Source organism: Hypanus sabinus, chromosome 9 (assembly GCF_030144855.1).
Source record: "Hypanus sabinus isolate sHypSab1 chromosome 9, sHypSab1.hap1, whole genome shotgun sequence".
Lineage (NCBI taxonomy): Eukaryota > Metazoa > Chordata > Chondrichthyes > Myliobatiformes > Dasyatidae > Hypanus > Hypanus sabinus.
The window spans coordinates 30,298,825-30,419,842 of NC_082714.1; the positions used below are offsets into that span (position 1 = coordinate 30,298,825).

Consider the following 121,018-nt stretch of genomic DNA (forward strand, 5'->3'; position numbering starts at 1 on the left):
CTACCTTGTCACGACCCTTGCATTTTTTTTTGTCTACCTGCACTGCATTTTCTCTCCTTTTGTACTACCACAATGTACTTTTGCATGAATTTACCCATCAGGTTGGCATGCTTTTCACTGAATCTCAGTACGTGACACAATAATTTGGGATGACACAATAGCTTAGCAGCTGGTGTAATGCTATTACAATGCCGGGGATTCTGCCACTGTAAATAAAGGGTTTGCACATTCTCCCTGTGACCGCATGGGATTCCTCCCACATTCCAAACACAGATGGATTAGTCGGATAATTAGTCAGTTGAGTGCAATTGGGTGGTGCAGGCCTAAACAGAAAAACTGTATCCAAGAAAGACGATGGGTCCAATGTTTTAACCTCGTATGACAAAAGTAGAAAGTGCATACTGGATTCAAGATGGTACAGGAAAAAAAAGCTTATACAACTTCAGAGAATTATATTTAATTATAAAATACATAAAGCATAATAAAAGGTTAACCAAGTGCTCAATTATAGTTTGGTAGAAGAGGAGTAGGAAAGAAAATGTATAATCTTAAACCTGTAATCTATAACTCTCAGATGTAGCAGCTCAATCTATTATGGGGAAAATGCAATAAAACAGTGTGAAAAGCCACCATCAGAAGCAAGCAAGTGCAAAAGATTGAAGAGTAACAGTTCAGTATCACCACTGGAGATAATGATTTTGACAGAAATCACACACCCTAGTTTGTGAGTGCGCAATGAAAGTAATGGACTTAGCTGAGGCTGCTCAGCTGAATGTCTCAACAGACACAGTCAAAGTGAGTACAAGACAAATTGCTACCGGGGAAGTGGGCTTGTAAAAGAGAGGGAGAGCCTTCTAATTATACAGTAAAGAAATCTTGGACATATTAGCCTAAATTTTTCAATTACATTATTTTGGGCAGTAGCCCAAATCCTGGTATTGAGTCTCATGATAGTCAAAGAAAAGGAGTGTGATTACCTGTTAACTTTTTAAAAGTGGACCTTTTTACCAATCCAGTTAGAATTAAAATGAATTTTTAACATCATTTTTATATTAGAAGTACTCTATTGGAAATCACATAATATGGTTATAGTACTAAAGAAAAGGGTCACTAATACTAATACTAATACTTCTCGATTTAAATACATCAATCATGCTGTATACAGGAGATTAGATCATGGCATGGAGTCAAATAGGATATGAAAACTAAAGAAGTTAGTTCCTCCATTGACTCCTCAAATAAGATCATGACTAAATCGATTGTGGCCTCAATCAGCTTCCCACCTTCTGTTCATATCCCTCATCTGCCATGTAATTCAGATGTCTGTAGTCTTTCGAGAAGTTTAGACCAAAGGATAAACTCAGATAGGGTGAATGGCTAAAATATGGAATTTGAGATGAATACTAAAAGGCAAGTTTTAAAAAGTCTATTAAGCTGGAACATGGCAACCATGTGGTGTTGGGAGAAAAGCAGTGTACATTGGTCAGAAATGAAGAAGAATTGCATGTTTATGGGAATTACTAAATATTACTGACAAGGCTGCGATTTATTTACCATCTCAAGATGCTCTTGCAGGGAAAACACATTCTTGACCTGGTGCAGTAGAGAAGCTGTTGTATAAGGAGTTTCAACAATAAAGTAAGGCCAAACATTTCCTCTCTTACTCTGTTTCTCCTCATATGCCTATTACCTCCCTCTGGCCCCCCTTCTCCTTCCCTTTCTCCCATGATCCACTTTCCAATCAGGTTCCTCCTTCTTCAGCTATCACCTTCCAGGTTCACCCCCCTCCCCCCCCCCCCCAACCTCCACTGTCACCTTCCCCTATCACCTCTCCACTTATACTCCATCCCATCCCTCCACCTTCTTATTCTGGCATCTTCTCCTTTCCTTTCCAAAGAGATTCCCCCTTCATTCTTCAAATGATAGTAAAATCAATATAAAGCAGAGGAAGATTGCCTGGATTATGATCCTGTTCTGAAGAACTCATACAGCAATATCCTGGGCTGGGATGATTAACCTCCTTGATAACCATCTTCATCTGTGTAGGGAAAACTCCAACAAATGGGAGCAAAGCCAAAAATTAAGTCATAGTATTTTCACTGTTCTACTTAAGCCAGCGATATTTCAAATGTTCAGCGCACTTTCCAGTGAATATTACAATGGGCTTTGGTCTTATCAGCCATATTTAGCTGAACTGCAAAGTACCAACTGATTATTCAAATATCAAAGAACAAAAGAGAATAGGTGAGTAGTGATGGGGCTTAAGAAATGGTTATTGAGTGCAGGCTGGCAGTATTATTGAGGCACCACCACTGCACTTGTCTACACATTAAGCAAGTTAACATTTAAGAACTTATTAGTGACTCCAAGTGGTTTCTAAGTTTCAGAGCAAGAATCAAAGTTGAGGAGACTGCAGTCAATAATGAAGATGAGAGGGATTCTCAAACAGACAGCCTCCAATAGTGTTGTCCAAACCAATACTGCATCGTACATAATTCAGGAATCCTTTATGCATACAATTTAGCACTGTCAGTTTGGTTGCATTGATCAACCACTTGATACACTCACTGGAATTTAGAAGATTGAGGGGGGATCTTATTGAAACATATAAAATTCTGAAGGGATTGGACAGGCTAGATGCAGGAAGATTGTTTCCGATGTTGGGTAAGTCCAGAACGAGGGGTCACAGTTTAAGGATAAAGGGGAAGCCTTTTAGGACCGAGATGACGAAAAACTTCTTCACACAGACAGTGGTGAATCTGTGGAATTCTTTGCCACAGGAAACAGTTGAGGCCGGTTCATTGGCTATACTTAAGAGGAAGTTAGATATGGCCCTTGTAGCTAAAGGGATCAGGGGGTATGGAGAGAAAGCAGGTACAGGGTTCTGAGTTGGATGATCAGCCATGATCATACTGAATGGCCTACTCCTGCTGAATCCCTTTTCTAGGTTTTTTTTAGAACAATTGACTAGAGAAGAAAGACTAGTTTGGGAAATTATTATACAAGTTTACTTTTAATTAATTAAGAATTCAAATTCTGGTGCTCATATACAGGCAATTGTCATAAACTATTTGGACTGGATATTTATCTACTGCAAAATACTCATTAATTCTATTATTGATTTTGCTTTCTTTTCATTACAATGACAAACTGTCTTTTTATGCAGGCTACAAAATTTGTAATAAATCATAAACTACATTAAATTAGGCTGCATTTATGCTTTATGATTAATGTCCAGATAAAATATTCATGATCAGAAAATAAACTAGCCTAACTTTAATTGTAAGAACAAATATGGAAAAAAAAACTATGCCAACCTGAATCAGATCGAACTACAATTAAACAGCTTTGGTTTGAACAAAGCAAAGAACTAAACAATACTGTAATACAATGTACTCCTTACTGTACAGGAAAATAACCACCTTGAAAGAGAGCAAAATATTCTTCAAAAATGAATGAACTATACAATATTTTATGTTTTGAAACAAACCTGCACTGATACCTTTAGTCTAAGTCAAACTTCTTCGAGTTGGTGGCGTGCTTATCTATAAAAAATGTTTTTGTTTTAGCAGGATCAGGAGAAGCTTGGAAGCCCAGGCCAATTCCTCGATTTTGACGAAGGTTCAATGCTTTATCAAATTCCCTTTGCAGAATACTGTTATGTTTTTTTTCTTCTTGCTTGTTAAATGCCATGTTCGGTTTTCCATAAGCATGTCCAGTTGATTGAGTTTGATTAGAAGATTTAAATCCACCCATAAGTCTCAAAAATTTGTTTTTCTGATCCACACTTTCAAACGTGGCTGTGTCCCATTGTGTACCGGTGCTCTACAGTGGGGGGAAAATAGTGAAAATTGAGAATCCTGTATTATCCCAAATATATACAGTACTGAGCAAAATTCTTAGACAAATGTAAAAAAAAATCTGTAAAGCTAATTTGCTTTCAAAATAATGAAAGGTGTTTAAATATTAAAAATTTACTTTAAAGAGCAGTAAATAGCAAAAAACTAAATCATATCAATATTTGGTGTGACCGCCCTTTGCTCGTTTTACAAGAAAATCTGCTGGTAAGTTTTTGCAAGCATCTCGGAGAACCTGCCCTAGTTTTCTGCACACTTTGGCCGTCTCGCTTCTGTCTCTAGGTAATCCCAGACAATGATGTTGAGATCAGGGCTCTGTGGAAGCCAGACCATCTGCTGCCGAACTTCTTCATCTTCTTTTAGTTGAAGATAGTTCTTTATGACCTTGGTCATGTGACCGGCTTCATTGTCCTGCTGCAGAATGAAGTTGCACCGATCAGATGCCTCTGTGATTGTATTGGGAAATGGATGAGAATATGCTTGCACTTCTCAGCATTGAGCATTCAATTAATTCTCAGCCCCAAGCCTGCAGGGAACCTTCACCATGCTTCACTGTTAGCTGCAGACACTCAGCCATGTAGCACTCTCCAGCTCTTCTGTGAACAAAATGCCTCTTGCTTGAGCCAAAATTTCAAATTTTGTCTTGTCAGTCCAGAGCACTTGCAGCATGGTTCAGTGATCCAGTCTTTGTATTTTTGTGCATCGATGAGTCTCTTGGCTTTGTTTCCACTTTACAGGAATGGCTTTTTGCCAGTAACTCTTCCATAAAGATCACTTCTGACAAGACTTCTCTGGACTGTAGAGGGGTGTACTTGAGTTCCAGTTGTTTCTGTGAGTTCACAGCTAATAAAAGTACAGGACAACTTCTGATTTAGAAGGGATATCAGTTTGATGTATCTTTCGTCTGCTGCACTTAGTTTCTGTGGCCGCCCACTGTGTTTTTGGCCCTCAACCTTGCCCATTACTTTGTGCTTCTTCAGAATAGTGTGGACAGCACACTTTGAAACTCCTGTCTGCTGCAAAATTTCTGCTTGGGAGAGACCTTTCTGATGCAGGATGGCCACCTTGTGTTTGTTGCAATGCTCACTCTCGCCAAGGTGTAAGAACTGATGTTAAAATGCCACATCTGCCACACCCACAGCTTTTAGTTTGGTTGTTCTTCGCCCAGGTTGATTCCTTCTTCACCCATTTCTGTTCCAATCAGTTTAGTTCATTCAGGTCCTTGTGTCATTGATCATTAGCATCCATTTGTTATCTTTGTTTAATCATGCACTGGGCTATATAGGCACAAAGAAATCAAGTTTTATCAGGACTGATGAAGGGTCTTGGCCCAAAACATCAACTGTTTACTCTTTTTCATAGATGCTGCCTGGCCTACTCTGTTCCTATAGCATTTTGTGTGTGTTGCTTGGATTTCCAGCATCTGCAGATTTTCTCTTGTTGGGATTGGACTATTATTTAACATTTACTTTCTTTAACAAAATACAAAAAATTCTCGAACATTTAATTTTTTGGAGAATGAATGTTTGGACATCTCAAGTTAGCTATTTTCTACTGACACACTAAATGCAGAAGACAAAAAATAAACATCTAAAACAAAAGTTATATAAAAAAATCTAGGGTGCCTAATACTTTTGCACCATATTGTAAATCTATTCCATTAGGCTTAAGGTATCCTCACCAATTTAATGTTCAAAACTAGAAACAGACAAAATATAATGGATTTGATCTATGGTATGGCCACTGTAAAGTGCCAGTAGTTTATTGGGCGAAGAGGCACAAGCATCTAGTAGCTTGGGTCTCTAATGCATACATTCCAAGCAGATGTGACTATGTAGCAAGGACAAGTTCAGGCAGCCACTAACAGGATAAATGCAGGAGAGTTGTCATGGAATGAGCTCGCTGTGGCAAAGGCCCAGGTTATCTTTGTGGGAACAAAACTTATTTAAGTGGATTTTTGGGTCTCCTATGCTCTACTATCAATAAAGTCTTACCTATAATGCAGATTCCAACTAGTTCTACTCCAAAAGTGTAAAAATCCTTCTCATATTGGCAGCTTTAGTACTCAGGAACAGATTCTATTACCTACTGCTGTGGGGTATAAAAATAAAAGTAATAGGATTAAAAGCAATACTAGGCCATGTTGGCCCATATTGACTGCTCCACTCTCCAATGAGATCATGGTTGTATGACTTGTGTGCACATAAACCACAGATCCTTGGATTTTTGATATCTAAAATGCAATCATTCTCAGTCTTGAATATACTCAGTGAATGAGCCTCCACAGATCTCTTCCACACAAATCTCTTCCTTCTGCATGGAGAAATTTCTTGTCAATGCTATCCTGAATTGCTGAAACCTTATTTTTAAATGGTGACCTCTGTTTCCTGAAGTGTCAGCCAGAGAAATATCATCCACACCAATGTAATTTTAAAAAGTGTCTCTGCTCACAGATCAGCTGGATAAACAATAGCAGTTGTGCAAATCCACAGTTCAGCAGTTCAAATTCAAGGTTCTGATTAGCAGGTGTGAACCAGAGAAATTATACTGTACTTGTTAACTGACATGTTTGACTTTTAAATGGCTTGTCAATACAGGATATTTAGAGATGCACAATAAATGCTGGAATTACCCCAGTGATCCCATGTCCCATAAAATAATAAAACCTCTTCCTATTAAAATGTATATTGAGCCAAAGACAAAAGAGCATAATGAATATCTATTTCTTCATTGATGGCATACAAAGAATACAATAATAATAAAGATGAAATGACTGTCATAAGAAAGTAGGATAAATTTGATGCTCTATGTAATTTTTCTACTGGTTTGGTTCTTTACACATTCAATAGCTTCAACATTTTTCTTTTTCTTCTATTGCAAACTGTCAAACTGACCTCTTAAAACTCCCCCTCTGTAACTACTCCACCTCTACCTCTATCAATATTATACATCAGGTGTTGAGAAAACACAAATAGTTTGAGCATTCTATTTTCTCCCGATGAAAATTTACTTTTGGTTGAAATTCTGTGATCAAAGTGAAAAAAATTTAGCTCACGTTGACATAAACACATATTTTAGACTTCTCAAGTTGAAGTTCGTCTTTGGCTGCCAGTGCTAAATGGATGCTGAAGTATTAGCCAAATATCAGGAAGGGAATATTATGGGTGGCAGACACACTAATTTCTAGTTATCACCAGCAAATAACTGGGTTCAGCATTTCCATATTCAAGAGTTAATAATAAAGCTGATCTGCATTAATGCAATACAAAATTATTACTGAACCAATGTTACAACTTACCATTTCCTATAGTAACCATCCTATCTCCTGGATTTAAAATTTAAAATTAGCACTGAATGGGATTGTTGATGATCCCATGCCAAATCAAGAAAAAGGATCATTTGGCCAAGATAATTTCATTGACCTTTAATAGTAAGTAGCAAGTACGTGACAAATGTATTATTGTATGAAGTTGATTTAATAGTCACAAACTGAATTATGGTTTATAATTTATAAATTTCACTAAAAGGTGAACTTACTTTAAAAAAATATATTTGAATATATTAAGAAAACCATTTCTTCATTCAGTAAGCAGTTAACATAAAATATTCAATCTGTAGCCAATTAAAGCATCAAAAAATTTAATGTGTACCTACATTTTTTTCCCAAATATTATAAGAGCAAGTAGGACAAAACTTAAAATTATTGCAAGCTAACAACTAATTTTGTTAACTGTCGATTGGGAGGCATTTTGCTGTAACTATCAAGCACTGCAGAATCTTTCAAAACTGAGGAATCAGAGGGGCATTTAAAATATTGTCTAATTGTTAACCTGAAGTTCGTTTTCACAACTATCTGTTAACTTCCTGCATTCATCCCTATTCTTTTAGCAATCCCAATTTCTTTTAGCAATCCATAAAATTATCTGTAAATTGGTAAATTACTTACTAATGGTTTAGTTTCAAAAGAAGATCTTGGTTCAGGAGTATCTGTTTTACCAGATTCTCGATCAATTTCTTCTTGCAAAGCCTTCCGTCTAGCCTAAAATAAAAAATATAAAATTTAATAAAATATCCATTTCACATTTGCAAATTATGCAAATAAGAATATAAACATGGTTTTAGAAGGGTGATAACCTAGACTTCAACCTGTATTTTGACGTTAGCATTACTTTCAATGTTTTAAAGAATGCTAACTTCAAAGGTAAACATTGCCTTTAAAGGTAAAACTTGTGTGGCAAGAAGAACATTTTAAGGATTCTATCCTGGGCCTCATTTTGTAAATGCAGTGGCAGCCAATTGACCTCTGCTTCAGTAACTTGTAAAATTTTAGAAACGGGAGTATAATCATATTGGACACTTAATGTATATGACCAGGGACAAATTTCTAGCTGAATCCACACAGAAATGCTATTGAGAAATGTGGAAATAGTTTCGGAGTTAGAAAATAAAATTCATATTCTGGTTCTCAAGTAAAGGAATCATATTACCAGTTCCAAGGTATTGGAGATTATCTAGTTAGAGAATGTGACCAAATTATGCAATCCTCTTTTAGAAGACGTCCATAAGCAAACTCTTGGTTTACAGACAATCCTGGGATGACTATGCCCAGATGCTGTTTCTGTGGCACTTTCTTTCTCTGCCTCAATCCAAAAGCAAACTATGAATAACACCCTTCATAAATGATTAACTGATTATTAAAAATACATTCAAATCTCGGTCGGATATCACATTCAGGAGCCTTGACAAAATATTCCCAATGATTGGCAGGTTGGACAATGGATGGATGTCCTACTTTTTTCATATTATTGAACAACAACATATTGAAGTGAAAACAAATAATGGTTAAAGGAGCAGCCAGGTACCTAGCCAAACCTCTCTTAAATGTTGCAAATGAACCTGCTTCCAGTACTTCTGCTGGCAGCTCGTTTCACATACACACCACCTCGTAAGTGAAGTTACCCCTCAGGCTGCCCTTATATATCTCATCCTTCACCTTTAACCTATGACCTCCAGTTGTAGTAACACCTAACCTCAGTGGAAAAAAACTGCATGCATTTACCTTATCTATACCACACACAATTTTGTATACCTCTATCAAGTCTCCCCTTATTTTCCCATGTTCCATTACATAAATGCAATTTCCTTTTCATTCTACCATCAATTCTTGTTTTCCTCTCTTCTTCCGAAAAGAAGCAACAAGTGCTTCCTGGTGGCAATACTTCCCACCCCGTAGTTCTGTTTATAAGGCTTGCCAACTCATTTCAAGGAAGTACACAATCTTGGATGGCCATCACTGCGATGATTTCAATCTAGAAAAATAACAGTAATTTCTAAAATACATTGCTACACACTTAACAGTTCTTTTCCTTGCATGGTAATTTATACATTAAATTCATAGGTAATACTTTGAAGCTTTATCCAATGAGTAATTAGGCCAAACATTCAAAAAGACCTCAATTTTGATGCCCTGTGTGCATATGATTTCAGTCTGAAGTATCCAAAATGCTTCATTTGGCCTTATTTAAAGAAAAGAACCAACCAAGGTTCTGAGTCCAAATTGCTACCTAAAGAGTGTTTCATCAAAGATAAACTGGATCATATTGAATAGTGATGATATAGCCAGTTATAACTTCTCATTTTAAAACAAGCAGTTGGAGGAAAACTGCAGCTAAATTGGCAATAGAATACTTTCAACTGAAATGAAATATTAGATACCTATAAATAGAAAAAGCTGGAAATTCTCAGCAGGTCAGGCTGCATCTAACAGAGCAAGAAACAAAAGTTAAAAGTTTCAGGTCAATGACCTCAGCTCTGACGAAAGGTCATCAATCTAAAACATTAACTCTGTTGTTCTTTCCACATGTTGCCTGATCTACTGAGACTGATGCTCACCCAAAATATTTTGACTTTCAAATATAATACTTTGTTGACTGGAAACTATAATTAGAAGCCCATCTTCTGTGTATAACTTTTCTCCTAATAATAAAATATCAATTCTTCTTTTTTATTGCCATCTATTGAGTTTATATAGAAGGACTGAAAATGAATCATAGGCCTATACAGTCATGCTGTTGCCTATGTAGCCTGTTCTGCCTGTTTCCTACAATGAACAGGTGTTCAATGCATTTGTGTACCTTGTCTATTGCCACTTCAAATAAATTTCCTTTTCTTTCAGATATAATCTGCAAATCATCACTGTCGCATTGCTCTGTTTTTACCTGAAATAACAAAATTCAGCAACATTTCACTTTATCACACATCCATATACAAAAAGTACAAATAAAAATAATTCTATATAAAAAAACACAAATTACTGTTAAGCTGCTTTCAAATAGAACTGCTGCTTGAGAAGGTCATGGCTTCATGGTTCAACAGCAAAACATGGCAAAACAAATTCCTTACAGTTTAAGCAACATGAAAATTAATTTGCGTTACTTTAAAAGCTTGGGTCCCAGGTGAGGCGTCTTTCTTTCCCTTTTTAATTTTCTTTTTATTTTTTATAGATTCCTTAAGAACATCTAATGCTGCTTCCTGCTTGTCCTCTTTTGTCCTCTTTGAAGGGGAGTGTTGGGATTTGCAAATATTACTAGTTTTGTCACATTTATTTCTTTCTTTATCATTTTTTTCAATTTCTTCTCCTTCAGCAGTAATGGATCTTTTCCTTTTTTTCTTTTTAGATTTTGAACTGCATTCACTGACATTTTCAATTTGTTCCAATTTGTTCCTCTCATTTTCCATTGATGAATGTTCATTGTGTGACTCTTCCGGTTCCAATAGTTGCCTTTTGGAATGAAGCTTTTCTTTCTTCTTCTTTTTTGAGAATTTTTTGTCTGTCTCATTGTTATGGTTGTCCACCTTTTGATTATCTTCTTGCTTTCTCACATCTTCTTGGCTGAATTGGTCATTCCCAGTTTTGAGTTCACTAGAATGTTTGTCTTTTTTTTGCTTCATTGGTGATTTTTCACTTACATGTGTTTCAATATTCTCCATATGAGATCGCTTCTTCTTTCTCTTCATAATTTTGGCATCAGCAACAGAAGGTTCACCGGTCAATTCATCTGCAGTACCATCCGATGTTTTGATACCTTTAGCTAAGCCTTCTTCCACACTGACACATTTGACACCATCTTTGCTCATACTCTTAACATGTTTGGCTTCATTCTGAACTCTGCTTGCTTCATCCTCACATATTTTTCTATTACTCTCTTCAGAAATGTTCTGTGAGTCAGAATCATCTGGTTTACACTTTTTTTTCTTTTTCTTTTTCTTTTTTAAACCACCATATACGTCCTCCTGAACTTCTCCTTCTGGTGGATTCTGTTTCTTTGTCAATTTTTTCTCAATCTTGGATTCTTGATCTTCTTCTATAGTGCTCGCCCTTTTAGATTTGCTTTTCTTCTTCTTAACTGACTTTATATCACTGCACCCTTCAGGGTACAAAGCTAGTTCCGATTCATTTGCCTCATTTAGGATAGTTTTCACTTTATGCTTTTTCTTTTTCTTCCTTTCAGATTTATGTTTCTCACTGAATTCTTTTCTCTGAGTGTCAGTTACATTTAATTCAATTTGTTTTTTGTTCTTTACTGACTTTGACCGATTAGCCTCAATGTCACGTTCGTGCATTCTGAAAAAAAATAAAATACATTAATGTTCCAATTGGTTAACTTGATAATTTCAGACACACATTCTCACATTCCATATATTCAGTAGGCTGCTACAAAAAGCTTTCAACAATTTCAGGATCACAAATATTTCATCTTCTGTGTTTAAGCAAATTCATTTTATTTACATTTTTCAAAAAATATCTGACTTCATAATGAACTGTTATTTTGGAATATGCTGGAGTTAAAACTTATTTCATTTGATTTAATCAAGACACCAGTATGTTAAAATTACTACATTTTGATACTTAAAATACATTTTATTAAATACTTGAAATATTTTTCAAGGACATAAAAAGCATTTTATTGATGTCTTTCTTTCAGCATTATTAGAAGTATAAGGTGGCACAAAATTGTCAGGCAATATCTAATGCATAGTTCAACAAATAAAGGAGCTGTGGGATTAAACTCACAGAAACATTTGCAAATATTAGACAAAATAAGAAAGCAGGTAAAATGAACATAAATAAGAGCCACAAAAGAACATGAAGAAGTTATGAGAAGTTATAATCAATGGCTCAACTTCATTCATACATGCAGTTTAAGTCAACTGCATTTCAAAGCCTTGGAAGGGTTTCAGACGAGTTACCAGAATGAATGTAGAATACAGAACATGTAGCACAGCTCAGGTTGTACTAACCATTAAACCTATTCCAAAATTAACCTAACCCTTCTCTCCCACATAGCCTTCCAATTTTATATCATCTATGTCCCTATCTAAGTGTCTCTTAAATGTCTTTAATATCTCTGGCTCCACTCCACCTGTGGCAGTGCTTTCCACGCATCCATCTTTCTCTGTGTAAAAAAAAACTAACCTCTGATGTCCTCTCTATACATTCCTCTAATCACCTTAAAATTATGCCCCCTTGAATTAGCCACTTCTGCCCTAGGAAAAGTCTTTTGGATGTCCACTCAATCTGTGACTCTTAACATCTTGTACACCTCTACTAAGTCACCTATGATCCTCTGCTCCAAAGAGAAAGGCTGTAGCTCGCTCAACCTATCCACTTAAGACATGCTCTCCTATCTAGGCAGCACCTTGTAAATCTCTGCATTCACTCTAAAGCTTACACACCCTCCTCTGGGCAGACCACACTTGGAATACTGAGTACAATATTCCAAGTGTAGTCTAAATGGGGTTTCATCCAGCTGCAACATTATTTTGCAGCCAAACTGGATTTGTTTTTCTTAATCTCAAGTTGGCCAGGACAAAATAAATAGCCTTTCTCTAAAGCATTCCGTTATGCTGGATTTTTGAAAAAAGAAAGGTAATTTTATACTACATAAAAGCTGAACCAATGAACAAATATTCACATCAGCTCTTCTGGTGATTATAAGAGATTTCTAAAGACAGTGAAAGAGCTGGACTAGTTATCAACACAGACAAAATGCTGGAGGATCTTAGCAGGACAGGCAGTATCTATGGAAGAGAGTAAGAGAGTACAAAGTCAACGTTCTGCACTGAGACCCTTCTTCAGGACTGCGAAGGAAGGTTGGGGGGGGGGGGGGGGGGGGGGGAAGAAGCCTGAATAAAATGATGAGGGAGGGGAAAGTGGCTAGCTGGAAGGTGATAGGTGAAGCCAAGTGAGTGGGAAAGGTCAAGAGCTGAAGAAAAAGGAATCTTATGGAAGAGGTGAGTGACAATAGGAAGAAGGGAAGGAGGAGAGGACCCAGGGGAAGTAATAGGCAAGTGAGAAAAAGTGAAAGGTTAGAGTGGGGAATAGATGAAGGGGGGAGGTGGATCTGTTCAATAGAAGGAGAAATCAATACTCATATCAACAGGCTGGAGGGTACCCAGAAGGAATATAAGGTGTTGCTCCTCCACCCTGAGGGTGGCCTCATTTTGGCATAAAAGGAGGCCATGGATTGACACATCAGAATGGTAATTGAAATTAAAATGTTTGGCCACCAGGAAGTTCTACTTGTGGCAGACAGTGCGGAGGAGCTTGACGAGCAGTCCCCCAATTTAGGACATGTCTTACCAATGTAGAGGAGGCCTTATCAAGAGCACCGTACACAACAGATGACCCCAGCAGATTCACAGGTGAAGTGTTGCCTCATCTGGAAAGACTGTTTGGAGCCTGGAATTGGTAAGTGTATCTCAACGTAAATTAACACTACAAGCTGCTGAAGTATAATGGGGTCTATAGCTGTTAACTTAAAGAAGGTGAACATGTGAGAAAATTCCTTAATTTGATTTTGAGCTGGCCATTTGCCAAGTTTCTCAATGAACAAATAAAAGTGGAGCAGATAATTGTAACCAAATCCTAATTCATTAGCAGAAACGTTGATTATTCACATACTGGTTTTCTGCACAGAAAACTTTAAAAATGCCAAAGAATGTGAAACCCACCATTAGCATTCAGAGAGCAAACTTGAGGAAATCAGGAGATGCTGAAAATTCAAACACACACAAAATGCTGGTGGAACACAGCAGGCCAGGCAGCATCTATAAGGAGAAGCACTGTCGACGTTTCGGGCTGAGACCCTTCTGAGACCCACCAGCATTTTGTGTGTGTTGTTTGTATCAGTATTCAGAAATGCATAGAGCAAAATCCGAAATGTTTGGAAACCAGTACAAAAGTGAAGTAATAATTATATTAAATAATATTAAGCATGAACAGAAAAGGTATGCTATTAGAATCACCTCAAAGTTAAAGGAAAAAGACTCTGTAAAAGTGCATAAAGTCATAGGTCACTTTGAGGCTACCATTTTTCAGCAGTGTTCATGTTAATAATTACCTACATACAAAACTATTCTCCTAATCACAGGAGCAGCACAAGAATCCATTCAGACCTGCTGTCAGTCATCCAATTAGTAACACTTTCCCACAGCCCTGAAAATTATTACCTCTATGGTGTTTATTCTCTGCTATTTGAGTTATCACTCATTTGCAGCTTTATGAAACTGTGGTTAGGCCACATATGTAGTATTGCATTTAATTCTGGTCACACACTATATGATGGATGGGAGATTTTGAATGGCGTGCAGAAGAGGTTTACTGAGATGCTACCTGAATTAGAGGGCAAATGCTGTAAGGAGGATTGACAAACTTGAGTTGCGTTCTCTGGAGAGGCCTCAATGACTATCATCTAGTAAGTTACATCTACAGCGATGAAGTGTTTTGAGAGACTGGCGATAAAACATATTGACTCCTGTCTGAAAAGCAACTTAGACCCACTCCACTTTGCATACTGAAGCAAAAGGTCCACAGCAGATGCATACACCAGGATGTTCTTGATCAACTACAGCTCAGCATTCAATATCATTATCCCTCAAAACTAAGCTTCTACATCTAGGGTCTCAATACCTCCATGTGCAATTGGATCACCGATTTCCTCACTTGCAGACCCCAGTCAGTTGGACTGGCAACATCTCCTCCACAATCACCATCAGCACAGGTGTACACAACGCTGTGTGCTTAACCCCTTGCTCCACTCGCCTTACACTTATGACTGTGTAGCAAAGCACATCCCCAAAGCCATATTCAAGTTTGCTGTCAACACCACTGTCGCAGGCCAAATCAAAGATAGTGATGAATCAGCATATAGGAGGGAGATTGAAAATCTGGCTGAGTGGTGCCATAACAACCTCTTACTCAATATCATTAAGACCAAGGAGCTGATTATTGACTTCAAAAGAAGAAAACCAGAGGTCCATGAGCAAGTCCTCATCAGAGGTGCAGAGTGTTGGCAACTTTAAATTCTTCAGTGTTATTATTTTGGAGAACCTGTCCTGAGTCCAGCACACAAGTGCAATTATGAAGAAATCTGAGGGTTATATATGGTGACACACACGTATTTTGCTAATAAATTTACTTTGAACTATCTCACCAAATATTCTTACAAATTTCTAGTTGGAGAGCATTTGCACCCTGGTATGGAGGCTCTCTATCAGGATGAATACAGGGCACTGGTGGAGGACTTTGTCAAATGGCGGAAGCTGAATCAACTGCAGCTCAACATCAGTAAGACAAAGGAGATGGTGATGGACTTTAGGAAGACTAAGCCTGAACTGTTCACTGTTACTATTGGTGGTGAGGACGTGGATATGGTGAGGACCTACAAGCACCTGGGGATACACCTGGATGACAGATTTGAGTGCAGCACCAACACAGAGGCTGTGTACAAGAAGGGCCAGTCACCTCTACTTCCTGAGGAGACCGAGGTCCTTTGGAGTATGCAGGCCTCTTCTTCACATGTTCTACTAGTCTGTTGTCACAAGTACAATCTTCTCTGCAGTGGTATGCTGGGGCATTGTCATCAACATGTGTGTTCCCACAGGCTAAATAAACTGATTAGAAAGGCTGGCTCTGTTGTAGGAGTCAAACTGGATACACTGGAGGCTGTGTAGAAGAAAGGATCCTACAGCAAATCCTGACAGTTTTGGACAACGTTTTTCATCCTCTGCATGCCACCTTAGCTGAACAGAGGAGCACTTTCAGCAATAGACTAAGACAACTGTGTTGCCTCGGCCATTAGGCTCTAAAATTAATCAACTTTTAGCTGGGGAAGTGATGATCCTCTTCCTGTTACACTGCTCGAGATTTTTTATTCTTTTTACTTATAATATTTATATATCTGTGCACTCACAATGCTACTTTGACATTGTAATTTCCTTTGGGATCAGTAAAGTATCAATCAATGCACAGGATCAAAACAGGCTGCAGAAGGTTGCAGATTCAGCCAGCTCTATCACGGGGCACAATCTCCCCCACCATCGAAAGAATCTTTAAGGGGAGAGAACTCAAGATGGTGGCGTCCATCACTAAGGACTCTCACCATCCAAAATGTGCCCTCATCTTGTTACCACTATCAAGGTGGAGGTACAGGAGCCTGATGATCCACAGTCAACAATTCAGAAAAAGCTTCTTCCACTCTGCAATCATAATTCTAAACAGTCCATGAACTAATGAACATTGTCCTCACTATTCCTTTCTCCTGTTGCTCTATTTATTATGTAATTTATAATAATTTTAAGACTTGCACTGTACCACTGCCATAAAACAACGAATTTCACGACGATTCTGGCTTCTACTACCTTCCTTTCCAGTCCTGATGTAGGGTCTTGGCCTGAGATATCAACTGTTATTCTTAACCTACCACCACATCATCCTCCACATCCAACACATTACCCTTTGCAATTTCCGCCATCTCTAAAGACACATTACCAATAAACAATCTTTCCACAGACATCACTTCATCCGCGATTCCCTTGCCCATTTGTTCCTCCCTACTAATCTCCCTCACAGCACTTATACATGCTAGTGGCCCAAGTACTACACCTGCCCAAACAAATTCTCCTTCACCTCCATTCAGGGCCCCAAACAGTCCTTCCAGTTGAGGCAACACTTCACTTGCAAATCTACTGGGGTCAACTACTGTGTCCAGTGCTCCCAATGTGGCCTCCTCTACATTGGTGAGACCAGTAGTAAATTAGGGGGCTGTCTCGTCAAGCATCTCTACACCATCCACTACAAACCGATCATTTTAATTCCGATTCTCATTCTGACATGTCGATTCATGGCCTCTTCTTGTGTCAAGATAAGGCCACACTCAGACTGGAGGGTACAACACCTTAACTCCATCTTCTTCAATTTCTTCTTCCAGTGAACAAATCCACCCCCCCCCCCCCCACATTCCACACTCTAACCTTTTACTTTTTCCTCACTTGCCTAGTACTTCCCTGTGGGTCCCCTCCTCCTTCCCTTTCTTCTATCCTCTCCTATAAGATTCATTCCTCTCCAGCCCTTGACTTCTCCCATCTGGCTTCACCTATCCCCTTCTAGCCAGCCTCTTTTCCCTTGCCCCACCTTTTAATTCAGGAATCTCCACCCTTCCCTCTCAGTCTTGATGAAGGGCCTCGGCCCAAAATGTCAACTGCTTATTCTTTTCCATACATGCTGCCTGACCTGCTGAGTTCCTCCAGCATTTTGTGTGTGTTGCTTGGATTTCCAGCAGCTGCAGATTTTGTGTTTGCGATCAGCTGTTATTCCCCTCCACAGATGCTGCCTGACTTGCTCAGTTCCTTCAGTATTTTATGTGTGTAAGGTTTGAAACATCTACATGATCTCTCGTATTTAAAATTCCATGTCATGTAACAAAGTGATAATTAACCTGATTCTGAAGAAACAGGGAAATTAGCCATTAGAAATCATTATAAAGAACATTTCTATGAATTATAAATTGCGTTGAAGGTGAAATGTCAATGCACAGTGGGGAGTATTTTAAGTGGTTGGGTCACATCTAGGCTGGTATGAAAGCACTAATGCCTAGGAACAGAAAGGGCTACAGAAAGTAGTGGATACAGTCCAGTCCATCATGGGCAAAGCCTTCCTCAGCATTGAGCACATTTACATGGACCTCTGCACAACAAAACAGCACCATCCAGGCCATGTCCTCTTGTCATCACTACTAAGGGGTAGGTTTACCCTGTAGCCATCAAGGTCTGAGAAGGTGAATGAAGTTCTGATCTAGAGATTCACTGTTAAGAACACCTTACAGCTCATATTGTCGGCAATATTTTTATTTGCACAATTTGTCTTTTGCACATTGGTGTTTATCAATCTTTGTTTACATATTGTTTTTTGTAAAGTTCTATTTTTTTTTCCTGTGAATGTTTGCAAGAAAATTAATCTCATGTTCATATATGGTATACAAGTTGCAAGAAAAAGTTGGTGAACCTGGTTTTCTGCATTAATTACTCTGATCTTCACCTAAGTCACAATATTAGGCAAACACATCTGCCTAAACAAATAACAGACGAACAATTATACCTCTTATCAATACTGTGTACAGTACACCATTTAAATAATCACAGTCCAGGTTCAAAAAAGTATGTGAACCTCTGGGGTAATGCCTTCAACAAAAGCTATTTGGAGTCAGGTGTTCCAATCAATGAGATGAGATTGGATGTGTGGGTTGTAGCAGTGCCCTGCCCTATAAAAACAAGACACACAAAGTCAGCTTACTGACAGAGCCTGCTCTTCTCAAGAAAGATAAGCTTACATGCAGCATGCCTCAATCAAAACAACTTTCAGAGGACCTTAGAAGAATTGTAGAGATACGTGAATCTGGAAAAGGCTACAAAAGCATTTCTAAAGTCCTGAGTATTCATCAGTCCACAATAGGAGAAATTGTTTACAAATTGAGGAAGTTCAATACTGTTGCTACTCTCCCTTGGAGTGGGAGTCCTGCAAAGATCACACCAAGAACACAATGTGCAATGCTGAAGGAAGTGAAAAAGAACCCAAGGGTACCAGCAAAAGACCTGCAAAAATCCCTAGAACATGTTCAAGTTCTGTTCATGAGTCCACTATAAAAAAAACACTGAACAAGAATGGTCGTCAAAGGACATCATGGAGGAAACCACTGCTGTCCAAAAAATATTTGCTGCATGATGAAGTTTACAAAAGACCACCTGGATGCTCTACAAAGCTTCTAGGACAATCTTCTGTGGAGAGATGACACAAAAGTTTAACTTTTAACAGAAATGTACATCACTATGTTTGGAGGAAAAAGCACGGTGGAGCATCGTGGTTTGGGGCTGCTTTGCTGCCTCAGGGCCTGGATAACTTGCAATCATTGAGAGAACAATTAATCCAAAATTGTATCAAGACATTTTAAAAAAGCGTCAGGGTAGTGGTCCATCACCTGAAGCTTAACAGAAGTTGGATGATGCAACAAGACAATCATCCAAAACACAAGAGTAAATCAACAACAGAATGGATTAAACAGAAAAAATTCATGTTTTGGAATGGCCAAGTCAGAGCCCAGACCTTAATCCAACTGAGATGCTGTGGCATGTCCTGAAGAGGTTTGTTCATTCAAGGTATCCCAGAAATTTTAATGAACTGATGCAGTTTTTATGGAGGAATGGTCTAAAATTCCTCCTTGGCATTATGCAAGTCTGATCAGCAGCTACAAGAAACACTTAGTGGTGGTTATTCCTGCTAAAGGATGTTCTAGCGGTTATTAAATACAACAGCTCTGATATTTTTTCCAGCCAGGGCTGTGAATGATTAAACAATGTGTTCAATAAAGACATGAAAAGTACAATTGCTTGTGTGTTGTTAGATTACACACATTGTGTTTGTCTATTATTGTGACATGGATGAAGATTAGACCACACTTTCTGAGTAATTAATGCAGAAAACCACATAATTGCAAAAGGTTCACAACTTTTTCTTGCACCTGTATGTACTTTGATAATAAATTTACTTTTAACTTTTTAAGCTGTCACACTCCAAATCATAAATGTGCCAAATGATTGTTGGTTTTATTCAAGAACGAGGATCAGGAATTATTCAACATGTTAGAATGTTGAATTGTGGTGGGCCAAGATATGCTGCGAGTGCCAAACTAGGAGAGCCAATGAGAAAAAAAAGTTAAGGGGACATATACCCAAATTGTGTTCTCAATGTCAGGCATAGACCTGCCCAAGACCATTCTGCTTACATTATTGCAGAAACAGGCCTCAGAAGTGCTGCTAAGTTCTGCTTCTCCAAATGTGGGTCATGGATGGCAAAGGCTATTCCAGTGCGAATGGAAATCCAAGTAGCCCATTGTGTTCTAGTTATTGCACGTCATTGGGGAGCACTGATCTCTTCCTTGCCATATTCTTCTGTAGCCTGGACTACCTACAGGAAAGGTACACCAATATCTCTGAAAAATTCATTGAAAGAATAAGTAAACCAATGTCAGCATCATTCCGGCCAACATCCCATAATTGAAGCCCCAATTACACTTAATTATTTGACAAGATATGACCAAAATCAGACTCAATAGAACAGAGAACATAGGCATCTATAGCACATTACAGGGCCTATGGCCAACATTGTGCCGACCATGTAATCTACTCTAGAAAGTGCCTATAAATTCCCTACCACATAGCTCTCTATTTTTCTACACTCCACACACTTATTAAAAATGAGTCTCTCAAAAGAGACGGTGCCTCCTCCACCGCCACTGGCAGTGCATTCCACGCACCCACCCCTCTCTGTTTGAAAAACTTACCCCGGACATCCTCTCTATACCTACATCCAAGCACCTTAAAACTATACTCTACCCCGACACCTTCCATGGGAATTGATCACTAGGTGGACAGAAGAAAAGATTTAAGGATTCAAGATTCAAGATGCAAAGGCAACTTGGAAAAAAATACAGCAGCTAAATTGACATTGAGAATTCTTTGCCTCTGATGTGGAGAACGGGCATTTATGATGGTACTGAGGACCTCAAGTCCTTGCAATGAGATAAAAACAAAAAAGGAGCGTAACCATCTCAAAATTATTCATTTGACCTGTCACGCACCTTGTCTCATTTGTGGGGAAAGTCTGCAGTTCCCACAGTGGCCTTATCAGTCACTTCAATACTCACAAAACTGGAGCAGAAGAAAGCAATCCTTGATCCTGAGGGATCATCCAAGAAAAAGACATACATAGAGGACCTCAGAGAAGAACATTACAGACTCTTCGCCCAAGCTGCAGGTTCTGATTTTTTTAAAAATAGAAATTGTATCATGTAGGACTTCAATCATGTACAATATGATCAAATTTCTCAGCCAGTTTGACTATCTGTTAAAGTCGCTGTGGCATGGAACCATATGCTATTTTCTAGTTTCTATATGTCAGTGGCATCATTCGTAAAATCAACAGCGATACAGAAATAGGAGTGTACACACAATTATCAACTTAATATAAATTCCAGAAGTAGCTTTAAGTTTCCAATGGTGAGGTGTATATGAACTGCAATTATGCAAATTATTATATTCATAAACTAAACTAAATATTGAAAATATTTTAATTTTCAATTACATTGCACATTTTAACTGTACCTTTGAAACGGGGCTAAATTTTTCACATTTCTTTATAAATTCATCCATTTAATCCTATTTCACTGCTTTGTTGCAAAAACCACTCTATGAGGAATGGGGCACAACAATCATTACAGTAAAAAAATAAATATTATTCTAAGCATTATAATTAAAAGCCAGTGTGGAAAAGAATGAAATTTTAATACAATGCAGTTGCTTCTTAAACTGCAGCCTGAAGCCATTCCTCTGTCAGTTCCAACTTCCCTGTAACTAATTGATAACAATTTACTTGGCAGCTAGAGAAATTAATCAGTTGAAAATTTTCCCTGACATGGTGAACATTAAATGATTCTCACCTGTTGCAACAAGTGAGGGAAGACAAGCGCAGGCCTTGCTTTGAACCCCCACACACGTGTAGGACAACGGTGTCGGATAACCCGGTAATGAAAGCTCGGCCCTTCCACTCGCGCGCAGTGGCATGTGGGTAAAGGTTGCCTGGTAACGCGTACAGCCGAACATGGCGAAGGTGATCGGAACGCCCGTGGAGAAGAACCTGTGGCAGGAGATCTGCGCAGGTAGGAGTGCGACGAGAACGTCCCGGGAAGATTTGCACCCGGATCACAATTATACACTTAAAAACTCACAGGCGGTCAAGGCAGCAGAGCTGACATTCTGGGTCAGTGATCATCCATCAAAGCAAACACAAGATATGAAATGCAATAAAATGTTTCAATTATTCAAATCGTAGCCCTTAATCATCATGGATATCATGCACAAAGGAAAAGTGCATATTGGATGACCCTGTCAACATAACGTGAGGGTCAAAGAAAAAATATCTGGTAACAAATTCCACGAAAGAGGCTTCTGAAATCCACTTTTATGACAATTTTGGGCTTGTCTGCACTTTGATCCTGACTTCTAGAAAGGTTATTTAAGTCTGTTGGTGCACCTTGTCTTATTTCTTGCTGGCTTTGCCAATTTACTCAACGGCACCAGTACTATTGGGCAATAGTGTGAATTCTGCATGAGAAAGTCTGCAGATGCTGGAAATACAAAGCAGGGCAGGCAGCATCTGTGGAGAAGAATAAACAGTTGACATTTCTGGCCAAGACCCTTCATTAGTATCTGCTGAGTTCCTCCAGTATTTTTAGTATATTGCTGTGTAAGTCCTGAATTTTATTGTGTGCACTTGGCATGCAGGTGTGGGGTCAGGCAAACAATACAGGCAAAACTTTATTGAAGAAATACATTGCCAATTTCAGAAGGTTTGGGATGGGTTTAAAATATAGCAATACAGTGCAGTGTGGAGTAAGCCCTTCTGGCCCACTGAGCCAAGCCGCCCCAGTACCCCACAACCCCAATAAACTCTGAAATTATCATTGGTGATTACCCTACCCAGTACATTTTGGACTGCAGGAGGAATCTGGAATACCCAGAGACAGCTGATGTGTTCCACAGGGAGGATTACAGTGAATCCTTACAGAACGGTGCTAGAATTAAACTCCAAATTCCGGAAAAACCCCAAATTGTAATGGTGTCACACTACATTCTCACAGTGACCACATGGATTTCCTCCTATCGTCCAAAGGCTTACCATTTGGTAGGTTAATTGGTCATTGTAAATTGTCTTGTGAATAGGCTAATTTGGTGGTTGCTGGGTGCAGTGGTTCAAAGGGCCAGAAGGGATTATTCCACACTGTATCTCAATAAATAAATACCCATTATGTTGCTGTGGTTATAGGCTACTCTGATGGAACATGAGGTGGTGTCCTTCTAGTCCATGTTTGGCCTCACCTTAGGAGTGGAGAAGGCTGAGAACAGACAAGTGTGAATGGGAAGGGTGGATAAAGTGACGTGCAACAAGAAATCAAAATAGCCATTACATACAGGGCATAAGGGATCTGCGAAACAGTGGCCTAGTCTACGCTTGGTCTTGCTAATGTAGAGGATGCGATGTTGAGAGCACCAACTGCAGTAGATGAGGATGGAAGAGTGTATTTCTAACCTGGATAGGCTGTCTTGCTCTGTGGATGGTGGTGAGGGAGGAGGTGAAATTACCAGTATTGCATCTTCTAAGGTTGCAGGTGTTACGACTGTGCCCCAACTCTGAGAGGCCGAAGGGTACAAAGTAGCCCCCTCCTTTTTGAGAATCGCAAGATTGCTATTAATGCGGGTCTGGGACCCAGGAAATGAGAGAGAGACACACAGAATCCACAAGGGATTTGGAATGTCCTGGCCCCTCAGCGATACAAAGCCACAGAAAACGGCCATTGTCTCTTGGAGACGGAATTGTGTATTGAGTACTGTACTATTTATTTGAAGTCCTCAGGGAATGAACAAAGTGGGCTGGTTGAGGGATGGCATCATTCCAACCTGATTGACATTTGAGACCCTGTGAGTAAGGATAAAAGGTCTGGGGAACAACCCCTTCAGACGCACCAGGAGAAACGCTAGAAATCCCGTGACAGTGTTTAATAGCGACAGCCGGTGGAGGGCCCACGTGTGTCCTTTCCCGTTGCCTGGGATTGGGGCCTTATCACGGAAGACGGCTTAGCTAAAGAAGAGATCACCACCAACAAAATTTCGAAAGATCGACATAAAAAGGAAAAGCTGGCAAGTTCTAAAAATCTGTCTTTCTCTAACCAAAGGCTGCAGCCTGAATGAACTAAAGTGACTTTTATATTTCCATCGGACAATACATTTTCCCCTAGACAACGATAGAGCTATTTCTTATTGATTATTATTATACCCGTGCTTTTAGATTTAGTATTGACGATATTTAGTATATTATTTGTATGTTTGCAGTGATATTATTTTTGTGTATTTTTATCAATAAATACTGTTAAAAATAGTACCATCAGACTTCAACGGACCTATCTTTGCTGGTAAGTGACCCAGTTACGGGGTACGTAACACAGGGTACAGTGCCAGGGAATGAACAGACCAGGGAGTCATGAAGAGAGTAGTCCCTGCAGAAAGCACCATCCATCATCAATAACTAACCTCTCCTACGCCCACCTCTCCATCTGGGCCATGTTCTCTTTTTGTGCTGATATCGGAAAGGAGGTACAGGATGCTTAACTACCAGACCACCAGGCTCAGGAACAATTATTACCATTCAACTATCAGGCTCCTGAAGCAGTGTGGATAACTCCATTCACCTCAACAATAAGCTTTATAAAATCAGTTGTAGACGAGTGTGTCCCCTCAAAATCATTCGGAGTCTTCCCCAACCAGAAGCCCTGGATGAACCATGAGATCTGCCATCTGCTGAGGGTCAGATCAGATTCAAGTTTCAGATCAAGTATTCAAGTTTGGTGTTTAAGAAAGTTACAAGAAGTCCAGGTACAGTCTCCAGAAAGCAGTCCCATAGGTGAAGTGGGAATTCCGGACTAAACTTGAATCAATGAGTCAATGAAGGATGCTCAACAGTTTGTGGCAGGGCTTGAATGCTATCATCTCTTATAAAGTAAAATCAAGCGATATAGGTGACAACAGGGATTCGCTTTCAGATGAACTCAATGCCTACTATGCTTGTTTTGACCATCAAAACTTGGAAGAACCATCAGAAACTCCCACAGCCTCCCCATGATCCTGTGATTTCAGTCTCTGAAGCCGACATGTGCGAACAGCCTTCAGGAGCGTGAATAAATGAAAAGCATCTGGTCCAGACAGGGTACCTGGCCAAGTTCTAAAGACCTGTGCTGATCAACTGGCTGGAGTGTTCACTGAGAATTTTAACTTCTTATTTCACTAATCTGAGGTACCCACCTATTTCAAGTAGACTTCACTTATACCAGTGGCTAAGAAGAATGTGGTAACCTGCCTCAATGACTATAGTCCAGTAGCACTTACATCCACAATGATGAAATGTATCAACTCCTGCAGAAGAAGCAACTTGGATTCACTTCAATTTGCCTACTGGAGCAAATTGTCTGCCGCAGATGCCATCTCATTGGCTCTTCACTCTTCAGCAAACATGCATACATCAGGATGCTATTTATTGGCTAGAGCTTAGCGTTCAGTACCATCATCCGCTCAAAACTAATCAATAAGCTTCAAGGCCTTGATCTCAAAACCTCCTTGTGCAATCGGATCCTCGATTTCCTCACTTGCAGACCCTAGTTAGTTCAGATTGGCAATAGCATCTCCACAATATCCATCAGCACAGGTGCACCACAAGGCTGTGTACTTAGTCCCTGCTTTACTCACTTTACACTTGTGACTGTGTGGCTTAGCACAGCTCTAATGCCATTTTCAAGTTTGCTGATGACATCACTGTCATAGACCAAAGGTGAGAGAATGAAAATCTGACTTGAGTGGTGCTCCGACAACAACCTCTTATTCAATGTCGGAAAGACCAAGAAGCTGATTGTTGACTTCAGATGGAGGAGACCAGAGGCCCATGAGCCAGTCCTCATCATTTCAGAGGACCTGTCCTGGGCCTAGCAATTAAGTACAATTATGAAGAACATAAGGCAGCACCTCTACTTCTTTAGGAAGTTGCGACTATTCAGCATTATATCTGAAACTTTGACAAACTTCTATAGATGTGCGGTGGAGATTATATTGACTGGCTGCATTACAGCCTGGTGTGGAAACACCAATGCTCTTGAAAGGAAAATCCTACAGAAGATAATGGAAATAGCCCTGACCATAACAGATAAAGCTCTCCTCACCATTGAGCACAATTACTTTCTTTCTTTCTTTTTCAATCTTTTTACTATTGTTATTAATATCAACAAAATAAAATTGATACATAGATAATGGGATTACAAACATACACATTTCAACTGAACATGAAAGAATACATAAGCAATGATTACAGTATAAATGAGTATTCCCAAATCATGGACTATACAATATCCAAATAAACAAGGCAAACCTAGGTATATCATAATATATAATTTTAAAAAAACAGAAAAAAGAAAAATAAAAAAATATATGCAAAAAACTAATCTAATAACTAATAAGGAAAAAAACAAAAAAAGAAAAAAGAGAAAGAAAATGGAAAAAGGAAAAAAAGGGCTATTTATAATATCTCACAAAATACAAAATCATCAGTGTCGTCAACTCCGATCCTCTCAACATATATAAAATCGAAACTGGAAAATCAAATAGGCTTGGAACAGGGTCATATTACATCATATGAAAATATTGAATAAATGGTCTCCATATCTTTTCAAATTTAATAGGTATCAAATACACCACTTCTAATTTTTTCTAAATTTAGACATAACATAGTTTGAGAAAACCAATGAAATACAGTAGAAGGATTAATTTCTTTCCAATTCAACAAAATAGATCTTCTAGCCATTAGTGTAAGAAATGCAATCATTCGACGAGCGGAAGAGGATAAATGGAGTGAGTCCATCATTGGTAAACCAAAAATTGCAGTAATAGGATGAAGTTGTAAATCAATGTTCAATACCGCAGAAATAATATCAAAAATATCTTTCCAATATTTTTTCAAAAGTGGACACAACCAGAACATGTGAGTTAAAGACGCTATCTCAGAATGACATCTGTCACAAATAGGATTTATATAGGAATAAAAAGGAGCCAATTTATCCTTGGACATATGAGCCCTGTGCACAACTTTAAACTGTATTAATGAATGTTTAGCACATATGGATGATGTATTAACTAATTGAAGAATTTTATCCCAATTCTCAATAGGGATAGTAAGGTTAAGTTCTCTTTCCCAATCATTTTTAGTCTTATAAAAGGGCTCTGAATGTATCTTCATAATTATATTGTAAAGTTTTGATATTAGCCCTTTCTGAAAAGGGTTTAGTTCAAACAAATTCGCCAAAATACCTGAAGACACAAAATTTGGAAAAGTAGGAAGTACAGTATTTAAGAAGTTCCTAATCTGTAAATATTTTAAAAAATGAAATCTAGGCAAATTATATTTATTAGATAATTGCTCAAAAGAATAAAACAATTATCCAAAAATAAATCGGAAAATCGTAGTAATCCTTTAGACTTCCAAGCTGAATAACCTTGGTCTATAATAGAAGGATAAAAAAAGTAATTGGATACAATAGGAATATTTAAAACAAACTGAGTCAACCCAAAAAATTTCCGAAATTGAAACCATATACGTAAAGTATGTTTAACTATCAGGTTGTCAATTCGTTTCGGCAATTTAGAAAGAGCAAAGGGAAGAAAAGTCCCTAAAATAGAACCCAATGCAAATCCTTGTACAGATTTAATTTCCAGTTTCACCCAATGAGGGCTAAAAGATATATCCCAATCCTTTAACCAACATATCAAATATCAGATATTAACTGCCCAATAATAAAGATGAGAAGGTGATTATCAGGAAATCCTATACTAGGACTCCCAAGTCCCTTTACACATATGATTTCTGAATTTTTCTTGGTTTATAGTCTATGGCTTTATTCCTTCTACCAAAGTGTATTACCATACACTTCCTTACTCTGTATTCCATCTGCCTTTTCTTTGCACATTCAACTAATCTGTCCAAGTCCTTTTGCAGTCTCCCTACTTCCTTAACACTACCTGTCTTTCCCTTTATCTTTGTGTCTTCTGCTGACTTGATCACAAAGCCATCAATTCAGTTATCCAGATCATTAACATATAACATGAAATGCAGTGGACCCAGCACTCCCCTGTGGAACACCACTAATCACTAACAGCCAACCAGAAAATGGCCCCCTTATTTCCACTCTTCACCTTCTGCCCCAACTGCCAATCCTCTGTCCATGCTAGTAGCTTATCTGTAATATTATGGGCTCTTGTTTCATTGTCTCAAGAATGGCACCATGTTAAAGGCTTCCTAAAAATCCAAGTGAAAAACATTCACTGAATCTTCTTTGTTTGTCACTTCCTCAAAGAATTTCAATGGAATATAGTAGTCAGAATGGGCATGGCTTGGCTGGATGAATGGCTTGTTTCTGTAATTTTTGACTAACTCTGCAACTATAGGCATTACCAGTGAAGTTCACATCCCAAGTTATTTTCAAAATGTCTGTTGCATTTTGAGGAAACAATCAAAACATTTAAGTGTAGCAAGTATAGTATTTACGATTGTGTGGGAGTGTGATTTAAGTACTAGTATTGATTGAAAACTGATTAACATTTAGAAACTGGTAGTGAAATTAAACAGATTCTTGTCAGGTTACAAAGCTATGCAGGTTTTTTCTCTTCCCAGCTATTCTTTATCTTTGTCAATGATTTGGGCAAGGTGTTTGAATGTAACACTTGCAAGTTCTCTAATGTCATGATACTAAGTAGAAATGTGAGCTTGATGTAAACAAAGATTTATCAAGAGGATACAGACAGGCAAAGCAAGAGGCAAATAGAGTACAATGCAGGAAAAAAAATCTGAGCTTATTTCTTTTGGTAACATTCAATGGTTCCTCTACTATCTGTCAGGGCACTGGAGCAGGGATCCAATCACACACCCAGTACTGTGCACACAGTGATATTGAGTAACAAATCCCAAGGTGCAAGCAAAGTAAGCATCAAAGTTCAGGCAGAGATCAAAATAGCCAGAGAAATCAAAAAACCAGCATCAGCAAACAGACAGACACAAATGTTGGAAAGACTCAGGGAAAACTCACTGGCACAATCTGGCAACAAACAGCTGAAAACATGAGACTAAAATACACTGAACAATAAACAGAGAGGCAGATGATAGGTGGAGCTCAATGAGACAGAAGTAGCAGAAAAACAGGTAATAATGAGAAACAAGTGAGAGGCAGAGTACTCAGTAATACAGGGGCCGGAGTAGAGCAGGAGCAGGGAGAGGAGCATGTGGGGCATGAAAACAAACAAGAGCACATGGCAATCCAAAACCACAGAATGACGGCTAGGAGGAAAACACACAAAAAGACAAAGTTCAACTGGAGGTACTGACACTATCAGAGAATATATACAATACACAATCTGAAATTCTTATTCTTTGCAGATATCCATGAAAAAGAAGAAAACCCCAAAGATTGAATGACAGAAAGACAGTAGAACCCCAAAGCCCCCTTTCTCCCCACCCCATGCACAAGCAGCAGCAAAGCATCAACCCTTCCCCTCCCCTATTTGTTCCGGCTGGAAGCATCAATACTTGTCTTATGACAGTGTTTATTCAAACTCATGAGAACTGGGAGAGAGAGGGGAAGAGAGAGAGAGAGAGAGAGAGAGAGAGAGAGAGAGAGAGAGAGAGAGAGAGAGAGAGAGAGAGAGAGAGAGAGAGAGAGAGAGAGAGAGAGCGAGAGGGATCTGATGATCTGTGAGGCCTCGTTTGGTGACAGTGGCATGAAATTGGCCATCCACAGTGGCCACACTAGGCCTCACCCCAATGGCCTCTCCTGGAGGTATTGAAAATAGCTGGTGGGTGAGTGCCAACAGTCGGAATCCACCACCATAAAGAACCACAGTTTGAGTGCAGCTAGAGATCATGGACACCTACAGGACACCAGCCACCTTGAAAAGTAAAGAGACATTAAGGAGAGGAATTTAAGCTGTTTTGTGGATGAGATAGAAGTCACTCTCTGGTACCATTTTAACTTGCTGTCTCTCACTAACAAGGGAGAGAGAGGAGTCACCCTGATGCACCATCAATAACTCTCGGAGACGTGAGGTGAGATATAGGCTTTTATTGGCTGGAAGAAAGAACAAGCAGCAAGTGACCACCACACAACATCCTGGAGACTAAGGAATGGGCTGTGCCTCCAATCGCCTTTATACCGGGGTCCGTGGGAGGAGCCACAGGAGCAGTCAGCGGGGGGGGGGGGGGAGGGGGGCATGTCCAGACAGATATATGTAGTTTACCACACAACCCTTCCACAGCGAGATAGGAGACCAATTATATATTTTTAAGGAATAGATTTGGAAATTTTGATGCTCAAAAAACCTAGGCATTTTTGTACATTAGTCTTTGAAAGATAATATGAGTCTGCAACTGACAATTTGGAAGGCAAATTATGTGTTGCAAAATGATTTGAGTGCAAGAGTAAGGATTTTATGTTAATAGGTTTTAGTGAGACCACAACTAAAGTATTTTGTTTTTTTGAAAAGCAGACCAATGCACTTTAAGATTCACAATAATGGTTATTGGGATAATGGGTCTGTTACATGAGGAGAAATGTACTAGGCAATGGCCACTATTTTGTACAGTTTAGAATTATTGAGAGGTAATTGATATTTAAAATTCTTGATGGGGTCATCAGGTAGATTTGAGGAAGATGTCTTCTCAAGTGGAGGAGTCCAGAACTCAGAGGTAGCATCCCAAGCACAAGTGGTAGGCCATTTAGGGCTGGACTATATAGTAATCTTTACAGGGTGAAGAACCTGTAATTGAATTTTGCAATGACAATCACATATTAGTGGTCTGCCTTTCTACTTTTGACGGTATAATGTGGTAATTTTTGGAATGTATTGGTGGATCAGTGAACTAGCTGAATCATCTAATACACAAAAATACAACTGCAGATGCTGTGCATCAAAGAATACGTACACAATGCTGGAAGAACTCAGCAGGTCAGGCAGCATCCATGAGAAAAGAGTAGCCAACATTTTGGGCCGAGATCCTTCATCAGGAATGGGGGGGAAGAGATGGCCAAAGCCCAGTAACAGAGATGGGGGAGGGGGTAGGGCCTAGAGGCACCAGGTGGAAAACCAATCAGAGGAAAGATAAGGGGGGAGGGGGAGGGGATAAGCATGAAAGAACTGTAGAGATAAAGAAGCAGAAAGTTGAAAGGGGAGAGAGGCAGAGAGGGACCTGGGATAGGGGAAGGGGAAGGAGGAGGGGGAGAGAATTACCGGAAATTGGAGAATTCAGTATTCATACCACCAGGCTGGAGATCTACATCAGCGAGACCCAACGCAGATTGGGGGACCACTTTGTCGAGCACCTATGCTCTGTCCGTCACAATAGACAGGACCTCCCAATTGTCACCCACTTCAACTCTGCCTCTCACTCCCATCTAGATATGTCCATACATGGCCTTCGCTACTGCCATGATGAGGCCAATCTCAGGTTGGAGGAGCAACACCTCATCTACCGTCTGGGTAGCCTCCAGCCTGGTGGTATGAACATTGAGTTCTCCAATTTCCAGTAATTCCCTCCCCCTCCCCTTTCCCCTATTCCAGGTCCCTCTCTGCCTCTCTCCCCTTTCAACTTTCTGCTTCTTTATCTCTATAGTTCTTTCATGCTTATCCCCTCCCCCCCCCTTTATCTTTCCTCTGATTGGTTTTCCACCTGGTGCCTCTAGGCCCTATTCCCTCCCCTTTCTCTATTACTGGCCTTCGGTCCTCTCTTCCCCCCATTCTTGACGAAGGGTCTTGGCCCGAAACGTTGACTACTCTTTTCTCACGGATGCTGCCTGACCTGCTGAGTTCTTCCAGCGTTGTGTACATATTCTCTGAGTCATGTAATAGATAGTTAAAAATTTTAGAATTTACTGTCATAAACATAATACATAGAAAATAAATGGATCCTAGAAATTTCAGCTTAGATTATTAGGGTACAGGCACGTAACGTGCTTTTTAAAATTTTGTATCTGTTAAAATGTTCATATTCTTTACTGACAGTAATGCTTTAAATACTGACAGTATATGCTTGTAACAGAATTCTTAATTTCTAAATTTCATTAGAGCAGGCCACTTTATTTTTAGACAAATATGTCATTGGAGGTGTTAGCCAATCAAAGTATCAAATTAATGTTTAGGTATTGGACCTATATGAGCTTGGACACTTAGACTTGGTGTTGAGAATAATATACCTGAATTAGTGCACCAAAAATTGGTGAAATCTAATCTCTAGGCAAAGATTCCAAGAATGAAGTGCCAATGAACAGTATTATTTTTCTAGTTATTTGTAATCTTGCCAGAAGATCAATACTAAACACAATTGCAGACTTCTTGAAAAATTTTGCTTTTGCCTTGCATTAAATTCTTTAAATTTATTTGCCTTTCTTTAAGTTTATTTGCTTATTTGCAATTTGAAACCCTTGCTGATGAAAGGCATTGGGCATCCTACTATGAGGCTTCAAATTTCAGTTTTTTTTAAACTGACAAATAAAATTACATTTGTATGAACAACTAAATTATTTTAATGCATACTTCACAATATTGATCAGGGAAATTAATTACCATATACAGTGGATTCCTGTTAATTGGGACATACCGGGACCAGTACATTTTGGCCAAACTAAGCGACTGCCTCAATTAGCTGAAGTTTCATGGAAATAGTTAAAAAGGTATAAAACAGATAAACTACCATTTAACCCTGAGTAACGAAAATATATTTAAGTAAAATACAGAACAAATTAGAATTCTATCAATACTACTGCACTTCTAAAAAACTGTGTATTAGTTCCTAATAGCTATCAATAGAGGAATTCATCCACTATACACTGGCACATTCTTTCAATTAACTGTAAATGAACAAAATTAGCACAGACACCTAGTATGATAATGGGGACTGCCTTCATCCAATTTTCAACAATTGCATCCTCCAAATCTTCATTTTAGTTGTAACATTCAAGATGATTGTCGATACCTTCAATTTCTTTGTAGTTTCTAACTTGTTGAAGTAGTCAAATCAATTTACTTTCACTCCCAGCTGTTTCTGGAATCTCCAAGCCTGAAACCATAGTGAGCAAAACCCTTCTGAATTGTCTTACTGCTTATTTCTACCCAATTCTCATTAACGAAAATCACTGCTTTTTGAACATAAATAAAACATAATTGACGCTGTTTAAAAACTGTTTGCTCTAATGTCTACACAATTGTACACATCTGATGCTAGTTAGGAACTGTTCGCCAATAAAGTGGCACAGTGTCCCAAATAAACAAAGGGAATTCCAGCTATTTTATGATTAATTTTCATTCTTTAAAAGTGGCCCAAATAAGCGGATGCCCTGATTAACTGATGGCCCAATTAACCGGAATCCACTGTATTCCTATTCCTAATTATAATGTCAGTTATCTGTATGCAGCCTGTTCAGTTTCTAAGACTGATAAAAAACTCTGTCATTATGTTCCCAACAAGAAGAAATGATCTTCATGTTTAATGCAATTTGAAAATTAAGTATCTCCTAATTGTCCTCTGGGCTTCTTTGTTGTTGTTGAAACAGTACCTTGCTTCATGGCCATCGATCGATAGTCTGTATGGCTTCAGGTCCTTTGTGCAATAACAGAAGCTCTTAATCGATGATGAAAGATCAATAACTTGAAGTGTGAACTCCATTTCTCTCTCATAGATGCTGTCTGATTTCTGGGCATAGATTCAGTCGATGAAGTGACAATGAACAACATTATTTTTCGTTAGTAACATATTTTCCAGTTATTCATAGTTTTGCCAGAATCAAAGCAAATACAATTGTAGACTTCTTGAAAGATTTTACTTTTGTCTTGTATTAAATACTTTAAATTTATTTACATTTCTTTTGCTACTTGAAATCCTTGGTGATAAAGGACATTTACAAGAATATTCCAAGCATTTTAACTTATAATTTAACATTTCCAATATCTAGAGACTTTTTTTGCCTTACTGCTCTGAACCAATGTTTTATTTCAGATTTTCCCAAGCTGTAATTTTCTATGTTCATTTACACCTGTCAGCCTTTTAAGAACTTTTCGTTATTGTATATTCCTATCCTAACTTCTTTTCTCCTTCTGCAATGTCACCTTGCGTATAACCTCTTTCAGCTCCATTTACCACTGTATGTTGTTAACCTATTGATCTTTCAATCTCCTCTGCTTTCTCTAAACTTCCTACTCTAGTGCAGCTGAAAGATTTTGAGATTGTGTTCCCTTTACCAAGACAAAGACTCCGTTGACATTGCCAAAACTGTCAGCTGGATTCCAGTTGACCCTTTTCAACATGGCAGTTCTTAAAAATGTTGTACTGTCTATGGTAAACTATGTATACCTGTCTGGACACACCCCTCTGCTGACTGCTCCTGTGGCTCCTCCCACAGACCCCTTTATAAAGGCGATTGGGGGTACTGCTCCTCCCTCGGTCTCTGAGATGTCGTGCTCCCTTTTTGCTGTTAATAAAAGCCTATCATTTACTTCCAGTGTCCGAGAGTTATTGATGGTGCATCAATTTTATTAACAGCAATTTTAAAACATGAGAGCATTTTACGACCCGACAGATTGGATCTCGACCCTCAATCCCAGGAAGCCAGCGACGCTTTCGATCTGGCTAGCATGCTTCGAATCGTACCTGGAGGAGATTCATGTGACTGAGCTTGCCATGATGCACAGAGTTCTCCTCTCCAGGGTCAGTCCAAAAGTCTACTCCATGATCAGGGACCAAACGGACTACCAGGGTGCGCTGGATGCTCTCAGAAGACAATACCAGCGGTCGGTGAACACCATCTATGCAAGACATCGCTTAGCGACATGGCAGCAGCGGGCTGGAGAGTCGAGCGCTGAGTTTGTCCGGGCCCTACAGACACTCGTGTGGGCCTACAATTGCAGGAGGCTGACGGTGGAACAGCAAGCGGAGCTCCTAGTAAGAGATGCCTTTGTTACGGGGATCAGGTCAGTGTACATGCGCCAGCGGCTGCTGGAATACACCGATTTTACCTTACATTCGGCGAACCCTAACCCCAACTGTAAACCTGTGGCAACTAAAAGCAGGCGGTACAGCGTGGGGGACAGGGCCTTCATTAAGTCAGAGGTGCAGCGGCTGCTCAGAGAGGGCATCATTGAGCCAAGCACAAGTCCTTGGAGGGCCCAGGTGGTCGTTGTTTGGACCGGGCAGAAAAATAGGATGGTCGTGGACTTTAGCCAGACCATCAATAGGTTCACGCAGCTTGACGCGTACCCCCTACCCCGCATCGTGGATATGGTCAATCAGATAGCTCAGTACAAGGTGTACTCGACCATAGACCTAAAATCCGCTTACCATCAGCTCCCCCGCCCGGAGGACCGTCCCTACACCGCCTTCGAACTGGGCGGCAGGCTCTATCGCTTCTTGCGCGTCCCCTTCGGTGTCACAAATGGTGTTTCTGTCTTCCAGAGGGAAATGGACCAGATGGTGGACCAGTGCCAACTGAAGGACATGTTCCCATATCTGGATAACATCACCATCTGCGGTCACAACAGGCAGGATCACGACACCAACCTCCAACAATTTTTCCAAGTGGCCAAAGCTCTTAACCTTACCTATAACAGGGACAAGTGTGTGTTCGGAACCACCTGACTTGCTATCCTTGGGTATGTCGTGGAGAACGGAGTCATTGGCCCTGACCCCGACCGTATGTGCCCCCTGTTGGGAACTCCCTCTTCCCACCACCCTCAGAGCCCTCAAACGGTGCCTGGGCTTCTTTTCCTATTATGCCCAATGGGTCCCTCACTACGCAGTCAAGGCCTGCCCCCTGGTCAAGTCCATCGCATTTCCCCTCTCAGCCGAGGCCTGCGCGGCCTTCAGCTGCATTAAAGGGGACATTGCCAAAGAAATGATGCATGCGGTGGATGAGACCATTCCCTTCCAAGTGGAGAGTGACGCCTCTGACTTTGCGCTGGCAGCTACCCTCAATCAGGCAGGAAGGCCAGAAGCATTCTTCTCTCGTACCCTTCAAGGCTCTGAAATTCGGCACTCCGCAGTGGTGAAAGAAGCCCAGGCCATAATGGAAGCTATTAGGCACTGGAGGCACTATATCGCCAGCAAAAGGTTCACCTTGCTGACCGGGTACCAGTGCTCAGGTTTAGCAACCAACAGCGGGGCAAAATCAAAAATGATGAAATTTTGAGGTGGAGAATTGAACTGAGCCTCCTGATGCCCTATCCCGGGGAACATGTGCCAGCATGCAGCTTGACCGGCTATACGCCCTCTATGCAGATCTTTGCCACCCTGGGGTCACCCAGCTTTTCCATTTCGTGAAAGCCCGGAACCTGCCTTACTTCCTTGAGGAAATCAGGACGATGACCAGGGACTGCCAAGTCTGCGCTGAGTGCAAACCGCACTTCTACCGTCCTGAAAAGGCACAACTTAGCAAGGCCACCCGTCCCTTTGAGCGACTGAGTGTCGACTTTAAGGGCCCCCTTCCTCCACTGACTGCAATGTGTACTTTCTTAACATAATCGACAAGTACTCGCGGTTCCCCTTTGCCATCCCCTGCCCCGATAGCACTACCACGTCCGTCATAAAAGCCCTGCGCCAGCTCTTCACTCTGTTCGGATATCCCTGCTATATCCACAGTGATAGAGGGTCCTCGTTTATGAGTGATGAGCTGCGCCAATACCTGCTGGCTAGGGGTATTGCTACTAGTAGGACCACGAGCTATAATCCCCGGGGGAATGGACAGGTGGAGACTGAGAATGCCACGGTGTGGAAGGCCACACTCTTAGCCCTTAGGTCAAAGGGATTGCCGGTCTTTCGCTGGCAGGAGGTCCTCCTCGAGGCACTCCACTCCATCCGCTCCCTGTTATGCATATCCACCAATGCCACCCCTCATGAGCGACTCTTTTCTTTTCCCAGGAAGTCTGCCACTGGGACCACCCTGGGATAACAGTTTAGTTGCAATAGTGAGTTAGGAGCACTTGATGTTTGTCCTGATATAAGTCCTTGGGAATGGTCCATATATCAGTGTATACTCATTTACACAGTTGCTCAAATGAACCTCAACAAGGACCCTTGTAGCCTTTTCTTGGTATTCTTTGTAAATACATTTTCTACAACAAAATAAGTGAGGTCTCATCTTCATTGCAGCTGGCCCAAGGACAGCATGCATTGTAAGTGTAACTCCGATGGGGAGGGCACCTCCCACTGTCAGCCAAGCAACATCTTGATCTTGTCAATGAGTTCCAGCAATGAGGCATTCTGCCAAGTTAATTTTACAGTCTGGTCAGGTTAGCATCTCACAGATTCCACTATTTCCTTCTCCTGCAGTGCCTCCAAGATATTTCACATTGACTACCATATGATGGACTTGTGGTCAGACTTGTTTTTCTGAATCGAACATTGTACCCTTGCAACACTGGAGGCAGATAGAACTTTAATATTCAGTGACACTTGCTTGAGCTTGCTTACTTAGGTTTGACATATAGCTTGTTGCAGCCACATGCAAAGATAGCCATCAAGACAAAGGCAAGTTGGTTATGCTTTTCTCCTTTTGGGAACTCCAGATTAAACAGAAAAAAGCAGAGTATGGGCCACAAGTGCAGCAACACTCAGAGCACATCACACCAGGTTACCAGGTTCCTGCCATTCATCGAGGAGCGTCACTCCCACAATCTCAGTTTTCCTTTAAATTTGCCTATCCAGACCATTTTTGTTACACGCCTTGCCCCTCCCCCCATATCAGAACCCCGCACCTCCAGGAAGTCAAATGATGATGAAGAACAGTGAACTGTTGCTGAAAAGCAAAGCCTCGCTCTCTGTGTAGTTGATTCTGGTCCCTGATGCCAACTCAGACTGGCCACAGCTGCTAATCTATCTGGGGAATAACCTTGGATCTGAGCAGAAGTTAGTGATGCACAGGAGGCTTCAAACGTTACTCAGAGCAAATTCTATAGAAATCATTCATAAGCTAACTGCAAGTCCTTTAAGATTCCCTTTAAATAATATATTTGGTGTTTGTTGCATGGTAGGCTGGCTGCAGCTGAATGGCTAATCTTCAGCAAGAGATTAATACATGGCAGTAACCATAGCTTTGGATTTCATTTTGGTAGTAATATTATTAATTTGCAGACCGATTTAAATCATAATTGACCTACTCTGTGCAAGACAGTTACATCAGTACCTTTCCCAACATAGCATTGGAATAACTTGTACTATAAAGGTGTCATGTATTGCACACAAGTTATATTGAATCATGTTAACTAGTAGCACTCTAACAATGGTTGCAATGGCACTGAAATTTTGTAGCCACCACATCGTTAAATGTACATTTAAATGGTATTTATATTCTGGAACATTCTGGAATATTAGACACCAGAGTGTAAACTTGCCCATTTTATTTGTATTGTGGATCCTGGAAGCCAGGACACTTTAGGTGCACAAAATAAGAAAATTATGTCCTTATTTTTGTATTGTGAGCTTAGAACATAAATCCTCGAGCTCACAATTATTTAGCCATAAAGCTGTCCTTCCCCTTATCTTAGAAAGGATGTGCTGACACTGGAGAGGGTTCAAAAGAGGTTCATGAAAATGAATCTAGGTTTGAATGACTTGTCAGATGAAGAGTATTTGGTTGCGCTGGGCCTGTATTCACTAGAATTCAGAAGAATGAGGGGTGACCTAATTGAAACCTGTCAACTAGTGAGAAGCCTTAATAGTCTGGATGTAGAGCAGATGTTTCCTATGGTGGGAGAGTCTAAGATTAGAGGGCACAGCCTCAGAAGAGAGGGGCATCCTTTTAGAATGGAGATGAGGAGGAATTTCTTTAGCCAGAGTGTGGTGAATCCGTGGAGGCCAAGTCTTTATCTATGTTTAAGGCAGAGATTGATAGATTCTTGACTGGACGTGGCATGAAGAGATACAGGGAGAAGGCAGGAGATCGGGGCTGAGAAGAAAAATGGATCAGCCATGATGAAATGGCAGAGCATACTCTATAAGACCATAAGACCATTAGACATAGGAGCAGAATTGGGCCATTCATCCCATTGAGTCTGGTCTACCATTCCATCATGGCTGATCCCAGATCCCACTCAGCCCCATACAACTGCCTTCTTGTCATATCCTTTGATGTATGTTCCCTTCAATCAGGGAACAATCGACTTCCGCCTTAAATATACGCACGGACTTGGCCTGCACCACAGTCTGTGGCAGAGCATTCCACAGATTTACTGTTCTCAGGCTAAAACAATTCCTTCTTAGCTCTGTTCTAATGTGTCACCTGTTAATTTTGAGGCTGTGCCCTGTAGCTCTGGATACTCCCACCATAGAAAACATTCTCCCCACATCCACACTATCTAGTCCTTTCAACATTCTGTAGGTTTCAATGAGATCACCCTTCCTTCTAAATTTCAGTGAGTACAGGCCCAAATATGCTGAACACTCCTCATAAGTTAACCCCTTTCAATCTCGGAATCATCCTCGTGAACTTTCTCTGGATTCTTCCCAATGACAACATATCCTTTCTGAGATATGGGGCCCAAAATTGTTGACAATACTCCAAGTGTGGCCTGACTAGTGTCTTATAAGGCCTCAGTATTATCTCCTTGCTTTTTCAGTATAATCTATTCCTCTTGAAATAAATGACAACATTGCATTTGCCTTCTTTACCACACACTCAACCTGTAAATTAACCTTATGGGAGACTTGCACAAGGACTAGTAAGTCCCTCTCCACAGCTGATGTTTGAACCTTATCCCCATTTAGATAATAGTCTGCATTATTCCTTTACCAAAATGCATTATCATACATTTTCCAACACTGTATTCCATTGCCACTTTTTTGCCCATTCTTCCAATAAGTCCTGCTGCAATCGCATCGTTTCTTCAGCACTATCTATCCCTCCACCTTTCATTGTACCATCCACAAACTTTGCCACAAAGCCATCAATTCCATTATCTAAATCATTGACAAACAACGTAAAAAGCAGTGGTCCCAATACTGACACCTGAGGAACACCACTAGTCACTGGCAGCCAACTAGCAAAGGTCTCTTTTATTCCCACTCATTGCCTCCTGCCAATCTGAAGCCATGCCAGTATCTTCCCTGAAATGCCATGGGATTTTCTCTTGTTAAGCAGCCTCATGTGTGGTGCCTTATCAAATGCCTTCTGAAAATCCAAGTAAATGACATCCACTGCCTCTCCTTTGTCAACCCTGCTTGCTACGTCCTCGAAGATCTCTAACAGATTTGTCAGGCAAGATCTCCCTTTACAGAAACCATGCTGACTTTGACTTATTTTATCATTAGTCTCCAAGTACCTCGAAACTTCATCCATACTAGTAGATTCTAACACTTCCCCAATCACTGAAGTTGGGCTCATTGGCCTATAGTTTCCATTCTTGTGCCTTCCTCCCTTCTTAAAGAGTGGAGTGACATTTGCAATTTTCCATTCCTCCAGGACCATGCCAGAATCAAGTGATTCTTGAAAAATCATGACCAATGCATCCGTTATCTCTTCAGACTCTATGGACCAAATGGCCTAATTCTGCCCATATATCTTATGGTCTTAGTCAGGAACAACAGTCAGCATTATTACATTTTAAGAATTAAGATTATTGTCAAATTATATAGACAGGAAGTTTGATAAATTCTTTAGGAGATGAGATAGATTGTAGTCTATTAATCTCAAGGGAATCCTATGATTTAAATGTAAGCAATTTAATATTTTAATTATTTCTTGATGAATGTTTCCTATTTTTGTTATCCAATCATATCAGATGAGATAGGAAGCTGTTAAAGTCAGTTTCTCCTGGTGGAATTGATGGGGCTCAGTATTTAATAATGTATATTTTTTTAATGCTGCCAACTATCTGACCTTGGACACTGCCTTTGTTTTCTTCAGTGTCTCTTCAGATTATAACCTAAGGGTTGCATTAATGTTATAAAACACAGAATCCCATACCCAAACAATTATAAGTTGGCAAAATGCACAATTCCACATGCATTATTAGTATGGGCATAGAATGGTTTGCTGCTAATCAGTAGGATTCTTATTGGATCAAAACATGTAACCCAGAAAATGTCTTAGTTTAGAGATTTATGAAATTAAAAAAAAATGCAGGCATTGCTGGCGCTAGCACAAATCCTGCATTTATTGCCCATAGGAGAATTGAAATGAGCTGCTCTCTTTTCAATGCTGCAGATAGTTCAATGAAAGCACTTCCACTGAAGCTTTCAGTAGGGACTTCTAGGTTTTTCAGCCAGTGATGCCAATGAAACAAGCAGAAGGATGATGTTTAGTTCCATTTAACAGTTTTCAAGTCATGAAGTAATCTGTGTAGGCAAGCTGAAAAATGACAAAGAACATTCAAACCTGAAAATTGTCATCTCCCACCACAGGATTTCTGATAGCCTCCCACTGAGGCATTATCAATGGCATTATCATCATCAAATTGTGAGCTGTAAATTCCTGGAAGTCATTATTGACCAGAAATTTAACTGGACCCACTATTTAAATACTAGAACAAAACCTTGTCCAAAGCTAGGTTTTGCATGATGAGTGATTCCTGGTCCCTTTCTCTTGCTCCACAACCTGTACAGTTTTTCCACAATTTTCAAGGCAAAATTCTGCAGTGTCAGAATGCCACATCAGTCAAGAAGGTAGATGGTGTTCAGGGCATAGCAGGTGACTTGATTAAAACATATTAAATTAGGATCAGGGAAGAAAAGTTCAGCACTTTGAGCATGGTCTGCCTTTCAATATAATCATGGATGATCATCTAAATACTAGATTTTCTACTATAGTCTCCCTGTCTCTTTATCAATGTATCCTTTATAACTTTCACATACAGTATAGAAATTTGTTTACTGCCTTAAAAATGCTCATTGACAGCCACTCCAGTACAAATTCCACAGCTTCGCCACTGTCTGAAGGAAGAAACTATAGCTCATTATCATTCTAAATGCCTTGATTCAAATTGTGAGAGCATAATGTATCATTCTATACACCCCAGCAAGGGGAAACATTCTTCTTGTGTACCTAGCCTTTTAGCTATCAATTTGGTGGGTCAGCAGCATCAGTGGGAGGAAAGAAATTGTCATCATTTCAGGACCCATAGATGTTGCTGGACTTGCTGAGCTCCATATTCTAGCATCTGCAGTCTCCTATGTTACCATCCGAATTTAGTAAGTTTCAATTAGTTATCCTCATTCTTATAAATTTTCATGAACACAAACCTAGTAAATGTGATCTCTTCTTGGATGGTGGCCCTGCCATCAATATAGTGAGACTTTGCTTGCTTTCTTTATGGCAAGTATATTCTTTCTTAGGAAAGGAATTTAAAATTGCAGGCAACATTCCAAGTGTAAGCTCATCAAATCCCTGTAGAATTTTAGTGGGATGTCTTTGCTTTGTAATCAAATTCTTTTGGTATGAAAGTCAATATGCTATTTGCTGTGTCTGATTGGGATTCTGTACTCCACTTTAATTGTTTACAAATGCATTGCCATAGTTTGACAAGCTTTCACAACATCTGTTAAATGCTTGGAAGGACAGAGCGTACATTGCAATGCTACCGCCAGCAAATTTCCCTCCAGGTACTTCTTTATCCTGACTTAGAAATATTCTGTTGTTCTTTTATTATTTCCTGGCTCAAAATCCTGGACAGCGTTATGGGAGAAATTTCATCACTTTAACTGTTGCAATTTAAAAAAGTGACTCATCACAAGCTTTGAGAATGATTCAGGATAGGCAATAATGGAAAAAAGATTGGACATAAGATATTTGAGCAGTTTGCAATAATTAAACTTCTGCAAAATTGTTTGAAATTATTTGTCCATACAATCTCCAGGAGATGTATTATGCTAATGAAATGTCCCTTTTCTCTACATTTTACAGAATTTGAAGCAAACAGTTCTCGCATATTTGAGGATCCGAAATTGGATGCAGCCTCTGTGTCTACAGAAATTTCTCAGTATGATGCCAGCAAACATTCCCCTGTCTTTTATGGTCATATGGTAGCAAAGGTATTTATTTGCCAAAGATTTTAATAGACTTTAAATTTATTTCTCTGGATATCAAAAGTTGTAACAGGAATTTAAAAAGACACTGTGCAGTACATAAAATTGTGCGAACTTTAACTTCAATAACACAAATTAAAGCTTTTATGTGTTATTACATGAACAGTATGCAAAGAGCATAATCTCAAATATGCTTCTATTCTATTACTTGCACTCTTCACTGTATTTATTTGTGTATATAAACTGTCTAGTCTGAGCTTCACACAAGCAAAGAACTTCATTCCATGCTTGTGTACAGTTCTGTGCCAAAGTTTTAGACACATACTTTATATATATATAGCTAGAGTACCTTAGACTTTTGCATAGTCCTGAAGTAATTTTATGTATTGCACTGTACTGTTGCCACAAAAAAAAACAAATTTCGTGATATATGTGAGTGATGATAAACCTGATTCTGATACGAGTCTGTATTGTGAACTGAGAGTGGGAAGGTGCAGGGAGAGGGGAATCATGATTAGGAAAAGGCAAAGGGAGAGGGCAGTGAGCAGGAAGCAACAGAGAGACATTCTCTAATGATCTATAAACCAATTGTTTGGAGTCAAATGGCTTTACCTGGTATCTCAGAGCTGGGTGTGTCTGCATCCACGCCACCCCCAACCCTGGTACTCCTTCTCTGCCACCTGTCCCCCCCCCCCCCCCCCGCAGCGCTCCACTCTCACCATTCCCAACATCCTTTGCACCTGCCAGATTTAAAAACTTACTCTCATCTCCACGTTGACTAATACAGTACTGTGCAAAACTCTTAGGTATCCTAGCTATATCTATGTGCCCAAGACTTTTGCACAGTGCTGTATATAGCAATAAATTAAACTCAAACTGATGAACTATTTAGCAATTCTTATAAATTGTGAACAATTGACTTGACCTTCTGGTATTTTTCAAGGGAGAATGCAGGTATTAAAAATATTTGTCTAGAAGTTCTAGCAGAATCAAGCATTAGGTAGCAGGAATAAAAACAATTTCTATTTCAGTTAATAGGCATCCACTGAAATCAAGCCTTTGGTGTAGGTGAACAGGCAATGAATACTTTTGAAGTTAGAAATAGATTACCTGGTACTTGGACTGAGGATGGAATCATGAAGCTAAACAGCAAATTAAGTCTGTGTTCTTGTAAGGGAATTAGGTGCAAGTTGTAGACCTTGCTTTTCACAGTAAATATGTGAATTTTTAGGACGTATATTAACTTCAATGCTAAATGTAAGTGGTTTCTGCTCATAGGATTTTCTAGTAATAGGAATGAAAAACATTGAGTTTTCTGATGTAAATCTATATGGCACTTTCAACAGTGACTTGCGTTTCTTCAAACTATGAAACAGTTTCTCCTGCTAACCATTTAAATCAAGTGTGATTTTGTGCCACAATGCAGTACTGCTTCTTCGATAGTAACTGTTAAGTTAACTGATGATGGATGCCAACTACTTCATCATTAGTCTCTCCGTTTATATTTTTTTATAACTAAGATAAATTTGTTGAAGCTGTTCTGATGTCACCTGTCATTATGCTTCCATTTCTTCATGCAGCCCTGCAATTACATTTTTCTGTCACATTGATTGCTTGAACCAATGAGTCACTGTGGAAGTTATTACATGAACAGTGAGCAATGAGCATAATCTCAAATATGGTTATGCTTGACCTAACTTTACTAGTGTTAGTTTGGTGCTATGTCTGTCAGCTGTAGAATAATCAAATCAATCACTGTTACCACTAATCGATGAGGATGCTCGAAAGCACATATCTGGTCTTGACAGTGAAGCTGCTGAAGTACAACCAAATTTATTTTCATTTCAAGATCTTTTGGAATTACTAAACAACAGAATTCTGAGTGTGCTTAATGCTTATCGCTTCAGCGGCCTGCATATAGCTGTAATTTAGCCCTTGTTATAATTAATTAAATTTTGTGAAGTGGAAAATACTAAAGCAGCACCTCATGGATCTAGTTATTGTTCAATTTCCTTTGCAAAGTGTAAATAATTATTCTACGAAACTTTTGCATTCCATTGACTATTCCAGTGGCAAACAGTCTTCAATTCAGCAGCACCTTTAATAATTTGTGAGAACTCATGGAGTTCCAAGGAATGCTGAAAGATTCAAGTCCCAGACATTTAATTGCCTGTTTTGCTTTCATGTAGGTAAAACTTTATCAGTCAGGTAAAACTTTTTTCATGTTTATACAAGTGCTACACGTACCCTTTAACTTCCTCTTTCACCACCATTTAGGGCCCCAAACAGTCCTTCCATGTAACACATCAGCTGGCAGTCTGTTGGTGTCATCTATTGTATCTGGTGCTCTCAGTGCGGTCTCCTCTACATTGGTGAATCCCAACATAAATTGGGGCACCACTTCATCAAGAACCTTCGTTCCATCTGTCACAACAGGTGTGATTTCCAATGACCACCCATTTTAATTCTACTTCTCATTCCAACATGTCAGTCCATGGCTTCATCTACTATTATGATGAGCCACTCTCAGGTTGGAGAGCAATACTCATATTTCTATCAGAATAGCCTGCAACTTGGTGGCATGAACATTGATTTCTCTAACGTCTGATAATATTTCCCCCTCCCCATTCTCTCTTTTTCCATCAGCCACTGGCTCCCCTCTTACCCATATAACCATATACCAATTACAGCACGGAAACAGGCCATCTCGGCCCTTCTAGTTCGTGCCGAACGCTTACTGTCATCTAGTCCCACCTATCTGCCCTCAGCCCATAACCCTCCATTCCTTTCCTGTCCATATACCTATCCAATTTTTTTTAAATGACAAAATCGAACCTGCCTCTACCACTTCTACCGGAAGCTCATTCCACACAGCTACCACTCTCTGAGTAAAGAAGTTCCCCCTCGTGTTACCCCTGAACTTTTGCCCCTTAACTCTCAACTCATGTCCTCTAGTTTGAATCTCTCCTACTCTCAATAGAAAAAGCCTATGCATGTCAACTCTATCAATCCCCCTTATAATTTTAAATACCTCTATCAAGTTCCCCCCTCAACCTTCTATGCTTCAAAGAATAAAGACCTAACTTGTTCAACCTTTCTCTGTAACTTAGGTGCTGAATCCCCGGTAACATTCTAGTAAATCTAACATTCTAGTAAACCCCTTCTCCTCACCAGCATGTCACCTCCATTGTACCCCTCCTCCTTCCCTTTCTATTATAGTCTACTCTCTTCTCCTATCAGATTCCTTTTTCTTCAGGCCTTTACCTTTTCCATCTATCACCTCCCAAGCTTCTCATTTCATCACCCATTCCCCACCCATTCACGTTCCACCTCACCTGGCTTCACCTATCATTTGCCAGCTTGTACTCCCTCACCTCCCCACCTTCTTCTCCATCCTTTCCAGTCCTGATGAAGTGTCTTTGTCTGAAATGCTGATTGTTTATTCCCTTCCCTAGATGCTACGTGACCTGCTGAGTTCCTCTTGCATTTTGTATGTGTTGCTCCAAATTCCCAGCATTTATAGAGCCTCTTGAGTTTATCCAGGTATTTTCTAAGAAATATTAAAGTACAAATTACATTTATTGCTGAATTATATAAAATAATCTATTAGTTCTTGTGTAAAATGTTACACCAAACATTTAAATCTCATACAACAAGTGCAAGCACTATTAATTTATGATTCCTTCTTGATGTCTGGAACTTGCCACCTTCTAACAGTGCAAATAATCAGAATAAAGTATCTTCTTAGTCTTTACTTCTAGCAATGAACTTGTGTTTTTCTCTCAATACTGGAGTAATAAAAGTATAGCATTGCTCCTTTGTTGTCTATCCCACCATCAGCTTGGAATATGTGATCTGAATAACTTAGGCTACAATGATCAAGCTTGAAATTAATGCAGCTTTTAGTTATCCATCGCTGGCTTAGGCTGAATTCGAATGAAATTATATTTTGAACAGTTATTAACAATTACAGGGCATTCCCGGTTAACAAACACATTCCCTACATATAAATGTCTGTAAGTCAGAAAATGCTCAAGTCATTTGGTATGATATCATTACAAACTTGTAATCAATCACACATAAGACTGATAAGGAATAGCAATGATTAAAACTGGAGAGAAAGGAATTTAGTTCTATCATAATGGGAACAAATGTATCTATGTTGAACATTTGAATTTAATATTATTTGTTCATATGTAGGGGGTGGTCATAAATTGGTTGTAACCTGGGAATGGCCTGTATTTATTTGCCGGAAGACCCAAAGAAACAATGAATCCACCTCTTCTACCAGATGCAGAGTTTGCATATGAATAGCAGCATGATCTGACACCTTTGGATGTGTGTAAAAGTTTGGTTTGCTCCCCCATCATTTTGCCATTTTATAAAATGGTCACTTGACAAGAGTTATATGTTGATCCAAATGAATGTTGAAAAATGAATTTTCATGATTTATCACTACTGATTTTTGAAGTGATATGTGTAACTGCAACTGAAGTAGTAATATATCACAGCCATGAAAAACCATTTCAAGAAAAGCAAATTACAGATATTTCTGATCTTTAAATCTTGGGTTAATTGTTATATGGAATAAAAATGATATATTTAAATTTAAGAGATTGACGTAAATGTAAAAATCATTCATTTATAATTAAGTGCATTATTGGGCTCCATAAAATAAGGAAGCATGTTGAGAATTCAGCAGTGATTCACTGGGGTACTACATGAAGGCCTGAAAGGAATTGGGCCATTTCTTTCTCAAATCTGAGATTCCTTGGTTATTTGCAAAAAATAGTTAGAATTGTGAAAGGATAGGGCAGATAATGCAGGAAGCAGAATGTTTCTAGCCATCCAGAGCAAGATACTGTAACTTTGTTATAAGATTAAGTAGTATATACCAAAATATTGGATTGAAGCAGATGAAGCCTTTTCTGCTAACTGCTGTGAGAATCTGGCTTACCAGTTAGTCATTAACATATGAACATTCAAGAATTTCTTAAATCTTTGAAGGGAATTAGGGTAGAGTGGGACAGAAATTCTGATATCTAGACAGTTCAAAGTAAATTTATTATCTAAGTACATATGTGTCACCATGTACTACCCTGAGATTAATTTCCTTGTGGGCATTCACAGTAAATACAAAATAACCCAACAGAATCAACAAAAAACAGCAGGTAACAAGATGGACAATCAAGGTGCAAAAGGCAACAAATTGTGCAAATCCAAAAAGAAAAAAACAAACAAAATGACAATAATAAATAAGTAATAAATATTGAGAACATGAGATGAAGAGTCCTTTAAAGTGAGTCCATAGGTTCTGGGAACAGTTTACTGTTGGGGTGAGTGAAGTTATCCCCTCTGGTTCAAAGAGCCTGATGGTTGAGTGTTAATAACTATTCCTGATGGTAGCAACGAGAAGGAGGTTTCCTCCTCCTTTAGTCAATAATCAGCTCTTTGGTTTTGTTGACATTGAGTGAGAGATTGTTGTGGCATCATCCAGCCAGATTTTCAATCTTCCTCCTATATGCTGATTCTTCACCACCTTTGATTCAGCCAATGACAGTGGTGTAGCAAACTTAAGTATGGCATTGGAGCTATGCTTAGTCTCACAGTCATAAAACTAAAACAAGTAGATCCAGGGGCAAAGCAAATAGACTTGTGGCGAACCTGTGTTGATGGGAGATGGTGGAATCTTGTTGGTAATTAGCTAAATTGGTGTCTTCTGATTAATTACCATCCCACAAGGAGAAATATTGCTTTGTACATTTTCAAAATTCTCAGTTCCTTTGAATTTTTTTAAAACTCCATTTCTTTTTCCACCTCCATTTCTTAATCGATCTATAAGCTCCAATATGGGAAAATCCCTGGACAAGCCCCCAAATTATGTTATGTGTCAGCAGCCATAGACCATAGACACAGATTTTAATATTAAACAAATATATTTTCAATACCTACCCAAAATATAGACAATTAAAACAGTTGTTCCCCTAACCAAAAATTAACAGTGCAGTGCATCTTAGCTCACAAACTGTGGAGGTCTGGAAACAGTTCTTCCCAAGTCTTACTCAAACAGAATCCTAAGATGGCAATTCAGAAAGTTCTGGAATCCACGGAAAATTCCAGAGGCAAGTGATCATCACGTAACACACTGGATCCATGCAGGGTTAATGAGGTGACAGTCACAGAAGACTCCAGAAGTTGAGTGGTCGTCAGTTAAATATTAGAGTCCACGCAGGGATAACAAAGTGTTGGCTAAGTTCTAAAATCCACGTAGGGACATCACAAGGTGACGGTCATGGAATATTACTTAACACGAGTGGTCACCACATAACACAACCGAATCCATGTATGGATTAACAAAAAGTGGTTGCCACAGAATACTCCAGAAATCCAAGTCTGGCTCATACAAAGTGACAGTCATGTATCCAATATGCATTGTGTGCTGCAAAATATCACAATCTTCTGAACACAGAAATATTGGGAATGCCCACTGATGTAGTGAACTCTTCAACTAATTCAACTCAACTCACTCTCTTGCTGGTAACTCACAGTCCGTTGCATTGCTTAGCTGCAGAAATTTTTCAGAAACCTCCCCAATTGAATAGAAAAAACCTCCACTTGTTTATTATATGACCCCATCCACCCGCCTCATCCAGGCACGCCTCAGATTCCATTCATTCCCAATATTTTCCAAGTAATAACACATTCAAGAGGCAATACAAGATATTATGTAAACATCTCACTTCTTTATCAAAAGTACATTGTAAGCTTAACATCTAGAAAGAAAATCTGCTATAATATTATCTCTGCCTTTAATGTGAGTCATCGTGATATCATACTCTTGTAAAATCAAACTCCAATTCAACAGACTCCTATTTTTGTTTTTCATCTTACTCAAGAATGCCAATGGATTATGATCTCCATATACAAAAAGTGGTTTCTGAGCTGTACAGATATAAACATCAAAATGCTGCAAAACCAAAACAAGTGACAATAATTTTTTCTCTATTGTGGTATAATTTCTTTGATGCTTACTGAATTTCTTTGCAAAGGAAGACACAGGATGGTCAATATCATCATGATCTCTTTATAATAACACTGCTCCTGCAGCCTTGTCACTGGCATCCACTGCTATGGAAAAAGGTTTTGCAAAGTCAGGTGACCTGAGCACAGGTTGATGACACAAGATGGCCTTCAATTTGTCAAATGCCTTCTGGCAAGGCTCTGTCCAAACAAATTTCTCACCTTTCTTCAGGATGTTAGTCAATGGAAGGGCAATATCAGCAAAGTTCTTACAGAACTTGTGATAATATCCGACCATTCCCAGAGATCTTCTAACAGCCTTCTTACCAGTTGGAATAGGAAACTCAGAGATAGCCTGAACCTTTGCTTGAACAGGAGCCAACCTGCCCTGCCCTGACCTACAACATAACTAAGATAGGTCACAGTGGCATGGCCAAATTCACTCTTAGCTAAGTTAACTAACATTGGCCTTTGAGGGCCTTTGAAACAGCTTTTCTATTGCAGAGATATGGGCTTCCCATGTGTCATTTCCTGTGACTAAGTCATCAATATAGGCGTCTGTGTGTTCTAACCATTGAATTACAGAATTAATCATTCTCTGAAATGTTCCCGGAGCATTTTTCATTCCAAATGGCAGAACATTGTATTTTTACAACCCAGAAGATGTTACAAATGCAGAAATTTCTCTACCTCTGTTAATGGAACACACCAATACCCTTTTAACAGATCGATTTTTGTAAGAAACTTAGCTTTTCCAACCTTGTCATTTACTCTCGGGATTGAATAAGCATTTTTGAATAAGCGTTGAATAAGCATTTTTGTTATAGCATTCACTGTTCTGTAATCAGTGCAAAACTTGATACTACTACTACTATCTGGTTTAGGTACCATGACACAAGGTGAGATCCAATCTGAAGTAGAATACCTAATAATACCATTTTCTAACATATACTCAGTTTTTTGATCAGCAAGTTTAGATTTTTCAACATTCATGTGACACGGATGCTGTTTTATAGGTTTGGCATCACCAATATCTTCATCATGTGAGGCCACTGTTGTTCTTTTTGGAACATCAGGGAACAAATCCCGAAACTTCATGATCAACTGCTTCATTTGCTGCTGCTGCAGTGGTTGTAAATGAGCCAGTTTTTCATCAAGGTTTTCTAAAATAGTGGAATTTGGCAATCTAGCTGGAGCAATGTTTGTTTTAAAGTGGGCCTCAGAAGGATCATCCAGAAAATCTTCAGAGAGCCCAAATCCATCCCGATTTACAGCAGCCGCTACAACTGCAGTTGGCATTTTATAGTACGGCTTAAGCATGCTAATGTGACAGAGTTGTGTTGGCCTCCTTCTATCTGGAGTTGACACAATTTCATAGGGACTCTGGCCTGTAGAGGATTTGGCTGCACAGGGGAAAGAACGAGCACCTTATCTCCTGACTTAAATGTCCTTGCTCTGGATCTCTTATCATACCAGGTCTTCATTTTACTCTGAGCAGATTTTAAATTCTCCCTAGCTCAGTTGCAAGCCCTCTGTGATCTGCCCTTGAATTTTAAAACATAGTCCAACAAATTTAAATGCAGGTCATTGTTGGTCCATTGCTCCCTTAACAATGCCAAAGGACCTCACACCTGGTGCTCAAACACAAGCTCAAAGGGGCTAAAGCCTACGGACTCTTGTACAGACTCCCTTACTGCAAATAGAAGCAAGTGAACTCCCTCTTCCGAATTCTTCTCATTTTCAAAACAGAATGTCCTAATCATGGTTTTGAGGATAGAATGGAATCTTTCTAAGGCCGCTTGGGATTCTGGATGGTACGCAGAAGACATAATCTGTTTGGTTCCTAGTTTGTAAATTACCTGCTGGAATAACCCTGACATAAAATTACTTCCTTGTATGGACTAGATTTCTTTTGGCAAACCAAATAAGGTGAAAAATTTTGTGAGAGCCTTCGACACAATTGGAGCTTTGATATTCCTGAGAAGTATTGCTTCTGGAAATCTAGATGCTGTACACATAATTGTTAGCAAATACTGATGGTCAGCTCTAGTCTTTGGCAATGGGCCAACACAATCCACAATAACTTTAAAAAAGGGTTCACCAAATACAGGAATAGGCTGTAGTGGAGCCGCTGGGGTGACATGATTAGGTTTACCCACAACCTGACAAGTTCGGCAAAATGTCACAACATCTTTCCTCAAACCAGGCCTGAAGAATTGTTTCAAAACCTTGTCCACAGTTTTAAATTCACACCAAGATGGATATCCAAGGGCATACTGTGGGCCAAGGTTAAAATCTCATTCCTATAGACCTTAGGAACTACAACCTGGTGAACAATTGCCCATTCCTCACTTTCAGGGATATCAGGTGGTCTCCACTTTCTTATTAACATTTCATCCTTGAAATAGTACTCGACTGGTACTTTCTCAATCTCATCACCCGTGAGAGCTCTATCTCACAATGCAGCAATCTCAAGGTCTCTGGTCTGTTCCGCTATAAATTCCTTCCTGGACAGAGACAAATCTTTATGGTCAGACCCGATACAAGGATCATGGTTAAACAGTGAAGGAAGAAAAGTCACTGACAGGTCATCAAAATCTGAGTCCTGTTTTGGGCTATCATGGGTAGCGGAACCATTCTGCACAAGACCATCTGCATTGGCAAGCATCTTGGCCACAGCTCGAGTTACTGTGCAGGATGGATAAACATTAGAATCCATCTTTGGATCATCAGTGATTGGTTTAGTCGTCAACTGCACTGCAGGGACAACTTTGCCACCTGCTAGATCATTTCCTAACAACAAAGAAACACCTTTCACCGATAAACTGGTCGTAGTCCTATCTTAACAGGTCCTAAAACTAAGAGTGACTTCAAAATTACCTTGTGCAGAGGTACTGAAGCAATGTCACCCTCAATGCCTTGAATAAGATTCACTTCACCAGTAGCAGCCTCATCACAAAACTCTAGAACATTGTCCAACAAGAGTGACTGAGAAGGCCCAGTATCTCGAAGAATTTTCACTGGCACAGGGGGTGACTCTTCATTCACTGAAACCGATCCCTCTGACACAAAGTCAATGAATTCTTTCCTAACTAGGTCAGAAGTCTCAGCCCTTGACACAGCTTCATCAGGATGTCCAGAACCTTTTGGGTCGAGGGGTTTCAAAGCATTGAACACAGGCATCTAGAACTGCCTCCTTTTCCTCCTTCTTCCTCAGGAGGAAACAATCAACCATAACATGACCTTTCTTCTTCTTGCAAAAGTGACAAATAGGACCAGAATGTTTCTCCTTTGGTTGCTTTCCTTCATCTTTAGCTTTGTCACTATTCTCAGATTTGACTTCTGGTTTAACTTAATTATCCATACTTTTCTTCTGGAAGGTCATATTTGGGGCAAACTTAGACTTGTAGGTTAGACCAAACTCATCTGCTAACTTCACACACAAAATGCTGGTGGAGTACAGCAGGCCAGGCAGCATCTGTAAGGAGAAGTACTGTCGACATTTCGGGCCGAGACCCTTCATCAGGACTAACTGAAAGGAAAGATACTAAGAGATTTGAAAGTAGTGGGGGGAGGGGGAAATGCAAAATGATAGGAGAAGACTGGAGGGGGTGGGATGAAGCTAAGAGCTTGAAAGGTGATTGGCGAAAGTGATACAGAGCCGGAGAAGGGAAAGGATCATGGGACAGGAGGCCTCGGGAGAAAGAAAGGGGGAGGGGAGGGGAGCACCAGAGGGAGATGGAGAACAGGCAGAGTGATGGGCAGAGAGAGAGATAAAAAACAAACAACTAACTATGTCAGGGATGAGGTAAGAAGGAGAGGAGCGGCATTAACGGAAGTTAGAGAAGTCAATGTTCATGCCATCAGGTTGGAGGCTACCCAGCCGGTATATAAGGTGTTGTTCCTCCAACCTGGGTTTGGATTCATCTTGACAGTAGAAGAGGCCATGGACAGACATATCAAAATGGGAATGGGACGTGGAATTAAAATGTGTGGCCACTGGGAGATCCTGCTTTCTCTGGCAGACCGAGCATAGGCGTTCAGCGAAACAGTCTCCTAGTCTGTGTCGAGTCTCACCAATATATAAAAGGCCACACCGGGAGCACTGGACGCAGTATACCACACCAGCCAGCTCACAGGTGAAGTGTCGCCTCACCTGGAAGGACTGTCTGTGGCCCTGAATGGTGGTGAGGGAGGAAGTGTAAGGGCAGGTGTAGCACTTGTTCTGCTTACAAGGATAAGTGCCAGGAGGGAGATCAGTGGGAAGGGATGTGGGGGACGAGTGGACAAGGGAGTCATGTAGGGAGCAATCCCTGCGGAAAGCAGAAGGGTGGGGGGGAAGATGTGCTTGGCAGTGGGATCCTGTTGGAGGTGGCAGAAGTTATGGAGAATTATGGATAGACATATCAGAATGGGAATAGTACGTGGAATTAAAATGTGTGGCCACTGGGCGATCCTGCTTTCTCTGGCAGACCGAGTGTGGGTGTTCAGCGAAATGGTCTCCCAGTCTGCGTCGGGTCTTTGGATAGACATATCAGAATCCAAAGTCAAGATGAATCCAAACTCAGGTTGGAGGAACAACACCTTATATACCGGCTGGGTAGCCTCCAACCTGATGGCATGAACATTGACTTCTCTAACTTCCATTAATGCCCCTCCTCCCCTTCTCACCCCATCCCTGACATATTTAGTTGTTTGCTTTTTTTCTCTCTCTCTGCCCATCACTCTGCCTGTTCTCCATCTCCCTCTGGTGCTCCCCTCCCTTCCCCCTTGCTTTCTCCCGAAGCCTCCCATCCCATGATCCTTTCCCTTCTCCAGCTCTGTATCACTTTCGCCAATCACCTTTCCAGCTCTTAGCTTCATTCCACCCCCTCCAGTCTTCTCCTATCATTTTGCATTTCCCCCTCCTCCCACTACTTTCAAATCTCTTAGTATCTTTCCTTTCAGTTAGTCCTGACGAAGGGTCTCAGCCCGAAACGTCGACAGTACTTCTCCTTATAGATGCTGCTTGGCCTGCTGTGTTCCACCAGCATTTTGTGTGTGTTGTTTGAATTTCCAGCATCTGCAGATTTCCTCGTGTTTACTCATCTGCTAACTTAGCAGCTTCTTGCAAACTTGCAGCTTCCTTCTCATCTAAATATGTCTTCGTATCTTTATGAATGCACCTTTTAAATTCTTCAATTAAAATCAACTCTTGCAATTTGTTGTAATCATCATTCACATTTTTAGATGTGCAACATCTTTCAAAATACACAGACTTCTCATAAGCAAATTCCACATGAGTCTGGCTCACAGATTTTCTCAAATTCCTAAACCTTTGCCTGTAGGCCTCTGGAACCAGCTCATAGGCTTTAAGCACAGCCTGTTTTACTGTCTCATAGTCAGCTGCATCTTCAACTGATAGGGCAGAATAAGCCTGCTGAGCCTTACCTTTTATTACATTCTGCAACATGAGAAGCCAATACTCTTTTGGCCACTTAAAGGCTCTGAGCAACTTTCTCAAAATGCTTTAAGTATGTATCAACCTCAGCCTCATCAAATGGAGGGACCAATCTAACTTCCCGACTGGCAACAAACCAATCATTAAAGCCATAAGTTTAATTCCCGAACTTTAACTTCTCTAACTCAAACTGCCTTTGTCTTTCTCTTTCCTCAAACTGCCTTTGTCTTTCTCTTTCCGCAACTTCTAATTTAAGTTTCTCTATCTTTATTTTTTCTAGCTGTAACTGGAACTCAGCATCAGCTGGTCTACTTTCAGGGAACAGATCTAACACCTTGTCTGCAAACATCCTCATCTGTGTAGTGCTCAACTATTTTCCTCTGAATCTCTGCCTTTCTCATAGCCGGCTTTACCATAATAAGTTTTAACTTACTAGCAATGGCCAACAGCTCTGTCTTTTTGGCTTTCTGTAATTCCTCGGGTTTGTGATGCCAATAATTTATCAATGTCTGTTGCTGCTGGTTTCCACACACAAGTCAATCAAATCAATTATCAATCGATCTATAAGCTCCAATATGGGCAAATCCCTGGATGAGCCCCCAAATTATGTTATGTGCCAGCAGTCATACACGAAAGACATAGATTTTAATATTAAACAAATATATTTTCAATACCTACCCAAAATATAGACAATTAAAACAATTGCACCCCTAAGCAAAACAGTGCAATGCATCTTAGCTCACAAACCGTGGAGGTCTGGAGACAGTTCTTCCCAAGTCTTACTCAAACAGAGTCCTAGGATGGCAATCCAGAAGCTTCCAGAATCCACGGGAACAGGTACAGGTGTCTGTAAGGGAGGGTTCATAAATCCACATTAAGATGACACAAGGTGACGATCACAGAAAATTCCAGAGGACAAGTGAGCGTCACATAACACACTGGATCCATGCAAGGATAACAAAGTGACAGTCACAGAAGATTCCAGAAGTCGAGTGGTCGTCAGCTAAATACTAGAGTCCATGCAGGCATAACAACGTGACGCCTAAGTTCCAAAATCCACGTAGAGATATCACAAAGTGACAGTCACCAAATATTCCTTAACACAAGTGGTCGCCACGTAACACACCCTAATCCATGTATGGATTAACAAAAAGTGGTTGCCACAGAATACTCCAGAAATCCGAGTATGGATGATACAAAGTGACAATCATGTATCCAATATGCAGTGTGTGCCGCAAATTATCACAACCTTCTGGACATGGAGAAATATTGGGAATGCCCACTGCTGTAGTGAACTCTTCAACTAATTCAACTCAACTCACTCTCTCGCTGGTAACTCACAGTCCATTGCATCACTTAGCTGCAGAAAATTTCAGAAACCTCCGCAATTGAATAGAAAAAACCTCCACTTGTTTTTTATATGATGCCATCCACCTGCCTCGTGCAGGCGCACCTCAAATGACGCCAACCCATGCCCTGTCCAGGCGCAACTAAATGACACTTACGGTTAATCCAAGCAATGTTGACATGTAACACGCAGCATTGATGGAGTCTATTGACTGAAGTATCATTCTGAGTGACCTCTGATACCAGATGAAAAGTATGGTACCCCAGTGTAGACCATAACCATTGATTTTAGAGAACTTTAATGTAACTTTCTACCTTAGAGGCCTCATTTTCTGCATATTCTCATTTAACCTAGTTTTCTGTCTGTCATGTTGACTTCCTTATTCCAGGCAGTAGCATCCTCTCTCATAATAAAATCTAATTTCCAGCATCTGGAGTTTTTTGATTTGCATTCTCTTTACATACGTGTACACCTTTTTCTTGTCCCTTTTCACATGTCCCATCTGTTCTTCATCCTTGTACTGTATATTCATTAATCAAGTAATGAATGTTATTTGCTCTCTCTAGGTTTCAGCGGATACTTCGTTGTTAGAACACTTCAATCCTGAATATTCTCATCCAGCACTTTTAGGTCATGCAATTGTTCAGAAACCTTCACCCCCTTTAAGTCCACCCCCTCCTCCACTTGCTTCACCACCTGATCCAAGAACATGTAAGTGAATCTGTTTGTGTATTTGGGTATATATATACACACACAGCCTCCAGCTCTTTGTTCTTTTAAACAAGGGGAAATTATTTAATAGATCAAGCTATTTAGTTTTCTAATTTTGATAATTCAGGTCTTTAGTTATTTTAGAGAAGTTATTGTTCTGAAATTATACTGATTTTGACCTAACCTTCAAAAATTTCTTACTGAATATAGTTTGTAGAGTATATAATAGATTTTCTGAAGCTATAATCATTACACTTAATTATGAAGAAAAGGTGTGGAATCTCCATTTTCTTTATACCCTGGTAAGTATCCAAATTAATATACAAGTTTAAGTTCAGTTCAATGTCATTCAACTGTACACATGTATACTGCCAAACTAAGCAATGCACTTCTGGACCAAGGTGCACAACACAGTACATTAAATTCACACACATAATACATAATGTAATATTACCATGAGTAAATTAACAAATAATAAGGTGCATTAACAACACAAGTTAAAAAGTAAACAGTATAATGTTACTGGCACTTCCTGCGTGATGAAACCTGGGTGGAGGCAGGAAGTTCAATAGTCTTTCAGCCCAAGGGAACAAACTGTTTCCCAACCTAATAGTTTTTGTCCTTATGCTCTGGTACTTCCTGCTTGATGGTAGGGGGTTAAAGAGATTGTTGGATGGATGAGTGAGATCATTAACAATGCTAACAGCATGCGTTTGCATATCTTCTGATAAGTATCTCTGCTAGATGGAAGAGTCCTCACTAATCCTCTCAGCAGATCATGCAATCATTTGTAGGGACTTGTGGTCAGATGCCTTACAATTCTTGTACCAGGCGGTGATGTAGCTGGTCAGGGCATTCTCAACGGTACTCCTGCAAAAATTGGTTAGAATGTTGGGTGGCGGGTGCAGGGATCCTCACTCACCTCATTTTCCTCAGAAAGTGGACACCCTGCTGTGCTTTCTTGATCAAAGAGGTGATATTAAGGGACCAGGTGAGACTGTCCGTAATGTGCAGTGAGGTGTGGTCCGCCTGCACCTTCCTAAAGTCCATTATCATGTATTTGGCCTTATCCACATTGAGACTCAAGTGGTTGTGTTTGCATCATTCTACCTCCTGTCTGTATGCTGTCTCATCATCGTTGTTGATGACACTGTTGTGTCATCAAGCGAACTTGATGATTCAGTTTGTACTGTATCTAGTCATGCATCCGCAGGCTAAGCATGCAACCCAGGGGAGCGTTGGTGCTTAGCGTAAGATGTTTCTGCCAACATGAACTGACTGTGGCCTTTCTGTCAAAAAGTCCAGGATACTTTCTTCTTCCTGACCTCAAACGTCCAGGAACATTTTTTGAAGATGTTGGGTAAAATAATATTTAGTGAATAATCTTTCCACTGTATGATCTAGATATTTTGATTCTATTTCTAACATTTAGATCAGTAGCAAATTTAATTTTTAATTTTATTTCACATGAAGTAGAGTTCTTGTCCATTATGTTCTTCTTTATCACACTGTTTAATGTCAACATGTAGAATGGAAGCTTCCCTTTAACATTGAGTCAATAATGGGAAAATTATTTAAGTACAATGATTCCACTTCATAGAGCCATCAGTTAATTGGGGTAACTGCTTATTTGGAATATCTCTTAAAGAACAAAAACTAATCAAGAAAATAGTCAGGATTCCCTTCATTTATTTGGGACACTCTGCAGCTTAATTGGGACTGGAGACTGTTGTTGAACAGTTTCTAATTAGTGATAGGCATGTGGACTTGTGTGACAGACACTGCACCATGCTTACAGTGAACAGTTTTTAAATAGTGTCAGTTGCGTGTACTTGTGTTAAAAATGCATGATTTTTGTCACTGATAGGTGGCAAGAAATAAGCAGTAAGACATTTCAGAAGTGTTTTGCTCTCTAGAGTTTCAAGTATTTAGGCTTGGAGATGCCAGAAACAGCCAGGAGTGAAAATGAAATTATTTCACTATTTCATGTTAGGAACTACAAAGAAATTGAAGGTATTGACAATTATCTTGAATGTTACAATGAAAATGAAGGTTTGGAGGATACAATGGTCAAAAATTGTTTGAAGGCAGTGCATTATCCACACTAGGTATCTATCGCTACACCTCCTCCCTCACCAGTATCCAAGGCCCTAAGCAGTCCTTCCGGGTGAGGAAGTCCTTCACCTGTGAGTCTGTTGGGATCATTTACTGTGTTTGGTGCTCCCAGTATGTCCTCCTGTATATCAGTGAGACCCGACATAGAATTGAAGACCGCTTCGCCGAGCAACTATGCTCCATCTGCCAGAACATGTGGGATCTCCCAGTGGCTTCCCATTTTAATTTCACTTCCCATTCCCATTCCAATATGTCCATCCATGGCCTCCTCCACTGTCATGATGAGACCTCACTTAGGCTGGAGGAACAACACCTTATATTCCATTGGTTAGCCTCCAACCTGATGGCATGAACATCGATTTCTCAAACTTCCAGTAATGCCCTCCAACCCCAACCCCCCTTCCCCATTTCCCATCCCCTTTTCCTTCTCTCACCTCATCTTCTTGACTGCTGAAGACACCTCCCTCTGGTGCTCCTTCCCCCTTTTTCTTTCTTCCATGGCGTTCTGTCTCTTTCACCAATCAACTTCCCAGTTCTTTACTTCATCTGTTCCCCTCCTGGTTTCACCTATCACCTGGTGGTTCTTTCTTCCGTCCCCCCACCTTTTAAATCTACTGCTCAGCTTTTTCACCCCAAAACATTGACTGTACTTTTTTCCATAGATGCTGCTTAGCCTGCTGAGTTCCTCCAGCATTTTGAATGTGTTACTAGGTATCTATTCTGATTTTATTCATTTATGATCAATCAAAAGAACTTGGCAGCATCAATTCCTCCATCAATAACTATAGGGAACTAATACTGTTTTCATGGAAATGAGCAGTGAACGTTTTGAGCTGAGACCCTTCATCAGTCCTGACAAAGGGTCTCAGCCCAAAACATTTACTGCTCGTCTCCACAGATGCTGTCTGACCTGCTGAGTTCCTCCAGCTTGTTGTACATGTTGTTTTGACCCCAGCATCTACAGTGTATTTTGTGTAATACAGTTTTATAGTACTAATTTGATAGAATTGATAGTGGAAATTCAGTTAATTGGGGGAGCTGCTTAATTGGGCCGAAATGTACTGGTCTGATGTGTCCCAACTAACCTGAATCCATTGCATTATCAACATTATGAAACAGGAAGAATATCATTCTTCACTTTTGTAGTTTATTATTGACACATTCAAATGCTTTTAGAAAAGATGTTCATAAGTATTTCCAAAATAAGTATCTGAACAAAGGTCCAGATTTGAAATGATAATAAATTTCACAATTTACCCTCTAAGTATCTCCAAAATAAGAAACTCATTACTGAACTGAGTTAAAATAGACAAAGCTTTTTGCCCAGTAGTCTGTCTACTCAGTTTCCTTTCTTTACTCTTTGCATTTGGAATTCCCCAACAATTAATCAAAAAGATTGAAGATTTTCTTTTGTTTGGGAACAAGCAAGCTCTTAGATATTCTGTGCATTCAAGGTAGTTCAACACTTCAACAATTTATATCATCTACCTTGAACATGATATCATCATATTGGATAGTTTACTGAAATTCACCATCTTGGCACTTAAAACCCATAAGACTACAATACCTCCTTTGAGCTATAGTTAAATGACACAGAAACAGACCTTTCAGCTCACCATGTCTATGCTATTAATAACATGTTTGTAATAGATGTTATAAATGGTTTACCCATCTATGTATTTATGTTAGTCTCATTTACCAGAATTGGGCCATAGCTGACTGGCAGACCACAGTTTGTGCAGCTTCAGAGCTGTGTGTCAGACATGGCAATAAGCAGCACTGGGGCCCCACAGGGTATTGCCTCCCTTCCTATTTACCCAGTGTGACATGGACTTTAGATACAACACTGATTCATGTCAACTGCAGAAATTCTGATGACACAGCAATAGTTGGGTGCATAAAGGAAGGATGAGAGGATGAATACAGGACCCTGGTGGAGGACTTTGTCAAATGGTGCAAGCTGAATCACCTGCAGCTCAACATCAGTAAGACAAAGGAGATGGTGATGGACTTTAGGAAGACTAAGCCTGCATTGCTCCCTGTTACCATTGGTGGTGAGGACCTGAATGTGGTGAGAACCTGCAAGTACCTGGGGGTGCACCTGGATGACAGTTTTGAATGGAGCACCAACACAGAGGCTACGTACAAGAAGGGCCAGAGTCGCCTCTACTTCCTGAGGGGAATGAGGTCCTTTGGAGTATGCAGGCCTCTCCTTCACATGTCAGGTCAATCCTGCAATTCAAGCATTTAGACACTTACTTTCTGGATTATCCTTATCAATTGCCGCAGCTACTCTGAAATAAATGATAAATAAATAAATAAATCAAGTTATGATCACTATATACAAAGTGTTCACCCACTGTTATTTCATCCACTTGCTCTGATATATTCCCTAGGATTAACTCTAGCAAAGCCCCATCCCTACTAGGATGTCAAAATACTGACATTAATAGGTCTCCTAGATGCATTTAAAAAATTACTCCTCATCTAATCCTTGCACACTAAAATAATCCCATTTAATACTGGGAAAGTTTAAAGCCAGTACTCTTTTTCACCTCTGTGATTTGTCTCCCTATCTCCTGTTCAATCTCTGGCTGACTTTAGGGATGTGTGTACCGTAGTTTATCCCAGAGAGTGAGTGGCTTTTTTTAAATTCCTAAACTCTAACGATATGGTATCATTTGAAGAGCTCTCGAAGACATCCACTATCATTACTGCAGTGATGCCATCCTTATTTGATAATACAAAGTCCCCTTCTTTTTTTTTCATTTTTCTCCCTCTCACCCCCATCATACCTATAGCCTGAATGCTAAGTTGCCAGCCCTGGACTTGTTTGAACCATGGTTCAGAGATTTCTTCAATGTTATATTTCCGCATGCTGATTAATTCTCCAAGTTCATCTTCCTTACCATTCAGGCTTCTTACCTTAAAATAGATACAATTTATCTTTCTGATACTCTCATGTGGCTTATCATGCTCATATCTGCACTGCCTACTGGACTAACCTAGATTTTCTTCTTTATTTGACTGGGTCTCATCGCCAACTGTGTACTTATTCTGTGTCCCTTCCAAATGAAATTAAATCCTCCTCAACAACATGAGCAAACCTCCCAGCAAGTGAGAAAGAACTCATTCTGGTCTGGCACAAACTAGCCTACTTGAACAAGTTCCAGCTACATCAAAAATGTTTCTGATGATCCAAAAGTCTAAGGACCTTAAATCTATACCATCCCTTTTTCTTTTCAAATCTTTTTATTATTATTCAAAAATAGCACAAGTACATCGAAGTAACAACACTTACAATGCCTCAAAAAGAAGAAATTATCTTAAAGATTGAAATTTTTGTGAATAAAAAAACCCTACTAAGCAAGAAAAGTGAGGAAAAAAAAGAAACCCATTGGGAGTACAACCCCGGAGCCATGCGTCAAACAGAAAGCTTCTAAAAATAAACATCAAACCGCCAACAAGAAAGAAAGATACATAAAAAAAAATTTACATTTAGATCGTGGAGAAAATCTATCAGTTAACTGAAATGATAATAATGAGCAAATGAGCCCCATCTCTTCTCAAAATCAAATAAAGGTTCAAAGGTTCGACTTATAATTTTCTCCAAGCTAAGACACAGCATCACTTGAAAGAACCATTGTGACAAAGTAGGAGCTGATATATCGTTCCATTTCAACAAGATGGCCCTCCTAGCTATCAATGTAACAAACGCAATAACATGTTGGTCAGACACAGAAATACCATGGATATTTTGAGGAATTATTCCAAAAAGCACTGTCAATTTATTAGGTTGTAAGTTGATTCTGAGTGCTTTAAAAATAGTCGAAAAGACTGAATTACAAAACTGTTTTAATATAGAACATGACCAGAACATATGTGTCAGTGTAGCTATCTCAGTTTTACATCTATCACAATACTTGTCAACACTGGGAAATATTTTAGAAAGTCTCTCCTTCGTCAAATGGTAACAATGTACAATTTTAAACTGAATCAGTGAATGACTAGCACAGATTGAAGAAGAGTTAACCAGCTTCAGAATCCGCACCCAGTCCTTCCATATAAAAGTCAAGTTGAGTTCCTTCTCCCAATCCTGTTTAATCTTAAGTAAAGGATGCATGTCCCATTGTAATAATAAATTATAAATTCTTCCAATAGAACTTTTCATCGAGGGGTTCATATTCATAATAGTATCTAACAAGTTAGCCTCCAATATGTAAGGAAAATTACTTAAATATTTTTGTAAAAATTGTCTAACTTGAAGATATTGTAAAAAGTGTGAATATGAGAGCAAATATTTATCAACTAATTGTTCAAAAGATATCAATTTGCCTTCTTTAAATAAATTCAAAAAATAATTAATAACTTTATTTTTCCAAAGTTAAAAAAATTGGATCTCTCCAAGAAGGTTTAAAGAAGTAATTACGATTAATTATACTACAAAGTTTAAATTTTTTAAGATTAAAAAAATTGTGGAACTGGAGCCAAATTTATAAAGAGTGCTTAACCACAGGATATAGGTTTAAATTATCAACTTTAGCTAATTGTATAGGTAAAGGAACTCCTAATAACGAAGTTAAATAAAACTGTTTCACAGCTCTCAATTCCAGGTCTACCCAAATTGGCCGATCATTCCCATCACCCCAATATAACCAAAAGGACATATACCGCAAATTAACAGCCCAATAATACATTCTTAGATTAGGCAAAGTGAGACCTCTGTCCTTTTTCAACTTTTGCAAATGACATTTACCAATTCTTGGTCTTTATTATCCCAAATAAAAGATAAAATAATAGAATAAATCCGAGCAAAAAACTTATTATCAAAAAAACAGGAAGATTCTGAAATAAATATAAAGATTTTGGTAAAATCGTCATTTCAACTACATGAATACGACCAACAAGTGAAAATGTAAGTGGGCTCCACCTACTAAATGTATACTTCATAGAGTCCACTAAAGGAGGAAAATTTGCTTTATAAAGATCCTTATATTTTTTAGTAATTTATAACACCTAAATATCTAAAAGAAACCATAACTTTAAAAGGAATATTATCATATATAGAGACAGATTCATTTAAAGGAAGTTATTCACTTTTACTAAAATTTATTTTATATCCTGAAAAGTCTTCAAATTTGTCAAATAATTTTAGCAAAGCAGGAATAGATTCTTCAGGCTTAGATATATATATATATACCAATAAATCATCAGCATAAAGAGAGATCTTGTGCATGGTCTCATTCACAAACATCCCACGGATATTTTTGGCTTCACGAAGAGCAATAGCAAGGGGTTCTAATATTAAGTTAAATAACAAAGGACTTAATGGACAACCTTGTCTTGTCCCCCGTGATATCTGAAAATAAAGAGACCTACAGTTATTAGTGACAACAGTAGCAATAGGAGCTTTATATATCATTTTAATCCAATTATTAAAATTAATACCAAAACCAAATTTTTCTAAAGCATTAAATAAATATTCCATTCGACTCAATCAAATGCTTTTTCAGCATCCAAAGATACAACACATTGTTGAGTTTTAGAAGGTGAATATATGTTAAATAATATTCGAACATTTGAAAAAGAATAATGACCCTTTATAAATCCTGTTTGATCTTTAAAAAAATGATTTTACCCAAAAACTCTCCAACTGATTGGCCATTATCTTTGAGAGAATCTTAGCATCAACATTCAATACTGAAATAGGTCTGTATGAGGCACAATCAGTAGGATCTTTATCCTTTTTGAGAATTAAGGAAATAGAAGCCTCATAAAAAGTAGAGGGTAAATCACTTTTCACAAAAGAGTCTTTAAACATCTCCAACATATATGGAGAAAGCAATTTTCCAAATTTTTAATAAAATTCTACAGGATAACCATCAAGTCCCGGGGCCTTACCAGATTGCATTGAAAAATAGTTTTATGAATTCTGGATTCAGTAATTTGGGCATCAGGTGTTTTTTGATCCTCAGCAGAAATTTCAGGAAAAGCAATCTTTCGTAAAGAAGCGTTCATTTCAGAATAGTATACTGGACATTGAGATTTATAAAGTTCAGTATAAAAATCTTGAAAAATCTTATTCATTTCTTCATATTCCGAACCAGGGTACCATTCTTTCTACAAATTTTCAAAATTTGACTTTTGGCACCAGCCTATTTTAATTGAGATGCAAGTAGTTTATTATTTTTATCTCCAAGCATATAAAATTGGCTCTTTAACTTAAGTAGATAACCTTAAATTTGATGAGTTAATAATAGATTATATTGTGATTGAAGTTCCACCCTTTTTTAAATAAGTCAATATTAGGGGAAGTTACATAGGTATTATCTAAATCTTTAATTTGCTTTGAAATTTTATCTAATTCTGCTTTAGTCTGTTTTTTAAGTTTAGCTGAATAAGAAATAATCTGACCACGTAAAAATGCTTTAAATGTATCCCATATAATTAATTTAGACATACCTCCTATATCACTAAAAAGAAAAATTACTTTTATCTGGCTTTCAATAAAACTGATAAAATCAGAGTCTTGCAATAAAGTCTGAGACATGCGCCATGGTGGATGGGCAAAAACGACATCATGAAATTCAAAGGACAGTCTCAAAGGCGCATGATCAGATATAGCAATAGCATCATATTCATAGTTTTTAACATTAGCCAAAAGGCAGGGATCAATTATAATATAATCAATCCTCAAATTTTTTTTATATAAACGTGAAAAAAAGGAATATTCCCTGTTATCAGGGTGTAAATGCCTCCATAATTTGATCAACCCAAAATCGGTCAAAAAGGAGTTAATAACTGACGCAGAATGATTTGGAAGTCTATACCATCCCTTTAGCCACACATTGACCTGCTCTGTCTTTTCAGTCCTTTACTAGTGGTATATTTTTTAATGGCTTGAGAAGGAATGGAAAAATAATGTCAATCATAATCATGCGTCAACCTAATCATAATCGACAATCTAACATTAAGCATTATTGGATCAAAATTGCCTGACAACCAGTAAAATATAATACAAACATCTTATAAGTTACAGTGGAGACAAAGTCATATAAATAGATTTAGGAAAGAAACCCCATAGTTTGTATGTTATTTTTGATTGTTAGGAAAATACCTCACCAGCTGCCAAAGTAGAGCTTTCAAGTGGAATTTGGCATAAATCCAGTGTATAATATGGAGGCGGAAAATGAGTTGAATGCTAAGAGAGGGGTGAAACTAATAATCATAGGGGTAAAATTGAACTTTGGCAGCATTGCCAAATAGTGACTGTGGCAGTCGGTGAGAAAGAAAATTAGGACTTAACGCAAGTTCAGGATGTCAACTTGATATTGCCACTTAATATTTGTAGCATTTTTAATCCATGGAACTCACCAAAACATATCCTATATGCTTTGTCTGAATAGTCTGAATATTTACATTTTTGTCTATGTATAGGTATAGCAGACAATCTGTACACAATTTCAAAACCAACAATAAAACGGTGGCTAGCTAATATATTTCTGTATTGTTTCATAATCTTTTCCCTCATATGCAAAGATACAGTAGATAGACCTTTGATTTACCTCTTCTGCCATAACAATACTTGATCAATACTGAAGAAAAGTATCAGTCAGCCTGCAGCCAGGAGCCAGGAATCCCATTCCTCTTTATGTCAACAGTATGACTGAACCAGATAGTTTGCAATTTTTTTGTTTTATATAACCAAGGCAAAGTTCAAATAATAATGCATTTCATCAGTAGCATTACTTTATTTTACTTCGATCACATCACTCCATCTTTGCTGGGCCTCATTTACTGCTGAAACCTTTTATCCCACTAAATTTGACTATTTTATTGAACTTTGGCTGGCATTCATTATTCAGATATGTCAGAATTTACAATCCAAACTCTGCCCTTTATGTCCAAACTTGAGTTAACTCCCATTCACCATTTCCTGTCTGCTTACTGACTTACATTGGTATTCATTTAAGAAATGCCTTCATTTTAAGATTCTTACATTTACTTAAGCAGTTCGTGGTCACAAACCCTCTTTGTCTTTGAAATCTCAGTCTTATCAACTCTATTATATAGTACTAGCACTCTAATTTAACAGCTCCACTGTGCCTTCAACTGTCAAGAACCAAAGTTCTGAAATTACCTATCGTAAATCCCACTATCCTTTTTACTCTTCTCTCCTAGCTTCCCTCTCTACTCTTATTTTTCACTCTTCTTTCCTCCTTTCCCTTCTCTTCCCACTCATTCTTTAAAGTCCACCTTTAACCAAATTCTCTTCCTGTTGGTTAAATCAATTATTGTTTGCCAATGCTTCTGCAAAGTATCTTGATAAGTCTTTACAGATCAAAGAAAGAATTTTAAAAATTGAGTTTTAGATCCACAAGTATCCGTTTCAGAAATAAGAATACTTCCTTTGAGCATTTATACAGTTGCTTGTCTATTCAGCACAACTCTTTCCCACAGACTATGCAATTACTGTAATAGAAAAATCAAAATAAAATGAATTATCTTGTAATATGATAGAATAAGACAGTTGCTCAATTATAATAGGTCCAAAATAGGTAAACATTTCATGTTTACTACCTCCTGTTACTGTTCTTTTTCTAATGGCTATAATGTTTGCTGGAGGCACAAGTGACTGCAGATGCTGTAATATAGAATACCAAAACTGCTGGAAGAACTCAGGTGTTTGCATGACATTGAATGAGGAAATCATAATGAAGCCACCTTCCCACCATTCATGCCCATTCCAGCAGAAATCTTTGCATTGATTTTGAGATACTATTGAGGGGAAAGAGTTTTAGTTTCTCTTATCACCTCCCCCACCCATAGTGCTTGTTATAATTTCCTTCCTCTTACATTGCTTAGTAATTGAACTGGAATAAAGTATTGATTGGAGTTTTTGGTTGAATCAATTTCCATAAATAAGCTATAGTGACCTTCTGATTTATATCATCATTAAGCCAAAGCGCAGCCACTATTTCTGTGATTCTTTCATCAAAAATAGCCTATTAAACAATTATATGAAATGTTTGACTCCTTTCTAAACATTGTTTAAGATTTTTGTAATGTATCTATTTGTTTATGATTTTCATTTTCTGCTCTTAATCTGTGAAGGTTCTCCAAGACAATATTTGGAACACTACATATTCCCTGTGCTTCTCCCAGGCTTGTTTGAAACCCTTACACAAGCTAAAAAGGAGAAATGTTTTGAGGTCAGTGATGTTTAACAGCCATTAGATATTTACAGCAAATGAATTTTGAAATTAATGCTAACTTTCATAGCATAGTTTTCTTGTCTTAGTTCCCCTGAGAGACCAGTGGTATTCTTTGAAGACTATACTGCATATAAGTGATGCAAGTCAATCCTTTCCCTCATCACATGTACTTAATAAATGTTTTGCTTAGCACCTTAATCTATCTTGTGTCAAATCAGTAGTCCACTCAATCATTAATTGAAATTCGCATAAATTGCATATTTTAATTTTATCTTTAATGACACTTTGTACATGTATAAGCACTGTCATTTCATACCACTACATTGGGTTACAAATCATATAGATTAAACCTTTATTTGAAGGTTTGCATTCCAAATTGTTGCTTTGCTGTTTTATTTTTTAATTTGATATAGACTCATCAGATACAGGAATAAGACAAATCCAGTTTATTTTATCAGTGCTTAAAACCCAGCAATTTTAACTCAGCAGCTTTCTAACTTTTCATCAAAATTCACTTTCCAGAGCACCATAGTTAATATTCTTGCTCAACCCTTCTCGGCCTCTAATTGTATGTTTGCACTTGTAGCTTGTCTTCCGTCCATTTCTTGCCAAAGGGAAGTATGGGAGAAGTCAAACAGCATTGTTTCAACTTTCCAATGAAGGAAATTATACTGTATAATATTCCACCATTAGTTTAAATAAGAGCTGATGAAATTTATTTAATAAATGAAATGAATGAAGTAACTTATAGTCTTGGCATACATATTTACTATCATTTGGCCTGCACTCAGTTATTGAGTACTCGAGTTGTCGTCCACCAGTTAGCATTTCTAATTAAATGTAGTCTCCACAAGAAAGAAAATGATTAATTGTTAATCTTTGCAAATTTAATTTGCAACAAGAGCAATATTTAAAATGACTAACCAACAATCTATCATATCCAAACACATGAGCTTTTTACTTAAAAAAGCTATGGAGTATTTGTGGTGTTTCCTTAGTATCATGTTTCTACACCTTGTCTGCTTACGTAACTGTTTCCCTTTCATTCTAATCTGAAAGATCTCTAAAAACAACAATGTATATTTAGTGCAGATATTTCCTTTATTTTTTTACTTCATAGAACCATAGAAAACTAACAGCACAATACAAGCCCTTTGGCCCACAATGATGTGCTGAACATGTACTTACTTTAGAAATTACCTAGGGTTACCCATAGCCCTCTATATTTTCTAAACTCCATGTATCTATCCGAGAGTCTCTTAAAAGACCTTATTGTATCCGCCTCCACCACCACCACCGGCAGCCCATTCCATGCACTTACTACTCTCTGTGTAGAAAGCTTACCCCTGAGATTTCCTCTGTACCTACTTCCAAGCACCTTAAAATTGTGCCCTCTTGGGCTAGCCATTTCAGCTCTAGGAAAAAGCCTCTGACGATCCACACAATCATCCTCTCATCATCTTATACACCTCTATCAGGTCACCTCTCATCCTCCATCATTCCAAGGAGAAAAGGCCAAGTTCACTCAACCTGTTCTCATAAGGCATGCTCTCCTATCCAGGCAACATCCTTGTAAATCTCCTCTGCACCCTTTCTATGGCTTCCACATTTCCCAGATCGACAGCACAAATTTTTCCAGAATGATTCCTCTGCTTGCCACCAATATAATCCAATTTCCTTTTGTCCTCTTTCTGAAAATGCAGATAACTTTCAGTTTTATTTTTAGAGAGAGTAAATGATAACAAATAGAAAACAATTTTATATCTCTCTTGAAATTGTTTGCCACTGAAGTTAACTATGAACATGAAGTTCATCATCTGGAGGGAAGATTAGTTGTATAAATGCAAGGAAGTGAATGCTTCCTTTTTGAAAAATTAGCCTATTTCTGAAGATCGTGAATCATTCTGAGTCAGTTTGTGAGGCCTTCAGGTGAGTGAACCCATGAAAAGCATACTGCTGGATGAGGTACCTGGTCAAGTACTAAAATTTTGTGCCGATCAATTGGCTGGAGTGTTCACTGAGATCTTTAGCCTTGCGCTTTGGCAATCTGTGGTACCTATCTGCTTTAAGCAGTCTTCAGCAATGACTATGGTCCAGCAGCATTTACATTCACATCGAAGAAGTGTTCTGAGATGTTAATGATGAAACATATTAATCTCTGCTTGAGAAGTGAGCTGGATCCATTCTAATTGGCTGACTGGATCAACCAGTCTACAGTCGATGCCATCTCTTTGGCTCTTCAGTCAACTCTGGAACATCTGGACAGCAAAGGTGCATACATCAGGATGCTCTTTATTGAATATAGCTCAGCATTCAATGCCATCATCCCCTCACAACTAATTAATTAGCTCCAAGACCTTGGCCTCAATATCTCCTTGTGCAGTTGAATTGTGAATTTCCTCACTTGCAGATCCCAGTCAGTTCAGATTGGCAACAACATCTCCTCCATACTCTCTGTTAGCACAGGTGCATCTCAAGCTTAGTCCAGTGCTATACTTGCTTTACACATACAGTGGCATGCAAAAGTTTGGGCACCTTTGATGTTAATATTGACACAAGTTGGTGTGGGATAAACAACTTTCCACTATTTCAAACAAGGCTGGACAAAGGTTTGAAGCTCTGCAGCAAGTAGCATCCAAGCTAGACAAAGAGGACAGGGCTACGGTTTACAAAGCCCAGGTATGAAGTATCATGGAGTGAATGCCTGCTTATCATGGGTGAATGTCTCACAGAGTATCCTCAGCCAGCTTGATTCCATTCAAAGAAAGGCTCCCAGGACTATAGGTGTAGATGAAGCCACAGCTTGTGAGAAGCTAGCCATCAGTAGCTTACACCACAGACGACAGGTTGCTGCAGCTACTGTGTATACAAAATGCACACCAGCCACAGCCCTGCAGACCTTCGTGCCATGCTGCCTTCATCTCAAGAGAGACGGTGCATCACATGAACACACTTATCTATGCCTGCTCATGCTGTTTCTATGCCTGATGCGAGAACCTACACACTGGATAGAAGCTTCCTTCACTGTGCTATCAGAATTTGGAACTGCCTTCCAGATGCTGTGGTTGGAAACATCTGCGACAATGGGGTCCAAGCCTTCAAGAGTTGAGTGCACGAACACCTATCATTTCTGGGAGGGAAGTCACATGCTTCTTCATAAGCTATCATGAAGGGGATCAGGATGGCAATGCTTGGCTGTTGGTAGGTAGGGTTAATACCTGACTTTCAAGAGCACTTGTGAGTTATGTTCCAGCTGGACTTAGTCCTTAAACTGCTGGAGAACAGTGCAGAAAGATCAGGTGTTATTTTCTCCTGGTAGAGATTAGTTTTTAGTTCCAAGTGCTCCTGCTACGTTTTGTCACACTGCAACCTTATCCTTCAACCTCTTTGAATTATGGAGGACAGCATGTGTATCCAGCAGACTTCATCATGATCATCATGACTCTAGTACAGGGGTCAGCAACCTTTACCACTGAAAGAGCCACTTGGACCCGTTTCCCACAGAAAAGAAAACACTGGGAGCCGCAAAACCCGTTTGACATTTAAAATGAAATAACACTGCATACGTTTTGTTTTGCCTTTATGCTATGTATAAATAAACTATAATGTGTTGCATTTATGAAATTGATGAACTCCTGCAGAGAAAACGAAATTACATTTCTGCATGCAACAAAAACATTTTGAACTCCGAAAAAAAGACGTTGGGTTGAAGGTTACTTTTAAGTAAAATACTCAACGTCTATTTGAGTCCTTCTTGTATTTATGAAAAACGCCAAACTTAAATTTGCCCCCAGCAGCAAACCAAAAATAAAGTCAGCCAGCTGTCAACCTGAAAAATAAAAGGACTATTTCACTGAACAATGAAAACATATGAATATACGTAAAATAATAGGCAATTAAAATATTTATCATACTTGGTCAGGTTGACTCACACCTGACAATGCAGTCGTATTCAGTAGGGATGGATCGATGCTTAGGGGAGTGACCGGGAAGGATAATGTGTTTTTTTTCCTCTCTGAACTCACAGAAGCGTTTCCCAAACGATGTTTGCATTGCGATGATTGCAGAATGTAAATACTCCGAATTTATCATGTCGTGACCTTGTTTGAACTCTCTCAAATTGGGGAAATGAGACAATGTGCCTTTCTGTAAATCTCTGGCAAGCACTGTCAACTTGCGCTCGAATGCCAAAACATCCTCCAACATGTGCAGGGCTGTACGTCCTTACCCCTGAAGAGCTGTGTTCAGCGTGTTCAGGTGCGCTGTCATGTCTACCATGAAGTGTAGCTTTTCCAGCCACTTTGGCTGTTCCAGCTCAGGAAAGGTGAGCCCTTTGCTGCCCAGGGAAGTTTTCACTTCTTCCAGACACGCGACAAAGCGTTTCAGCACCTCCCCTCTGGACAGCCAGCGATAAAAACACGTTGTAGCAGTGTGCTACACGCAGTCAGTAAACTGCAGTCAAAGATAGCTTTATTCGAACTAAACAGCCTTGCTTTTAAGCCTCCCTCAACCCGCCCCCCCCCATGGGCGCGGATGCTGCAAAAGACACGTACTCACAAACCCCCGTAGGCTATTTCCCTTAGCCTGAATGCTGGCTAATTGTGAGCCGGTTCGGATGTGTCAGGAAATGGGTCGCCACAACGTCTTATTTAGATTGTACAAGATCACCATAATCTTCAAATTTAGAATTACATTTCAAAAACTAACAAACTAACATAAAATACATTTTAATTAAATACTGACCAATTATTTCCCAAAGCAACAGGGAGCCGCAGCACAGACGTAAAAGAGCCACGTGGCTCCGGAGCCCCGGGTTGCCGACCCCCGCTCTAGTAGTTATACTTTTTTTTAATGTTTCTTAATTGTACATGATTTTTTTGTGTTCCACCATTGAGCAGCAGTGAACCATCTGATTGGCTTATCTGAATTCTCTTTGGGAACTAGTTGACTCAATCAGCATTTCTGATCTAGCTATTGTTCATGATTGTACTTAATAAAAAAGCTCTGTTCAAAATTTCTGTTACTGTGAATAGCTAAGCGAGTAAAAGATGACCTCATTTCCAAAAGGCTTAAAGTTAAAGATGACACATTTCTTTAATATTTCAAGCAAGATTACTTTTTTATTTCCATCTTTTACTGTTTCAAAATAACAAAAAAGGAAAGGGGCCCTAAAGGAAAAGTTTGGACACCCTACATGGTCAGTACTTAATAATACCCCCTTAGGCAAGTATCACAGCTTGTAAACAGTTTCTGTAGCCAGCTAAGAGTCTTTCAATTCTTGTTTGGTGGATTTTCACCCATTCTTCCTTGCAAAAGGCTTCTAGTTCTGTGAGTGTTCTTGGACCGTCTTGCATGCACTGCTCTTTTGAGGTCTATCCACAGACTTTCAATGATGTTTAGGTTGGGGGACTGTGAGGGCCATGGCAAAACCTTCTGCTTGCGCCACTTGAGGTAGTCCATTGTGGATTTTGAGGTGTTTAGGATCGTTATCTTGTAGAAGCCATCCTCTTTTCATCTTCAGCTTTTTTTTTTAAAAACAATGTGATGTTTGTTTCCAGAATTTGCTGGTATTTAATTGAATTAATTCTTCCCTCTACCAGTGAAATGTTCCCCATGCCACTGGCTGCAACACAAGCCCAAAGCATGATCGATCCACCCCCGTGCTTAACAGTTGGAGAGGTGTTCTTTTCATGAAATTCTGCACCTTTTTTTCTCCCAACATACCTTTGCTTATTGCGGCCAAAAAGTTCTATTTTAACTTCATCAGTCCACAGGACTTGTTTCCAAAATGCATCAGGCTTGTTTAGATGTTCCTTTGCAAACTTCTGATGCTGAATTTAGTGGTGAGGACACAGGAAAGCTTTTCTTCTGACGACTCTTCCATGAAGGTCAAATTTGTGCAGGTGTTGCTGCATAGTAGAACAGTGCACCACCAGTCCAGAGACTGTTAAATCTTCCTGAAGGTCTTTTGCAGTCAAACAGAGGTTTTGATTTGCCTTTCTAGCAATCCTACAAGCAGTTCTCTCAGAAAGTTTTCTTGGTCTTCCAGACCTCAGCTTGACCTCCACCATTCCTGTTAACTGCTATTTATTAATTACATTACAGACTGAGGAAACAGCTACCTGAAAACACTTTGCTGTCTTCCTATGGCCTTTTCCTGCTTTGTGGACATCATTTATTTTAATTTTCAGAGTGCTAGGCAGCTGCTTAGAAAAGCTCATGGCTGCTGATTGTTGGGACAATGTTTGAGGAGTCAGGGTATTTATAAAGCTTTGAAATTCACATCACCTGGCCTTTCCAAACAATGGCTGTGATTAGCTTGTTAGGCCAGAGCCCTAACAAGCTAATTCAGGTCTGAGACCTTGGTAAAAGTTATCTGAGAGCTCAAATCTCTTGGGGTGCCTAAACTTTTGCATGGTGTTCCTTTCCTTTTTTCTCCACTCTAAAATTGTACAAAACAAAAATAATATGCTAATCTTGCTTAAAATGTTGAGTAGAATGTTTCATCATTAACTTCATGACTTTTGAAGATCAGTTCATCTTCTACTCACTTAACTATTCACAGTAACAGAAATTTTGACTGGGGTGCCCAAACTTTTGCATGCCACTGTATGACTGTGTGGCTAAGCACAGCTCCAATGCCATATTCAAGCTTGCTGAGGACACCACTGTCGTAGGCCAAATCAACGATGATGATGAATCAGGATATAGGAGGGAAATTGAAAATCTGGCAGAGCGGTGTCATAACAACAACCTCTTACGCACTGCTTTCAAGACCAAGGAGCTGATTATTGACTTCAGCAGAAGGAAACCAGAAGTTTCATCAGGGTATCAGAGGAGAGAAAGTCAGCAACTTTAAATTCCTCGGTATTATGGATTTGAGTATGCCCACAAGAAAATTAATCTCAGGGTTGTATACGGTGACATATATGTACTTTGATAATAACTTGACTTTGAACTTGCATTTGAACCCCGAAGCCCCCTATCCCGCCCGTTCCACGCAAAAGCACTGACCCAACCCCCCCACTTATTTCAGCAAGAAGCATCAGCACCCTTCATCCACAAAGCAATCAATAGCAAAGAACCCAATAAAGACCATGATCTGTAGTACAACAAAACTAATTGTTCACCCAACAATTCGACATACCACAGGCTCTCTCCCTAATAAAGGTACAGAGTGGTGTCACACAGAGAGGGAGACTAACAAGACACAAAAAAACTACTTTCTGATTTATGGTGTTAAAGTCAGCCTCGTTGATTCCACCCCCCCCCCCAAAAAAGAGTTCTCCAACTCGAGAATTGGCAACAAACTGTCCCCCAACCAACAAGAGAAAGAGAGCAATTCACCAAGTACCAAGACCTCCGACAGCTGCTCTGCTGTTCCTGATATTCTGTTTTCTCCCATGGCACTTCAGGAGTATCAGCATAAAATCGGCTCGTCCCCTGGGCTTGTAAAGCCTAAGAACCCCAACGGCACACTCGTCTTCCAGGCCGCATCCTGAGGATATGGAGAAACAGCTTGTCAGTGAGCCGTGGGAGTGGGTCCCATTGCACAAAGAACCGGAGTCTGAATGTAGCTCTATCTAGGTCAGGGTCTTTGACAGAATCCCATCCACCTTGGAAAGGAAAAAGAGAGACATTAAAAGGTAGAAGTTGAGCTCTTTCTGCAGATGAGCTAGAAGAGGTCACTGTCAACATCATTATAGCTCCACCCACACAACACATTTCATTGTATTTTTTGATGTACTTGTGATAAATAAATGAATCTCAATTTCTTATTGTCTTATTTATGCTATAATATTCAATGACCAAGAGATTATGGCAAAAAGAAAATGAAAATTTGGTCTTTTCAAGATTGATGAAAAATACCATGGAGGGTATCTGATGTCAAATCAAATTAAATGGTATGAAGAAAGTAATTTCATGGCATTTTAAATTGCAAGAGCAGAATTGAGAAATACAGGTTTAAACTAAAATAGACTTATCAGAAAAATTTTCATACATGAATGATCAATAAATTGGCTTAGAATCATTGAATCATAAAATTGTGCAGCATGTAAAGAAGCCACTTATTCTTAGCAGACGGTGAGCACTCTTCCATACTAATTCTATTGCCCAGTATTTAATAAATAGCTCTCAATGTCTAAGTAATTGTAGTGTTCAGCTGAACACATCTTAAATGCTGGTAGCAGCCCACCTTCAACTATACTCTCAGCCATTGCATTCCATCTATTTACCACTCTTAGGTGGAAGCTACCCCTCATAACCTCTAAACCTTTCCCTTTATTCAAAACTTATGTCCTCCACTTCATCTGCCTGATAAGGGAAAGGTTTAATGTAGTCCTGTCAATATATATCCTTCATAATTTTATATCCCTCAATCATGCCATTCCAGACAGATCAAACAGTTTCTCCAATCTGTCCTGATAAACAAATAGCTCCATTCTAAGCAACATCCTAGTTAATGTCCTCTACATCCTCCCCAACATTATCATACCCTTTCATCACATTATAGTGACTAGAAGTGCGCCAGCAGAGGTCCACGCAATGTTTTATGAAGTTGGAACCTCCCTTCTTCTGTCTTCAGTGACTTGATTAATGAAGGCAAATCACATTATCTACCTGCATCTCCATTGTCAAAGCTCTCTATACATGTACTCCAAAGCCCCTTTGTTCTTCAATAGGCCTTAAGATCTTACCATTCATAAAGTATAGTACTGCACAAGTCCTAGGCCCTTATATGTAGCTAGGGTCTAATACTAATTTTAACCTCATTAGTGCTCTCAAAATGTATTACTGCACATTTCTCTAGGTTAAACTAGATCTCTTATTTTTAGCCCATTTCGGTGACACATTAGTACCTCTCAGCAGCCCAAGACTACCTTTTACATTATCTACAATTCTGCCCATCTTTGTGTAATTTTCAAACTTACTTATCTTGCCTCCCTCCCACATCTTCATCAAAGTTATTCACAAATATTATAAACAGCACAGTTCTAGCACCAATTCTTGTATAACACCAGTGGTTACTGGCATCCAATCATTAAAATAACGCTGTACCTGTTTCCCATTGTTAAACCAATTTTGCATCCAGTTTGTCAGCTTACCCTTCAATCCTAACCTTTTGAATCAGTCTCCCATGTGGACTTTATCAAAGGCTTTACTAAAGTTCATGTAAGTCTCATCCATTGCTTTGCTTTCATTGATACACTTTATTACTTCAGAGTTCATCAAATTGGCCAGACAGGCCCTGCACTTGACAAAATCACTTTGGCTGTCTCTGATCACTCTCCATCTTTTCAAGTGACCATTAATCTACTCCCTTAGATTTTTTCCTGAATCATCCCAACCACTTAGGTTAGGCTCAGAAGTTTATAGTTACCCAGCTTCTGCAGATGTCAACTTGCCTGCAAGTAGATGCTCCCATCTTTCTTTGCCAGGTCCTCCCATATATTAATCAAATAGGCCTTCCTCAATTTAAGACCTTTACTACCAGGCTATCCCTGTTCTTTTCCATGACTACTTTTGTCATAATGCACACACAAAGGATTGGACCTAGGCATGGAGGCACAGCAGGATCCCCAGGAAGAGACAGAAACAAGAGATTAAACATTAGAATACTAACAGAGCCTCAGAGGAATGATTGAGCAACACCACGAGACAGTTCATTCTCCCAAGAGACACTGCATTTCACTTGGAAACATAGCAAGATCATATTGGTCAGAAACATTGCATTTGACACAGAAACATAGAATGTAACTCAGGAAAAATTAAGTATAACATGGGAGGCTTGTTTACCCAGTGTAAAAAACTTGACCGCAGACTGAAGAAGCTCAGAACCTCCACTGGATCCATATTAGTGGGGGTCATTCTGTCATGGTGCTCCCACAAAGGACCAGACCTAGGCACAGAGAAATTGCAGGACTCCCAGGAAGAGAGGGAAACAAGAGACCAAACCTTAGCCCCAGAGGAGCAACACCACAAGGTTATCCATCCTTTTCGACACAACAACTCCACTCAGGAAGACCTCTTTATATAATCATAGAATCTTGGAAACATGCGCCAGCTACAATTAACTTGATAAGATTAAACTGAAAACACAAGGGCTTAATGCTCAAAGGTAAGCCAAAGGGCTCATGACAATTTTAGAAGACTATTAAATGGTTCCCTAGTACAATAAGTTGGACTGTGACCTCACTGTCTATCTCGTCATGATCTTGCTCCTGATTGTTTATCTACACTCCATTTTCTTTGTAGCTGTTACTGTCTATTCTGCATTGTTATTTTGTACTCTGTTCTACCTCAGTGCACTGCGTAATGATTTGATCTGTATGAACACTATGCAAAGTGAGTTTTTTAACTGTGCATGTAACAATAATAAAACATTGCAACAATGTAATACCAACTCCCCTTTTATTCCATCTGTTTTACTTTAAAATTTTTGTAACCTGGGATACTGAGAGTCTAGTCCTGTCCATCCTTCAATCATGTTTTAGTGATAGCACCACTATCATAGACCCCTCTCCCCCCTTCCCCTTTGTTAATTGACAATTAAAGATTCAACTCCTTCCATTAAAATGAATTCAACTTAGCTTTGAATTTCCTTGATGTCCACCTGCCCATCTTGCCTACTATACTTGCTCATTATTTCTTCTCCAGGTGATTGTACTTCTCCATCTGAACAACTACTTTAAGACCCCTTTCCTTGTCAACTCACTTTAAGCCTACCCCAATAACACTTGCAAACCTCCCAGCAAGTTTGTTTTTCTCATTCTGATTAAGATGCATCCCTTCCTGTTTGTGCTGGTCTCATCTTCCCCAAATGTGGTTCCAGTGATCCAGGAACATAACGCCTATCCTTCTGCACCATTCTTTCAGCCATACATTTACCTGACACATCATTGTATTTCTATTATCACTATCTTGTGGCACAGAACCCCTATCATTATTGCTCTCCAAGTTTTATTCATCTAGCACCCACCATCCTGCTGTACGGCAACCTATAGATTGTGCAGTTGGGAAATTCTGAATAATTTAATGGAGACACACTCCAGAGAGAAAAAAAATACTAGTTGAAATCTTGCCTTGTGGGCACAATAAAGTCTTCAAGATTATAGGATTGAATGAATTTCTACTTCCTGCATGGCATTTTTAATGCTGTTTCTTGTCCTCCCCTATCTTTATATCACAATGTGTCTACCGACTTTTGTCCGGGAGAGAGAAGTTTCTACAATTCTTAATGCATGCCAGTTAATTAATTTTGAAGTCTTGCTTTTGCTCTTATTTACAGAGAAAAAGGACCAAGTTCAATGCTTGTGACTTTCTGGCAGAATGGTTGTACAAGTAAGTTTCTTCTTATTCTGGCTTATGCCCACTTCCTTTCCAGGCTTGACAAAAGGTCTCATGCAAAAACATCAACTATTTATTCTCTTGGCTTGCCTCCAACATTCTGTATATATAAAAGACCATAAGACATTGAAGCAGAATAAGGTCATTCTGCTTTACCATTCCATCATGCCTAATCACAGATTCCACTCAACCCTATTCACCTGCCTTCTCGCCATTTCCATTGATGCCCTGACCGATCAGAAAACTATCAACTTCTGCCTTAAGTATACCCATGAACTTGATTTCCACTGCAGTCTGCAGCAGAGCATTCCGCAGATTCACTACTCTCTACTGTTTTCCTCCTCATATCTGTTCTAAAAGGTTGCTCCTCAAATTTGAGACTGTACTCTCTAGCTCTGGATAAAACCACCATAGGAAACATCGTCTCAACATCCAGCTTATATGGTCCTTTCAACATTTGGTAGGTTTCAATGAGAACCCCCCCCCATTCTGAAATCCACTGAGTACGGGCCCAAATGCTCCTCATATGTTAACCCCTTCATTCCCAGATTCATCCTTGTGAACCTCCTCTGGACTCTCTCCAATGACAACTTATCCTTTCGGATCCAAACGCAGTCTGACTAGTGTCTTATAAAGTCTCAGCATTATCTCCATGATTTTATATTCTATTCCCCTGGAAATGAATGCCAACATTGCATTTGCCTTCTTCACCATAGACTCAACCTGTAAATTAACCTTCTGGGAGTCTTGTATGAGAGTTTCTAAGTCCCTCTGAACCTCTGATGTTTGAACCTCCTCCTCACTTAGATAATAGTCTGCATTATTGTTCCTTTTATCAAAATGCATTATCATACATTTCCCAACGCTGTATTCCATCTGCCACTTTTTTGCCCATTCTTCCAATTTGTTTGTCCTGCTGCAATTTCATTGCTTCTTCAGCACCATCTACCCCTCCACCTATCTTTGTATCATCTGCAAACCTTGACACAAAGTCATCAAATCATTGACACACAATGTGAAAAGTAGTGGTTCCAATATTGACCTGTGAGGAACACCACTAGTCACTGGCAGCCAACCAGAACAGGCCCCCTTTATTCCCACCCGCTGCCTCCTGGCTCTCAGCCATTCCTCTGTCCATGCCAGCATCTTTCCTGTAACACCATAGGATCTTATCTTGTTAAGCAGGTTCATTTCATTTCATTTTTCAATCTTTTTATTGATTTTCAAATAAAGAATATACAAATCAATATACAAATTTTTCTTTCTCTTTTTTTTGTTTCAGTTTAGTTAGTGGGTTTTTTTTCCTTTATCAATAAAATTTCCAATCTTTTTTTATGATTGCTATGAGGAGTTGTAGTTTTTTTGACCATTGTATTTATAACAGCATAATATTCTACCTATTTGATTTTGACATTATATACTTTCTGTTTTTTTATTGCTGTTTACATGTCTTTTATATTATCTGTTTGCAGCTTCATGTTTGGCACCTTATCAAATGTGTTCTGAAAATCTGAGCAAATGACATCCACTGTTTCTCCTTTGTCCACACTGCTTGTTACTTCCTTGAATAAATCTAACAGATTTGTTAGGCAAGATTTCCCTTTACAGAAACCATACTGACTTTAATTTATTTTATCTTTAGTCTCAAAGTACCCCGAGACCTCATCCTTAATAATGGACTTCAACATTTTCCCAGCCACTGATCTTAGCCTAACTGGCCTATCATTTTCTTTCTTTTACCTTCCTCCCTTCTTAAAGAATGGAGTGACAGTTGCAATTTTCCAGCCCTTCGGGACCATGCCAGAATCAAGTGATTCTTGAAAGATCATGGTCAATACATCTGTTATCTCCTCAGCAACCTCTCTCAGGATTCTGGGATGTAGTCCATCTGATGCAGATGACTTATCTACTTTAAGATCTTTGAGCTTGCCTAATATCTTTCCTTTGCAATAGCAATGGCCCTCACACCTGCTCCCTGACACTCACGGATATCTGTCACACTGCTAGTGTCTTCCACAGGGGAGAATGATGTGCTGTATCCATTAAGTTCATTTGCCATTTCTTTGTCTCCCATTACTACCACACCAGCAGCATCATTTTCCAGTGGGCCAATATCAACCCTTGCCTCCCTTTTACTCTTTATATAACTGAAAAAACTTCTAGAATCCTGCTTTATATTATTGGCTGGTTTACCCTCATATTTCATCTTTTCCCCTCATAGCATTTTAGTTGCCTTTTTTTTTGATTTTAAAAGCTTCCCCATCATCCAGCTTCTCACTCACTTTTGCTACCTGTCCTTTCCTTGGCTTTTATGCGGTACCTAAATTCCCTTGTCCACCACGGTTGTCTACCCCTGCCATTTGAGAATTTCTTATTCTGTGAGACATATCTAAACTGCACTTTGGGAACTAACTATTCCCAGAAACATCATGCACCTCTGCTCTGCTGTCATCCCCACCAGTATCTTCCTCCAATCCACCTGGGCAAGCTCCTCTCTCATGCCTCTGTAATTCCCTTTATTCCATTGCTATATTGGTACATGTGACTTATGCTTCTCCCTCTCAAATTTCAGTATGAATATAATCATGTTATTATCATTGCTCCTTAAGCATTCCTTTACATTAAGTTCCCTGATAAAATTTTGGTTATTACAGAACGCCCAATCTAAGATTACCTTTCCCCAAGTAGGTTCAAGCACTAACTGCTCTAAAGAACCATCTCGTAGGCGTTCGACAAATGCCCTCTCTTGCGATCTGACACCAATCTGATTTTCCCAATCCCCTTGCATATTGAAGTTCCCCATGACAATTACCCTTATAACATGCCTTTTCCAGCTCCCTTTGCAATCTTTGTATGTTGCTCAAGATTTCCAGCATCTGCAGAATCTCATGTGTGCATATGTAAATTCTTGTGTTTTAACAGTTCTCTTTCAGTTTATTTCATATTGAATAACAAGTCGTATATTTTTGGACTTAACATATATGCACTATGTTTTTTTTTATGCCAGTGATGTAAGTGGTGATTTAAATTATGCTGTTCTTTATGCCACTAATAAATGTGCATTTGTTTCTAGTAAAATATGCTATTGATCATTTAAAGATGGAAAAAAACTAATTATAATTAAAACTAATTCAAATCTTTTCTTTTCACAGCAACAATCAAAGCAGATTTGGCAAGGAATTTGTTGGCTTCTTTGAAATTCCCTTTGTTAAAAATTGGCTTCAGGATCAGTAAGTACTTAATCAGGCTATTAAAAACAGACATCTTTCCATTTGGAAATGACAGACTCTTCTAAAGCCAGCAGGTACTTTTGACACTAGGTTTCCTCAAATAACATGTTGATAAAAACAAGACTTAAACATGATTTCCTATTAACGTCATTACTTTTGGTTGAAAGTAGAAAGAAGTCCAGGAATATTTTGGCACAGAAGTTGAATCATGACATATGATTTTTCTGTATTGCATTGAATGTGCATACTGCATACACTTGAGATCTCTAGCCTATTTACATTAATTAATTTTCAATAGTAATGTAGACAGGGCCAATGTCAATCCTCATAATACTGAATTAATGTCTTCCTGTGAAATTGATTCACATTTAAGCAGTTAGATGCACTGTGTTCCACATTTTAAGGGGATTTTCAATGTAAGTTTTAGGAAAATCTGATAGAATTAAACTTGTTGCATCAAGAACACAGCAAGTGGAACAATTAAAATTTGGGAGCATTCTGAGGGAAGTAGAATTAGGTCTAGTAGCATAAAATGCTCAGCTTTCTGCGGACAATATTGAGAGAATATAAAACACCTGGGTTTTGCAATGGCTGATGATATCTAAGTGACAATTAGAATGCTATCATTGCCTGAAAGCATTGATAAGTGGCCAGGTTTTTGCTCCTTATTGCAGTCTACTGATCATTGCAATTCTGCTTGAAGACTGAATGCAATTTGCAGGAAAACTATGTCAGGCACAAAAAAGCTATTTCTTTAGCGCTTATGCCACTCTCATAAGGAGATGTTGGAGGACTATTCAAACAGAATTTCAAGGCGTGGATTTTATATGTCTGTGAAACAGAGGATTATTGATGTAAAATAATAGTAATTTTTTTCAGAAAGCAATAATTAGCAAGTAAAAAGGCAACAGTTAAGAAAGACTGCATCCTGGAATTGAGTTGTTTCTGTAGAACCATGTGTCATAGAAGTCAAGCAAAAATTCATGAAAGCAGAAGAAAACATTGATAAATAAATATGTTTTGTATCCTTCTGTGGTTGAATGGATATAATAGAGGTAAATCCAATAAAGTGCAACTTGAAATAGGTTATTGATAAGAAATATTCATGAGGATAAAGGGTCTCGGCCTGAAACATTGACTGTTTAGTCCTCTCCATAAATACTGCCTCCAGGATTGTGTGTGTGTGTTGCTTCTGATACATTTAAAATGTATCAATCAGTGACTTGTACCCAAAAAGACTAGTTTAAATTTTAAAGTTTCTTAAGGGCCTGCAAAATTGTGCATTTAGCATAAGCTGTCAATGGTGCTTCTTTCATGCTAGGAGCCTAAATAATTTTGAGGGCAGACCTGCTTCCAGAATAAATTTGTATAATCTAGCACAAGGGACTGTGGGAATTCTAATTGCAAGTCACATAAGATTAAAGTGTGTGTGTTTCCCAAAAACTGTTTCTGTATGCATCCAGCAATGTAATATTTCTCTCCTTGTAGTTGTTAATTCACCCATTATTCTATTTATTAAAAAGTCTACATATTCATATTGGAGAAGATTATTTTTCCATCCTTGACAGTGTCCTTTCAAAATAATTGGTAGTTTTGACACTCTCAATTTGGAGCCTTTGTTTTGATTTTGCCTAGAGATTTTCAGTGCTTTTAGCAAATGCTTCTGAGCAATTTGCAGTTGTTTTTTTGTTAGCTTTAGCTTAAAGTCTAATTCCAGAAATTTACTTGCAAGGAGATACACAATTTTTCATACTATCCATATGTAATTGCTCTCAGTTGCTTTCAGAAGAATACTTTCAGTGAACGTTCTGTGAATTCTATTAATTCAATGTTCCTATTTCTATCTCTATGTTCCTATTTCCTATTAAATGTTAAGTACATAGTGTTACTAACATTTCACCTTGGGATTTAGTTAATTATTTCATGTTATCTTGTGTGATGCACTTTTGATCTAGTGATTCACAGAACATATCAAATATATCCCCCATAGTATTATCTACTCATACTATCACTATATCTTGAAATAAGCTATATTTCATAAATGATGAAGAGATTTAAATATAATTAGGAAATACTTTAATTTGGAAAAATGTTTCCCTATTAAATAAGGGAAAGAACATTCTTGCTTTTGTTCTTACATTACAAAAAGTATCCTTTTCATCACTAATTGGACTATTTTTCTGACACGTCTTCTGACAGTTTTGTCCATTTATCAAAGAAACATTGGATTCTGTCTGTGGTGAACACTAGAAGTACTAATAAATTGAAAACTTGATTTAGTAAGCCAAAGAAAGAAATCTGTAATACTTGACCTGAATTGGTGATGTAGGGTTGATTGCATCATTTAGTATTGGATACACCACTAAATCTCATCAGCGTAAGTTTTAAGGGACAAATAATGGCAAGGCTGACGGTGCATATCTTTAATGGATAAATCTGTAGCAACTTCTGGAGCATTTACTTGGCACACACATATACATAGACAAGAATATGGATGTTGAATATTCATCAAGTTACTATATCTAGCTTATATATATGGTAATATGGTTTGCATTTCAGTTTATTCCCTTCATTGGTGAGGTAAGTAATTTTCATAAATATGAAGTCACTTTCATTCCCAGTTTAACCACTGCTTCTGATTGTATTCAGATTCAACTTTCCAGCTGACACTAGCTCAGACTCAGTATTGTTTACTTCATGATTCTTCAGTCTAAGAGAATATGTATATGCTTGATTAATCCTGTAAGATTCTAAATTTTGTTTTAGTTTTTATGTTGGTTTCTTGTCAAGAATCACCATTGCAAAATCTCCTTGAAAGTCTGTGGGAAAGTTCAAATATGGTAAATAATTGATTCTATTCCATCGGCCTTCTCTGCAAAATCCAGTCCATTTTGTAAATGTTACATCACACACTTTGATACCTACTAGCCATAAAAATACATTTTCTTTAAAACATTTTGAATAGAGTAGTGGAAATGAAAGGACATTATTCAGCCTGTCATGTCTCTGCTGGATTTTTTCAAAAGCAATTGTACTCGTTCTCCTCACTCTCACATTGTATTTCTTTAAGTTCCTCATCTTCAAATACCTGTCTAAAATTAAAAAAAAAACACCAAATGTGAAAAAAAATGTCAATCTTACTTCTAGCTTCTTTGTCAATGTTAACTTTAATTAATAAACAAAATCCAAAATAATATTAAATGCATGGAGGATGCTTACAATACTGGCAGAAATAGCAATAGGCCTGAAAGTTGGGAGCATTTTAGAACACAGCAAAGGAGGACCGAGACATTGATAAAACAGGATAGAAAATGAAAGTGGACTGGTCTGATGAAGGGTCTTCAACCTGAAACTTTGTGCTCTTATAGGTAAGTAAAGGGGAGATAATTACCAAGGCAAAATATGGGCCTCTTTCATAAAGAGACAGGAACATTCAGAGAAAGAAATAAGTGAATGGCATAGATGGTGAATGGTAGGGTCCAGGCATCATTTCTTGTGGTAGTCTATTATTTACAGCCCTGCCAATCTGACAAGAATCTGTCTATTCTTCACTATTTTCTTTCTGTCTGAAAACCAATTATCTTACCAATTAGTATTTAACTCCTTATTGCATGTGTTCTAACTTTGTTGAATAACCTATTGTATGGGACGTAATCGAAAGATTTTGAAAATCCAAATATATGGTGTCCACTGTTACCTCCTTATTGATTTTTCTCAGAGAGCATCCTCACATCCTCAGAGAGCTCCAGTAAACTACACAAATCCCCTATCATTATCACTCTTCCTGACTTCTTCGCCTCAGAGCCAGGCATAGTGCTACTGCTGATGATCTGTCCACACTCTACTGCAGTTATTCCCCTCATTAACTGGAATATTCAAAGGGAACATACCCCCTACTGAGGGGAATGGCCACTGTGACTGTCTGCCTACACCCCTTACCTCTCCCAGTGGTCACCCATCTAGCTTCCATCTTGAATATAACCACCTCATTAAAACTCTCATCTAAGAAACATAGAACATAGAAAACATAGAAAACCCAGAGCACAATACAGGCCCTTCAGCCCACAAAGCTGTGCTGAACATGTCCTTAACTTAGAACTTACTTAGGGTTACCCATAGCCCTCTATTTTTCTAAGCTCCATGTAGCTATCCAGGAGTCTCTTAAAAGACCCTATCTTATCCGCCTCCACCACCATCACCGGCAGTTCATTCCACACACTCACCACTTCCTGTGTAAAAAAAACTTACTCCTCAATCCAGTCAACATCCTTGTAAATATCTTCTGCACCCTTTCTATAGTTTCCATGTCCTTTCTGTAGTGAGGTGACCAGAACTGAGCAGAGAACCCAAGTGTGATCTGACCTGGGTCCTAAATAGCTGTAACATTACCTCTCGGCTCTTGAACTCAATCCCACAGTTGATGAAGGCCAATGCGCCGTATGCCTTCTTAACCACAGAGTCAACCTGCGCAGCAGCTTTGAGTGTCCTATGGACCTGAACCTCAAGAACCCTCTGATCCTCCACACTGCCTTACCATTAGTACTATATTCTGCCATCATATTTGACCTAACAAAATGAACCACCTCATACTTATCTGGGTTGAACTCCATCTGCCACTTCTCAGGCCAGATTTGCATCCTATCAATGTCCTGCTGTAACCTCTGACAGCCCTCCACACTATCCACAATACCCCCAACCTTTGTGTCATCAGCAAATTTACTAGCCCATCCCTCCATTTCCTCATCCAGGTCATTTATAAAAATCACAAAGAGAAGGGGTCCCAGAATGGATCCCTGAGGCACACCATTGGTCACCAACCTCCGTGCAGTATGTGACCCATCTACAACCACTCTTTGCCTTCTGTGGGCAAACCAGTTCTGGATCAACAAAGCAAGGTCCCCTTGGATCCCGTGCCTCCTTACTTTCCCAATAAGCCTTCATGGGGTACCTTATCAAATGCCATGCTGAAATCCATATACACTACATCTACTGCTCTACTTTCATCAGTGTGTTTAGTCACATCCTCAAAAAATTCAATCAGGCTCGTAAGGCACGATCTGCCTTTGACAAAACCATGCTGACTATTCCTAATCATATATGCCTCTCCAAATGTTCATAAATCCTGCCTCTCAGGATCTTCTCCATCAACTTACCAACCACTGAAGTAAGACTCACTGGTCTGTAATTTCTTGGGCTATCTCTACTCCTTTTCTTAAATAAGGGAACAACATCTGCAACCCTCCAATCCTCCAGAACCTCCCCCGTCCCCATGGATGATGCAAAGATCATTCCCAGAGGCTCAGTTATCTCCTTCCTCGCCTCCCAAAGTATCCTTGGGTACATTTCATCTGGTCCTGGAAACTTATCCAACTTGATGCTTTCCAAAAGCTCCAGCACATCCTCTTTCTTAATGTCTATATGCTCAAGCGTTTCAGTTCGGTGTAAGTCATCCCTAGAATCGCCAAGATCCTTTTCTGTAGTGAATACTAAAGCAAAGGATTCATTAAGTACCTCAGCTCTCTCCTCCAGTTCCATACACATTTTTCCACTGTCACACTTGATTGGTCCTATTCTCTCACGTCTTATCCTCTTGCTCTTCACATTCTTGTAGAATGCCTTGGGGGGGGGGGGGGTTCCTTAATCCTGCTCACCAAGGCCTTCTCTTGGTCTTTTTTGGCTCTCCTAATTTCATTCTTAAGCTCCTTACTGCTAGCCTTATAATATTCTAGATCTCTATCATTACCTAGTTTTTTGAACCTTTTCTTCTTGACTAGATTTTCAACAGCCTTTGTACACTATAGTTCCTGTACCCTACCATCCTTTCCCTGTCTCATTGGAACGTACCTATGCAGAACACCACACAAATATCCCCTGAACATTTGCCACATCTCTGTCATACATTTCCCTGAGAATGTGTCTTCCCAACTTATGCTTCCTAGTTCCTGCCTGATAGCTTCATATTTTCCCTTACTTCAATTAAACGCTTTCCTAACTTATCTATGATACCTTCAGCCTCCCTGATGACCTTGAGTACATCCAACTGAACTTCCAGTTCCTTGACCAGTTGCTTGCATAGCCCCATGGATGTAATCAGGAAGACCCTGAAGTTCCATCACTTCCCATATCTTACTGCCCTGTCTACCACTTTTTGTCTGCATTAAGTCAAAGGTCACAGATTATTAGGAGAATAAAATCCTTATCTGTTCCCACCTGCTGTTCACCTGTGCCTAATAATATATAAATATTTTATTTATTTACATAAATAAACTATTGGACCATACAAACATTTTATCAGCTGACCCAAATACCTTTTAAATTTGAGCAAAGAAACATCAAATCTCGAGGGTCACTTTTCAGTCGTGCAATTTATAGTGTAATATTTTTCCATTTAGTTCTCCAAATGTCAATGGTTGTGGTTATTTGGAGTACTGTACCATTTTGTCGAGCACCTCTGCTCCATCCGCCAAAGGCGGAACCTCCTGGTGGCCAAACCTTTTAATTCCAATTCCAATTCCAACTCTGACATGTCAGTCCATGTCCTCTTGTACCAAGAGGAGGAGCAACACCTTATATATTCTGTCTGGGTAGCCTTCAACCTGATGGCAGGAATATTGATTTCCCCTTCCAGTAAAAAAATAGATTTGCTTCCCCTCCCCTTTTCTTTTATTCCCTAGTCTGGCCTTTTACCTCTTCCCTCGGATTCCCTCCTCCTTCCCTTTCTCCTATGGTCCATTCTCCTCTCCATCCTCCTTCTCCAGCCCTTTACCTTTCCCACCCACCTGGCTTCATCTATTCCACTTAGCTAGCCTCCTTCCACTACCTCCACCTTTTTATTCTGGTGTCTGGAGAAACATTATCCAAAAATGCCAGGATTTTCCATAGGGACCTTTGTTCTACTACAGTCTCCACTGTGACTCCTGTAACAGAGCCACCTTTTCAAATCGGTTTATTAAGCCTGTTGGCATCACCCGTGTTGATGCCATTGCCCCAGCACACCACCGCATATAAGATTATACTGGCAACAACAGACTGGTAGAACATGTGAAGGAGAGACCTGCATACTCCAAAGGACCTCATTCTCCTCAGGAAATAGAGGCAACTCTGTCCCTTCTGGTACACATCCTCTGTGTTGGTACTGTATTCAAGTTTGTCATCCAGGTGCACCCCCAGGTACTTGTAGGTCTTCACCACATCCATGTCCTCACCATCAATGATAACAGAGAGTAGTACAGGCTTAATCTTCCTAAAGTCCATCACCATCTCCTTTATTTTACTGAAGTTGAGATCCACCAAAGTCTGTTTGCAAGAAGGGCCAAAGTCGCCTCTACTTCCTGAGGAGATTGAGGTCCTTTGGAGTATGCAGACCTCTCCTTCACATTTTCTACCAGTCTGTTGTCACAGAACAATCTGCAGACTTTTTCATGATTTTGTATTTTAATTAAGCCATAATAGGCAATGCTTGTGCTATCGACCGTTATTTGGATTTACTTTCTTCATCATGGAAACTGCAGTCAAGATATTAGTGTCAATGGGTAATAGAGATTCAATGATAGGAACATGATCAGAAGAAGAATGTTTGCAGCCAAGATGTATTTTTGTTGATGGAAATCTTTACAAGTGCATTAACAAAAAATAACCCATATGCTTGTCTGAAAAAATAACTTGTTCCAAACAACCTTTAGGAAGTTTAGAGTTACACTTTTTGTCTTTATGTAAGATCCAAGTTTAAAGGGAGCAAATTGACTACCAGTATAACATTACTAATCCACCTTATACTGAGCAGAAAGTTGTTTTAGATCCAAGGCATCCTCACATAAGTAGTCTAATTATAAACTGCTGTATTGATGTGCACCATCTGATGCATTGTTGGATCCTGATATTGTCCTGGAGTTCTTGCAGTATTATTCCATAACTAGACCATAACTATGGAAACGTGATGTTGGAGGAACACAAACAAAAGTAGATTGGCAATTACAGTGCTGTGTTAAAGTCTTAGTCACATATATGTAGCTGGGGCACCTAAGACTTTGCATAGTACTGTACTTGTCAACATGGAGCAAAGAGTGACAACAGACTGTTAGAACATATGAAGGAGAGGCTTGTAAATCTGGCAGGAGCAAAGAATGCTGGGAATGGCAAGGTAAGAGGCTCGTGTGACAGGAGGCAGAGAAGGAGTGCCAGGAGTGGTGGGGGTGGTGATGCAGGTGCAGATCCACCTGCCCTGAGATACCAGGCAAGGTCATTTGATTCCAAACAATTGATTTATGGATCATTGCAGAATGTCTCCCTGTTGCTTCCCTCTCTCTCCACTCTCCCTTCCCCTTTTCATAACCATGGTTACCCTCTCCCTACCCCCTTCCTACCCTCAGTAGGAATATATATAGAGACCCAGACCGGAATCAGGTTTATCATCACCCACATATGTCATGAAATTTGTTTTTTTTCTGAGAGCAGTACAGCACATACATTAAAATTACTACAATACTGTGTAAGTCTTCGGTGCCTTAGTTATATATAAGTGCCTGAGACTTCTACACAGTACTGTATATATTTATTTGTGCAAAGAGAATATAAAAGTAACTGAACTGTAGGATCACTATAATGACAAAAGACTGCAGATCCTGAATTATGGAAAAAAGAACAGAACACTAGAGGAATTCAGTGGGTCAGTGAGGCAAAAAGGTGTTAACATTTCAGCATGAGAGCCAACATGAGGTCTGATTGATGCAGGATCACCATCCCTGACACTGAACAAACAGAAGTTAATATTAGGAATGCTAGGCAGAGGGGAAGGGGGTGGGTGGTGGAGAGGATCACTATTTAAGCAATTTGCTGCAAGAAAGAGGTCAATACTAAGGGAAGAATCTACTTTCTGTGGCTAGCTAATGCTGTTAGATCCTGCAATAGCCAGAAAGAGAAACATATTCTGCAAAAATGGATGATACACCTGAAGAATGACAGAGCACAAAAAAAGAACAGAACAATGAAAAGATTGATAAGAGTACAAAGATAGCCTGAAATATAGAGTAAAAGTAAAACTTTCCATGTTGACTTTACCTTGATTTTCTTTCTAAGTGCCTTGCTATAAAATCTTTAATAAAATTTTCTAACATTTTCCCAATGGCAGATGATAAGTTAATTGGCCTATCAGTTACTGTTTTTTGCTTTCCTCTTTTCATGAATGAAGGTATTATATTTTCTATTTTCTAATCTAATGGAACCTTCCTTAAATCTACAGAATTTTGAAAAACTGTAATCAAAGCTCACTGTCCTGGCTAACTTTCCCAAGTTCTTCCCTTGCTTACAATCTATTTGCAGTACTCCTGGGATGCTACTTATACCTTCTGCAGGGAAGAACTGATGCAAAATATTTATTTCATTGTTTTATATTTATTCATATTGACTAATTTTCTATATGATTAAAATTCACTTTGATCATTCCCTATGCAATTCCCTTGTCAATGTGTTCACCCCCCCCCCCCCAACTAATCTGCCTTCTGGCACTTATCCTTACAAGTGCCACAAGTGCTACACCTGCCCTTCACCTGCTCCCTCACTACCATTCAGGGTCCTAAACAGTCCATCCAGGTGAGACAACACTTCACCTGTGAGTCTGCTGGGATCATCTACTGTGACTGGTGCTCCCGGTATGGCCTCCTGTGTATTGGTGAGACCCAACGTAGATCGGGAGACTGCTCTGTCCACCAGAAAAAACAGAATCTCCCAGTGGCCACCCATTTTAATTCCACTTCCCATTCCTATTCCCATTTGTCCATCCATGGCCTCCTCCACTGTTGTGATGAGGCCACACTTAGGTTGGAGGAACAACTCATATTCCATATGGGTAGCCTCCAACTTGATGGCATGAACATCAATTTCTTGAACGTCTGGTAATGACCCCACCCTTTCACCATTTCCATCCCCTTTTCCCTCTCTCACCTGATCTCCTTACCCACCTATTGCCTCCCTCTGGTGCTTCAACCCCCCTTTGTTTCTTATATGGCCTTCTGTCTCTTTTACAAATCAACTTCCCAGCTCTTTGCTTCATCCTTCCCCCTTCAGGTTTCACCTATCAGCTTGTGTTTCTCTCTCCCCTCCCCTCACCTTTTAAATCTGCTCCTCAGCTTTTTCTTTCCAGTCCTGCCGAAGGGCTTTGGCCCAAAACATTGACTGTACACTTTTCCATAGATGCTGCCTGGCCTGCTGAGTTCCTCCAGCATTTTGAGTGTGTTGCTTGGTCTTATGAAGTTTAATTAATTATTTACCTGTCTTACTCTTTTGACTTATGTAGGGGATAAGTCCTATTTGGGGGGGGGGGATTTCAAAAGGTAGATTAATTGATTGATTAGGAAATTATTACATTTCCAACCATAATTATTAAGAGTAAATTTGATGTCTATTCCCTTATCATATGTAACTGAAATTATGTTCCCTAACTGCAGATACTGCATTTCCACTATCACTACCTATCTTCAAGTCAGAGAACTTATCATACTGTTTGTTCCAGAGTACAAATTAATCTCCATTTGTCATCATTGGTTTTATTTCAATCACTCCTGTAAGGATCATCTTCCTTAAAAAGGATTGGAGTAAATATGTATCATTATAGTATCATGATTAGTAGTAGCTGAAATCTTCTAATTGGCTTTAAATCCAAGAAGTGAATTAAAGATGCTAAAATGTACTCAAACCATATGTTTATTTTAATCTCTTTTTAGAACGCCTAGCAAAGCTGTTGGTTGTTGCTTTAGTTGATTTTTGGAGAATACCTATGATCATTCCAACAGTTAAATTAACTATTGGAGCTATGAAACTCTCAGAGCAGAAAATGTTTAAACTGCACCAAAGGAATTAATTACCTTGATGATTGCTTTGCTAAGTTTGTAAGTTAACAGATTTTCCTTTTTAAGTTGGTTAACCCTGGTCATGAGGTTATTTTTGAATTTGCAGATTTCAGCAGGTTTTGTTTCAATTACTTGAAATCTAGGAAACAAGATAGTGGATTTGGAAATTGTGTTCAAGTTGTCTTCATACAGTCTGCCAGATCTTTCAAAACTGCTTGCAATTAGTTGGAAGATCTGAAGCTAGAAATTTTATCAGATAGCACAATATGCAATATGTAATTGAATTTCCTTAAAGATATATTTTTTAAAAGCAAATCAAAGGCTAGTATGCAAATTAGTAAGTTTGAGCTTTTCTATCAAGTCTTCCAACTGGCACATACAAGCTGTAGTGGACCTTGGATCTTCGTGTTATGTACCACACAAAGAAAACCAGGCCTTCACAGCTGGTGGTATATTTTATTGTTTGTTGAAAAGGCCTGCAACCCCTTATTTTTTATCCCCTGCAAAGGCTTTCTCTTGTTGAAATTCTCTCAACTCTCTTTTGAGGCTGGCTGTTCATCCAACACACATCTTTTCTGACAACTGACTGTGGCCTCCTTTCTACCACTGCTGATCCCAATGCAAAACTTGTGTTTTTGATTTAGCTTGTAGATGATGCCTCAGGCCATCCTTCTTATTACCCTTTCAGTACCATACCTACCTTCTTCCATAAAAGCACCTTGTGTGCTACTTGGGAGTGCAGTACGGAGTGCGTATTCAAAATTTGCCATAGGCTTGATGTGTATTAACAATATTCCAGATGCGTAAGTATTCTAATTGTGTGCTGTTAGTGAAAAGGGCATTGTTTATGTAATAATATAGAGGGGGGCACTCATTCATTGTCAATAAATAAAATAGATTTTGTTTCTCATTTGTGGGGTTGTTAGGGTGGTTCCCTTTCAATTTCATTTCTATTTGTAAGGAAATACAGTAGGTTGTTTTTCTATTGTATGCAAAATCCCAGTGGTCTAATCACTCATGCTTGCTAAATCAATGTGGCCTGGTAAAATCTCTGCATAGTTATACTGTCTAAATTTCTCTGGTGAGGCAAATCAAGTGCATTAGCTAAGTGACCAATTAAAGTTCTTCGGAGTCCGGACTGACACCTTACTGCCCTATTGTCCTGTTTATTATTTATTATAATGCCTGCACTGTTTTGTGCACTTTATGCAGTCCTGGATAGGTCTGTAGTCTAGTGTAGTTGTGTGTTTTTTTTTCTCTGTGTTGTTTTTTTACATAGTTCAGTCTAGTTTTTGTACTGAGTCATGTAACAACACCATGGTCCTGAAAAACGTTCTCATTTTTACTATGTACTGTACCAGCAGTTATGGTTGAAATGACAATAAAAGTGACTTGACGACTTATTTAGTTCATTCATCTGTTGTCATGTCTTGTTGGATTTATTTCAAATACTATGATTAAGAAATTGTAGAGAAAATATTAAAGTTGTCTGGATTACTTTATGTGATTATTGTTCATTATTTTGACCGTTAAGCAATCTTGCAGAAAGAAGTAATTTGGTTCAAAATGTAATTTGTTTCCTCCTTAGCTTTCTTCATTCTTTCCTTCCAAAATTTGTTAACAACTTTTTGAGGTAGGATCAAAAAACAATAAATTGTAGAATAACATAACAATAATTTTATAATCAAGAGTTTGCTTGTTTCATCATTTTTTCAGTCCTCGGCCGCCAATCCCTCTGTCTCTTTTGTTGTCAGAAGATGAAGCAGCTCTTGTAATTCAGTCCTTCTGGAGAGGATATAAGGTAATATGTTTTATATTCTATTTTTTTTTACATCTTTCTTTCCTCAATTTCAATAGAAAGGTTACTCTCATAGTACTTACATTGATTTTTACATAAGTTAATAGTTACCATTTCATAAAAATGGGCTGCTGGTGTATTTAGTCTTTCCTCGCAGCCAGTAGGTTGTGAGCTCCAGTCCTCCTTCAAAGAATGGAATGTATTTTCTTTACCAACACTTGAATGAAATATAAGGGAGGGACTGAGTAGCCAGAGGTTTTATGTATAGGTTGTGAAGTTAAACCAAAACTGTTCCTTAACAGTTAATTATTAAGTAAAATCCCGAACTACTATTCAAGAAGCATAGGAGTCTTCTTCATGATCTGGCTGACAATAATAACATTAGCAGCTTAACTAAAACAGTGTCCTAAAGGGCACAGTGCTCAGGGCACATGTCTAAAAAAAATATAATTGCCTGGAGGCCTTGCACAGCTTAATGTATATTTTAAGCACTTATTTGCAATTTTCTACATATTTTCATGGTTAATTGGGTCATCGGTTAATCGTGGAAGCTGCTTATTTGGGACAACTTGTAAAGAACAAAAACTAGTTGAGAAAATAACCAAGATTTCCTTCGTAGGACATATTTACTACTATTTCCTCAATTTGGAATATAGATTTACAACCTCATTTTATTACTGCAATTTTTGGCATACCAAATGAAGATGGTAATCAGTTTTCCCCTTCAATCAGACGAATGATTGCTTTTGTAACATTAATGGCCAGCAGGTCTATATTACAAAATTGGAAAGAAGTAAATCCTCCTACCACGTTTCAGTGGCTTTCTCAAACTATTTCTTATCTGAGCTTGGAAAAAATTAGAAGCACTATTTTTGACTCATCAATTAAATTTGAAGAAACTTCGAGACCGTTTATTCGACATTTTCATATGAATTAATTTGGCCTTTTCCAGACCTTCTTTCTGCTTATTCTTGTTCAGGTGTGGAGTTCCGGAGTTTGTTGACACTATCATATACTTGTAAACTATTATTATTGCCCATGTTAGTTTAGTTTAGTGTTTTATTTTTCTTAATATATACTTTTTTCACATATTTTCAAATTTTTTCTTTTTTTAATGGTTACTTTTGTTTTTTTTCATATATAATCATATGGACTTGATTGATTAAGGTATTTTTTTTCTGCTGATGTTTAATAGGATATTGTTATCTTATTATCAACGTGACTTCAAGTCTATTGTATTCATAATTTACTCATTATTATGTTATGTTTTTTTTATATGTATATATGAAAATCAATAAAAAAATTGAAAAAGAAAGAAAGATTTCCTTCGTTTATTTGGGACACTGTGCTGCTTAATTGGGACAGGAGACTGCTGCTGAACAGACTCCGACTAGCGTCAGTTGCATGTGCTTCACTGTGCTTCAAGTGAACAGTTTTTAAATAGTGTCAGTTGTGTGTGTTTGTATTAAAAAATCTGTGATTTTTGTCATGATGGATGGTGAGAAGTAAGCAGTAAGACATTCAGAATTATTTTGTTCACTGCATTTTCAAGTATCTGGGCTTGGGGATATGAGAATGGCCGGGAAAGAAAATAAAACAATTTCACTACTTCAGCAAGTTAGAAGCTATGAAGAATTTGAAGGTACCAACAATCATCTTGAATACCACAATGAAAATTTAGATTTGGAGGATGCAATGCAATCATCGAAAGCATTGTATGAAGGTGCTCCATTGTCTGCACTGAAGATGAAGTGTGGCTGTTAGACACTATACCATGCTTAGATCGAAACATTTTTAAATAGCGTCAGTTGCATATGCTTGTGTTATGTTATTAATTTGGGCCGACCGATGGCGAATTAAAAAGCAGTGATTTTTGACACTACTTAATGCAGGAAGGCAATGAAGACAATCCATTATTTGCAATAGATGTCTGCGCTGATTTTTTTCATTTACAGTCTATTGAAAGAGCACAGCAGTGTACACTATATGAATTCCTCCATCAATAACTATAAGGAACCAAAACATGGTTATATTCTACTGTAGTAATATTGATAGTGTTCTAATTTGTTCAGTATTTAATTTAAGTATATAATTTGTTGCTCAGTTAAATGGCAGTTTGTCCTTTTTAAACTATTTCCATGAAACTTTGGCTAATTGGGGCAGCCACTTATTTGGGCCAAAATATACTGGTCCTGATGTGTCCTAGTTAACCGGAATCCACTGTATATACATGCAAAGTCATACTGAAATCAAATCTTTTCTACTGAGGATAAAAACTCAACAATTATTCTGTAATAAATGACATAAACAGATTTTTAAACTCCATTTTTAAGTTGTATCTACCAGAAATATCAGTGTGGATACAAATAATTGAATACCTTAATTGATATATTAGGAATAGATATTTAAACATTAAATATTGCATTAGAAATTCTATAATGGAAAAGAACTGGATGAGTTGCACAATGATGTGCTCTTTGTAAGTTTGGGATTATCTGGAGATTATCATATGCCATTAAAACAATCTTGGACTGACTGAGAAATCAATTAAGCATTTATCAATAAAAAACACAAAATGCTGGCAGAACTCAGCAGGGCAGACAGCATCTATGAGAGGAGGTAATAACGACGTTTTGGCCCGAAACGTCGTTATTACCTCCTCCCATAGATGCTGTCTGGCCTGCTGAGTTCTGCCAGCATTTTGTGTTTTTGATTTATTTCCAGCATCTGCAGATTCACTCGTGTTGCCTTAAGCATTTATCAAATAGCAGTTTCCATCCTTGTTGATGAGATTTGTTTTTGAATATTCTATTCACTGATGTGGACTTCCTGTTGTTGCTCAAGCATACATCTGAAGATTAAGCAAATATTAATGGTAATTTCAAGGTGTCCATGGTCTGGAATATCCATCCTCCATATGAGGCTTGCATGGATGAAATATCGTGCAAAAAAGCACTAGTAAAATCAATCTACAAAAGTATGAAACAAATTTTTGCTGGAGTGGTTGCAATCTGGCTATCTTGTTTGAAATGTAGTAATGTAAAGATTAACAAAGCATTTTAATTTATTTTATGTTTCTTTATTTTTAGAAGCTGTCATTGTTAACTAGAGTCGTAGTCATAGAGAGACACCACACAGAAACAGGCCCTCGGCCCATCTAGTCCATGCCAAAAGCATTTAAACTGCCTACTCACAATGACCTACACCTGGACCATAGCCCTCTAAATCCCTACTATCCATATATCTACCCGAACTTCTCATAAACATTGGAATCAAGCCTGCAATGACCACTTGTGCTGGCAGCTCATTCCACACTGAGTGAAAACGTTTCCTCTCATGTTCCTCTTAAACTTTTCACCTCTCACCTTTAAGCCATGACCTCTGGTTGTACTCCCACCCAACCTCAGTGGAAAAAGCCTGCTTGCATTTACCCAATCTATTCCTCTATCAAATCTTCTCTCAATCTTCTATGTTCTAAAGAATACAGTTCTAACCTATTCAATCCTTCCTTATAACTTGGGTCCTTCAGACCTGGCAACATCCTTGTATATCTTCTCTGCACTTTTTCAATCTTGTTTACAACTTTCCTGTAGGTAGGTGACCAAAACTGCACACAATACTTTAAATTAGGCTTCGCCAATGTCTTATACAACCAATATAACATTGCATCTTCTCAATACATTGATGTATGAAGGCTAATGTGCCAAAAGCTTTCTTTATGACCCTATCTATCTGTGATGCCACTTTCAATTAACTATGGACCAGTATTCCCATATCCCTTTGTTCTACCACACTCCTCAATGCCCTACCGTTCACTGTTCTAGATCTACCCTGGTTGGTCCCAGTGAAGTGCAAAACTTTGCACTTGTCCACATTAAATTCCATCTGCCACTTACCAGCCCATTTTTCCAACTGATGCAGATCCCTCTGCAAGCTCTGATAGCCTTTCTTATTATCCACTACACCCTCCATTTTGGTGTCTTCTGTAAACTTGCTGATCCAATTAACCACACCATCATCCAGATCTAGATGACAGACAACAAAGGACCCAGCACTGATCCCTGTCAGAGAGGCAACCCTCTACGACCACTCTCTGGCTTCTCCCACAAAGCCAATTGCTAATCCAGTTTTCTACCTCATCCTGGATGCTGAGCAACTGAATCTTCTTGACCAGCTCCCATGTGGGACTTTGTCAAATGCCTTACTAAAGTCCATTTAGACAATATCCATTGCCTTGCCTTCATTCAGTTTCCTGGTAACTTCCTTGAAAATATCTATAAGATTGGTTAGGCATGATCTACCACTCGTGAAGCCATGCTGACTATACTTAATCAGTTCATGTCTATCCAAATACTTACATATCCAATCCCTTAGAATATCTTCCAATAATTCTCCCCCCACTGATGTCAGACTCACTAGCCTATACAGTAATTGGCTGGTTTCTGTCCAGTGCCTTCTTAAACAGTGAAATAACATTGGCTACCCTTCAATCCTCTGGTCCCTCTCCTGTTGCTAAGGATGTTGCAAATATCTCGGCTCGGGCCTCCGTAATTCCTGCTCTTGCTTCCCATAGATTTTGAGGGAACACTTTGTCAGACCCTAGGGATTTATTCACCCTGATTTGCCTCAGGGTAGCATAAAACTCTTTCTTTGTAATCTGTACAAGGTCCTTGAAATTGATGCCGCTTTGCCTCACTTCTATAGACTCTATCTGTCTCCCAAGTAAATACAGATGCAAAAAATGCATTTAAGATCTCCCCCATCTGTTTTGGCTGCACACCTGGATTACTATTCTAGTCTTCCAGAGGATCAATTTTGTCCCTAGCAACCCTTTTGCTTTTAACACACCTATAGGATCCCTTAGGATTCCCCTTCGCCTTGTCTGTTGGAGCAACTTCATGCCTTCTTTTAGCCTTCCTGATTTCTTTCTGAAGTGTTCTCTGGGATTTCTTGTACTCCATAGGCATCTCATTTGTTCCTACTTGCCTATACCTGCTATGCAGCTCCGTTTTACTCTTAACCAGGATCTCAATATCTCTCAAAAACCAAGCTCCCTTACACTTGTTATCTTTACTTTTTATTCTGACAGGCACATGCATGATTTGTACTCTCAGAATTTTGTTTTTGAAGGACTCCCACTTTCCAAGTACACCTTTGCCAGACACAGTCAGTCCCAATCCACACTCGCCAGATCATTTCTGATGCCATCAAAATTGGCCTTCTTCCAATTTAGAATCTCAACTTGCAGACTATACCTATCTCTTTGCATACTTACTTTGGAACTAATAGCATTATGGTCATTGGGTGCAAAGTGTTCCACTACACAAACTTCTGTCACATGTCCTGTCTGGTTCCCTAAGAGCAAATCCAGTATCACACACTCTCTTACTGGAACTTCTATATACTGATAAAGGAAACTTTCTTGAACATATTTGACAAACTCTATCCCATCTAGTCCTTTGACAGTATTGGATTCCCAGTCAATATGTGGAAAGTTAAAGTCTCCTACTTTAACATCCTTATATTTCTTGCAACAATTTGCAATGTCATTACAAATTTGTTCCTCTAACTCCCTAGGATCATTAGTAATCATTAGGTCAGTAATATAGCCCCAGTAATGTAGTCATACCTTTCTTACTTTTCAGTTCCATCCATAACTTCTCACTACTTGAGTTCTCCAGATTGTCCTGATGGAGCACTACTGTGACATTTTCCCTGATTAGTAACGTCATCCCTCCTCTTTTAATCCCTCCTGCTTTGTCACATCTAAAACAACAGAACCCCTGAATATTGAGCTGCCAGTCCTGCCCCTCCTGCAGCCAAATCTCACTAAAGGCTACGATGTCATAATTTCAGGTGTTGATCCATGTCCTGAGCTCACCCGCCTTCCCTACAATACTTCTGGCATTGAAATATATGCATCCTAGGACACTGTTTACAATGTGTTCAACCTTTTGATGCCTGACTTTGTCTAAGATCTTACCAACATCTGTCTCCACAATCTCTTCACTGACTGTTCTGGCACTCTGGCTTCCATCCCCCTGCAACTCTAGTTTAAATGCCACCATGCAGCATTAACACACCTTCCCTCTCGCTAGGGTATTAGAACCCTTCTGTTTCAGGTGCAAACCATCCATTTTGTCCAGGTCCCACCCTCCCTGGAAGAGAGCCCAGTGATTCAAAAATCTTATGCCCTCCTTCCTACATCACTCCTTGGCCACATGTTAAACTGTATAATCTTTCTAGTTGTGGCCTCACTGAGATTAGAACCCTGAAAATCCTACCCTTTAACTTAGCGGCTACCTCCCTATGCAGAACCTCGTCACTTGTCCTACCCATGTCATTGGTATCTGCATAAACCATGATCTCTGGCTGTTCACTTTCCCACTTAAGAATGCTGAGGACTTGATACAATATATCCCAGGCCCTGGCACCCAGGAGGCAACATACCATCTGGGAATCTTGCTCTAGCCCACAGAAGCTCTTGTTCTTCCCCCTAACTAACCAATCCCTTATCACAATATCACTCTTCTCCCTTATCCCTTATCACTCTTCTCCCCCCTTCACTTCTGAGTCACAGTAGTTTAGCAATTCTGTAAGGTTTAGCAATTTCTCTGAAAATGTAATTTTGGATGGGTATTTATTTCTTAAATTTTGATTCATAGTGTAATTTTGAATTTGTTGCTTTGTGTTATTAACTTTCCTACAAATATAAACTTTTGTGATTGCCATTGGTTACTCACCACATTAAGTTATTTGAGCTGTTCTATAAAGAAAAACCCACATACTTTCAATCAAGTCAGTTTTTTGTCATTTGTAAAAGGACAGGTACATAGATTCAGACAATACACAATATAAGTTGTACATACATTGTACATAACTTATACAAGGCAAATGAAGAGAGTAAAAAGACTGTACAAAATAAAACATTAATGGAAACAAAACATAATTAGGGACATGGTAATATTTCTCTGCTGAGGTAGAATTAAAGTTGTTTAGATCAGTTTAGGAGCATGATGGTTGTTGGAAAGTAGCTGTTCCTGAACCTGATGTTATGAGACTTGGGGCTTCGCTCCCTCCTGTCTGACGCTAGCAGCAAGAAGAAGACTCCAAATGTCGGGATCCTCGAGAATAGATGCCTTCTTGAGATAGCACTTGTAGATGCTGTCAGTGGTAGGAAGGGCTGGGCCTGTGATGGACCAGACTGTATCTATTGTTCTCTGCAGCCACTTGCATTCCTTTTTATTGTAATTGCTGTACCAGGATATGGTGCAACCTATCAAGATATAGTGCATCTGTAGACATTTGTTGGAGTATTTGGTGACATGCCTAATCTCCTTACACTTCTAAGAAAGTAGAGTTCTATATTTTCTTTAAATCATCTTCTAGAAAGTTAGCCATAATATTTTCTGTTTTTTTTAGTATATTAAATTGGAATAATATTAATTGAAAGTTGTTAAGACAGTGACTGCCAAGGTTCTTTAAACTGAACAAAATGGTGTCAATTTGACACTGGTAGATAAATTAGTAATAACTGCAGTATATTGATACATTTATTAGAAAAAGCAGATATTGTTTATAATACTTTAACAGAAAATGTACCCAGATTAAATAGGCAAGCATAAATAACCTAAATGGCACTGAAACATGGAATCTAGTGGACTATTGGGAATGAAAGTCATATTTCTATAGCAATAAATGCAGTGTAATATAGAATGCAAAGCTGTATCTCCAGGGCAGTTTCAAACTGCCTGAAGGCTGCATTTTCCCACTGAGTATTATATAACTGAGCTGTGACATTGAAATAACTGCAGTGTACTGTGTATTGTCCCTGCATTGAGATTTCTGTTTGATGTTCATCTGTGGATGTTTATACTCTACCTTGCATCAGTTATCACTGTTGGATGTCTGTCACTGAATTTTTAAACCATATTTTTAAATGCTTTTCATAAAGCTGTGTATCTTACTTTCAATGAAGCATGCAGTTAACAATTCAGTAATTATCTGTAGTTAATAGTTGCTGCATAATATTGACATTTTGTTTCTAAAATAAAAAAACAGAAAGTAACACAGAATTATCGTGGTCCTAAAGGCCCGGATGTACCTACCGAAGAACCTAAGAAATAGAAGGAGAAGTAGACCATTTGGCTAACTCGTGTGTGGTCTCCACTAAAATCAAGGATTATATTTTACTTTTCTGCCAATTTCCTCCACTAATCTCAAGCTTTTTGCTTCCCATTATATATAAATTCTATCTGTCAACCTTGAAAACACTGACTCACTGGTCCTCCAAAGCTCTGTTGTGTTGGAGAATTCCAAAGATTCACTACCTTCTGGGTGAAGAAGCTTTTTATGCCTCTCCTGAAAGGGTAATCCTTATTCTGAGACCATGCACCTGTTTCTTGCTCAGGCAGGGGAATATTAACTTTTAACTTGAACAATATAAGTCTGGTAGGCTTAATATCTCCTCATATAACAAACACACCATCCCAGGAGTCTACCTACTGAAGCTTCACTGCCCTCCCTCATTCACAGGTGCATCCTTCCTTTAACCATATAACAATCACAGCACAGAGACAGGCTATCTCGGCCCTCCAGTCCATGCCGAACTCTTAATCTCACCTAGTCCCACCTACCCGCACCCAGCCCATAACCCTCCACTCCTTTCCTGTCCATATACCTATCCAATTTTACCTTAAATGACACAACTGAACTGGCCTCTACTACTTCTACAGGAAGCTCATTCCACACAGCTATCACTCTCTGAGTAAAGAAATACCCCCTTGTGTTTCCCTTAAACTTTTGCCCCCTAACTCTCAAATTATCTCCTCTCATTTGAATCACCCCAACTCTCAACAGAAACAGCCTATTTACATCAACTCTATCTATCCCTCTCAAAATTTTAAATACCTCGATCAAATCCCCCCTCAACCTTCTACGCTCCAATGAATAGAGACCTAACTTGTTCAATCTTTCTCTGTAACTTAAGTGCTGAAACCCAGGTAACATCCTAGTAAATCATCTCTGCACTCTCTCTAATTTATTTATATCTTCCCTATAATTTGGTGACCAGAACTGTACACAATATTCCAAATTTGGCCTTACCAATGCCTTGTACAATTTTAACAATTTTAACATTACATCCAAACATACATGTGTATGTTAGGGATTCCAAACATACGCATAGTATCCCAGATGTAGCTTCAGCAGAACTTGGCACAATTAAAGCATAATGCATTTACTTTTGGTTTCAAATCCCTTTGCATTAAAAGTATCATATTGTTTGACTTCGTAATTGCTAGTTCCACCTCATGTTAACATTCAGTGATTGCTGCACAAGGATACCCAAAACACCAATACATGTCTTTTCACCATTTACAGCTGAAGAAATATGATATTACTATTTTTTTCCAACAGTGAATGACATGTGATTTTCCAAATTTTATTGTATCTGCTGTGTCCTTCTTAATTCATTATAAGTTGTCTGCATTCTCGTGTAATACTGATTCTTGCATTCCAACACTAGTGACAGCTTCAAAACCTAAAATTGATCCATTTATTACAATTCTGTCAACAAGTTCTTATTTTAGCCCAATACTGTGTGTAATTTCTTGTGTGGCAACTTTATTGAAATTCTCTGCTGGAAATTTGGGTATCTTGGCAGTCTAAGAAACTTAATTCTGTGGCAAATAATATTGTCTCTCAGAAAAGGGCATGAATGTGACTTAAGCTTTTGTTATGCTAGGAAATAATCTGTCATTGAAGCTACTGCCTTTAAATAAAAAGTTTGCTAGAGTAATATGGGACATAATGATGTGTGAAAGTGGCCCAAGATGATCAGGCTCTGATGTTTCTTCCACCTGTAAGGAATTGCTTAGCCTCTGCTCGGTGGTTCCTTAACATAGAAATGTCGAAATCTACAGCACATTACCGGCCCTTCAGCCTACAATGTTGTGCCAACCATGTAACCTACTCTAGAAACTGCTTAGAATTTCCCCAACTGCATTGTTGGGGGGGCGGGGAGAAAACTCTATTTTTCTAGGCTCCATGCACCTATCTAAGAGTCTGTTAAAAGACCCTATCGTATCCTCTTCTACCACTGTCACTGACAGTGCATTCCTTGCACCCAACACTCTCTGTGAGGAAAAATTTATCTCTGACATTCCCTTTGTACCTACTTCCAAGCACCCTAAAACTATGCCCCCTTGTGTTAATCATTTCAGCCCTGGGAAAAAGCCTCTGGCTATCTACACGATCAATACCTCTCATCATCTTATACGCCTCTCATCACCTAATACACTTCTGTCAGGTCACCTCTTACCCTCCGTCGCTCCAAGGAGGAAAGGCCAAGTTCACTCAACCTATTCTCATAAAGCACGCTCTCCATTTCAGGCAACAACCTTGTAAATCTCCTCTGCACTCTCTCAATAGTATTCATATCCTTCCAGTAGTAGGGTGACCAGAACTGAACACAGTACTGCAAATAAGGTCTAACTAGGGTCTTGTATAGCTGTAATGTTACCTCATGGCTCTTGAACTCAATCCCACTGTTGATGAACACCATACGCCTTCTTACGGACACTGCCAACCCGCGCTGCAGCTTTGAGTGTTCTATGGACACGGACTCCAAGGTCTCGCTGATCCTCCATACTACCAAGAGTCTTACCATTAATGTTATACTCTGTCTTCAAATTTGACCTACTGAAATGAACCACTTCACACTTATCTGGGTTGAACTCCATCTGCAACTTGTTAGCCCAGTTGTGCATCCTATTGATGTCTGGCTGTAACCTCTGACAACCCTCCAGACTATCCAATAACAGTCCCAACTTTTGTGTCATCAGCAAACTTATTAACCCACTCTTCTACTTCCTCATCCAGCTCATTTGTAAAAATCACAAAGAGGAAGGGTCCTAGAACAGATCCCTGTGAAACACCACTGGTCACCATCATACATGCAGAATATGAACCATCTTCAACCACCCTTTGCCTTCTGTGGGCAATTCATTTGGGCAATCCACAAAGCAAGGTCCCTTTGGATCCCATGCCTCCTTACTTTCTGTATGAGCCGTGCATGGGGAACTATATCAAATGCCTTACTGAAATCCAGATACACTACATCCACTGCTCTACCTTCATCAATGTGTCTTGTTACATCCTTAAAGAATTCGATCAGGCTTGTAAGGCACAACCTGTCCTTGACAAAGCCATGATGACTATCGATAATCAGATTATGTCTCTCCAAATGCTCCAACAATTTACCCACCACTGAAGAAAGACTCATTGGTCTATAACTTCCTGAGATATCTCTATTCCCTTTCTTGAACAAAAGGACAACATTTGGAGCCTTCCAATCCTCTGGTACTTCTTCTGTCCCTACTGATGATGCAATGATCATCGCCAGAGGCTCAGCAATCTCCTCCCTCGCATCCCACAGTAGCCTGGGGTGTATCTCGTCCGGTGTCGGTGACTTATCTCTCTTGATACCTTTGAAAAGCTCCAGTATATCCTTTTTCTTAATATCTATACGCTCAAATGTTTCAACCTGCTCTGAGTCATCTCCACATTACCAAGGTCCTTTTAACTAGTGAATACTGAAGCAAAGTACCTCCGCTACCTCCTCAGACTCCATGCACATGTTTCCACTATTGTTCCTGATTGGTCCTATTCTCACATGGCTCATTCTCTTGCTCTTCATATCCTTGTAGAATGCCTTGGGGATTTCCCTAATCCTGCTCACTAAGCCCTTCTCGTGGCCCCTTTTAGCTCTCCTTATTTCATTCTTGAGCTCCTTCCTGGCACCCTTATAATTTTCTAGAGCTCGAACTATACCTAGGTTCTTGAAGCTTTTGTGAGATTTTCTTTTCTTCGTCAACTAGATTTTCCCATCCTTTGTATTCCATGTTTCTTTTGCGCTACCATCCTTTCCCTCTCTCAATGGAACATACCTATGCAGAATGTCATGCAAATGCCCCTGAATATTTGCCATTTTTCTGCCATGCATTTCCCTAAGAACACCTGCTTCCAATATTTTTCCCCAAGTTCCTGCCTAATGGCATCATATTTCCCCCTAGCTGTGGTGAACTACATATACCTGTCTGGACCCCCCCCCCCCCCCCCCCCGCTGACTGCTCCTGTGGCTCCTCCCACGGACCCCGGTATAAAGGCGATTGGAGACTCCGCCCCGGCCTCAGTCTCCAGGATGCAGTGTGGTGGTCAATTGCTGCTTGTTCTTTTTTCCAGCCAATAAAAGCCTATATCTCGCCTCACGTCTCAGAGAGTTATTGATGGTGCATCACTACCCCAATCAAATGTTTTCCCAAATGTCTGCTCCTATCCCTCTCCAACGCTATGGTAAAGGAGATAGAGTTGTGGTTACTATGTCCAAAATGCTCTCACATCTGACCAGGTTCATTTCCCAATACCAGATCAAGTACAGCCTCTCTTCTTGTTGGGTTACCTACATATTGTGTCAGGAAACCTTCCTGAACATACCTAACAAACACCACCCCATCTAAATCCCTTGCTCTAAGGACATGCCAGTTAATATTAGGAAAATTAAAATCACCCATCACAACATCCACAGATTATTCCAGAATCTGCCTCCCTATCTGCTCCCTGAAGTCTCTGTTACCACTTGGGGGGTGAGTCTATAAAAACACCCAGAAGAATTATTGCAGGCCGGACAGCATCTATAGGAAGAAGTACAGTTGATGTTTTGGGCTGAGACTCTTTGTCAAGACTAACTGAAAGAAGAGATAGTAAGAAATTTGAAAGTGGGAGTGGAAGGGGGAGATCCGAAATGATAGGAGAAGACAGGAAGGGGAGGGATGAAGCTAAGAGCTGGAAAGGTGATTGGCAAAAGGGATACAGAGCTGGAGAAGGGAGAGGATCATGAGACAGGAGGCCTAGGGAGAAAGAAAAGGTGGAGGGGAGCACCAGAGGAAGATGGAAAGCAAGTAAGGAGTGATTGTGAGAGGGACAGAGAGAAAAAAAAAGGAAAATAAATAAATAGACAAACAAACAAATAAATAAGGGATGGAGTAAAAAGGGAGGAGGGACATTAACAGAAGTTAGAGAAATGAATGATCATGCTATCGGGTTGGAGGCTACCCAGACGGAATATATGTTGCTTGAATTTCCAACATCTGCAGATTTCCTCGTGTTTGCAGTAGAATTATTGCCCCCTTCCTGTTTCTAACTGTTATTCACGATGATTCAGTGGACAATCCATATATGACTTCCTCCTTTTTTGCATCTGTGATACTATCGCTGATTACCAATGCCACTCCCTCACCTCTTTTGCCTCCCTTCCTGTCCTTTTTGAAACACCTAAAGCACGGCACCTATTAAATGTGAGTCTAAGCTTTTGGCAGTGCATTCCACTGCCATACTCTGTGTTAAGAAAAAATCTTCCTTGGGTTTTCTTTGAGCCTCTTATCCTGTAACCTGAGCTGTCTGGTTTTAGATACCTCAGCTATTCAAAAATGTTTCTTATTATCTACTCTATCTGTGCCTCTATAACTTAGTGTACATCATTAAGCTTCCCACAAGTCTTCTCAGCTCCAAGGAAATAAATCCCAGAACCCAGCTGGAAGTTAAGCATTCCAGCCCATAACTTAAATGCTCTATCACAAACAACATGTTAGTCTATTTCTATTGGGTCTTCTCCACCATCATAAAGCACTTCCTTCAGTCTCTTATTCCCTGACTGCAGATAAAGTACATTTGAGATAAAAGAGTACAGAGTAGTCTGTTTAAGGTAACAATATTGACTTTGATGTACTTAAAAAATATAACTTGAACAGTTGGTTTCATTGAAGTCTGACTATTTCCTGCTATCGTACATGTACCAAGTTTGTTCCAGCAATTCACCAACATTCCAGCATTCTTGGCACCAATTGACCATTTTATTCATATTAAGCACCTCCAATAGACCACAACTTAAGTCTTTATGCTCATGGAATTGCAAGAAATATCAATAAAATAAAGATGGAATTGCTGGAAACACTAAGGTAGCATTTGTGGAAAGTGGGACAGAGTTAATATTTCAGGATGAAGATCCTTCTTCATAAGTGGAAAGCAGAAAAAACAAGTTAGTTTGTCCAAAAAACTTACTTTGATACTTGAAATCCCCATTTCATTCTTATTCTGACTTCACTGAATATGGCGTCTACACTGTTAGAAAAAGGCCCAACAGAAGCATGAAGAACTTCCTAACTGCCACATTATGTCATCTGGTCTCACTCTATCAGATGTATTCCTTTGCTCTACCCATCCCTGCCCCATCTTTACTGCTATGAAACTAACTTGTTTGCTTTCTTTTCCTGTTCTGACAAATAGAATCTAAGATCTCAAATTTAAATGTTTCTCTTTCCACAGATGCTGCCTGCTCTCCTAAAGGATTCCATCATTTCCTGTTTTTATTTCCAACTGAATTTTTTTTTAAATTTCCATTTTTCTGTGTAAGTAATCAAAAGGACTTCAGCGCTCTCTTTAAACTGAAATAAGATGAGTAATGCCACATTTAGCTATTTTTCTGATTTTTATTATTAAAGGTTCGCTGTGACCCAGAGATACAAGAGCTTCGCCAGTGGCAAAGAGAATTGAGAGAAGAAAACAGAGGCTATACTAAAAAGATCATTAAATTTTGGGCTGAACAGGAATCTAAAGGTAAGATGAGTTTGTATTAATGATTATACAAAAGTGCATTGTATCCCTCTCTTCTGAATATCACAAAAACATCACATTTAAATGTCATTCAACTTGGTGACTTCCTGAGGTGCCAAGTAAATAAATGAATTGCTTCCTGCAGTATATTTGGATTGGAAAGTTAACGTAGTATGTTTCATGCTTCACGATAACCTTATTATGGAACATAAAAACCCAAGTCAACCCTATTAATACAAATCTAAGTTAGCATTCACTAACATTAAACAATCCTGACGAAGCTTTGCCAGTTAGTCATTATTGCAATGTCATTGTGGTTCTAAATGGAATTATTCACAGGTTTTCAATGCAAGATTATAAGGGAGAAAAGATGTTGGAATTAGTTATTTTTAACAAATGGGATTTAAAATTATCAGCAACACACACGAAATGCTGGAAGAACTCAGCAGGCCAGACAGCATCTATGGAAAAGAAGATATTTCAGGCTAAACCCTTCATCAGTGCTGGTGTACTGGTGATGAAGGGTCTTGGCCTGAAATGTTGACTGTTTACTCTTTTCTGTAGATGCTGCCTGCCCTTCTGTGTTCCTCCTGGATTTTGTGTGTGTTGCTTGGATTTCCAGCACTTGCAGATTTTCTTGTGTTTTTAAAATTATAAGTTACTCTTCATTGTTCTTTGGTATAAACTGGCAGAGTGGTTGGTCTTAAAGAACTTTGGGAGTGGAAATTACCCAATCCAAAGAAAGGATGTTTACTATTGTATAGATGCCCTATGAATCAAGGTACATCTACTCAACAATCATGCAAATAACAATATTTTTACTACATTTTCTGTGGGAGTTTCTGTAAGCACCAAGGACCCAAACAGCATAGAAATGTAGCCAAGAAAATGGCCACATTCATCCCACCCCAGTAAAAATAAAGATTTTGAAGTTCAGTTGTGTAACATGTTTTTGTGGGTTTTTTTCCTGTCAGTTTTCTGTCAGTATGTCAGTTTTGAAATGTGATTGATTACGTAATGTGCCACATGAAATTGAATGTGTTTTTCATATCTACGTCTTAAGAAGTGTTATTAAATGGTGGCAAACCAATCCATGTTTGATAGTGTTGTTACAATGCAAACTGAAGAAACTGTTTGTGCCCAGTTAGAAAAGGATTACCAGAAGTACATCAGTGTGTTCAAGCACTTGTTAAGGGTCCTTTTCTTATCTGAGGTAGTGTCAGGAATTCTTCCAATGAAGCAAATAACTTTCTTTGGTGGGTGAGTTGTGTGGTCCATACACTTCAATGCTTATTCTGTGCATTCATGTGCCTTACACCAATGTCAAATCATCTTGCTGGTGAGGGATACCTGAGCCTTTCTCCATCCAACCATTCATGCATTCAGATGTTCCCAGTCAGGCCATCAGGCTAAGGATGCCTTCTCAGCCAATGAGACTTATCATTTACCTGCTACAGGCACATATGGGCTCCATTTATGTACTATAATGACATAGGGACAAGTTGCCCTTAAGAACAATTATTTTAGCAAGTGCTCACTAATGGTAATAATTTGACAAATCTGTGAATATGTAACTAATAGCATATGTGTTAATTTTGCATCTCCAAACGGCTGGCCCTAGCTAGAGAGATTTCTTCTATCCTCAATGCAATATAAATATCTTTATAAAAAAAAATCTGTAATATCACCAAAATAGTTTTTATAGTTAAGTAGAGTGAAATTTCCTACCACCAGGTTTCATTTACTCAGAAATTAAAGTTTGATAGCAGCTTTCAATAAAATAGAAATGGGCAAAATGATGTTTTTCTGTGTGTTACATTTTACTGTAAATGGCAAATCAAGAGAATCATGAACATATGTCAAGTTTGATATTAAAAAAAATCAGCATAGTTCATGCACAGAATCAAATGTATAATTTGTTTTGTGCAAACAGCTTACCGAATTTAGTTTGCTTGCAGATACTTTTTTTTAACATTGCAATCCCTCGGGGGCCTCAGCACTTAAGAACATGCACTCCTTCATGCAGAGATGCAGAGAAAACAACATACACCATAGCTGACACAGAGGGCAGAGTGACTTTTACGGAGAAGGCAGAGAGCTCCATTTGAAGTCTAGGGACATCAAGAGAGGTCCTTTGTGCGAGGGTTATCATGAAACCCAACAGGGCAGCTTTTCAATAAAGTTGCCCAGGTCATTTATAGTATATTCAGCAATGAGAATGGAGAAATGATGGAAAATATTTCAAGATCTCATAAGATTTATCAAAGTGAGTTTCTTAGTCATTTCAGTAGTTTCCCTTCACGGAATTCTCTGCTACACTATCACCAAACTGCAAATGACTGGACAAAATAACTCATAAAAACACATACTATTCCTAACTCTACCACCCTCTCTTATTAAAATGGCCACAATCAAGCTCTGCTTATTGTCGTCATCTTGGCAATTACTGTTGAATCAGGCACCAGAATCCAAACCTCACAGCTCCTTCCCGTAGTTCTTGTGTGTCTCTCAAGTGTACAACAGCTTTAGTTGGATTCCTGATGAGTAAGAGGAGCCAGGTTAGGTTGGGGTAATCTTTGTTCTGCAAAATCTCTGCCCTCAGCTCTCACTCTCTCCAAGGTGGGTATATCATGGATACTGGCAGAAAACATGGCATTCACCATGTGGAAAAGCTTTGAGTGATCCATCTGAAATAGTTAATGAGAAAGTCAGGTTTATAAACCATAAACTCATGAGTTGCTGCCTTTACTTGTTGGAGGTCATTAATGTTGACAAATCCTAAGTTAAAATAGATGAATTCAGTCCTCTTTGAATTGAACGCCTGTGTCACTTTTGAAACTTTAAAGTGTGTAGCTAGTCATGAAACATGTCAGAGGTCTGCTGTCGAGGCTTGAAAAGGTCACGTGATGAGGAAGCTGAGTGGGAGTCATTTTGTCCTCCATGGAGAAAGAATCCGGGCATAAGACTGCATTTAGAAATTGTTTGCCCCTGGCAGGACCAGTAAATATCATAGCAATGTCTTCAATATTCATTGTTGTTGAAATCAATAGGTGAACAACTGCATTGTGCAAAAAGAACTTGTAATCTTCGTTTACCAAGAAAGATTACTGAAAACCTTGCAAATACTTTTCTTATATAATAGCACCTGTCCAATGAGTGTCCTTTCAAGTAGATAGACCACTAATGAACTAATGCAATGTACTCCTGATGGTACTGAACCATGAAAGAGCTAAATTGCACACAAAAGATCATGTTATTCATAGTGGAGAAGAAAAGCATTGGATATATTGATGATGTCATCTGGAGCACTCAATATGCTGGTTAAATAACAGATGCAATGGATGAATTGCACCTGGAGTTGCCTGTTCCAGTTTCCTGATGGGGCAAATGTCATGGAGAAATATGCATAAATGTTTGAAAATATCCTCAAAATTGTCTCTCTTTGTGTGATTTAATGGATTTTATCTCATCCTAGGTGCTTTTAGAGTCACATTTCTCTATAAAGACAAGTAATTATACAGATGCATGAAATCCAAAGTAAAACTCACAAAGACCTGGAGGAACTCAGCAGGTCAGGCAGCATCTATGGCTGACACTGAGGCCTGATAAAAGGTGTCAGCCTGAAATATTGACTGTTTATTCCTCTCCATAGATGCTGCCTGACCTACTGAATTCCTCCAGCATTTTGTGTATGTCTTTATAAAGTCCCCTTTTCCATGCATGATAATCTGTTCATTATAGCATACTGTATTGGAACCTTAATAAAGAACAGATGATGCTGTATTTGTCCAAACATGGAAGTAGCAAACTTGACTTCTATGAATTTTTGTTTGTTATAATATGCTATGCCTGGCAAAATAATGCCAATGCAATTTGACCTTATGCCTTTTATATGCTGTTTATGTATGTTGTCTCTCCGCATAAAGCTACTGCAGTCTCAGTGAGGACCAGTGTCAGCTGCTATTTTCAGCTGTTGTATTAAATATCTCATGAAAGCCAGAGTTCAAGTTTCACTGAGTCAGACCCTGTTTTGAATCCACATTCTTCAAGGGCAGAAGATGGTTGTGTTCATTTAACTTTTAAAGCTGTGAGTCCCTTAAAAGTTTTTAAAATTATTCTGTCTTGGAATCCAATAGTAAAGTGACTACTTATTGGTCACCCTTAGCTGTTCTTGAAGGTAGGGTACAGCAGCTGTCTCGATCTGTTGTAGCCTTTATGGCAAAAATACTCAACACAGTGGTGGTCCGGTCAAGTATCAAGCCAACTCTGATTCACAAGAAAGTATTTGGTACTGACACAGATAGAAAAAAATGGATTGCTCAGGATGTTAGTATCCAATGGCATACCTAGGAGTGGAAAACAAGCAGAGGAAGAAATGTGTAACTAAAAATACATTGCATAGAAATATTGAATGCGCAATGGTGGCAAGCTAACAAATATCTCAGAAAGTGACTGAAGAGTGGGTTTGACCTCCAAGAATGTTCAAGGTGCTTGACTAAAACATCGATCTGATTAAGGACCAATCATTTCCCTCCATAGATGCTGCCTGACCTACTGAGTTCCTCCAACATTTTGTTTGTTTTGCTGAAGATTTCCAGTATCTGCAGAATCTGCTGTGTCTCAGTTACATGGTCCAATTTATTACAGATTGCTGCCTAAGGGAGATGACAAAGACCATCTATACAAGGAGAGATTACTCCAAAGCACTTATTAAACATTAGTCCCTTGGGTGAGACAGTAGAACAGCAAGCAAGAATTTGTATTTCTATTGCACTTTATGTGCTTAAGTTATTTTAAAATCTTTCACAGAACACTAAGTATAATCAGATTTTCAATGTGTAAATGAATTAACCAGTTTGATCACTGATTAACCGTCAGAAATGGATATAGGATTAAAATATTATCTGGATTCTACAATATTGTAGCAGGGTAGAAAAGTATTCTTGTGTAACACTCACTCTAGGAGCTTGAACTCATGATTTGAAACTCATGCATTGAAACTCGTAACATTAATGCCAAGCAAAAAAAATCAAGGTTTTCACAGGGCAAGTAGGGGATCTGGGTTGGTGGGAAATGGCTCTTTTTAATCAAGAAGGCATGGTGTCTGCTGGCAGATACTTCATGATGTCCAAATCTATTCTGCGGTTACTTACAGAGATTTCTGGTGCAAAACAGATGTTTTGTTCCAAATGTATCACCTTAAATAAATTTATAATTAAACATAAAATTACAAATTATATTGTGCGCTAAATTGGATGGGTTGTATCATAATGCTACAAGCAGTCAACGCCAAAGAAAACATTTCTGGTTGTAATTAATCAAGCTCCTTAAGATTTTTCAATTTTAAGCCCTTATTATGTATTTTGTGGAAGTAGTGCATTATCTTTGACTTTGTTAGTATGATTGCCCTTGATCTCAAGACAGGGCATGAGTGTAAATGGCATTCAAGGAGCTTTGGTAAAACTGAAATCAGTGAGCATCAGAGGGGAAAAAATTTGCAAAGGATGCAGTTGCTTGAGGTTAATCATTTTTATCTCCAGGATATCAACACAGTTCATTAGCTATTTCAAACATCTGAGCAGAGATGATAATATACACTGATGAGTGCACCATATTTGATTCTATTTGTAGCTCCTTAAAAATTTAAGCAGTCTGTGCCTGCAGGCAATCAGAGGCAATTGACAGGTGTATACTGATAAGGGTTAAGTTTCAAGTGAAAAAAAAATGCCAGCAATGATCATCTCTAACACAAAAATATAGCACACTACCCTGGACATTCAATGACTTTAGCATTCCCAAGATTCCAGCTTACAACATCTTGGAGTCCACACTGACCAGAAATGCAAATTAACCAGCATATAAATAGCAGAGCTATCAGAGCAGTTCAGTGATTACATAACCTGCCATGAGCTCCATAAGTCGAATCAACCCAGTAACTACAAGGCACAAATCTGAAGCCCATTTAACTGACACACTATTCACCATACTGAATATTTATTTCACTGAGAAACTATAGATGCATTGAGTGCTATCTACAAAATTCACAATGGTTAACTGCTTAAGCTACTCTAAATAGCACCTTTAAAACTCACAGCCAGGAAGGACAAAGACAGAAGACCCATGGGAATGCTGTCACCTTAAAATTACACACCATCTTGACTTGGAAATACATCAAAATGCCTTCAATGTTGCTGGACCTAAATCTTGGAACTTCCATCCAAACAATATTATGGGAATTCTTTCACACAGTAGTTCAAAATGGTAGTTCACCAAAATATTCCCAAGGACAATTTGTTCTAAATACTAAATTATGGTATTGCTCAAAGAAAGCTAAATGAGCTAGTTTCATACAACCCAATACCCTTTTCCTTACAATACACAATTCTATGGCTAAGGTACACCTAAGGCTACATTAAGAGTGCATTTTAGGGTCACAATTACTATAATTTCTAGGTTTTTTCTTTGTGAGACACCAGGAAATTAGAAAATCTGTCATGGCAATGTTGAAAAGGACCTTAATGAGTCTGTTGGTGAGCCTATTTGGTATAATCTATTGGTATAGTCTATTAAGCACTATGTCACTGGGGTGTAAGAGGTGACATCATGTTGCACAGACTACAGAAACAGAGGCAGATCTTTTGTAACAGAGGCGTAACTTCCATCTCTCAACATATTGGCTCTCAAGTTCCAGCTAGGAGAAGCTTTAGAACAGGATAAAGAAATACACGTTTAAGCACTTTTGTTCACTTTGAAACTTGATTTAAAAGCCAATGCCCCATTATAATCGCTGGTAAACACAGTGAATCAGCTCCAGTAGCAAAATATTATGACCTACTAAGAGATACACAACACTTTCTGTTTGGGACTTCATATAAACGTATGAAGCCTGGGACTTGCTATCAATTGAACAAGTAAGACACAGTCTTTCATTTCTCAGTATAAAGAAAAGCTATTGGCTAGTATTGCATTTTGGTGGCCATAAGGTGATAATTCTACTCTGTAATTTGTCAGTTTATATTTATTGCACCTTGCACCAACATTAAATTCCATTGCATTTTTAAACGAATGTAAGATTGTGTATGATTTTCCCACAAATTTTGGTGACTTTCAGGATCCCAAAAATAATTTCACTGGAGAGTTCTATTCTCAGTTTTTCAGGCTGAATAGAAATTAGTTTTATACATGCCAGCTTCTAACATTTTCTTTGGAGTAGTAATGAAAATTTCTGCAAGCTGTAGAGACACATATTCCAACTTGACACTTTATAACAAGCAGATGCATGAAATCAAAAAGCCTTGAACTCATGATTCTACAACAATGCACAAATTGAAAGCTTTTCGTAAGACATATATCTTCAACTGTAAACCTTGAGCAACTCTCAAAATATTGCTACTGTGTTGGTAAAAAATATAATTTTGAACATGAATTGTTGCGGATGATTATTAATAATGTTTTGATGGGAAGAACAGGGTGGAGATGTTGCTGTTCATTTAAAATACAATGTTTAGTAGTTTTTAAAAATTTCCTGATTTCTAATTTTTTTTTACTTTCTCACTTGTGATGATAGTTTTGTGAATGTGAAATTGCGTTGTTGGGAATAGTGAGAGTGGAGTTCTGCAAGAGGAGTGTGAGACAGGTGGCAGAGGAGGAGTGCAGAGGTGGGGTGTGGTGCAGGTGCAGACACACTAGCTCCGAAACACCAGGCAAACTCATTTGATTCCAAACAATTGGTTTATTGATCATTACAGAACGTCTCTCTGATGCTTCCCACTCCACCCCTCTCTCTTCCTCTTTTTCCAACCATGATTCCCCTCTCATTGCCCCCTTCTCACTCTCAGTCCACAATATTTTTTTGTGTGGCATCAGTACAGTGCAGTGGTACAGTACTGTGCAAAATTCTTAGGCACCCTAGCTACATATATGTGGCCAAGACTTTTGCCCAGTAACTACATATATTATACACATAAATCATCCAACTTACTTGGTAGGTGGGAGAGGTAGATTTCCAAGAATACTGAAGTAAGCTCAAACATGGTTTTGACACCTAACTGCTGATTGGCATCCAAATATTCAATGAATAAATAGTTTGAATTTTTCAGAGTGGTTGATAAAACACCACAAATAGCCAAAGGACAGTTTGACTTGGCTGATATTTTTAGAATTTATTTTATGGCACATTATTGTTGTAAAGTCAATACTGATTACTCCAAAACTCTTAAAAATAGTTTTGTTTAATGTGGTTTGCTGAGAAATTTACATTCTTTAGCATGAACTTACGCAGTAGAATTTCAATACCCATATAAATAATTTTTTACCAGTTGCTGATTGAAAATAATTGCTTGTTCTCCAGCACACTAGTGTATACATAAATGGTATAAAGAGTAGACTGATTTCTTCCCTATTTTCCACAACTTTAGAAATGTCTCAATTCCCACTACCCTGAATGTGAAATAAGCACTTTCTAACATTATTTCTCAAGGCCCTTCACCATTTTAAAGAATAATACAAAGACCACCCACATCAAATGTATCATGCCCTTCATTGTGTGTTGTCATTGCTATGTGAAGCAGTGATATGCAAATGTTTAAACTAGTGTTGGGTGAAGCAACTGCAGTTCAATTTAGCAAACTTTAATGTTGGTGGAAAAGTAAAATAGTGGTTTATACTGTAAAGCAGATTCTTAAGAGTGAAATATAATTATAATTTTCTAAAGACACTTGCGGCACACAACCTTTTTACTCTATAATAGACCCAAGTATACAGGTAACATTTTTAAGGTAGTAATTCTGGATTTCATAAAAAACAAGATTTGCATAGATTGTTGTCTGGATGTATAACCTAAAGTCTGAAGATTTTCATAACTTAAATCTTTAACCATATGAGAGTGCGGTAATTGAAGATACAGATGAGAAGGGGAAGAACATGTGCTATAAAATGTATTTCAGTGATTTTTCCAACATAAAGCAGCCTCCACTAACCTGTTGATGGAAACAACATTGGATGAAACTAGTATTGTACAAGTTGAATATTGTGGTTACATTTTGTAATCTTGCAGTACTTTGCCAGCTATTTCAATATTTTATGTACTTGGATTGCTTGTCTCCTAGCTAAGCATGGTCAACCTCTACTCTTGACCCCAAGCATTGTCCCTTCATTTTGTTCCTAATTACCTAAAACAAAATATTTGTTGAATACGCTCTTTATTGTCCCCACAAGCTTAAAGCAGCCATGTCCATAAATATTCTGCTCATACAAAGAATCATTGAATTCTCAGTATCAAGCATTTGTATGTTTATTTTAGCTCAAACAATGAAATCAACCCATAAAACAAGGACATCAGGATAGGAAATACCACACATTCATTCTCACAACTGAGCACTATACTATATAATAGATTGAGTCGAAATAGAGCTACAAACTGCAAATGAGGTATACATCAAGATAATAGACTTACCCTCCCCTACCTTCCCCCAATCACCTGACATTGAACTTTTCCTCCAATAAAATGTTCCTAAATTAATCAGTTAAGACTCAGTTTGAAGATTTGTTGGTTGGAAAGTGTTCTCAGATGTCCTGAATGAGATACAAAAACCAATAAATAAATGCAGGTTTTTAAAAAAGTTGTAACTATAAACAAATATTCTATTATTTTATTTATTGGGTCAGGTAATGGAGAAATTATTATATGGTCAATATTTCAGAAATTAATATTTTGATTATAACTTGTTTTTGTTAAAATATACAGTTGGACAGAAAATGGAGGAAGAGGAAGTTGAAGAGTCAATGACCACCCCTGCTGAAGTACCTGTTAAAGTTCCTACTCCATCTTGTAATTAAATGTCATATGACTTCTTTTCTTAACAGGAGTTTTTCTTCCATTTCAAATCAAACAGTTCAGATCCAATACTACTATAATGGTACTTTAATAGTATTTAGAAAATAAACATTTGCACATACCTTAAATTTGGTCAATATGTGACTTGTCTATATTTTACTTTACACACACAAAATCAAGTACTTGCACAGGTTGATTGTCTCATTAAATGTGCCTTAAAATTTAGTGTGTATGCACAAAGATTTCATGATATTGATGCTATAAAAGACATCATTTTAATAAGACATGTCAACAATTGACCAGTTATTTAAATGTTTAATAAAATCTGCAGTTGTACCATCCGCCGGCATGGAGTTAAGCATCAGGCTTCGTAGCATTATTGCAAAAGAGCAAACAACAATAAAATAAATTGATCTGTGAGTATTATTTCTCACGTTGCAACAGTGAAAATATATTCACTGTTTTTTTCACCACGGAATTTAAAGTTACAGGCAAGAACACTATACAAACTTAGATTTACATTATACAATTATTTGTATTCTGATCAATCAA

At 38.8% G+C, this 121,018-nt stretch overlaps 2 protein-coding genes across 2 annotated transcripts; one reads left to right on the forward strand and one right to left on the reverse strand.

The window, feature by feature from the left end:
- Positions 1-1,823: 1,823 nt before the first annotated feature.
- Positions 1,824-21,790, reverse strand: LOC132399233 (lysine-rich nucleolar protein 1-like). The gene is made up of 5 exons (XM_059979411.1): positions 21,689-21,790; positions 10,293-11,481; positions 9,992-10,075; positions 7,804-7,896; positions 1,824-3,825 (listed from the first exon to the last, which is right to left on the reverse strand). Exons 2-5 carry the CDS (start codon positions 11,478-11,480, stop codon positions 3,505-3,507), a joined length of 1,686 nt encoding a protein of 561 aa, XP_059835394.1. The 5' UTR covers position 11,481; positions 21,689-21,790; the 3' UTR covers positions 1,824-3,504.
- A 25-nt stretch (positions 21,791-21,815) lies between these two features.
- iqck (IQ motif containing K) lies at positions 21,816-120,513 on the forward strand. Its single transcript, XM_059979414.1, has 9 exons — positions 21,816-21,907; positions 42,770-42,897; positions 57,266-57,410; positions 68,640-68,737; positions 80,031-80,083; positions 83,242-83,319; positions 95,880-95,964; positions 110,520-110,634; positions 120,377-120,513. Exons 1-9 carry the CDS (start codon positions 21,850-21,852, stop codon positions 120,466-120,468), a joined length of 852 nt encoding a protein of 283 aa, XP_059835397.1. The 5' UTR covers positions 21,816-21,849; the 3' UTR covers positions 120,469-120,513.
- The last annotated feature ends 505 nt before the right edge of the window (positions 120,514-121,018 follow it).

Coding starts and splice junctions, on each gene's coding strand:
- iqck (XM_059979414.1), top strand. CDS start 21,850: ATGGCGAAGGTGATCGGAACGCCCGTGGAGAAGAACCTGTGGCAGGAG. Junction 57,411..68,639: donor ACCACCTGATCCAAGAACAT/GTAAGTGAATCT, acceptor TAATCTGTGAAG/GTTCTCCAAGACAATATTTG. Junction 68,738..80,030: donor AAAAGGAGAAATGTTTTGAG/GTCAGTGATGTT, acceptor TCTTATTTACAG/AGAAAAAGGACCAAGTTCAA.
- LOC132399233 (XM_059979411.1), bottom strand. CDS start 11,480: ATGCACGAACGTGACATTGAGGCTAATCGGTCAAAGTCAGTAAAGAAC. Junction 7,897..9,991: donor TTGAAGTGGCAATAGACAAG/GTACACAAATGC, acceptor TTTTTATTTTAG/GCTAGACGGAAGGCTTTGCA. Junction 3,826..7,803: donor CTTTTGAAACTAAACCATTA/GTAAGTAATTTA, acceptor CCCCCACTGTAG/AGCACCGGTACACAATGGGA.